Source organism: Amblyomma maculatum, unplaced genomic scaffold, assembly GCF_055883805.1.
Source record: "Amblyomma maculatum isolate TAMU_Amacu unplaced genomic scaffold, ASM5588380v1 scaffold_13, whole genome shotgun sequence".
Lineage (NCBI taxonomy): Eukaryota > Metazoa > Arthropoda > Arachnida > Ixodida > Ixodidae > Amblyomma > Amblyomma maculatum.
Window position 1 is genome coordinate 34,812,111 of NW_028146738.1, and position 144,179 is coordinate 34,956,289.

The window sequence follows — 144,179 nt, forward strand, 5'->3', positions numbered from 1 at the left end:
TCTTACAAAGAAAGCCTCACGTGTATCGTTTTTTTTTAGTCTAAAAAAAGCCGCGAACTACAAAAAAAATATCACATGACTGGCGCATTCGTGTGTGACAACGGGGCTGCTCTCAACTTGGGTTTCAGCAAGTTGTTTCTTTCTCCATGGTTTCAGCGAACGAAATCAGCTGAGGCGTTGGCTCCGCGACTCCATTGCAGCGTCAGGCTGATATGTTTGCGGTGGCTTCCTCGTCCGTTTCAGGCAGTCGGCTCCCGTGACGGAGAGATTCGCAGCGAGATCACCGAACTGGTTGCAACCATCGCCAACATATCAGCATCAATAACCTTTAAGCGGTAATCCTTCATGACTGCGCGCAGTATCACCAAGCATCGCAAAGCCTCGGAGGCGTCAACGCATATATGCACCAGCGGCTACTGTGCCCACCGTGGACCATGCCATCGCTCATCGTGTTTCCTGCTAGCCCATGGCCTGATTTTTTACTCCCCCTCAACCCTTTGACCTCTGTGTCCTTCTGAATGGTTAGCGCTCCCTTTTTTTCAACTTCCAATAGAATACCTCCTTCTCCCGCACGAGGCACGCGGCTTAAGGCTGTCAAAAATTATGAGTACTCTTACCCCCGAATTCAGAGATGTAACTTGACTCAGACTTGACTTCCCGCGGCCTCAGTTCGGCCGCAACGCATGTCATACATCTTACTTTACTTGAAAAGGGACTTGCGCTCGACTTCACTCACTCGAAGTCGGGTCAATTTTCAGGTTAGCTCTTCGGCGGGCTGTCTTGAACGCGCCCTCTAGAGCGACGTCGCTCCGAGATTGCGTCGTTTGAATTCGTTTGCGCGCAATGGATATGGTGTTCAGAAGCCTGCCAGATTTCGCGAGCATCCCTTCTTCATCGGGGAAATCCAATGGAGATGTACGATGAAGAGCAATGTCTCGCCCGCTACCGATTCTTCAAGAACGTAGTGCGAAAGTTGCTCCCGATGTTGCCTCTCCGGTGCCTCCTATGCTGCAGCTTGCTTATAGCATTGCTTTTATGTTGCTGGCACCTTTTAAACAGCAAACAAGACCTCGTGAGGACTCCGCAGTGAACTGCGTGCCACGCTATTGGGAAAGTCACCGTACTCATAGCAGAGCACCTGCGCTCGATGCTGATGCACTTCCCCGACCCGAAGTGTTTCATCACTTATGCGGGGGTTTTACGAAATATCAGAGTTCCCTAGACTGGCAGGTTGCAAAGCCTGTGCTCATGTGAGAATGCAAAACCCTGGCTGTTCAAATGCTGAAGTTTCCATCAACGTTCAGGCAAGCAATTATTATTTTTATGCGATGTTACGAGCGGGCAATTGTAACTGGTTTGTCTCGAGCGCTGGCGCATGAAATAAAGCGAAATATGTCGATATGCTCACGATTCAGTTTTCTGGTCTGAAAGGAGTGTCCGCTGTAGAATAGAGCTTCGTTACCTATATATGTAGCGCCGCGCTGTTTACTTGATTGATACGGGACTGCGAGCGAGTTTTGCGGGTGTTAAAAAAACTGACCCTTCTCAACGACGGACTGTCATGCCAACAGTAACTGAGTGCAACACAAAGCATCCGTACTTAATGGGTAGCTTACGCCAAACCCAGAAAATCAAAGCATTACGCCGCCATAAATCTGCTGACTGATGCATTGCTGGCTTAATGCAGGATATCGCAGGACCGCAGCTGCAATTTTTTGATATTGTCATCAGCTGGTCAGGCTTGGTCCAAGCCAGCCGAATGTAATAATTGTCGTTTGAAGGTGTTCGGAAGCGCTGCTCGGGAACGCTGGATTTGCATGCCAACCATCGAGGTGACGCCACTGTCAGACCTTGGCACACTAAACACACCGCAAGGAAGATAATTTGATATATTGGTAATGACATTGCGTGATGGAAACTGATCATGCATTTCCAGCGTGACTTCAAATATTAACACATATGGGGCATGCTAAGCAGAGTATTGAAGGGAGAATGAGGGGCTCGTTAGGATACACGCATTCGGCGAGGCCAAGAAATGCGTGGGACACATTTGTTTCAATTTTTACTTTTCGCTATAGGCCTGAATTAGTACTATTATCTGTGTCCTGTGACCACATTACAGTATAGTAGTTCAGCCAATAGCAAGAAACAATAATAAAAAATACCCTCTAAGCATTCCTTTGCCCCGTTAACTCTTGCCTTCTTTCCATGCAATTATTCTTTATTCACACAGGTACCAGAAATATATTGCAAGGTTACATGTTTTAAAGCAATTGACCTTTAACCACCGCTTCCAGTCAGAGCTGTTGCATTTGCTTGTAGTGTTAATTTTACGTGAGAACTTATTCACAGCTTCTTCAGTCAAAAAGCCATCGCCATATTCCATCTTTACGTCGGGGTTTGTTGGACGTAGTAGGAAAAATGGAAGCCTGTAGTTTTTAGTGATTTCCCTTCCTTTACGCTGTTATGGTGTTCACTGAAAACTGTGACAGATACTGTTCTTTTACTTTGCTATAAACCAGTATGAAAATTACGTTTTTGTCCAACAAAAGGCGAGATAGATAATGTGCTCCTCTTTACCTAGAAATCTACTTAAACAAAAAATGATTGGCAAAATTCACGGCAGTAAAAAGTTGGTGTTAAAGATGGATTGAGTATCCAGCAATTGTTTTTTCGAATGTTTTTCTTCAAGAGCACAGTGTTGATCTTGCAGAAGGCGAACACGACCATGCACATCAGATGAAGAGCTTTTCATGGGCAGCCTTCCCTATAGACATCTCGTCAGCACCTGATGGCCACTGCTAGTCTGAGGTGCACAACCTTATCACACCACTGTTCCATGCTCGACATCAGAAACCAAGTGTTTATTTGGGGCTGATGATTTGGTTTGGTATGTTTTATCGAATTTATCATGGCCGCTCAATGAAGCCGCGCTTGAGCGGCCATGGCTTTATACGTGGTGCTTTTTAACATGCACTCATATTGTACAGTAGATGAATGCCTTGCTTTTTGCGTCCACTGGAAAGTAGCAAGGTTGAGGTATATATCTTGCTACACTGATTGCGCTAGCTGTTGTACTTAGTTAGGTGAGACGGTGTGTGTTTCAGAGAGCTATATCTCTTAATGGGGGGAGGGGGGTGCCGTTTGCATAATAAACCTGTTTAGAGCACCTTGGAACAACTTTGAAGCGGGAATAGCAGTTTTATAGTCATGAAGTTGTAACACTTGGAATCAAGTTGACAGATTGTTCTGCAAGCAAATTAGTGTTATGCTGGAAAGAGACTCAAGCGCGAGGCATACGGACATATATCATAGCAGCATGTTTTTGTTTTCTGACCTGAATTGTGGCACGACTTTTGACTATGGGTTCATTATTACTTGACAATGGTAAAGAAACAAAAAGGACTGTGTTGCCCTTACAGGACAGAATACAGTATGCTTCTACCCGCTATCATCGACTCGACATTTGCAAGCAGCCTTCCTCCTTTCGCTGTTGCTGTGGCTGCACGAGCTTTATCAGCTCCGGCATCTCCCCTGTGCTGGAGCCATGATCTTACAGTTTACGAATATGCCTGTTAGGGTCAGGTTAAATTAATAGGTACCCTTCAAGGGGTGTATTTGCTTTCCTCAGAGTAACAGGAAGAAAGTTTTTATGTTCGAGGCTCTATGTCAATGCTGCAACATCTTATATTCGTTTCTGGAGGGTATTGAGAAGCTTCAATGTAGGACTGTCTTACTACTTCACATGGCAGTTCTGTGCCACAAAGCACTAATTAATTGGCACACCGCGCATGCATTTGTTTGCAGAATGTGTGGCCAAGTTATGTCTTTAGCTGTAATGATGAAATGATTTTGACAGAAACATTTCGGTTACCAGTTCATTTTCATTTCATGCCATTGCTGTCATTGCTGCTGAAGCATGCATCATGGGTCTGTTTATGGTTATACTGATCTCATAACATAAAAACTAGCAATATTGAAATTTTTACAAGCTTTGACGGCTGAAACTATAGGACCAATCATCAACTGCACTATGATGACATTACTGTTTCAATGTGTTGTGTTCAGTACCTGCGGTAATTCAAATCTACACAAAGTGGGCTTGTTATTTCTGAAAATATGAGAATCAATTTCTCCATTGTATATCACGATCCCAAAATACTTGTTTTTTTATCTAATAGCAGTGGCATAGATTCAATGGCTTTCATTTTTACTAGATTCATAGCAATTCCACCCTCTTAAAATTGTTACCCAATGTATGCTGTGCAAGTGCAGTTGGAGCTGCTCCTAGTTAGAGCATTTGATTGTTAGCTCGAGGGATGGTCAGCACTTGCAAAGGTTGCTTACATGCTCTGGAATCCTTTCGGAAGGCACAAGGATCTTATTGAAATAGGGGCCAGGAGTTAGTATGCTGATAAAAAGCTGTCTTCGGCTTGTTGAAACAGATAAATAGCTGGTTCAAGACAAAAAAGAAGTGAAATATTAGATGTTGCCATCCCCATGGTAGAGGCCGATGTTTCATTCTATGATTACTGTAAAGGCTGCTCGGCTGGAATATGCTGTTTGGCTGGCATGCTGTTTGCCGCATCAGCATTTGTGCCTAGTAGGAGCAGTATTTCCTATGCTTTAACAAATTGCGAAGAGTTAATCTGATGAACGTCTATGTGCAATTGTGGACTAATTTTTTTGACAGGTGCTTTTGAAGTAGGCAAGAACATTCAGTAACCACATAATTTGCTGGTAATTATCGGCTTTCAATGGGTTCGAAAACTAATGAAACCCCTTCTCCCACATTCTGAGCGCGTCAAACCAGTTGGATTGGATGAATGGTGCCTCATCTTTAGAAGGAGGTTCACTTCTTGCCATTGAAAAGCACACAGACAGTTTGTTGGGGCACTGTTGCCTCGAAGTATGCAATCACTCGGCTTACCAGTGATCAGGCATGCAAGCTTGAAAGTTGATAAGGCACAAAAGAGGGTTTGTGTAGTGGCATTACATGTTTTCCTGCAGCCGGCCATGCATTTAGAAGAATGCATTCATACCAGCATGCAGTCGCATTGGCTGATTACACAAAAGGTTTGTTCCCAAGTCTATTTCGTTCATTTATTCTTATGTTATTGCAGTGCACTGCAGTGTGTAGAGCTGCAGTTCTTTGATTTGTTTTTCACCTTGATTATTCTGAGCTCTCTTTTACGTTTCTTTAGCTGGACGCCTTGCTCTTCCAGCTGCTTACTCTGCTTTACAAGCTCAATTTTTTGCTCACTCATTTCTCGAACTCAAGCTCTTGCATCTGCTCCTCAAACTTTTGCTTTGCTCCTTGGCCTCGTTGCGTCTTGGGGTACTCATAGAAGAGCAGTATTGGGATGGCATAATTTCAGCTCTTACTTATTGTCATCTGAGAGACTTTTCTTTAAAAGAGCCATTCTGCCTCTTGGAGGCCTGGCATAGCCACCGTTGGCTACTGATGCAGCAAAGGTGCAACCAGCCGCAGCTCGAGAATCAAGTAGAGTGTTGGTGTAGCCTATCGCAGCTGTGTTTGATGTTGAATCTGGCGGCACGGCATGGTAAGTGCTCTTATTTGCTTCTGAAGCTGCTTTAGGTTGCACAATTTCACTACCAGTAGCAGCTGGTGGCTGCAACTCATTGGCATGGCTGGTAGATTCCTAGTTGTCATCTGTAATAAACAAAAAGGCAACATGTGTGCGATAAGCTAAATTCAAGCTAGTACTACCTTTTGGCATGACGGCAATATTGGAGTTTTTTGCTACTTCACATGGCAGTTCTGCACCACAGAGCAATAAATAATTGCCACAAAGTGTAAGTATTTTTTTGCAGAATACGTCCTTTGATGCAAAGTATGTTTTAAACAAATAAAGCATTCAAACCTAGCGAGAATTATGGAATGGTTACACTGCAACAAAATGAAGGATGCAATAAAGTTGCCGACAAACTATCACTTCACTGTCGTCACCATTGTCGTCTTTTTTGTGCTCACGATGTTATTGAGCAGCTTTCCTGTGTGTCCGTCAGTGGTGCCATCTCGGAAATTGCAAACGTTTTTCTACTGATTTGAGGTTTAGAAAGCAGCTGGCTACTACAGTAGCACACAAAATAGCAAGACCAAAATTTGAAAAGCACGGGAAGATTACTACTCTTGATAACATTTGCATAACACTTTGATAGTTGTTGTATAGGTGGGTACATGGTGAAAGTTTTGGGCATTGCAAACAGACATGAAAAAATGCAATTTATTGTGTAACTGCACATTGTCAGCAATCTGAAAATGTAGTAAAAAATGCTCCCTATTAGCCAAGGACATTACAGATGCAAAGCACCTTACCAGTGTAGTCGAAATTCATGTCATTTGGCTCATTATTGGTTGCAATAACCTCAAAACAGGCAGGCTTTCGACGTGAGGCTTCTTTCCGGTGGCATACCTGTCTAATTCATTATCTATTCTGGTCGGTCATGTGACCAGCGATCGCTCCCACCAAATGATAAATGGGGGGCCATGGTGGCAGGTGCTGATCCTTCTCCTAAACAGCAATGAAACACACATCGCTCTACGCCGCTAGCACTCCTTTACAGTGAGCAAAAACTCGTTTTCCCGAACTAGTATGGCACAATACAGCACTCCGTTATTCCGTTGCTTTCGTAAATCGGCTGGTAGTACGTATATGAAATTAGCAGCATCAGCCAGTAAATGCTGGTTGCTCCCTGCGTACGACACTGCTCGAGAACTGTTTGCACAAATAAAGCACAAATAATGCAGCCAGCATGTGTGGCCGGATCTAGATGAAACGTGGACGCGAATGCCCACTTCTTTATTTTGCAACGTAAAGCGAAAATATAACATCGCCCGCAAACGACTCGAGCGTTCAAATGCGTGGCTGGGACTGCCAATCGTTTCACACAGTCCGAGGCCGTTCTGTATGGTGTACACATGAGAAATATGTGTTGTTCGCACGTTCCGACCCGACTGTAAGCGTGTAACCGTCAAAAAACAAGATAGCATACGTTGCGCAAGCGTGAATCAGATCCTACTTGCTCTACTCTTCACATAACCCTCACTGCAGCACCTAGTGTTTACCGTCAGTTTACGCTTATTATGCACCAGTTGTCGCGCACTGGTGCCGAGAATACAGAACTCGCAGACGAGCAAACAAATCGGCAGCCTTGCAAAGTTTCCACGTGCACTTACCGGCCTTGTGGCGCTCCTGCTTTCTTTAGCTACCTCCTCCTTCCAATTTTGCTTTAAATTCCTCCAGCATTTTTTTTAGCTGGGCTGGATCCCGTCGCGTCAATCCCTAGTTCGAATTATATATTCTGGCAACTGCCTTCCATGCCTCATTGTTTTTTTTACAAGAAGGCGACGTTGTTTTTTCTATCACTTGTGTAAACCTGTTTGCGAGAAAGGCCAGGAGTTCTTTGTCTTTTTAACTAAACCACGGTGGTGGTTGTCGTAAAAACATTTATTCAATATTTGCAAGGAGGTATGTTTGGCGCGGAGCCTCGAGAGCCTCGGCCTTACAAATACTAGGCGAAGCCTCTAGTCAGGGACCCTGTGCCGTCTTGTGTTAAAAAGAGCATTGAACCCAAAACCAACGAGAGCAATGCGCAGCACTCCGCGTCTTCTGTAAGCTCGTCAACAGTTGTATACCGTGGTGCCAGCCCTAAACATAATTCGTCCAAAAGAATCAGGAAACGCTATTTGCAACGCCCGTTAGTCGCGTTTCTCTCAAAAACACTTATATCGTGTATACGTTTATGAGTGCTAACTGAAATAAGTAGTTTTATTGCCGTACAGTGTGCGTTATTGTAACAGAATGTTTGATAATCTCGATCGCAGCGAGCTCTGTGTTCACGGCGTTCGAGCGAAGCACGTCGTCGTGAACGTCTATGAAACGAGCCAGCCGACTTGGGCGTTTTGATGTCAGTTTGGTGCTTCAAGATGACATGACCAAGACAAGTCCAAACGCGTCTAAGTTAGATCTATGAATTTGGGGGTTAGCTTCTCCTTAAGATTAAATGCGATGGTGCCTGTACCGTCAGCTTTCCATTGTGCGAATTGCTATCATTGAGAGGCTGGACCGTGTTCGGCAAAATGTTGATGTTTTTCAGCGGCATTGTCTGGAGTTTGGGGAAGTGGGAGGCGCAATATCTGGCTCATGTGCCGCTGGACCCCTACACGTAGAGATAGTTGGAGGTAGCGTCGGTTTGAATTCCTATCGCATAAAGAAGCCTGCAACTTTACCAGCGGACGGATGTCAAGTGGATAGAGAAATGGTATGATACCAAATTGAACGTTATAAAAAGAAAGGTTGCATCCCAATTTCGATTTAATATCCCCGCGTGTTTGTTTGTTTGTTTTTTCTACTCATTTGTCACAGTTCGAGGTTACGGCAACGATTACGTCTTTTCGACCGAATGATATATATTCGCCTTGAGCCATAACTCTTTAATATTACTTGTTGCGAAATTTCCCATAGGACCCATTTACTAAAAATGGCGGTATCGGTTGCTCAAAACTCGGATGTCTACGAATTGTGGCGGCGCCGCCGGCTAATAAAGGAAACGATATCTAAATTGCAAACTTTCAGATTGTTGACAACCGCGCAACCACCTGTTAAATAAATAATGTTCAAAAGTTGCAGCAGCAAAAGTATTTAGGCATAAAATCCGTAGAGGTAGTTAGGGTGAAAAAGAAGGGAAAAGTGGATTTCCAGAAGTCTACGACGGCAATAGCAGAAAGCATTTATTGACAGCTTATAGATGGCGCGACAAATCATAGACACCCAAAAAGTGCGTACTAAAGACGGTCACTTTTTGAAGCGGAGTTTCCCAACTGGTGTGATCCAAAACCTCTGCCTTGAGAATCCCGGAGGTCTGCTCTGCAAAACGCAGGCGGGGCTTCCGGCTGCCTTCCCTCGTATTACAACGTAGGTAAACGTTGCGGCCTCGGTAAATCTCAACAATTCATGTATTTTGCATCACGCTAGGCATGGCGGTATAAAAAAAAATTGTGCAGCGCGGAGTTCAAACAGTTCCAAAAGCTCTTACAGAATTCATTTTTACAAGTTTCCTGGATGTTTTTACGACAATAAATTGTCTCCATTCGAAAAAAAAAAACAGATTGACGTAGAAAACAAATTCAGGCTGCACGCGCCTTACTACTTTCTTGATACTTACTGCCTCGCGTTATGATGCTGCTGTGGAATATTAATAGCAACGCTACGTGTACTGTTATCACGCATCGGCAACGCATTCTGAGTGCTGATTTCGTAGTTTTATGCAAAAGTTGCATAATTCGTTCACTCATCACAGCTGCTAAACGCGCGCTTTTTAAAGTGCTAATATTAAGTGCACGCAACATGGCTGGCATCCTGTTTGAAGAATAAATTTTGATAGTTGGCGAACTGTGTGAACCGGTGTGCTGGCACAGACGACGCGCGAGCCGGGAATCGTTGCTAGTGTGTCCATAATACTAGTTCTATATTTTGCACAGCTACCTCTCCTGTTTCCAATTGCTTGCGTAATATCATTCATCATGTGTATTTGTGGAATGGGCTCGCTACAGCTCTCTTATTTGTATTACTAATGGTGTTTCAAGCAGATTGAAGTCGGAATATTAATTAGTACACGGGGAACAGCTTTTCGATGTTTTGTTGAAAACGTGAAACATGTCCCGACTGTGGCTTTTACTTCAGGTCACCTTGACCTTCGCACTTGTTTGTAATAGGCAAACATTTGGCTGAGAAAGCTTTTGATAGTTCTGATATTACACTCACCTTGATTCATTTCGTATCTAAAACTGCTGCAGCTTACTTGCGCATGCATGTTTGCCTTCTTACAAACCAAAATAAGGAGCCTGAGTTAGCAGCCGCTGTCATGTTATGTGGTGTCGTGACATCAAACTACCTGTCAATAAATCAGTACCTGGCCATGCCCCCTGCCAACCACTACATACCAGAGCTGTGCTTATATTTTCTTGCTCACAACACCAACAACAGCAGGATTTCTGCATAATGAAAGCTTTAACGTCATCGCGTCAAAAGCTGCTCCAGGATACTGACGAGCATTTTTTTTATAAAGCCTTTATTTCTACATTTATTCAGCCATTCATTGCGTCACTTTCTGCTTGATTGTAGAATACACGTGCCGCTGAATGCTGCTACATTCACTTGGACATTAACTTCGCTGAGGTACTCTATCATCCGGACGTGCTGGCCAGTCATGGCTCCGCTGTGGTTCAGGGTTTATTCAGCACCCATTAGAGCAAAATGCGTGCGGTGGAAAATATTGAGTGCAACGTTTTACACTCTTTTGTGATCGACACGCACAGCGTGGTAACGTACATGATTATTGTGTTGCCCTCCGTCACCTAAATTTGGCTAAAAGCCTTGAATAAAATTTGGGTACAGGCTCCCTTCCGCGCTTTTCAGCGTACAGTGGCGGACAGAATAAAATGAACCTCGGCTTCGATTCGAAAACAAAGGTAAGCTCCATCTTGGGGAAACGCTACCTGGTGTCGAAAAGTCTGCCCGACAGTGCACGCCCTCTTAACTCGCAGCCTCTCCAAATCGTTCACTTTCGTTTTGCGCATTCTTTAATTGTAGCGATTAGCGTGAGATGACGCTGCTGTAGTCGCCGAAGTTGTTGCGCTGTCGGAATGACTTGCCGCCCCTGATCTTTCGCCGTGTTCTGCTCATGCGATGAGGACTGTCACCTTGGTTTCACCGGCAGTAGCACTGCCAGCGCCCATATCAACGAGGTAAAAGAATAGTGAAGACAGTGAAAAAAAATCTTGCAGCCCTACACGCCACAGGCCTGGTGCTCGAATCCGGTCGCTTTATCATGACCGCTGGCTTGCGGTACACAGCGTATAGCAGACGGCAGCAGAGGCGGGGCATCGGCGTATACAAACCTGTCGCCTCATTAAAAGGAAACTAGCGTCACGACAGCGATGCCAATGCTCACATGGTTCTCGCCGGAAGTCTGAACGACCATTGTTCTGCACCGCACTTTGTTCAGACATGATGAGATGCTTTGCACGCAACGCGTGTCTTGCCTCGAATGTCACTTGTTGGCAACCAAGGCAACAAAAAACGAGAGAAATTAATTTAAAATTGACCTGACGTTTCAGTACGACGGCGCAGAAAGTTTAATGTTTCCCAAAGCTTTCTAGCTTTCAACGCTTTTATGAGTCAGCATCGACTTGGTAGCGCAAGTGTTGAGTAAACCAGGCTTTATAAAGAACTGATCATGCTTCAAGTCAAGAAAGTGTCACTTGTAAGCTATTCGTGATGATTTTCTTCTAGTGAAAATGAACAACCTCCAACACATGCGCTTTCTCCGTCACTCCTGCAGATCATGCACTTGGTCGCCCTCCTAAGCGATGGCAAGAATACAAGCGCAACGAGAGAGGTGCCGCAGGGATTGATCACAGTAGACGGTAGCCGCCTGTGCATATCTATAAAATTTAGCAAAACATGACTATAGTGCTCTCCTGTATTGGGGTAGTCCACGCGTACCGCTGACTAGATCACTAAATTTTCCCTTAATGAAATTGTGTGCTGCAAGTAATTCTGAGTGCTGATATTCGCTTGTAAATGAAGAGAAATAATGTTTGACAACTCTCGCTCAGCTATGCTGCACCTCGCACTCGAGACCAGCCAAAAAGATCCGAGGCGACCGCAATGCACTTATTCCAGGAACGGGACAAAATCCGTCCTCAGAAACATATAACTGAAAATCTTCAATATTTATTTTCATTTCATACACACTGCAACTAATAGAAGCAATAATGAGCAGCACTGCACGACTTTTAAAATGCCGGTGCTGCGCAATAGTATCATACTCTGCTAAACGGTATGGACAGCAATTTGTAACTGTACTCATCTGTAGTGCCACCTTGGCCATGAAGACATCTTGCTAGCTATCCGCAAACCATAGAAGTCGCGGGGCGCATATATTCAATTTGTAGGCATTGTTAGGTCGATGTGAGGAAATATACCAACAATATTCTCTATGCCTAACGCATTTTGAAGTAAAGACAGCTTCTTAGACAAAAGGGCAATGCCAGTTCAGCAAATACAACAGAACGCAGTGTGCCTTGAAGCTTAAGTACTTCTCTCGTGATGCTGCTATATTTCCCCCTTTTCGCTCTTTACACGTTTGGATAGAATAAAACAGAACAAAAAAAGCAATGCATCTTATATCATCAAAAACGCCAACACTTAATGCTGGCACTGCTCTCGCCAAAGTGAGCGTCTTTCCCGGGTGGAAGACCATCCTTCTTGAGACAGTGTTTGGCCGCGTAGTCTTCTGTGGTTCTTGCGAGCCCGTTTTCGATGGCTTTGACGCTGGTGTTCTCGTACTGCTCTTCGTTCACCGTAAACCTTGCCTCAGCTACTCCTCTTGGGGCCGACCGCACAAATACAAGCTTGTCCAGCCTACCCAGGGGAGCCTCACAGGCGATGAACAGGAAGTAACTGAGGATGTAGCTCCAGAAGAATACGGCGAAACATTCGGACACCTGACCAGGATGGAATAATACATTCTATGAATAATTCATTCTTCACGCCTCTAATGCTGACGTAAATAGTTGCACGGCTCAATAATTTAACTCCCGTTGTTGGAATCGGCACTTCTCAAAATCTAGCTCCTCTTGAATGCAAAAAACGCTCCATATAAGAAAATCCTCAAAATATCTACATAAGGTTAGATGCAATAAATACTATATTTCTCACACACACAGTACACATCTCTTGTACCATCATTTGCTATACTTTGAAACAGTCATATGCAACCGGCGAAATTTCTTATGATTGAATAATAGTATTTTGCATCTGAGCCTTGTATTTATTGTTGTATTTTGTGTTACAACTTGTATTTAACATTTTACAATTTTGCTAATCCTGTTCTTTTTGCATATATTGTGTATTCGCCCCTCCTGCTTGGGCCTACTGTAGGCCTGCAGTATGTTCTAAATAAAATAAAATAAAAATAAATAAATAGGCAAAGTAATCCCCTCTCTACAGCTTTGACGGGCAAAACTTTGTCACTAACTACCATTCCGTATCAATAACAAGTGTTCCATCAAAATGATTTTAACACATCACTGCATCTCGCATTGCTTGGCACCTGGAGAAAAACTGTTCTTTTTTCGTACGCGAACATGGTTTCAGAAAATGGTTCTCGCGTGGCACAAAACTAATCAACTTTACTACTGACCCATTTAAGAACATTGATGAGAATTACCAAATTCGCTGCATATTGGATCGCGCTAATTTATTAACGTCACCCTCTGTCGCCTTAAGACTAATATGTCATTGCTAAATTTTCATTCCCTAAATGTATTTTGGATTCAAAAACTTGTCATTTCACCAGTTTTTGTATTTTTTTTTTTTACTTTTGATCACACCCTAAGGGCGTCACATCTGGCGTTTTTTTAGGGCAGCGTGGTGATTCTTTATTTTTATCCCACTCAGATTACATCATCAGTGAAACTTTTCGCCGAAAACTGCATAATTTATTGTGCTCCGTCGTGGGGGGGTAGTGCTTAGGGAGCTTTGGGACGTTAAAATTCCACAAATCAAACCAAGCCTTAGAAGGTTACGTTGCGTCCCCAAACCCTGTTCGCAAAAGCTATCATCAAAATGCGTCCCCTCGAACTGAAAAAAGAAATCGTGTCATCGCCAGGAGTCGAACCCATATATCTATCCCTGCGATTACCAACTGATCGCGAAAGAGCGTGTTCTACGCCGAGGTTTTTTTTTTTCTTTATTGGGTGGGAAAACTTCCTGCGCATGTTCACGGTTTTTTATATCTCCTTTTGTAGTGTAAGGACGCCTTAGGACGCGAAGGAAGTTAACCACAGCGGTAGAAAGAAAAAAATTAAAATGAACAAAAATATCAAAAACCCGACCAACGCACGCATTCTTCATTATATATGCAAGAAGGCACATCGTTTTGTGTTATGCCTGATTTTCGGACAGCGCTCTTCTACTCCAGATGCTGCGCTCTTTAGCGCCACACTTTGTGAATTATTTTTCGCCAATAAAGCAAAAAATAAAAAAGGTGTTTTTGTTGATTTACGTTACCCTGTCCCGTTAAAATGCTTTTGTCTGTTTTTTTCGTATTTAACTAACTTTCGGATGTCTATCATTAAGTTATGCTGAGTAAATTTGTGCTGGTCCCCTCTCTCTAGTGCTCTCTTCCGTTTCTGGTTATGTTAACAGGAAATGTCAAAGGCTCCATCCGCGACAAAATCTTATGTCGGCGTTATGGGCGTTACCGGCGGCAGCGGTGTCATCAAAAAATTATGGATGTATGGATCTAACACCCGGTAGCTCGCTGGTGACATGGACAGGCTCTAACTGGTCGCAGGATTGCGCGATGGCATGCGACAACATGATATGTCACTTTTGGCAGATGCCGCCATGTTGGGCTTGTCATCTCGTCATGTCAGATGGGGGACTTAGGGGAATATACCCTCTAGTATCAATGCATTCCGTGTGGAAATGCTACTTCTAGACCAAGGAGGCACGTTCGCACGGCTTGGGTTAAACGCGCCTTTACACCCACGTTACGTGGAATTTCCTTCTCTCCGCTCATTCATCTTCATTGTAAAACGTTTCGGCACTACTTACATTGAGTATCAGAAAATGCGCTTACCTACAAGAAAAATGAGTATATTTTAGCACTCGCGTCTCCCTTGATGATTCACAAACACTAATTCATTAACCATTCGCCTATGAGTGTATCTTAGTCAGCATGTGTGGAAAAAGAGAGGCGTATATTAAGACATTTTTGATTAGGCGAGTTGCAAAGGGCATACACGCGAACTAAGATATGCAAGCGGAGCCGCAGACGGGAGCTGCTAGAACTTCCGCGCCGTATACCCTTAAGACGGGAACTTAAGTGCCCCTCGATATTTTTTTTTTCATTCTGAAAAACGGCCAATAAAACGGTGAGGAACTCCAGTCACGTAGGCTGAGGAGGGGGGACGCTTATGCAACTATATCCCGACACAGCAGTGCGGTGCATCAGTTTTGGCCTGTGGTCTGCATAGCTCTCGACACCACAGGCGATAAAACAAAAAAAGGAGGGGGGGGGATGTAGCTACCGCGTGCTGTGTGCCTTTTGCGTGCAACATTCCGCGTTTTCTTCTTGTTGCAAACCACGTTTTGTAAAAGAGGCACTGCACGTAAATCCTACAGTACTGGTAACGCCGCACACTCACTGCATCCGTGCCCCTACCAAAATTGCCTATACGCCTGCACCTGTGTCTCCCGCCTGGGGGGTATTTGGTCTGTCCGATTCCTCTGTAATGCTCTCAGCAAAGATAAGACCTTGACCACGGTGCAATGCAAATGTAGTGGCCTAAGTGGAACAGATATTTCACACTCTTTCATACACTGAATATATTCGGCAAAAATAATGTTCGGATGTACAATCGCTTTCGAATTATAACCCACTGCTGTCTCCTACATATTCAGGCCAGAGCGCAAGGATTAACACTGCCTATTTCAGCGATTGTAGATTCTTCCAAAAATGATTTTTTTAGGGGGGTATCAGTACAGGGGGTGAGCTACAGGGAATTTATGCAAATACGAAACTGAATACCATAGATAAAGATTAGCAGACTCAAAAAGCTATGGTAGGACATGAAAAAGTATGCAAATAAAAATGGTAATTTGGAACCCTGCAACAAGTAATGAGCGTTAAAAATAGCAGAGGACTACTGTTAAACCTCCCCTTCATGGATCACTGCCTTGTCGTGGCGGAGGGGCTTTCGAAACTCGATGAAGTCGTGAGCTCTGCTGTGTAGGGCCACCCAAGATAGACAGGTCACGGCAGAGAGTTCTGACAAAATGTGATTCACTGGAGGAGGTAATGGCAACCCACTCCAGTATTTCCTGCCAAGAAAACCTTATGGCCAGTCACAATACCATTATCGATATGGCGCCGGAAGATGAGCCCCCCAGGTTGGAAGGCGTCCCACATGTTACTGGGGATGAACAAAGGGCGATTCCTAGTAGCTCCAGGACGAATGAAGCGGCTGGGCTAAAGCCAAAAGGACGCTCAGTTGTGGATGTGTCGGGAAGCGATCGGAAAGTCCGATGTTGCAAGGAGATATATCACATAGCAACATGGAATGTAAGATCTATGACGCAAGGTAAACTGGATATCGTCAAGCGAGAAATGGACAGATTAAACAATGATATCTTGGGTATCAGCGAGCTCAAGTGGACCGGAATGGGAGAATTTAACTCCGGCGACCATTATGTCTTTTATTGTGGGCACGAATCCAAGAGAAGGAATGGGGTCGCTCTCATAGTAAACAGAAGAATGGGCAAAGCAGTGCTAGGGTACAACCCCAAAAACGACCGAATGATTTCACTTCGGATCCAAGGTCACCCTTTCAACATAACAGTTATCCAAGTCTATGCACCGACCACTGCTGCTGAAGAAGCTGACGTTGAGAGATTTTATGCGGACCTACAATGCCTTTTAGACCGCACCCCATCATCAGACGTCGTTTTTCTCATAGGAGACTGGAATGCTAAGGTCGGGAGTGAAGAAATATCCGGAATTACAGGCAAGTTCGGTCTTGGTGAGCCAAATGAAGCTGGGCAGAGGCTAGTAGAGTTCTGTCAAGAAAACAACCTGACCATAGCGAATACTCATTTTCAACAGCACAAGAGTCGCCTGTACACATGGATTTCACCGAACGGTCTGTACAGGAATCAGATCGATTATATTATTTGCCGGCAGAGATGGAGAAGCGCTATACAAGGAGTAAAAACAAGGCCTGGGGCCGATTGTGGCACCGATCATCAGCTTCTTGTTGCCAAAATTGAGCTTCGATTGAGGAAAACGCAGAAAACTAGAAGGCCTTTCAGGTATGATCTGGATCAGATTCCATTAGAATATGCTGTGGAACTGAGGAATCGATTTCAAGAATTAGATCTAGAAGGCAAAGAGCCCTAAGAGATGTGGACTGATGTTCGTGATATAATACAAGAAGCTGCTACTAAGGTAGTTTCAAAGCAAAAGAAATGCAAAAAAGCAAACTGGTTATCTGAAGAGGCTTTGCAAATAGCTGAGGAAAGGAGGATGGCAAAAGGTATAGGGGAAAGAGAAAGATACAAGGTTCTCAATGCGGATTTTCAGAAAATAGCAAGGAAAGATAAGAATGCCTTCCTGAACATACAGTGTCAAGCAGTTGAGGACAACAGTCAATTAAGGAACACGAGAGCTCTGTATAAGACAATCAAAGATATCAAAGGAAGCTTCTGTGCTAAGCTGGGCGTGATTAAGGACAAACGAGGCAAGGACCTCACTGAAGCCTCAGAGATAAAGAAGAGGTGGCAGGAATACACAGAAGAACTGTACAAGAAGGACCCGGATGTGCAAACCCAACATAGGACGGTTGTGATTGCTGATCTCGAGCCGGGCATCCTGAAGAGTGAAGATGAATGGGCCTTAGCCAGCCTTGCTAAGAACAAAGCTAGCGGAATTGATGGTATTCCAGCTGAGTTGCTTCAAAACCTCAACCACGACGCTGTTAACACACTGCATACATTATGTCAAAAGATTTGGACAACCCTGCAGTGGCCACAGGATTGGAGGAGGTCAGTTTACATCCCCATTCCAAACAAAGGCAGTGCCAAAGATTGTTCCAACTACCGCCCGATCGCGCTTATGTCGCATGCTAGCAAGGTGATGTTAAAAATCCTGCAAGGTAGGCTGCAGCAGTATGTGGATCGGGAGCTTCCGGACGTGCAAGCTGGGTTTCGCAAGGGCAGATGAACTAGAGACCAAATTGCCAACCTTCGCTGGATCATGGAAAAAGCAAGAGAGTTCCAGAAACACATTTACTTTTGCTTTATTGATTATGCGAAAGCGTTTGACTGCGTAGATCACAGCAGATTGTGGCAGGCTCTCCAAGAGATGGGAGTTCCAATTCACCTCATCTGTCTCCTCGGGAACCTTTATGAAGGGCAAGAGGCCACAGTCAGAACTGGGCATGGTCTTACTGATTGGTTTCCGATTGAGAAAGGGGTGAGGCAAGGCTGCATACTGTCGCCCTGCCTATTTAACCTATATGCAGAGTGCATCATGAGGAAGGCCGGTCTGGACGAGTCTTCAGCTGGAGTGAAGATTCCTGGAAAACGTATCAACAACCTTAGATATGCGGATGATACCACTTTAATGGCAGAAAGTGAAGTGGAACTCAAGAGACTTCTGATGCGCGTACAAGAAGAGAGTGAGAAGTTTGGGCTTAAATTGAACATTAAAAAGACGAAGATAATGGCGTCTTGCCCTATCAAGTCCTGGAGCATCAATGGACAAGAAGTGGAAGCTGTGACAGATTTTCTGTTCTTGGGCGCCAAGATTACCTCGGAAGGAGACTGCAGCCATGAAATTAGGAGACGCCTGCTTCTGGGAAAGAGAACAATGGTTAGCCTTGACCGCCTAGTAAAGAGCAGAGACATTAGTCTGCCAACCAAGATCCGTATAACCCGTGCTATGGTCTTTCCAGTTGTGATGTATGGATGCGAGAGTTGGACTGTGAAAAAGGCTGACCGCCGAAGAATTGACGCGTTTGAATTGTGGTGCTGGAGAAGACTCTTAAGGGTTCCTTGGACTGCCAGAAGATCAAATCAGTCGATATTGTCGACCATAAACCCTGACTGCTCATTGGAGGGTCAAATTCTAAAGTTAAAGCTCAGCTACTTTGGTCATCTGATGAGAAGAGAGGAGTCGCTGGAGAAAGATTTGATGTTGGGAAAGGTTGAGGGTCGCCGGAGAAGGGGTAGGCAGCGAACGCGATAGTTAGATGGCATTTTCGAGGCATTGCAGATGAAGCTATGTGATGTTAAGAAGATAGTGAGAGACCGGAAAGCGTGGCGTGACATGGTCCATAGGGTCACGAAGAGTCGGACACAACTGAACGCCTGAACTGAACTGAACTGAACTGTTAAACTTATAAGTGCGACGTTCCACATCACCTACGTCAGAGTCAGTTAGTCTGCAGTGCCGCGGTAGTGTTTGTGTCAAATGAAGAGACGATTGTGTGGTTCGTTCCCTTTTGTCCTTTGCACGGACCCTGGATTGCTAGAAGGCTCGGCGGACGCGGATCTAAGTCCTCGATGGAACGTGACTACCCGGTGATCCGGCTCGTAGCCAAGAGCGAGCGTAAATCTCTCCCGACGTCCGGGCCAGAGGTCGTCGGCTGTATGCGTATTGGGCTCACATGTACGAAAAGCTGCTGATGCAGCGAACATGTTCCCCAAGGTGTCTGGCACACGTGGACGTGACAACGGCCGCTGGTCCGAACACTGTGGAATGTTTATTTGTGGAGTCGTTTTGTGCAGCTCGACAAGTGCCAGGAGAAACTGTGCTGGAGACCCCGTTGTTTTTCCAGGGACCATACGCAAGTATTGGCGTATCTGGCTTTTCTTTGGTGAACGAGGCTACTTAGTACGGGGTCAGCGGGGATTTCGGAGGCAAATGAGAGGAGAGGCAATAAACATGCAGTAGCCACGTTCCTCTGGACACCGAGTAGTCGTCCAAGGTGTCCGGCAGGCACACCCCAACAGCCGGTCTGTGAGTCCGAGCACGGCTGGTGAGGGAAGAATCATTTCGAAGGCCGAGAGCTGAACAGACCATCGTCTATGGACGAGCACGGCGAGTGACTGCTCGGACAGCGGCATCGAAAGGTAACTAGTACATACCTATAGGCCAATTAGTTATGGCATTTTTGGATCGTCATTAATAACTTAAGAAGCAAAGAGGGATTATTCAGTGTGCATTCTTCTCTGTCATCCATAATCTGAAGAACAGCATGCCCATTCTTAACGAAAGTAAAGAATGCATCTTACGTACATTGTCAGGCTCCACACATACGGCCAAAGCTAAGCAGCGACTAACCGGGGTACAGCTATTGTTGGCACTTCTGTGAACGTTATGATATCGACAGCACAAAGAATGTTTTCCTCAGTACATCCACGAAGTACATCCACGAAGACGAAAATATATTTGTTGTGGTTTAGCTCTGGTTTGCCTGGTAAATCATTCCTCTATCATGCCCTATCAGTGTAAGGTGCTACATTATTGGGCACACTTATGCTCATCCTTTAAAGGTACGACGCGAGAGCATAAGCTACCAGCCCATATACAAAGTCACGCTTCAAACAGGCTGTATGGATGCGCCTGCGTGTCGTATGGGTAACGAGATTGCAAACAGTTCTCGTTACCCACCCGAGATCTCACTTTCGCTGTCGTAGTATTGATTTCTCAATAAAAAGTGCGAAAGACCTTGATTTTCTCATCAAGTACAGGGCGATAAATCAAAGTACTGCCTTATACAAGCGCTATTCAGGCTCCAGGTTTTGGCCATATAAATAGTGTGTTGGGCTTTGTTTTACGCGCTCTCCGATATCGTTGAAATCATCCATAAAACTTTATTTTGAAAGCAATGCTACGACAGCCAAAGCGAGACCTTGGGTGGCCGCAGCTACGCCGTGAAGAGGCATAGCTATGGTCTCCTCATAAAAAATCAGCTTACCATCACATTTGGATTCACGGTACATCTATGCTAAGGGCAGGAGCTACCAACTCAGGTCGCTAATTTCATATGGAAGGGTGCTATCAGAATCAGCCTGCCAGAATCGTTTGCATTTTCGTTACCCCTACGACACGTAGGCACGTCCATACGGCTTAGTTGAAGCGTGACTTTATATGTGGGCTGGTAGCTTACGCTCTCGCGTCATACCCTTAAAGGATAAGCTTAGGTGCCCGCAATAATGTAGCAGCTTATACTGATAGAGCATGGTAGGTGAATATTGTGGCAGGCAAAAGAAGCTTCCGTCGTTGCTTTTGCAATTCAATTAGGGTTAATCAGAGCTAAACCACAACTAATTGTTTCTTCTTCCCATTTTTGTAGCGCGTATTTAATGCACTCATTCCTTTGCGGTGCATGGTAAATACAAATATAACATTTCCGTAACGACTCTTTTCGTAATTACTTGGTTCTCTGGTAAAAGGAGCGTAATCTACAAGTTGCGTCAAACAACTGCATATATAAAAGGCTAAACTTCTAAACAGAGAGATTGCATGCAAGGTCCTGGAATTACATTTTGATATAGATAATTACATGGATGGAGAGATGTAATTATTGTTATGCAGCGTTAAGATAGAAAATATTCATGTGGTTTTGGAAACAGCGAATTAGAGAAAGAGAAACGACTTTGCACTTTTTACTCATGGTCAATCAAAATACACGCTTCCGCTTATTTCCTTTGTCTTTGATCTGCTACAACGATGATACATTCTATGAATTACTGGTGATAGTCAGAAGCACTTACCAGCGTGTAATGAGAATAGAAGATGCGTTCTCTCACAAGGCGTCTTGTCACGATGTAGAAGGGAAAGTGGATGAGGTACACACCGAAGGACAGCCGAGCCGGCGGGGAGAACACGCTCCACGAAAGAAACTGGTTCAGAAATCCTGCAGTGTTATTATTAAAAAAATATGAATACTGAACATATGCCATGACAAAAAAGCACGCTAGAAATCCTTGTTTATCAATAATAGTTTCCAATGTTCTATATATGCAGTTAAGCGGCTTTTGTCTGCATTTGTTTTCATAAGAAACTCGTCTGCTTTGTTTCATATTCTGTCCCACAATTGCTTGGTATTGGAGCGAAGCCTGCAACAGGAGCGAGAAAACGAGACAAACTGCTCTCATGTCAGGTGGCATGGTAGATAGCAGTTGTATGTCTACGAAATGCAGGTATTCGACAATAGATTATGTCACGGGCGACCACAAATTGAGTGCTCATCGAATAGCTTTCTAGTGCCTGCTAGAGCTTTAATTAAGCGCTAGACAAACTTGAGTTAGGATATTTGTCAAGAGGCCGCCTCAGCCAGGCTATAAATTTGGATACTGTGTCTGCTTGTTTCTACAGCAACATCGTTGTTTTGCTAATTCTTAGCCTAACCTAGTATATTGAGATTAACAAGTATTGTCAACCTGCGGTGATTATCTTTGGCCGTTAATTCTGATCTTTGATGTCTCAGGATTGATCCTATTGGAACAATATATCCCGTTGTGAGCGTGGTTGCAATGGTGACGTCAACTGTAACCTGATCATATGAGTGGCTGGATAGCTGGTTTGGATAGTTTAAAGGGACACTGAACAGAAAAGTGAAATGGGCTTGCATCGATAAAATAACAGTTCCTGATCGCAAAGAGATCATTCTAAGTGAAAACAAAGTTCTAGTAAGGTAGAAAAGAGCAAGCAGAGAGATACAGATATCGCCGCCACAACGGAAACGGCCGAAGCTCGCAACTGCGGGTCACGTGACGCACAATAAATCTCTGAGGCTAACAAATTTTATTTAAGCTGCATGTTTCAATCGAGTAGTAGGTTTAGTCTCCAACATAATACTATGCTTTTATCGCGTGGAGACGACGGCGAAAAGGCAGCCCAAATGGGACAAGACACGGAGAAACATACTTGGCGGCGCCACAGGCAGCTTTGTTTTTCGTTTGGGCGATGTTCCGGCGCAAGCGTGCTCGCATAGTTTTGTTTTCGACGTGCAGCTGAAATGGCTAAGTGCTCGTCGGAAGATCATCTTTCGCCACGCACCTGCGCCGCTTCTGCCCCCAAAAGCATTCTCATGATCTGTGCGGTTGAGGCCGCTGAAGTGGAGGCCAGCGGTCGCTAAGACTTCGATCGTTGTCAGATTCAGCAACTGGATCCATGGCTGGTGCTATGTTGACGACGGCACGCCGCAAAGGCCGGCGGTAGCATTCATGCTTCATTTCGGCTGCCGCTAGACCACACCGTTCGCCGCGGGCCAGCAATCACGGAGTCTGTATTACGACATGGACGGTGTCATTTTATCCAACCACATAATTGGGTTGACCTGCTTGAATTCAACCGGCGGGTGAAATAAACTGCTGAAATTCTTACCGCAATATCTCATCAATATAAATGAATCTTTTGCTGCCGGACAAGTGACAGCAATGTCACGAAATATCGTACCATCGGGCTCTGCTAACATAAAAATTGTCGTCAGTGTCCCTTTACCGTCCCAAAGCTACTCAGGCAATGATGTTCATTGCACGTTAAAGAACCACTATGGTTTTAACATGCACTAACATTGCATAGCATACGGCTGACTTGCTTTTCGCCTTCGTCGTAAAAGGCCGCCGCAGCCACAGGGATCTGATCTAGCGTCCATGGGTTCAGCAGTCGAGTACCCAACCGCTATGCCAGCGCGATAAAGAGGCGTACCCACTACGATTAGTTTCAGTTGCAGGGAGGATGGAAGGCGGATTCATCGGGTTAAGTAATATAATAAAAAATTATAAAACACAAAAACTACAAATTGAAATGAATGCCCCAAAAGAAAACGTAAATATTTTACTGCCTTATTTAGAAGAGGAAAGTTACTTCGGTAAAGCATTGTTTTTGAATCTTAGATACTCTTGTTGCGCCTCCTATTTATGACGTGTGTTGCGTCGGGTTTGGTGAGATCAAAGCCCTTGTTGTGGTGCTTGGCAATCACGCGACGAAGCAGTTTCCTATCGCTGCCAAGTGTGGCGTGAGCCAACTTACGGCTCGCATTTAGCCATTAGGTCTCTGTCGCTCCCTTTCTCACTACGCCACTATGTCTAAGAGCGATCAGATCAGTCGATATTGTCGACCATAAACCCTGACTGCTCATTGGAGGGTCAGATTCTAAAGTTAAAGCTCAGCTACTTTGGTCATCTGATGAGAAGAGAGGAGTCGCTGGAGAAAGATTTTATGTTGGGAAAGGTTGAGGGTTGCTGAAGAAGGGGTAGGCAGCGAACGCGATGGTTAGATGGCATCCTCGATGCATTGCAGATGAAGTTATGTGATGTTAGGAAGATAGTGAGAGACCGGAAATCGTGGCGTGACATTTGTCCATAGGGTCACGAAGAGTCGGACACGACTAAACGACTGAACTGAACTGATGTCTAAGAGTAAAGGTTTCGAATAAAAAAAAAACAAATCGCAGACTTCTCGCTGTCCGCGCTGATGCTCCCGTGAATGGTACGGAGCTAGCTGGCTTTTCTGAAACCGTGCAGTTGCGAAGTTTTCGCCTCGTATGAAAGCTGGTTGTCAGTCAGTTCTATTTGCTAGGATGCTTTCCATTTTGTTTGTTTTTTATGTCCGTCGTTCTTTTGTCCTACGTGCGACCAGCGGTAAGTTTTGCTGCGTCTTTCTGGCAGGCTTCTAGTTTCTTTCAAAGCGCTTGGCGCCTATGAATTTCAGCTCGCAGCATGTAAAGAGCTTATGCACCGCGTAACAGCGAGGCCTCTACTGCCGGCGTCACACTGCAATGTTTCCCTTTTCACACAGCGTTCACGCGTGAGCTCCCATCAGCAGGTGCAGGCTCCTTTACTTATGCGTATTGTTTACTTATATGTGTTCTTCGGTGCGGGCTGTATTGTACATTTTGTTTCGATGTTTTACCATTGTATCTGTGTGGTCGATATATTCAAGCACGAAAATATAAAAGTCATACTTGCTCAAGAGTATATTGCGGATGGTGCAGTTACGTGATGTAACGCGAGCGCTTTACTCGTCGTAATTGAGTAATAAGTATACTGAGCCCGCCCATTTGAAAGAGGTGATGTTTTCCCCTCTTGCTGTGCAGTCTTCATTACGAGCCACGTTGGTTTGATTGTAAACTCCACTAACACAGCAAGATTTGAGCGCAATTTAATAGCAAATGTTTGCGAGAGCTGAAAGGCACTCTACAAAAGGACGGCCTCGCAAATACGGCAGGGCGGATTAAAAAAAAATGTCACTTCATATTCCTTTGTCAATAGTTTACATAGATGTAACGTCGGTAAATGCTACATATTTATTTTGAGCCCCCCTCCCTTCCCCCCCCCCCCTTCGGCCTCTTGGTGCTCTGGATTGTCCCTGAGCAGCCTTGCTTTTAGTGTATAGGCGTCTCAGGAGCCTTCGCTGCCAGAATATATCTACCAGACGTAATTTCATGCGATAATGTTATTTGTTACCAAACCTCACTAGCTGCTCCAGCTCGCATTTCTTTTGCTGCTTGGTCTTCATTCTTTTATTGCGACACAGTACGTGTGACCTCCTGTGGAATTGACTTTTAAGTGCGCGACACAAGCAAAGGCTCTATAACTGGCGATAAGTTTATCTCTTTTAAATAGGAATCAGTCTGAAGGACTATGAGGAAAATAGTAGCACGTTATGATGCAATCCTATGCGCTGATTGAACTGCGGAGAAATAAATTATTGTTTCTTCATTACCTCCTCGGCCGGTGACGCAGGTGAAGGTGAGCCACACGAGGAAGACGGTCCAGAGTATGCGGTCGATGAAGGCGAAGAACATCCGTTTCCCAACTGGGGGAACGTAGTCCATGCGGTTCCACTCGAGCTTCATGAATATGCAGTAAAGGCCGCAGAACAGGGAGACTCCCCACAGCAAGGCCTGCACTTTCTATAGATCAGAAATGAGCAGGGAGAGAAAGGAGTTCGGTGACTGCATTCTGTACAGGGAATATTTAGAGTGTTCTGAGTGAAGCAGCTCTGCGAAAAATAGACAGTTATTGTGTGTCCTGAATTTTGTAATGTATTCGGGAAACATAAATAGACGTGCGGAGTGTTTGAGACAGCGGAATTGAAATACTGCGCGAAGCGCTTCCTCTGTGGCTGAGTGGGAGCAAAAAACCGACTAAACGACATTTTGGGAGCTCAAATATTCAGCACTGTCACAGGTCGACGGGAGCAGTGTAGGGTTATTGTAGTTTATTATTTTCAGTGAAACTTACATGGGCCATTATGAATGTTCCGCAACATACCTGCACGAAGGCAGCTCATTTTTGTCTGTGACTACTCGCAAAAGGCGCATAATTGTTCAGCAGTCAACCGAACAACCACAAAACCAGACATTTGTGAAAACTAAATTCAATGACAATTAAAAAAAAGCAACTGGAAACGCCTCGAGGCCTCTTGTGAGTTAATTCACTTCTGTAGCGGATATTCAGCGGTGCTGCCATCTCAGCGACCCTGCGCCTCACTTTGAAGCTGCTGCTGCGGCTGCGTATCGGGTTTCTCTGTATCAAGATGCGCACGAATTTTAATTTACCACTTCCGCCGGCAATCTTAATTTCCCGCGAATATTTCTCACCTTGTTTTGAGAAATACTCAAAAATAGAGATATCTTGTTTTCAGTTGTATTTCGATACCAAATTTTTTGGCGTCTGCTTTGAAGGTAATGCGGCTCCGACTACGACCTTAAATGTTCGGGCCACGTGAGCGAGGCTAACATTTTTCTTTGTCAGATATGCGCCATAATATATCCCCTTCAGACGCTGTGTCCACATATGTGGACGTGACCCAAATTTCCCTATATCTTTCCATGGAGTGCGAATTTCTGCTTTTGAATTTGGCACCCGTAACATTTGGAACCGCCCTGTCGAGTACATGGCGCCATATCTTGTTGCTACAGCGAAATGTTTTTGTAAACAGCAAGCAAAGATGGACGTTGCAACGTTTCACGCCAGGAAGAATCAGCAGCTCTAATTATTGCATGCCTCTTTCTAAACCGATGCCTAATAATAATATTTCTTGTAATGAAGGTGTCAATAAGGGAATGTAGATGTTACGTGCCAGATTTCGTTATCTTAGACATTGAAAAAGTGCTTCAGTGGACTTTCAAAGTTTCGCGTCCACAAATGTGGACACGGTGTCTTAATGCCGAAATTATTAAAGTGGCCGCGGCACTTCGTTATTTTGTGCAGAGCAGTACGTAATACGCTTATTTGCGTGCAGGTGTCATAGTTTTGAAAGCGCAAGGTATTCTGAAAGGAAAACATTTATTCATGCCTAATAATTAGTTATAAAATGCAGAAAATGCTAAAATGTTTTCATTCCTGTAGCAGCCTTGAGGCGCCATGTCCACATGCGTGGACGCGAAAAAAATATAAATATTTTTGCATAATTTTTTATATTTGAATTCTGCATGACCTACTGATCACGCCTGGTGCAAAAAAAAATTTCCTTTCAAAAACTTTAATTGGCGCCTGAAGCTGGTGAGAGCGGCACATTTCTTTGCGGGCTGGAAGAAGTACAACATATCGCCCGCCATTTGGTGTTTTTCTAATTCCATATAATGCTCTAATCGTGTATTTGGGATTACAATCGATATTTGGCACGCTTCTGAAATATTAGGGTTATGTGAAATGAGGAAAGGTACAATAGAAAGATAAATGTAAAAACTTGTATAAGCTCGGGAGAATACAGAGGCAAGATCAATTAAGGAATCTTCATGGCGGTCTTTCCTTTATAAAAGCAAATGAATGGTTACTTAGTTTCCTTCAGTCTAAGGTTTTCCTCTTTTTCTTGTATAGGTGCTTTCATACCAAGTCCAGGACACCAAAGCAAGAAATAATATCAGTCAAACGATAAGCCTTTTATTCTGAATGACGAAGGCCTCGAAATTAGCGTGGCCAAAGCGGGAAACGGCATGGGTATTTAAGCGCTCACGGTAACTGGTGCGACGACCCCTGGATACAGCGGGTTCGCCACACACACTCTGATTCAAAATACTTGGCGTGTGCCATGGTCAGGAAACGCCAGCCGCTGAGTAATAAAGCTGTGTACTAGTGCTATGAGCATATGAGCGAGTCTTATGCTGTGTCACGGTTTCGAAATTGAGAGATTGACAATTAACAGGACTATATGGGTGGCTTTAGGATGCGCTGAGCTTATATTTCTTGCCACATAGAATAAGCCTAAATTATGATGCCATCTCATGAAACGTGTCCAATAAACTGGTGCAAACAAAGAAACAAAGATGGCTTACTTGCCTTTGAAATCTCTGTTTTCCGGTATTTCTGAACCAGGAGAAAAGTAATGCAGCCGAAGAAGAAGCAGACGCCGTGGTAGTAGGGGCGGAAGTAGTAGTACATCATAGCCTGTATGGCCAATCTGCAGAAGAATAATGAGCGAAAACGAAAAAAAAAAACAGACAACAATGCGAAAGTTGGGACTGGCATTCAAAAAACTTGGGGGCTTGGCACAAGTCTTCCTGGAGCAAATATGACTATCACATAGATCCGCAGCTAATGAACCACAGCCCTTATGTTCTACACAAGAACACTAGGTCAAAAAAGGCATATCAAGGTGAATTTAGTAAAGGAATAAAGAAGCACTTGGTCGATTGGTGTTGCAGCAGCCCACGTTTTGCTGAAAAGGGCTTCAGTCGACTCGAGCCTGCGGTTTAAATTTCACCGTACCGTACAAAAAGTTTTTAATTATGTCTGCTTTTAAACTAAGAAAATGTCGGATGTTTCTTGTGAACCCAAAGAGGAGGGTTTCGAGACTATACAATCTCACCACAGTCGTAAACTAGGGCTCCTGTCAAGCGCTTTTATGAAAGAAATGTGTGACTAAATAATGCTTAAGCGGAAAAAAGCTGCTACGATGGCATAAAGGATACACGCAAACGTTTCTAAGTCATGGAGGTACGTACGGTCGTCTTACCGAAATGAAGGTTGCAAAAAGACAGGAAAAGGCATCATGTCGGTGCCGTACATCCGCCAAGAAGAAAGACCACAGCAAACGAGTGAGAGCATCCCGAAGGCGGCAGCAACGAGCCATTTCTTCCTGCAAACAGACAAAGGCTGCCAAGCTGCCTACTCCCGCGACAAAGCTGACGTCCCTTTGAAGTAATCTAAGTGCACTTACGCCTTCAAAACCTGGATTACGATGACTGCCACGAGAAAGAGCTGATAGTCTGCAGAAAGGTACCATAAGTGCCCTATGGTCCACTGTGGAAAATAAGAAAGTTACACATGCCACTGGGATATATGCACTGCTGATCTCTATCCAAAGACGTCATTTTCTAACATGGCGGACAGAGGTATTGTTCTCGTGAAAGGTTTGTGTTCCAACCATTTTCATCAACTTATTCTCCGCTCGCGCTGCTTTTAGGCCTGTTCGCTATTTTGCACGGCCGTAGGAAAAATATTATTACAATTATCACAGCGAGTGTACATTATCGCCATTATTAATTTCAATTTGAACCTTAATTGCAAGAATACGCAGGTCCTGTTTCGGGCCTAGTCAAGCAAGTCTCATTTTGAGATAGATAAGCGCTCTGTATTGCTAATAAGTACTTTTTAATTACAAAGCAGTAATATTAAATGCCGCCGTGAGCACTCGCGATGCTCGGGGATACCAGGAGAGCTAGCGTGGAGGGAAAGACTTGTCACAGTGAATGGCGGTAAAAAACATGGTCGCAGCTTCGACCGCACTGCTATTCTATCCCGCACCGGTACGAACAAATTCAATTCGCGTTTAAATGAACGAGATCACTACACCGGCCTCTTCATTAACGTTGATAAGTGCGCAATGAATCCTGAATTGTGTAGTGCTTCAAGAATAACGTCCACAGCCAACGATTTCACCTACATCTTTGCCTGCAGTCTGACCTCGACAGAAATTAGGAATGAAACGAGAATTGTCTGCACATATATTGTTTGGTTTTGTTTTATAGAGGTCAACGTCCCAATGCGAATCTGGCTATGGGGTGTGTCATAGTGGCAGACTAGGGAAATCTCAACCACTTGCAGTTTTTTAACGTGCACTCACATGAAACATACATCGACGCCTTGATTCCCCGTCCATTGAAAAGTGGTCGCCGCGGCCAGAATTTCGTTCGGTGTCCTAGGGTTCAGTAGCCGAGCGCTCTTACCACGAGCAACCACTGCAGACACTTCGAATTTGTGCGACGTACGTAAATGGGCCGCAATTCTGGCGAGAACCAACTGATGTTTAGCATCTCAAAACAATGAACGTGCTTTTGTACTATGCACTTAAAGGTGGGATATAATTATCCGTAACATGAATGGCTGGCAATGCAAAGCACAGACAGTCTAGTAGTCACTTTCGACAACTTGACAAGGCCAGCGCGCTCCAGCAACCAACGCCACAACTATGAATGGGCGGTAAAGTGCGCAGATCTCAGCCAAATCATGTGATGTCCCCTCATCAGTTTACTCATACCCATGCGCGCAGATTCATTTGATGATCCTTTATCGCCATCCGATAATCACGACGTTCCCTGATGTGAAAGAAGGTGATGCACCAGCCTTGTTGAATGCTGGATGTTGACGATCTAGACACCAAAGCGATCTCGAGCAGCGCGGTGGAGTTTTGTCCTTCTCTTTTTCATTTTTATGGCATGCAGCACCCCGGTTCAATACCAATGGTTCAGAAGTGAAGAGGATCCACTCTCTGCGACCTATAGCGAGGGCAAGAGGAGCGGATCGTAGTAGGTCATTAGGCGGCTGAGGTGCACAGTTCCTCGACCGCGATGAAGCAGGTTCGAAGAAGATGATGGAATTTTCAGGGGTCGTTTGCTGTTTTCAACGAAAATATTTGTAGTGTGCCAGAAAAGCAAAGCCAATCGAGTAATCTGGTAGGAAAAAAGTGCAGCGCCGAACATTAGCGGCGTGTAGGTCGGCTGTCACGGCATACCCGGTGAGGTGGTCGATGCTGACGGTAATTGAACGGTTCCTCGAGACCGTGCCGAGAAGTGGCCCATAGAGGTCAACGCGCAAGCAATCAAAAGGACTTGACGTGCATGGGAGTGGCTGCAAGCATAAAGAAATGAAAAACTTCTTCCATAGTTGCAAGAGGCAGGTCGCACGGGGCGCGGATGAATTGCGCCACTGGCAGGCGATGTAAGAGCGGACGTATTTGCGAATGTAACCATGTATGCAGCGCCAGCAGCAACGTTGAGAAATCCTTTCAAATGTATTAAGCCCACTAGGTTGGACATACTGAGGGTCTGCAGGGAGCGAGGCTAAAATTTCAGCTCGAGAGAATTGTGGCCTTTAGATCTCTCTGTCTAGATAAAAAATATAGAGCCAAAAACACCTAAATAATTTCAGCTCATAAAAGCATTTACAAGGTCGAATTCCAAATGCCCCCTTTTCCTCTAGTCAAATAAGAGGTCAAGTTCGAATGGCCACCAAGAACCTGATAATATGGGGTTACCGAATCTCTTACCCTCCTCCTTCCTCCTGTATTGCCCTGTTTCGCTCTTGCGAGCAAAATAAATAATGGAGCTTCACGGAGCAAAAGCTCTTTTTCACTTGCCTTTAGTACCAGCCTGAAATTAAGTTTTTGCCTCTTCCTCCTCAGTGAACACTTTGCAGCGGTTCATGCCCAGGCACTTTACTTGTCGATCAACAAACACGTTCTCTCTATGCCACTTGTGTTCAACATGTCATCACGCTAGTCATCAATGCGGCATTAACATTGTTAACATCAATATTATCTCCCTCAACATGCCATTAGCACAACAGAGCTGTTTTGCTTTCGGGCATCTTCGCTGAATTTGGGTATATGCTGGATTTATTACATTTTCGTAGCAGCCGATAAAGCTACCACGAGTCACAGTGAGTAGTTCGAGTCGTTGTTGTTTGCTTAGCTATTTACAAATCCTGGCTGTTTGAGCGTAGCAAGCAACTGCAGAAACAAGCGAGGAATGGGAGATAGGGAGGGGATATGAGCATCAGTGTCGTGGAAGCGTTTCCTCCGAGAATTACCAGTGGGCAGCGTTCTCTTGTGGGCTTAGGCCGCAGAGACCTCGGAGTCCGCTAAGGCATCCGATCGTCAAAACGAGGAGTAACCGAACACCAAGTGTTAAAACATGCACACCGCAGTGGTATAAGCTTGAATTCCGCCGCAGAAGAGGCACTCCTCTGAATGAACCGAAGAACCTGGAAAAGCATGGACCTCACGCGTTCGACTTCAGTGGATGGCGACCGCACTCAAAACTAATTTCTGCGGTTTGGGTCTTATTTTGGGACCTCACTCAAAAAGTTTGAGCTGTCGCCATCCTCACTCTAATTTCGAGTAACTCAGTGAGTTTAAACTCATTTTGAGCTTGAGGTTGACTTCACGAGCTCGAAACCTCAACAGGTTGCCCACCTCTCAAAGGAATGAAGTCGACAGGAGAGAGCAGGGTTCGGTCAACTTCGCTGTTTCCTGTGCGGTTTTGTACGTTAAAACGAAGTACAGTTCCTGATCACCATTCGCCGACTCTACCTAGTCGGTGCCGCGCCTGTCTCTAAAAGAAACATTATACATCGACTCTCAGCGTGCCCTTCTCTACAGTCACTGAGGCAGAAGCCCCTCCGCTTAATCGGCCACCCCATGGTCGTCCGCAAGATGCCGACGACTAAAGATCAGGTCATCATCACCGGGCTTTGCATGACTTCTGATTTCGGACCTATAGCTTCATCGCAAAAGAACCATTTTAGGCTCAATGCATCTTATTTTAACAAAGGAAGATCAATCAATCGCGTAGCAGTTGATTGGCTGCATTGATAAAAAATTGCTGGCGCGCATTAGACAATCGAGCGGATTCACTCGCTCTGCCGCGGGATTTAAACCTTTTTTCGGTGTATTTGTGGCCATACATCTTTGATTTCTTTCTAGATTAGAACTCTGTAAACATGTCCGGCTGCCTTCCATTTCGCTGCGCCGAAGACACATCAGTGCAAGTTAAAGAATTTCCGCAGCCCTCTACAAGTACATCTCTCATAGCCTGATGATCTTTGGGACCTTAAACGCATAAACCAAACAACCCCCCCCCCCCACACACACACACACACAGCCCGGCTTAGTTGCTAACTGCGGATATAATGCCAGCAACATTAGCAGTGCCATGCATGCTCGGTGATGTCTCCCATTTTCTTTTGTACATTTGCTTTTCTCGAGTTGAATTTCCCTGAATGGTGGTGCATGTACAGGCGTGTAGTTTCTAGCTTGTTTCCTCTCAGTGTAAATATTGTCACAGAAGCCAGTAAAACTGAGTAGGCTGATTCACTTTCACCTACGCAAAGGCACCAGCAAAATAAGGCACGGAACGAACAGGCGCACGAGCACCGAGAGCGAAGACGAGCGCGTGCCAGTCTCCCGAGCTCGCCACATGGCGGCGCTAGTAAGATAAAATTGCGGCATTGCCCCTCCCGGTGGAAAAGGCATCGTCCCGATGCCGAGTGGCGAGGTCAAGGATAACCGTAGTCGGCGAGGATGCCGCGCTCACATAAAGCAGTTAAAGGAGGCAAAAAAAGACACATGTAGCTTGACCTAGCGGGAGTAGAAGGGTTTGTGGGGTTTAACGTCCCAAAGCAACTCAGGCTATGAGAGACGCTGTAGTGGAGGACTCCGGAGATTTCGACCACCTGGGGTTCTTTAACGTGCACTGACATCGCAGAGCACACGGGCGCCTTGCTATACGCCTCCATCGAAAAGCTGCCGCCGAGGCCGGGATTCGATCCCACGTCCTTGGGAACAGTAGTCAAGCGCCGTAACCACTGCGCCACCCCGGCGGGGTCGGGAGTAGAAGGGCTTCATCCTGGCGACATTCACGACTTCTGATTGTACTTTCCGTCGGGATGAGCGAACAGTTCCTTACGGGCTCACTTCGTAGGTGACGTCGATGAGTTTGCGTTGTACTTCATACGGGCCGAAGTAGCGGCGCAGAAGCTTCTCACAGCGACCCCACTGGCGAACAGGTGTCCACACCCAAACCTGATCGCCAAGGTTGTAAATTACCTCCCTGTGACGAAGGTTATAACGGCGAGCATCTTTAACTTGCTGTATCCGGACTCTCAATCTAGCCAGCTGGCGAGCGCCTCGGCATGCTACACGAATTTGTCAGCACCGGCAATCGATGGGTGGGCAACATCTGGTAGTAGAATTGCATCCAGCATGGTGACAGCTTCGCGACCGTGCACCAAACGAAATGGTGTGAAGCGGGTGGTTTCCTGGACTGAAGTGTTATACGCAAATGTTCAATACGGTAGTATCTGGTCCCAGTTCTTATGGCATTCGTCGGCGTACATAGAAAGCATATCGGCGATAGTCTTATTGAGTCGCTCAATAAGGCCATTCGTCTGAGGGTGGTAAGCTGTTGTTCTGCGATGACAAGTGCCACAGAGCCGCATCACTTCCTGGATTAGAGCTGAATAAAATGCCGTGAATCTGTCAGTTGAAACGTTCGCAGGGGCACCGTGACGGAGGACTAGATTAAATATGAAAAAGTTCGCAATAGCAGTAGACGTGCCTCAGGGAAGAGCTTTTGTCTCACAATAGCGGGTTTGATAATCTGTGGCAACTATATTGTACCGGTTGCCCATTAATGACGTAGGAAATGGCCCGAGCAAGTCCATACCGACTCAATGAAAAGGTTCTTCTCTCGGAGCAACAAAAGGCTGCAGCAGGCCGGCCGGCTTGACAGGTGGCACCCTTCCGACGTTGGCAATCACGGCACATCCTAACATAGCGCTGAACAATAGCGGCAAGCTTGGGCCAATAGTACGTTTGTCGTACTCATGCCAAGGTACGAGAAAAATTGAGATCACCGGCAGAAAGCTCGTCTTGGCATGCCTGCAAAACGTCGGTACGGAGCGGTGTTGGGACCACCAGCAGATATTGAATGTCTGTGGAAGCGTAGTTTTTCTTGTAGAGGACGCCGTCACGCAAGCAGAACGATGACAGGCCGCAGCGTGAAAAGGCAAGGCGGTGATGAGGCGGTTCCCTCGAGGTAATCGATGAGGGGCCGGAGTTGGGTGTCGTCTCGCTGCTGTTGAGCGAGATCTGGCGTCATGAGAGTGCCGAGAAAAACGGAGTCATCTGTTTCAATTGAAGAACACGGGATAGGGTCTCGGGATAGACAGTCAGCGTCACTGTGTTTCTTGCCGGACTTATACACAATAGTGACGTCGAACTCCTGTAAGCGGAGACTCCAGCGCGCTAACCGGCCTGAAGGATCTTTACGGTTCGCTAACCAACAGAGTGAGGGGTGGTCGCTGACCACTCTGAACGGCCGACCATAAAATACGGCCAAAATTGTGTTACCGCCCACACAACTGCAAGGGCCTCCTTATCGGTAGTAGAATAATTCGCTTCGGATTGAGACAGGGTGCGGCTGGCGTAAGCAATAACCCGCTCAACGCCACCTTGACACTGAACGAGAACTGCACCGCGGCCAACGTTCCTGGCGTCAGTATGCAATTCTGTGTTGGACACCTCGTCGAAGTGCGTCGCACGGGCGTTGTTTCGAGGCGCTTTCGAAGCTCCTCGAAGGCCCTTTGTTGCTCGTCGGCCCAGATGAAAGGCTGGTCGTCCTTTGTTAGATGAGTCAATGGTTCCGCCATCTGGGAGAAGTCGTGCACAAATCTCCTGCAGTATGCACAGAGGCCCAAAACCCGACGCACGGAACATTTATCAGTGGGGGTCGGGAAAGCAGCTAGGGCAGCCGTCTTCTCTGGATCAGGGCTAATTCCCTCAGCGCTCACAACGTGACACAGAAACTTGAGCTGTTGGAATGCAAAGTGGAATTTTTCTGGTTTTAGTGAGAGCCCGGCCCCGCGGATGGCATTTAGAACGGGCGTTTATCGCTTGAGGTGCTCCTCGTAGGTCGCAGAGAAAATGACAACGTCGTCAAGGTAGACGAGGCACGTCTGCCATTTCAGGCCGGCTAGGACAGTGTCCATCATTTTTGAAAGGTTGCTGTAGCGGAACACAAACCGAAGGGAAGCACCTTAAATTCGTACAGTCCGTCAGGAGTAATGAACGCGGTCTTCTCTCGATCACGTTCATGGACTTAAATCTGCCAGTACCCACTGCGTAGATCGAGCGATGAAAAGTAGCGGGGGTGGCGGAGTCGGTCGAACGAGTCGTCGATTCGAGGCAATGGGTAGACGTCCTTTTTCGTTAATTTTGTTGAGCCTCTTATAGTCGATGCAGAATCAGATGTTTTGATGCAGAATCAGATGTTTCGATGCAGAATCAGATGCAGAGTGTTTCGTCCTTTTTAGCGACCAGCATCACTGGTGACGCCCATGGGCTTGTGAACGGCTGGATCACATCATCGCAGAGCATTTCATCAACCTGCGCCCGAATAGCCTCTCGTTCTTTAGCCGATACTCGGTAGGGGTGTTGGCGGATAGGGCGCTCGCTGGGATCAACTATAATTCGATGTTTGGCTACTGACGTCTGTTTCACTTTGGAAGTGACAGCAAAGCAGACACGGTAAGTGTCCAGAATTGCTTGAAGGCGGCGTTTCTAGGTAAGAGACAAAGTTGGATTCACGTCAGTTTTAACACTATGTCCAGTGCTCTCGGGAGGGTTCTCGTTGGCCAGCAAAAGGGCGCAGTTGGCGGAGGGCGCACTTAGTCAAAACAAGCGATGGCTGTACCTTGCAGTAAATGGCGGTACTCGGCACTAAAGTTTGTTAAAAGCAGTTAAGTTCGCTTATTACTCAAGGCGAAGACCCTCCGAGCAACGCAGACTTGTACGCTCAACAATAAATTCACGTTCGTTTCCGCGAGGCCTTGAAGGGCGGGAGGGTTGTCGCACTGCACTGCAACAAACTAGTGCGTGGAGGTAGAGTGACATGGTCGTCGCAGACTCGGAAAACTGGCCTGCCTGCGTAGTCGTCGCTGCGCTGTGTGTACTCGTCGGAAATTGCGCGGTGAGTGGAAAAAGACACCATGAAATCACGGAGGTCGATGATTGCGTCGAGTCAGGACTTTTTGCAGAATGGTAGCAAGGCCATGACTCATAACGCAAAAATCAGCGCCGGTATATACAAGGTCATTCGTGTGGTGGTTATCAACGATGATTGGTATCTCGGCGGAAGGTAGCTCACCGTCGACAAAGTGCGGCCTGTCAGGGATCGGGCTGACTTGGGGACTGCCTGAAGGATGCACGCCGGCTGGGGGAAAACTGTCGCGGCGATGATGACCTGGACTGGCGTCGCCGGAGGGACGCCGGTGGGACGTTATGGCTGAGGTATTGGTCGATGTCCCAAGGTCGTTCGCCATAGCGCGGTCGAGGAGCATCCGGTGAAAATCCGCGCAAGCCCATCCGACGGTACGGGCAGTGGCGGTACGTGACCGGCTTCGCCGCAGTGAAAGCGCAAAGGTTGATTGTCCGGCGTGCGCCACGCGTGTGCTTTGCGAACGGGTGGTCGAGCGTCAGGCAGACCAGTCGAAACTGGATATCGGGGCGCAGGACGAGCGGGAGGAGCAAGGTTGCAGAATGACGGTGGTTCTTGCGCAGGGGTACGCAACATGTCGCTGTACGTCATGATTTACGGTGTAGGCGGCGGGGGGATAGTACTGATGGCACTTCTTGGCGGAGCTCTTCACGCACAACATCCGAGATGCTCCCAACACACGGGTGTTGCTCGAGAGAGGGCAGCTTTTGCAGCTATTCGCACAAAATGCTTTGGATGAGTTCACGAAGGGCTTTATTGTCGTTTCCAGCCATCGGCAAGCGGAAGTCCACAGCAGCGATGTTTGCAAGAGCGATCAAAATATACAAATCGCTGAATCAGGGCTCGCTCGATGCTTGTCGCTTCCTTCGTGAAATCAGCCACAGTACACGCAGGGTCACGTACAAGGCCAGCAAACAGCTGCTCCTTGACGCCTCGCATAAGGTGGCGCACTTTCTTTGCCTCCGACTTGGCCGGATCCGCCCGGTTGAAAAGCCGAGTCATTTCTTCGACAAACATGGTGACGCTCTCATTAGGCCGTTGTGATCGGGACTGCAGAGCGAGTTCAGCCATCTCTTTTCTTGCATTGTTGCCAAATGTTCCAAGCAGCTGCCGCCGGAAATCCTGCCAGGTGGTAATGGTAGCCTCATGGTTTTCGAACCACATCTTGGCGGCATCCTCTAGTGCAAAATAAACATTGCGCAACTTCCGCTCCTCGTCCCACACAGCGACCCGGTCGTAGCTGGTCAACCAGTCCTCAACGTCTTCAAACTTGTCGCAATGGAACGGCGTGGGCATACGCAAAGTATAGCAGATCAGCGGCTGGGCCCTCACGTGAAGCTGAATGGTCTGGCTTGCCGCTGTAGTCATCATGGTTCGCGGTGGGGAAACAAGAGGACCACACTCGTGAGCTAAGCCTCTTAAGCGGCGGCTCACCTTGTGCACAGGTGTCGTGTCCACTGCGTGTAGAAGGGCGTAGGAGGCACCTAGAGGATCTTCGTACATGGGATGTACCCGGAAACGACACCACAAATGTCACAGAAGCCAGTAAAACTGAGTAGGCTGATTTACTTTTACCCACGCAAAGGCACCAGCAAAAGAAGGCACGGAACCAACAGGCGGGCGAGCACTGAGAGCGAAGAAGACGAGCGCGTGCCAGTCTCCCGAGCTCGCCACATGGCGGCGCCAGTAAGATAATATTGCGGCAATATACACTGCCGTTCTCAACGATGCTATAAATTCGAAACGTTAGAGCTGCATGCGCATTTCATCGATCATGTTGGGAACAGCGCTAACAAAGGACGGAGCGAGAACACAGCACAGACACAGTGTGGCGCTCTCTCCGTCCTGTGTTAGCGCTGTTTCCATGATGATCGCAAACCAACAAGCCCAACTCTCCACTCTTTTGTATTTCATTGGCATCTGTGTTGTGGCTGATGCCGTTTTCAGCATGCACGTTTCTTTAGTCACGTTATTAGTTCATATGTGTTATATTTCCTGAAACTCCACTTTTGGGTTTCGAATCCATTTGTTTGCGAGTGTGTACGTCTCCTTGTTCATTCTTACAATATGTCTTTCTGATTCTAAGGTACTTATATGCTTCTTAAGGCGCTCTCCTGATTCACAATGTACTGTTTGCTTTTTTTCTTCCTTTTCGTATGTATTTTTAAAAATTTACTTCTACCATTACCAATCATTGATATCAGAATTGTTCATAAGGGCTCTACATTTATAGTTTTAGTATTTATTGTGTTGTAGATATACTGCATATTAATGGTGTTTGTGCCGTCAGTACAAAAGATTTCTTCCTAATTGCGGAAAGAGTATCCGAGGATGACTCCAGGTGTCAGCTTCTCTCACCTCTATGCGAAAAAAAAAAACAGTGTGTGTACATTCGTAATTAGAGGTTGCCTGCCATCCCAATGAAAGGGATAAAATCAACATTCCCGCCTAGCAGCCGCCTAAGTAAACCCAAATGTGTACTAACCACGTCTGGGTCCTCCTGTCTCCAGTTGCGAACCTGCAGAACCAAGTCCCACCAGCGCTCTCGCACCTCCACGTAGAATGCCTCGTAAAACTCTTTCGTATTTGGTCCGGATGCTATCAGAGGCAGCAGGTACATGCACATGATCATGAAGAAGAGCGGAATGGTAGTCCTGAAAAAGAGAAATTAGAGCGTGTGTAGATAGATGTATTTATTGAATGGAAAGGAAGGGAGGTCGGCTGAAAAGTTCAGAATCTGGCCTACTTCTCTGCAACAGGCAAAGAAAAAAGGAGAGGAAAGAGGGATGTGGATGGGTGACGATGTTAAAAATAAAAGCATGAACTTCATTGCAAATTTATGATGCCCAGAGAGCTAACAAGCGCGTCTTCCCTAAACAGCTCTCTTTTTCACAAGTATATATCTTGCCTCCATCAGGTACGTACTACAATGATGTTGTTGCGCTTTTTAAATTCTGTTCAAAACAATCGGAAAATAATTATGTGAAAAAACCGCAAAAAAAATATTCCGCTGCAAGCGATTGTCATTTTAACTTCTGTGAATTCACGCACTACGTTTCTACCACGCAGCGGTGGCTCAGTGGTTATGGCGCTCGACTGCTGAACTCAACGACAAGGGATACAATCCGACCAAAGAGCCTGCTTTTTGATTGGGGCGAAAAGCAAAACGCTCGTATACTGTGCGATGTCAGGGAATGTGGTAGAACCACAGGTGGTCGAAATTTTCATAGTTTTCTATTACGACGTCTCTCATAGACTGAGTAGCATTGGGATGTTAAACCCCATAAACCAAAGCAACACAGACACGAAGCTTGCATTTCTCGCAAACGAATTTTTAATGTCGCTTGTTCGCATTCTACTTCGTTCGTACACTGCATTGATAAAACTTCTCCGGCTTCTTTGATCACTCTAGACGTGATAGAGACAAGCACGGGGAATGCACAGCAAAGCACTCTTGTCTTTTTCGTGCAGCACTTTAATTGAGTATTACCAGCATCTGCATGTGAAGTGGCTGTAATAGCATGGAGTTTAATGTTCTATTAGTGTTTTACACATTCTATTAATGCCCTATTCTGTGGCAATATTCAGATAAAGGACAAGCGTGAGAGAGTAAAATACTGCATAGTTTTTTCCTTTTTTTTTCCACAATGGAGGGAGGAGGTTTAAGAGCCCTTAGCTTCAATGCTAATCATCCAACATGTTCACTAGCCGATTCCCAACTTTGACGGCCTCTACAGGGCGCCACCGGAAATACATTATCGCCACCCACAAGCACAACCAGGTTGCCATGGTGATATTGTGCGGCTCTGCTTGAAGGCGCATTAAAACAGTGGTGCGAGGATGCAGCTGCAGGTTAAAAATCTCTCAATGCAGGCTGTGATGTGTACTTGGCGCAGATATTCGATATCGACTGTCCACATAGGAAGCCATCATTGCACAGGATTCAGAGGTGTGGAAGAAACCACGACGAAAGTACTTGCGGCAGCTGTCATTGTAAAAAACTACCTGATGAGGGCGGTGTGCGACTGGTGTGCCGCTAACGAGGAGGCTGTAATCCCTTGACGAAAGAAAGGCAATAAGAACTCTCTCTGTTTCTCTCTCGAGAGAGAGAGAGAGAGAAAGAGAGACCCTTTAATGAAAGGTAGAGAATTTAGCCGGCGTTTAGATTTCGCTGGCCTGCTAGTCTGCGTAGGAAGAGGAATTGGGGAGGGAAAGATGAAAAGAGAACGGAAAATAAAAGAAATGAACGAGGAGATAACATGCGGCCATTAAATGCGTTATAAGGTGCATCAAGGTGTAATGGTATCAAATGAAATGATGAAATACACAATCCGACAAACGTGCTTTTGGTGTTCACAGCGTGAAAAATGCTTCAGGGTAACGTGCGAGGTGAATTTAAAATTTGTTAAGGAGTCCAATTTTTTTCAAATAAGCAAACAAAAAAAAAAGTTCATTGCGAATCTCTGTTGCCTATAGGCCAGGATGAGGGGCCTAAAACACTGTTAGAGGCACTGGGGAGAGCTTCTCTATATATTATCATAGTACGCGCGCTTGCAAGCATACGCGACCCACACAAGCAGGATATGTTCCACAGTTTCAATCGAATCGTAGTTGTCACAATACGGACTGTTCATTTCACCGAAACAGTATCGCAAGCCAATTGTATATGCGCAGTTCAGGCGAAGTCGGTGGCAAAGAGTTTCTAGTTGGCGAGGAAATTTCAGAGGGAGTGTTGATCTTAGATGTGGGTCAGCTGAGTAAAGAAATTGGTAGTGATGTGTCGTCATGCTTCAAATACGATACTTTGCTTCAGAAGTAAATTTTTTAGCCAGTTGGAATGCATCAAATTTTGTGAAGAAAGTCTGAATGTAACTGTGATTTTGGTGACCTTACGAGCCGCTTCATCTGCTTTTTCATTGGCTTTAATGCCGCAGTGAGCTTGTATCCCACTGAAATCCTATCCAGTGGCCTGTAATAGCCAAATGATATAGATACCCGATGTCAAGAAAACGGACTGGTGATTGGTTTTCTTCAGCAGGTTATAAAGGATTTGCAGGGATGCTCTGGAATGAGGGAAGATAACCCATCGCTTGCGGGGTTGGCGCAGGATATAGAAAACAGCTTCATTGTCATTGAACTCAGCTCTCGTAGATGATGTCTTCCGCCGTAGTCGGTAAGACAGGACATGGTTTGTTGAGGGCAAGTAAAGGCCACAGGAAGAAGTGTCTTGAGTAGTGGAACCGTCGGTGAATATGTGGGTGTACTGCGTATATACTCGGCTAAATAGGCAAAAGCGGCTTGCAGAAGTGCTGCCTGTAGCATGCCGCTCTTCACATCTATGCCAGGAACAGATGTATTCACCATTAGAGACGATAGTAGAGAGGGGCAGAACCTGTAGAGCTTGCCCAAAGCCAGAGTTGTATTGAGTTAGGTGGACATGGTGTAAGAGGTGCTTGTTCCCTTGGAGGACATATCGCAGATGTTTACGCATAGTTTCTTGGGCTGCAATCACATCTAGCGGTTAACATCCTGCTTCTGCAAGTGTTCCAATGCAGAGGATCTGTTTGGGAGTCCAAGGCATAACCACAAGCAGTTCTTCCGCGCGACTTCAAAGATCGTCTTGCTTGCTGGAGATAATCTTTGAAGTACCGGTAAATAGTAGCGTAACACGCGTTCAACGTAGGCTATTTCAAGTAGAACCATCGACTGGCAGTTGCTTCCCCATCGTGTTCCCGCCATGAATCTGAAAACCTGCAATGCTGCAGTGATTCTGAGGTGCCCAAGAGAGATTACTGTTAAATACACCTAGGAATCGCTGTGATCATACATGCAATAGTGACCGTCCACCCAGAAGGAGCGGCTATCGAGTCATTCTTTTTCTTGTGAAAACCATACCAACTCTTTTTTTGTGATGAGAGGCGATGACAACGGGGAGCCAGATACACGAAGGTGTGCAGTAATACTCTCTGAATACGTTGCTGCGTAATATAACGCGGACGTGATGCACTTGAGATGCAGATGCATCAGCAAAAATTTTATGCGTACTCCTCGCGGAAGGTTTCTTGTATACGTATAAGGGTGATATTGAATAGGAGAGGGCTGAGCACAGCTCCCTGAGGTGCGCTCCTCTTCACTGCGTGGAAAAGAGTTGAACCATTTGGAGTGCTCATAAAAATTTGCCGCTCTTGTAAGTAGTGTCCAATTCAGTTGTAAAGCTTTCCTCCGAGGCCAAGGCTGGCCAAGGCTGCGAGAACTTCACGATGAAACACAGAGTTAAAAGCAGCCTTGATGTCAAGGAAAAAGGCTGTCGGAATGTACCCAGCGTGAAGGTACTCTTCAAGTGACGAGATAAGGGCGATGACATTATCAGTCGGAGACTTATTTGGGAACTGCGTTCATTTCTTGAGAATACTCATTTCGCCTCTCGAGGAACAAAGTAATGCGTTTGCAGATCATTCGCTTCATAAACGTACCTACTCAGCTCAGTAATGCGAGGGGTCGGAAAGATGCGTAACCTGTTGGCGGTTTAGCTTTCAAAACGGGCACAATTTTCGCCGACTTCCATTCCGTGGGAACCTTACCAAACTTCCAGGAAGAATTGTAATAATCCATGAGTTGAAGACGGGAGTTGTGAAGTAGCTTTGCGATTGCGTCATAGGTGACTTCTCCGTGACCCGGAGACGTCCGTCTGTTTAATTCCGCGATAGTTGCGGATAGCTCTACAGTTGTGAAAGGTAGGTCCATCGCTGGCACTGCCGCCTGGGAGATGCCTGACAGACCATTAGTGGAGTGTGCGGAAGGCCATAACGCCACTCTCAGTAGTATGCAGTATTCTTCTGAGACTTTAATGGCTTTTCGTTCTTGCAGTGATAGTGCTGTGAAATGGTAAAGCTGTTGGAGGGGCGTGCGCATACCGCGAACTATCCGCCAAATTTTCGCTACTGGTTGGCACATAACCAACGTAGAACAAACGTCACCCCATCTTTGCCCACTAAGCTTATCCTGGTAGCTTTAAATGTGACATTGTGCCCATTGGCAGGCACGAATGTCTTCAAGGTTTTTGTGCGAAAAGCTTTCATTTCAGCTCGCCTGCGAATAGCGCACAGCCTTTGAAATGTGTCATCATTTGAGGGTAAGCTATCGCTTTTGGCTGTGATTCGTGTGCTTTCTCTCAGGCAATAAGCCATTATCAATATTAGTTCCTCGTTTCGGAATGTGGCAGTAATTCCTCAGCTTGTAGCGTATTTGTATGCATACCAGTCTATAGATTTTATAAATTTCTTTGATGCCATCGGCGCATAAACAGCTGATATGAGAACTGGGTAATGGTCATTTCTACGTGTTGATGCCATCTACGCATAAGCAGCTGATATGAGAACTGGGTAATGGTCATTTCCACGTGTTGATGCCATCTGCGCATAAACAGCTGATATGAGAACTGGGTAATTGTCACTTCCACGTGTTTCCAGATCGGTGCACCAGCCAAATTTGTGGACAGCTGAACTTGTCAGAAAGGTCAAGACAATACTGCTCGCACTCGTCAGACTTCGGAGATAGGTTATGCTGCCGTCAATTAGCGGTTCAATCGAATGTTTTTCGAGATGTTCCGCAAGCTTGGCACTTCGGGCAAATGTGTGTGATTCCCCAAATTTCATTATGAGCGTTGAAATGTCCACAAATAATATGTACGGGTCCTTATTATCAAGTTTTCAAGCCTCGAAGCATCGAATGGCCCGCCTGGCTCAAGATAAACTTCAGTGAAAGTGTACTCTTGTTTCCCAGTTACTGTTACTGCGCACATATTCGTTGTCATTGTGAGGCGCGACTTCAACTAAGGACGCCGGGATATCTTTGCGAAAGCCTATCAGCAATCTTCTGACTCCATCTGATCGTTGTCAGCGATGAAAATAGTATTCATGTTGACTAAAAGTTTCCTCTATGCGCAATCCAGAGATGGCTATGAAAGTGAAGTGGTACGCTTGCACGAGCTGCCGAAAGTAAGTTTCGAGCGTAAGCACCGAGCATTCCACTGAATAATGGTGCATGTGCGAAAACTGTTGTGGATGGTGAGCTGTGGTGAAGCTCTTCCTGTCGAAGCCATGATTACAGATGTGTGATGTTACACCCCTGTGGAGAGCAACAGACCGACAGCAACGGTTCCATTGCAAGGACAGCTTCTACATCTAGGAGACCTCGAGAGGAGGGGTTTGTGCGGACAAGACCCTTGACGGCGGCAAACAGCATAGGAATCAGTAGGCATGTGACTTCGTGTTCGGTGCTTCCACTTTGCTTCCTTTTGATGATCTTCTTGTTACGTTGCATTGCCTTAGGCTGAGAGCTATAGAGGTTGTTTGTCGGGACATGTGCGGACTGTCGCTGCTGCTTTGATGTAGAAGGAAAGCCAACGGACTTCGCACGCTTTTTTTTTGGCTGCAGCCGCGTATAAGTCGTCAGCTGTTTTTTCACGTTTTGGTGGCTGATTTTTGGAAAGATTAACGTATTCACAAAAACCTAGTCGGGGTTAGGTGTGCGAATGGGGGCCGGCCCACACTTTGCATAGCATGGGGTCGGTACAATGTCTCGATATGTGTCTATGCCTCTGCCATTTGTAGCATTATGTAACTGTTCCGACGTACTGATTTACAGGGTAACATCCCAAGCATGACTCTTTTAGGCAGTGGTGCATCTTTTGAGAACTCTCGAAACGTGCACGGAGAGCCCACAAGAAACAGAGATTGTCAGAACACGATAACGTTAAAGGCTCTATTCTGCAGAAAATCCGACGGTCGCGTCTGCCTACTGAGCAAAACCCCCAGCATACCTCTGGCAGGTGGTAATTGACAGGTGGCATGGCCATGCTCTGAATGGTCGACAGGTTGTATAATGGCACAAGATGACGAGAGATGGGGGAGTTGACAAGGCTTCTGCTTTCAAATGGAGGAGTGATATGGGAGTCAAATCATTCGGTACTCTTAGATCCTGACTCAGACACACTACTGCTAAACCCGGCTGAAACGTTCGTAATTTTGGGTAAAGCGCGGCGGCATATGCAGGGTGTCCCAGCTAAGACGGCCGCGATTTACCAAAACCTAAGTGTTCTTCCCGAATGAAATCAATTGAGTGTTGTTGGAAATCATGTAAAGTACCCATGTTATTTTTTTTTATTCCGCCCACATGAATAAGTGGATGGTCGACATTGAGTAATAAACGTTTTAAATGTCGCTGTAGGCGCTCAAATATATATAGAAATTCTATTCAGCTCCATTATAACAGCCCGAACGAGACATTTTCGGCGAGGTAGATTTAGCCATAGCTGCTTATAATACTCATTACCGGTAATTGGCAGCCAAATCAAAGGATACCGACGACCGCGTTCACGGCCACGGTGGAAGAAAGACTAGAGCTGCGATATGTCGCCACAAGTATGCGCTTCCAGCGGCGGCATGTTGTTTACTAAGTTATGCTTTCCGCCGATTTTCCTGGAGTTCTTGCGGAAAACCTCACGCGATCTGTAATTTCGTGACCTGTGTCAGCAATAAAACTGCAACATTCAAATATGTCTGTTTTACTTAGTCAAACTCCTAGTGCAAAGCAAGTAAGAGGTTTCTTACCGCTTCTTGTCAAAATTACTTATTTTTCTAATACCGACCCACACGTCGTCTGCTTTACCAGCATGCAGAAACACCTCAGGAGACTTCAATGGTAGACTGCCTTGTTTGACGAAGAACCATAGCCAATAAAAACCCCTAGTTGCACAGTAACTCAGCTGACAAGGTGCAGTAATGTAAATGACCTACTGGCGCTTTCCTAACTGCCACTGCAGATTTGTTCGATCTGAAGTATTAGATATTTTATGCATTTGGCTAAGGCAAGAGCATACCTATATATGCGCTAACTGGGAACAAATGCTTTATATACGTTGCTGCACTCGTAGCTGCGTAGCGTGGAAGGAGAAGGCATCGTTGGCAAGCGCTTCTGAAGCCGGAATTCTAAGCACACGGCTGTAAATGGACGTTTCTACAGGCTAAAGAAAAGTCGTTCATAGCACTTGGACATAATAAACGCATCAGAATTTAGCGCTTGTAGCAAGGGCCACCGTAGACAAAAAAGCCTATCCAGTACTGGTGCTTCTCCTTGCGGCCGGAATGCGAGCAGAAAGTTAACTGAAAGCTCCTCGCGGCGCTATCGGATCGCCTTTTAGGAAGCCTCATAGGTGGGTGAGGGGCATGGTTGCAAGCATTTCATTCGTGTCTGGCAACAAAACGTGGTGCTCGCCGCTATAAATGGTTGAGTGGGGTGCTCCTCCACGTTGAGGCGCGTGCATCGCATGGACAGAATGGCAAGTGCACATCACCAAGTATGTCGAAACGCTGAGCATCAAGCGGGAGTTTAGCGATGCGAGCGCCTCATTTCGGAGAATCGTTTCGTCATGGAAAACACCTAGTTTTCAGCGCAACTTCCGAAGCGGCGCTTGCAACCTGAACGTTTGAATGTTTAGACAACTATCTTTAAACGGCCGCTTTGGAGCGATTGACCTGGCAGGGAAGATGTGCGAGGCAATGGTTTAATGTACCATTTTTATTCGCCTAGAATAAGACCCTCAGAAGATTCAAAAACATTACATGACAGTGGGCTTACTGCTCGTGTAGGCGACTTGGGTGTCTCCGTGCGCTACTATTGCCGTGCTCTCTTCAGCGAGTTGGTAAAAAGGCGCCGAATCGGCCCCTTCTGCGCTGCTCAAGACGGACAGCTTTGCTTGTGGTCACGAGACAAGCGCCAATGATGCTTGACAGCGCGCTTTTCCGGCCTGTCGGATGCACCACTGGCGCTTATTTCCGACACAGCCGCCACGCAGAGGTCTGGTGTGAGCATCACAAAAGGCATAAATCCGGCATAGATTTCATCTGATGGCACTGCAATCGAGGCGCATTCGGAAGCACGAAGCATGCTGTCACGTAGTATGCTTGGAAGTTCGCTGGATTTCATTTAAATAAAAATGGGATACGTTGGGTGCTTTTCGTGACCCTAGACGCCTTTCGGGTCCACAGCTGAGATTTTAGACGAATATTAAAATTGGTATTATTGAAACTAATTGTTCAGTTAGGCGGAACGAAAAAAAAATACCAGTCCATGCTTTACATGACGCGTAATAACATTAATTTCATTTAGGTTATTCCGTATAGGGCTTAGGTCGCTATGATTAAAGCCGGCACAATCCTGTATATAGATATAAAATATTGTGGTAGCTTATGATAATGAGCGTATGTGAAATAGCAGAGGTAAGGATTATGTGACTATTGTTAAGACGACAGTCAAAGTGCATGCAAGCAACCGGCAATCCGCCGCGGGAACCACCATACTGAAACCATGAACGTTGTAGCGTTATGCCCTTGAAGGCGCAGCTCAACCTGTCCTACAATTTCAACAGGATGGGGTCAAAGGTGTCTTCATCGAGAAGCTCCGGCTTTGGAATTGTCGACGTAGGCACTGTAGGCGAAAACCTGCGAACATGTCTCTGGCAAGCGTTAGTTTGCCGATGACATCGCCGTGCCCTGAATGGTCATCGGGTGGAGCGACGTCAGGAGACCACATGATATGTCCAAGTGGGCAGGCGTTGCGATTCCGGATTCCCCTTTGGGATAGTTAGGTGAGATCAGACTCCAGCCTTCAAGGACCCGTCTATATCGAGTTAGACAATATGTCCCTAGTCTAGGCGAACATATTCGTACTCATTTTTGAATTTCGGCATTTATATCTATGTCTATTGGTCTTACACATAATGGGGCATCTGGTAACTATGTCTGCATAATACGGAGAACGTGTAGGATGATAGAAGCGCAAAAAACTAGCGACTAAAAGAGTTGCAAAGTAAATGAACTTGAACGAGGATACGAAATGGGAGGCGACAAGCGGGAGCGATTAAAGTAATCGCATTTTATTTATTTATTTATTTATTTATTTATTTATTTATTTATTTATTTATTTATTTATTTATTTATTTATTTATTTATTTATTTATTTATTTATTTATTTATTTATTTATTGAACATTACAGGCCCCGAAGGGCATTGTGTAAGGGGGGTTACAATATCAAGGTTAATGGCTGTAAACAAGGAGCAGACACTAGGTATTACATAATTTCAAACATAAAAGAATTCCCAACGTAATTGTATACATGGTCGCTACAGAATAGAGTACATACAGATGCATATAAAAATATGAGAGAAAACATTTAGAAAGAAAGGCAACATGAAAATAGTATAACATAGGTCAATTGAACTAGCAATACAAACTTAACACTTTCTCACGGAATGAAGCAGGACTATTTATCGATGCAATTGAATCAGGAAGGTCATTCCAGAGTGAAATGGCGCGAGGAAGTGCAGATGAGTTGAAAGCTTTCGTACGGCCAAAGATGCGAGAAAAACTAAGATGATTGTGCAAGCGTCTAGACGTGAGCAGTGGATTGCTTAGTGGCAGCGGCGAAGGCCTATCCGTATACACATACTTGTGTAACAAGCACAGAAGCGAAACTTGGCGGCGATTTTCTAGAGGCGGGAGGTCTAAACCGGAGCTTCAACGTCCGTTCAGTTTTTTTTCCGACTCTTAGTTGACTTTTATACACACGTACTGGCACTTTAGGATGTCAAGGCGCGCCTTCACGCACTTTAGTTTGTAAAGAGCCAGAAAATGCAATTTTCCTCATTTCTCACTTTTTGGCCAAAAGTGAGAAACGAGGAAAATTGCACATACACCGTCTCCTATGGCGTTTCAAGCTATGAAAACACCAAATATCTTGCTCTGGGTGCTCAGAATCAAGACGGCTAAGTAGAAATGGCGACCTGTAACACGTAATTCAGCCTTGCTGATTTAATTTAGGCCTTTAGAGCCCTGAAAGCTGGCAGCGATATTTGTTCGGCTCGCCTGAATCGTGAATGTTCCTTGCGGCCGTATTCCGAATTTGCGTCGTTATCGAAACTGTTGTTATCTTCTGACCTCGAGTCATCTGGTTGGTAGAAAGACCGAAACTGGATGTCAGTTTGATTGCCACCACTTCCGGTTCCGGCATTTCCACTAATCGAATGAATCGAGGTCAGGCAGTTAGCAACACTTTCGATAAGCCCGCAATCGCTGAATATGGACCCAGGGGACAATATAGGAACAATAGGGACAACACGATATCGTTAAAGGTCATATTATGCGCAAAGTTCAGCGTTGAAGGCATTGTCGGCATTGTGAGCGAAAAATCATGGATGTGGCTCTGGGACGTGGTGGATGGCACGTGACGTGGTCGCGTACTCTTTGCTCGGCGGGTTGTGAGACATCACGAGACCCTGTGACAGGGCAAGCCTTGCATCCCAACTTTGGTACCTACTTTAAAATGAATACGTGAGATAGGGATCGAACTTATAAGCAGTCTTGAGCGATGATCAAGACACGCTACTGTTAGGTCACGCAGGTACGTTCATACGGCACGGCTAAAGCGGGGCTTTACAGGTATCTATGTCGGATGGTTGGTCACATACCTCGGTATCTTACGTCTCTATGGCAATAAAGAAGTGCGAGACAATAAGAGCCTTGCATGCCCCATGACGGTATTTTTACCTCTGGGACTCGTTTTAAGTGCACAGGAACACCGCTTAATCAAATACTCGTTTAAACGAAATTCGAGAGCAACTCTTGACGTTGTAGAAAACGGGGCATCTTCGTTATCAGCGGCTTGAGAAAGAAGCATGCATCCATTCTATCTGTGGCACATTCCCACATCTCCACACTCCACAGAATGTCCGGTTCAGCAGCGTTACCTTGCGGGCAAATGGAGACATTTTATGACGACAAATTATAGCGCTATTCCTGTCACTTCCGGTTGGGCAACGTCAAGTAGCGGCTAATCGGAGAAATGTTGTGAAAGGGAATGATAGGACAGTTAAACGCGCTGCTTGCTGCTCATCGCCTGTTCAATGGAGCAATGTATTCGCATTGCGATTTTGAACGTGAAAAAAGTAGTTGGAATAAATTTGGCTTCTTTTTATTTGTTTTATATTTCGCGTTATTCTGCAGGATATCTTTCTGAACTTAAAACAAACTTTGGGGGAACGCTTGAAGCTCGCCTTTAATGAGTGGCTGGATACGGTAGTGCTAAGGGACCCTACTTACGCTGGCACTTACCAAACTTTCCGAGGTGTCAATGTTTCAGATTTCCCGAGAAGGTTGCAGTAGTGCGAACAGATTCTTGAGGTCTAGGTTTGCCTACGCCAGTTGCAATAAAGTAGCCTTCCGGAACCCTATCCCAGGCGCACTTCAGGTTTGCCTTTTAGGGCAGGACGCTATAGCGTTAAATGGGTCATGACAGCTAACATTTGAGCACTTGCATTTCACTTCACATATGTTAAATTATGATTCCACCACAAGCTCATGTGGTGCAGTAGATAGTTTTAAAATGATTGTTTTATTATTTCGAAAGCAGCTTGCTTTTCGGGCAAACTTTGGCCGCTGACGTCACTACGGCATATCATCCCCATGTTGTCTGCAATTCGCGGTATCGGCTACACTCTTACTTGCCCGCCGTGGATGGTGGTCGCTGATGGTTTTTTTGTTCTTCGGCAAGAAGAATGTATTTGCATATTCTCTTTTTTTTTTCTTTCAGAAGAGTTCAGTATAATATACGACCTAGTGATCCTCAAAGTGGACTTGTTTTGGACTTCCGTCTACAGATTGTCTAGGCGTAGAAATTGCTGTATTATCTAAGCATACATTCGGAAGCATATTATTCGTATGTTAAGAGAGTTAGCTTGTTTTAGCAACAAGCACTCCTAATATAAAAAGCGAAATGTCTAATGTTTCCTTCTACAGTGTGCGCCGCTAAAAGGGGGAGCAGTTAGTACTGTGTTACTGATTGCTGAGCTATTTCCCGTCGTTCTTTCGGTCCAAAAACTAAGAAGAAAATCCAAACAAGCATACGTTGACGCAAAAGCACCCCTTGCGAAATTAGAGGAGCAGACAGAACATTAGAACAAAGCGGTACTTTTTGAGATGTTATATGCGTGTATTAGTCAAACAAATATTTTCGGCTGGTATACCCTTTCCGAAAAACAATGTTTAGTCTAGTCACGGCAAGCGCACGAAAGCATGCGACGCTGCCGTTGCTTCAGTCCCATCATCGCAAAACCCAAAGCTATTCGAATTGCGCTTCACTGCCCGCACCGAACAAGAGGCTCCCAGCCTCCACGTGCGGCTGCAACCGACTCCCGAGCCTAACTTTGCGTTTTTCCGGTCTTTGTCCAGCAAATGATTTGTCAGTGCTTCAACGTAAACATACTTTATTTAGTACTTAGTTTGTGAGCCCTAAACTCCCTTGGGAATGTGCCGATTCGCATATTAAGACTCAGCCCTCGGTGTATTTTTTACATAGCTTTGGTATATAACATCAGGATGTGTGCTTCTCGTTCGTACGGCATCAAATGCAACCTGAGACAACAATACCAAAAATGTTATCTTGTAATTACACGTAAGTTGCTCCTTTATTTGTTTACAAACTACAACTGCGCTGCAAGAAGCGCCGAAGATGCCAAGTCCCCTGCCTGCGCTGGGACCCCCAAGCGCTCTGACAGCCGCCGGCTGCCCTCAATATTGGTCGCCAAACAGGGTCACGTCGACCTTCCCGCTCAATGTGCACGCGCTTTGAGGTGTAAGCAATCGTCGATTTGTGGCCACTGTTGCCAGAACTACACTCGTTGGCCACATGCAACCGCTAAATCTTGTAAATGCACTTTTGGTAGTCGCCGAAATTGCAGCCCTGAACCACGTGTACTCACGCTAGGCCTACTCGTCGCGGAACGGGTCGGCAGTTCGGTGCCGACTGACATTTCTGCCCAAAGTCATTTATGATGATAAGTGGGAACATATAGAGTGTAGATGCTTGTTTTCGGTTTTTAACATGGTTAAGCTGCAGACGAGCGCAGTTGTTACGGCCGTTGACTCATCGGGCGTCGAGTTCTCGCTCGGCCTCCGATCTGACCAATCATATTAGGCGACCGGCCGCTAATCAGTTCTGTCGGCGTCGCGGGGTCAAAAACCTCACATACGATGATAGACGACCGTTGGTAGTGCCGGAATCGTCACAGGTGTAATGCGAGAGATCAGTGTGTCGATAAGCTGAGAGACCTAACCGCGCAGCCCACGGACTGTAATCATGCATAAATATATATGCCGAAGAAGACAAGCCTTACTCTATATCGTTTTTGTGCAGTAACATCTTCATCTAGCACATCTGCATGAGGGAGGACCACTGTGTCAATCGTCCACGAAAGAAAAAAGAACGTGCACTTTGATACTGCAGACTACCTTGGAGATGACGCTCCGCCGTCTATTCTCTTGTGACTTCAAAGGAGCATTTGAAAATGGCGGTCGTCCTTGGTGGAAGGAGTTTCCCGATTACGATTGATATCGCGTTTTTGTAGGCACTAAAATATTGCGAGCAGAATCAAGCATTTGTATACCATTCACAGAAGTGTAAAACGGTTATACATCGAACGACCCTGTCATCACTGCCATTTGCCTGACTGTGGGAGCGGACTGTGTTCCGAATAAATATGCGTGGCGAGCTGTGGGAGGCCAATCAGAATTTCGCCATACAGATTGGCCAGTACCCACTGTGATAGGTTCGCCATCAGCGTGACCCATAGTTGCCCAGAGACTACGCCGACGATCACAGCGACACGGGTCTATTATTTACCGGGAACCTAAACCCTGCGCTTGTATATAGGTTTGGAAAAAAATTTATACAAAAACTGAAGCACTTCTAAATGTCACCTTACCTATAACAGCGTCTGAAGAGTGCGACAATGGCTACGACAGCACGGTTCTTGTTTTGCTTGTTCAGCACATCGTAGAGGAGGTAGCCGCTGGAACAAAAAAATATCTGAGATCCACGAATTTATCGGCGCCACATATATTAATGCATGAATAACTCAAAAGTTTCAAGATACTAGCCTATGAGCTAAATTTCCGGTTATGCAGCAATAAGATGCCGAATGTTTACACGTTTCCGGTCATCGTGTAGTTAACGCATTGTGAAAGCACTCACGATTACTACGAATGCGACCTATGGTTATACGAGAACCTTGCTGAATAGGGGAGCAAAACGCAATCATTGCAAGTGTTTGCAAATGTGTGCACTTCTGCCAATGATAATAGCGGCGGAGCTCAAAGGAAGGTAGAATTTAGCCTAACGTTTTCTTAAAAGCGCGGACTCTAGGCTCAACCAAATATTATAAAGGGCCTTGAGCTCCGCCTTTTGAGGTACGGCGGGACAGCTTAGAGTATCAATGGCATATAAAGTCGGGCCCACATAAACCAAGCCCTGTCAATGTGCCTGCATGGCCTAGGAGTAGTATGCCTGTCCTGGCATTCAATAGCACTGAAAGGTTCCATTCTGGTTATACCTTCTCTCCTCAAATCAGTAGCCAGAGTTGGTAGTTCCGCCCACCTTTGTGATATCATGTGGTCGTTTTAAGTGACAGAAACTATGGAAGAATCAGTGCTCGGCCGTATAAGTAGGGTTATTAGTTTTCGGGTTTGATATTTTCTCAAATTCGGGGGGTAAAAATCGGTCGTTATTTTTCGGCTTGATAATAGGGGAGAAATAGGGTTTTTCGTGGGAAAATTCCGCAATTCGGTTTTATCGGGTTAAATTTGCAAACTAATAATTTATTCGATTTGCTCTAACCGATGGGTAACAATTAGGGCTAGATTTTGGGCTGCTTTCAAGAAAATATTGCAAAATTTGGCGTTTCTTTGGTAATTACTTATTACTCGCAGTGAGAGGCAACGGTCAGTTTTGAGAAAAGAAACATTTTATTCACGAGGGCTGGTCATCGACGTTCTACACGTCCTTATTAACATACGTAATCATCTGCATGCGCAACATCTCGGTTTCCATACGAGACCTGTCTGGTCTCTGCAGGTACCTTAGCTGAGAGAACGTTCGCTCAACGTCACAGCTGCCATTAGCTAGGCACAACAATGATAACGCTGCATATGCTAGTCTTGGGTAACGCACAGTTGCGTCGTTCCAAAAGTCCATCACTTCAACACCTTCATTCGTGGGGCTTGCTTCCAGCAAGTACTGGTTGAACTCCTCGCGAAGCGAGCCTACATCGTCCATCATGGAATTAAAGAGAGGTCGGTAGTCATCAAACGACTGACTCAGCAGCCGCTTCTGGAACGGATCGAGTACGGCTCCCAGTTTCCACAATGTCAACTGGTTTTCTTCTTTGTCTGAGACGTTCCGTTTCAAAATGCAGTCCCATTTTGTGGAGATTTTGGCGCAAAACTCTTCACAACAAGTTTTTACTAATATGGCACTGCTCTTAGGCAACATAGACAAAACACCTTTCGCCCGATCACTTTTACCGATCGTCGTGGAAAGCTCGTTGACAGTCTGCAGTAACTTGACGTTTACGAGGTGATCGAAGCTTGGCATGAGGAGTTCTCCGCCTTCAAGCGTTTTCTGGACATCTAAAAGAGGCTCGAGTGCATCTCTCATTAAGACTGCCTTTGCATAAAGAACCTCTTTTTCAGAAAGTATCGCTCGAATAGCTTCCGCTTTGGTGATATCATGCGAGCATTCAACAAGTTCTGTTAATGAGCTCCACATTTCTATGACGACAACAAGCGCTTTGTAGAAGCTTTGCGATCTGTTCGGAACTACAGAAGGAGGCTTCCTTGCATCAGCACCAAACAGACTATTAGAGGCACATATTTCGATGTACTTTTGGTGCAGCTTGTTAGCGTGTTTAAATAATGCTCCAAACTTCATCACTGGGGATCGAACATCAGACACGCAAGGTGACGAAATCGCATAGTCAACGCTCACATGGATCAAATGGGCTAAGTCCTTTACATGCAAGATGTGGATCGCTTCAGCTTCGCAGATCTCACGTACCATTTTTCGCATGTACTCCGCGGAATCTGTGGCTACGGCTACAACATCCTTCCACGTCTTGCCCACAGTAAGGAGAGCCTTGCCGACTACCCGGGCTACTGTGTAGCTGTTCGAAGCATTAACTCTGTCGACGTCGACTAAACAAACCTGCTTCTTTTTTTTGCTTTTTGACTATAATAGCACATCAGAGTGTTAATGGTAGGCACTCCGGTTATGTCAGGGGATTCGTCAACGATAACACTCACTTTAACGGCTTGCATATCATCACGGATTTTTGCCATGTCCTTGTCAAAAGCTTCTTTCAGGTATTTAATCCGAAGTCGCTGTCCAGTCGGCATAGTTTTAGCGGCCTTGCAGTATTTGCGTATGAAATCCCCCAGAGGTCCGTCCGCCTGATGCATGCTGATTCCACTGCACGACAGGGCACGAACGAAGACGTGAATCACGCCATCCGCTTCATTTTCTTTCGCACGCTGCCTACAGGAAACATCGAAGAGCGTTGGCCGAGATGTTCCCGCCTTTTCAGCTTCTGGGACCGCCATCTTCCATCTTCAACTTCTTATGACGCGATGACGCGAGATGCTCGCGAATTCGGTCGTAGGGCTTCTTCGCTGGATCGGTGACCATATCGGTGTTTCAGTACTTGCACACCAGCGCGCGGCTGCCTTCAGAGTCTTTTGTTGTAGTCTGCAAATCCTTGTGTTCTTTGCACCAATCATCCAATGTCTTTCGTTTTCTTCCCACCTTGAACGCTAGTCAGCAGTGCTGCGAATGCACGATGTGTAAATATCGCCGCTGAGCGTGCCCAAGCTACCGGCGCTGTGTTCGGGACTCCGACGTTAGATGGCGCCACGGGGCCTGCAATCAACGATTGACTGTCTGTCGGCCGCTTTGGCCGCTTCTCGGTTGAGCACCAACTGGAGGCACAGCAATTCCGTGGGCACAGTTGTTTCAGAAATCGGGAAAAATCGGGTTTTACCCGATATTTTAGGAACACGCTCGGGGTGCAAAAATCGGGTAAAATCGGGTTTTACCCGAAAACGAACAATCCTACGTATAAGCTGCCAGCTACCAACTTCCTGCGCCATGCTAGTGAATGTTTGCTCACGATGGCGAACGCTTACTCTTCGCTGTATTTTGGGTGTGGCGTCACCTTTAACGATATCGCGTTTTAGAGCTTGCTGATGTGGAGCCTGCAATTAGCTTGTTTGCTCGCATTTTGTCGTTTCGCTTCCTGTTCAATGTAGACCACTCCGTATAGCCTTGGAGCTACAGTCGAATTATTCATTCGAACAACAGCACTCTACCTTCCCAGACTCCGCTAGTTTTCTTAACTTCAACATCAGCGTTCTTGATACGCCGATGCCTCTAATCCACCCTGAAAAGTTGAAGACGGCTTTCTTTGGCCTAAGGATTTTTTTTTTGAAGCGAACATCTGGCCGCCCTCGGTCACCGTGGCTGTTTGCTTCATCTGGCTAAATGACATCTCAAGTACCCAAGGGGGCAGCACCGAGGAAAATGGTTCCGGGTACAGGGGGCTCATTTAGAGCAGGAGGGAAGTCACAGGGTTTAGAGGTGACTGACAGAACGATGTCTCCAGTAGGTAAGGCACAGTTAAGAAAGGAAAGGGCTGGGTATAGAGTGAGGCCAGTGGAGAGAGCTAGATTACATAGTATAGTGGCGAGTGAGAGGGAAGGAAAGCTTGACTACCAGCATGGCCTGTGCACCATTCGTAATATTCTCTTCGAGCTAGGAAGCAATCTTTTACTTTGGGGTAGGCTATTGTAACTAAAAACATCTCCACGATGATAATAAAGCTTATCGTCGCTCAAACATAACTACATCAGCATTTTCATTCAGCGCCGAGAAGGCACGCCAAAGCTACGGAGCACAAAATGTTGAGCATAGAGGTAATCATCTACAGCAACCAAATTTTATATCGTACATTGTCTCGTCAAAATTATTTCCTTTTTGCGTGTACAAGAAATGTACACAAAAACGTCATGTATTTATTATGAAAAATCCTTTAAACTAATAAGCAGGGTGTCTTAGTACTTCAGCTGGTACATGCGTTAGACATTAGCGATCCATGAAAATTCCTTGATAGTTCAGCTGGAGTCATTCGCTTGCGTACATAATCATCTTCGGTAGTTTCTGCGCGAATTTGTTTTATGTAATTGCTGAACGTGTACATAGCTTACCTTAAAAAGAAGAAGGTGTCCACGGAAAGGAAGGATCCAGAAGATATAATACCGCTCTCCCAGCGTTCGAAGAGGAGGGCCCCGTTAACGAGTCGAGCTGGAAAGAAAATAAATATATTTATATGGAGATATCATTTCTTTTGGGCAAGATGGTTAGCTTTCTTATTCGTGGACTTGTGCATTTAGCTCTCGGAATCGGTAAGCCTTTGCAAGCGCTTACTTTTTGCGAGACGACCCAAAACCAGGTTGAGTGCAACATGAGGCGATGTATACGTTTCATGCTTTTTTTGGGACCATACGTGGTGCTCACTGCGCAAGCCGGAATATTCTTAGCCAGGTGAGGCGTGGTCGCCTTGCTATTGCCGCCATTACGATTCCCGCTAGTCCACTGAGCAGTTCTTACTGCGGCCCATGTTCACAGTGTGAGCAGTAATATTGAGCCTGTAATGGTCACTCCTGAAATTGACTTCACGTTTTTCACAACTAGCGAGCTTATTTCGGAAGAAGTTGAGGTTCCTCCTAGATCTGGTTCAGGCCAGTGATGATGATGCAGTACTGGGTTACGCTTGCTTTTGACAAAAAGACATGACGCCAGACATATCAACCCACTGCTGCGTGCTCAAAAGAAAATCGATGGGAGATTAAATTTCCTTACTTTCATAAGAAAGCAGAATATTCTCTTATCTGAGATATTAAGTTATCGGCTTTTAATATTCTCTAGGAATTGAGTTTCTTGTTTTTCGCAAGAATCGTAGAGCGAAACGATATGGATTGAGTTGACTTACATATGTTCTCGAAGGATGAGGCGTATGCATGTCCAAGGCAAATCCAGAAAATGCTCAAGAAACGGAGGCCGTGTATAAATTGGTAGCAGGCAGTTTCCGAGTTCTTATCTTTTTTGGTGGTCAGAAGTAGTCTGGTGTTTGCCAACGCTGAGAACGCTACGAAGAATTGGTAGAAAAGGGCTAAAAGTAGAAATGAAGCGAAAAAAGAATGACATTCCCTTGCTTTATTACAACACAATTCAAAGTTCTAAGCGAAATGGGCGAAATAACGACCATTAGAACCAGACTGCAATGCACAGAATGTGTACGTTTCTCAGAATGCATCGGCCTTCCTGAAGTCTGCCGGTACATGTGAAAGTTTGAAAGCAATTCACATCTGCCATAAAGGCGCAATGTAAAGCCGGAGATCAATTCGTGCTTGAAGCACCAGGTTAGGAATAAATTATTTGCGAGAAAAGAGTGAAATTATACGTATTATATTAAAAAGATAATGTGGAGTACGACAAAGAAAAAGTAACTGCTGCGAAAGCAGCGGTAAGGACTCGGTTAATTCTGATAGTAGGTAAATATTTACCGCGACTTTGAAAGAGAATAACACTGGTAAAATTAACACGAGGCATGCATGTTTTACATTACAGTTGTGCAAGACACATCTCAGTTCACTATATGCAGCATGCATTTCGCCAAAAGAAAATAGCAAGCCAAGCTTTCATCTTGCCTGTTTTGCGATTCTTGCTCCATCTTCTAGTGCACACCTGAAATGCAGTTGAGGCAGCAATGACAGTGACCAGCACCAGTAAAAATGCTCTGGAAGAGAACAAGCAAATGTCTTGATGGATCACTTCATTTTCGCAATAAGCATGTTTGTTGGGGCTGCCACACCACAACTAAATGGTTATTTATTTTCACTCCAGACATTTAAAAGCAGTAAGCAATTGTCTCCTTCTGCCCGCTCTCTAGCTTCCTAAAGTCGTGCCAGGATCCAACTGGTAGAAGATTTCTTGAACAATTCTATAGACTGACTAATCAGGTGATCCGCTTTAATAATCAGTAACAGATGTGAAAATCTTCTGCTGTTGGTCAAGGGCAAAGACACCAATAGGTGAGCTTTGTCCGACACTAAGAAGCCCGTTGTTCTGTCCTGCGTGCACTGTTTTTCATATGGGTGGAGAAAGGTCGCCAATCGGTACAAGGTGGACACAGTAATGGCTGCTCCTGTGAAATTATCTGGAACGTGAGCTTTCCTTAAAGGTAAAGCAGAAACATTAAGAAGTGAGCACCGATTCTACGTGAACTTGAACTCTAGGTTTGTGCAATAAAGCAGGTAATGGACCTGCGCATGCGTGACAAATGCGCAACTAGCACCCTCTGTAGGTGATTTGGTTTTGGTTGGAAAAACATGACCCACCTCAGCGCTGCATTCGCGTGCATTCTTTCGCTGTAGTGCGGCGGATGATTTGAGCTGCTTTATCTAGCTTTCGCCGTGTGTATGTGGCCGTGACTCAGGAAGACTTGTCACGTCTTTAAAAGGAAAGTCAGACATGTGAAAAAAGGACGTCTCGATATTTTGCAACTGTTCCCCGAGTGCGCGTGGTCTGCTCAGTGTCCTCTTCCGCTGCTGCTTTGTGGAGACGCCGTACGTTTTGTTCTCTCCATTTTCTTTGTCGGGGCGCTCACAAAAACACTCAACTGCCGCCCCGCTACATGCTGGCGCTGAGCCTTCAATAAGAAGTAAAGAAACGCAGTATATTGTTCACTATTGCATGCAGTCTCAGGACAGCCATTTGTCTACAACGCGTTTCTATCCAAGCTAAGCATGCCCCATTCAACAATGACAATTGAACGTATATATAACCGCGACGATACAAGGCGCGAAAGACGAAGTCGTTGATGGGGCCGGTTGTGCGCATCCGGCCCTTTTCGAAGTGGCTGAGCCTTCTTGCTGTATTTCGTGCTTGCTGCCAAATGAAAACATCTCGATTTTATGGATTCTGCCATCGACAGATTCGGTGAAAACTGAATTTCATATATTAGTATGAACATCCACCGTAAAAGCAACAATAGCAAGGCGTGCTATCTTAATAGCGGAAGCACGGCAGAGTGAAGCTTCACCATGGGTGCAGGAAACTCTCGCGTATCAGCGCGAGAGTGATTGAGATAATACAACGAGTCGTTTTCTAATCAGTAAAGTTTGGCCTGCGTCTGAAGCTGCAGGGATCAATTCGGCAGGAACTCTTGGCCTATGAAGAAAGCGTACATAAACATTCGCGCATGTTAATAAACAGTACATCCCCTTACACTTCAACACTCGTCCGCGCATTAGCACTCATACAATACACTTTCATTTTGTCAACCATCGTTCTGCTCAAGAAAGATACACATGTTTCTGAACAAAATATCTCAGCCCGCAATGCAATCGCAGCGAGTAAAAGCGATATGGCCCGTGTCAATGGCGAACCATGCCATTAACGCCTAAATACCGTGGTCTTCATAGATGGTGCGCATGCCGCTGTTATCAAAACGTATTAGTGGTAGAAAGCTCATCTTCAAGTTTCTGAGATGAACGTCCTCCTTTAGAAACCGGCTGCGACGCGCTTTGCGACCAGTCAAGGTAGAAAATTGCACGTATTGTTCATACGTGGTCATCCTTTAGAATAAGGCTACAACCCGAAAAATCAGCGCTGCACATCGTTTCTAAAAACGAAAGTGAGATCTTCCCCTTCTATGCCATCCTCTCTTGTCAGCATACGCACGTTCCCGGCAAAAGAGCAACACTAAAATAACGATTCAAGTGCACGTAAGGCGCCAAACGATGCCTTGCGCATACCAGTTCGAGAATTCCTTTCCAACTAAAAGTGCCCGCAAACGTTCAATTTTGCAAAATAGATGCCGCTCGCTTTTCCGCAACTGGTCTATTTGGATGATACCGCCGCTGTGCGAAATATATTATGGATGCACACTGGCTGTTGTTTGCATGTCCTCCTGTTTGAACGCAAGAACCCTAAAACTACTCGAACATTTGCAGAAAGATTGCAGAAAATGTAAATGTCGCCTATTTTTTCATAAGACTGTTGTACTTGGCAAAACGCATAATCAGCGTACAAGGGAAATTATGATGTACTCCACACCTTGAAAAGAGGGGATAAGTGTGTCAGTGACGCATCCACCAACTTGACAAAAGACGACATTGTGTAACTGGAATCAGTTGTTAAAAAGCACTAAACGTATTTTTGCCTTTTTTCAGATGTTTGCTTTTATCCCAGATATTTTGTTACTTTGCCTCGTTTTTTGTCTTTTTTTTTAATGTTTCCATTGCCCTTTTTTCTACAGTACATATTCTGTTAACACTTCCAAAAAATTCAATTGAGAGAGGCGCTCGCGTCCTGTCTGTGCTCGCCTTTTTGTCCCCATTTTTTCGTGCTGCGTTTCGAAAAATGCACATCTGCAGGTACTTGCCCCTCCCCAGCTGTTTTACTCCTTTTCACAGCCTCTAACGCTCCCTTCTTTCTTAGCAGCGGAACGACTGGCTGTTCTTCACTACTACTACTCTCGTTAGTGTCCTGATTAGGTAGGTTGCACTAAAGATCAGTGTAGAGCCCCTCCGCAACTTTTGCTGCCATATCCGTTTTTGCCTTGTTAAAAGTGGCCCTAGATCGCTTTCCGGCTACAGCCGTTCTTCAGATCATACTGAATGTTTTTTGTTGATATTACACTTCTCATACCGGACGCTTTAGCGCCCTGATAGCTCTGGCACTTTATTCTGTCCGCCGCTTTGGAGGCTTTTGCTTTTTGGCATTTCTACAATGGATTATTTGCCTCCTTAGATGGTGACAGTTTCCTAACTATCTCCCAACTTCTACCTTCCACCAAATAATGACATCTCTGAAATTATCATATTTCCCTTATACGCTGAGGTCGTCCTCCACAGTGTATGCCGAATATCTAGTTCGCACCGATATCCGTGATCCTTCCATTTTACGTCCTGCCACTAACTTGTAGATCATCCGCTCCTACCTTACTAGTTTATCCCGTTCCTTCTTTAAATATAGACTAATTCCAACCCGTACCATCCTGTGGTCACTTCATCGCACCTTTGCAATGCCCTCCAAATCCTGCAGAATGTGTGGCATAAAGCACGCTTTGAAATCTATTTAGTATTTAGTATACCAATACAGGCTTTTTTCTTGTACATATTTCATGCCTTCCGTTTGACGAAAGACGTATTTATGACTATAAGTTATTGCTTTCTCAGAACTCCACTGATAATTTTTCTTTGCTTTTTCCAGAGCCCATATTCCCCCACTGCCCGCGAAAGCATGGCACAGACCCTCTTTGTAAAATTTAACGCGATTCTGACCGCAACACCACGCGCAGCGGGATCGTTTTATAAATGTGATATGCTATGCGTGAATGCCAATTTAATGAAATTTAAGATACGTGTTTTGGACGTTCAATATTTCATGCCACATTACAGAATAAGAAAGTAAAAATGAGGACTGAGCTTTGGTGTAAACAGTCTTTAATTTCGAGTCTCAATATTCGCCTTCAAACTAAATAAATAAGCCTGATTAGTAAATATCAGTTAATAGGCCAAGTTTTCGTTAAGCTTCATGCAAGGCGTAATGTTCTCTTCGTTCTGACACCCATGTGCAGAGAACGCTAATAAGTATCTCTCATATGGTCACTAAAAAAAAAGAGAAGTCATCGGGTACATATTTTTGCGAGAATTCAAAAGGTGTTTCATAATAATGCTTGCAGGATAAACTTTAAAAAATTATAAAATTGGGCTTGTTATTTTTCAATAAGTTGATTTTGAAAAATCCCGAATGCATTACGAAGAGCTGCAAAAAAATGTTTAACGGGGATGTTCGGTTTCAGCATATTGCGTGCCGTTTCAAATTTAAAAACGTATTCGCCAGGATGTCGATAGAACAACCATTTTCAATTAGTGGACAGAATCTAGTGAAGAAGGTTGCATGCTTTTAGGACATAAGGTAAGGAACATTTTGCAAGCCACGAATGTCGAATTCTATCAAAATTTATATGTAAGTTAAATATTACGAGGACGCGTGTGGTTTGCCTTCAGAGTATCGCGTCTTTGACACAGTCTCCTCTTTCCATAAATGTTTGCAATGAGAGAGCGGCACAGAGTTTGGGATAATATTAAATGTCCTTAGTTGAGGTAGTTTTGGGGCAACGGAAGGCGAAGTATCTATGTATAGCCTCGGTAAACACTTGCATTTGCAATGAAAGGTACATACTTTCCGGCAGTGATGTCCTCAGTTTGAACCCTTATTGACAAATTCACTTCCGGGTGAAGGCTAAATGAAAAAAACCGTGCATGACAAACCCCGAAAACTACACAAAGAACAACTGTGTCACGAATTTGATGCTAAAAAGCGAGGGTATTTTTTCTGACACGTTTCATGGATACGTTTCTCAATCTTAATGCGCGGCAACGCGTTTTCGGCGCAGTGAGGACATTACGGCATTGCGTGCAAATTACCACTATATCGTTAGTCATAAGTTAATAATGAGTGAAACCTAGCTATACGAAAGCATACCATCACGGTAACCGGAGATGGCGTATTATATATTGTATTTTTTTTTCAGTCACAGCCCTACGTTTAGAGCGCACTGGGAAACGCTGGCAGAAGACAACTTTCTTGCCTGATAGCTTGAACACACCTTATAATCCGCAAGGATGAATTTTGGCTAAAAATGCTTAGGTTTTCGCGAGCAGTATAATATCGGGGTCAACTTTCCAGTTCCAGCCTTCAGGCTCACTTTGACCCATCGTCTTGCGCTGTAGAAGATTTAAAAGATTGCTTGTCATGATTCTGTCGTACAGCGATACACCCCTCTGAATTTTAGGATACCTTCTTCCACACCATACTAAAGCCCAATTCTTATCCGTCGATAGAGGATTCAGCGCTGCCAACGGCTGTCCTATTTCACCGATGCAGCAATAATTTCTTTGTGGTTTGGGGAAATTTGTGCCTTCCATATCTCTACTTTCTGCCTCGCAGGCATTTCCCTGGGATGATTCAGAAAGCAGCCCTCATCCATGCTCGCTATTCATCGACGTCGAATTCTTTTACGGCAGCTCGGTTTGTCTTGAATGCTCGTGCACACCCGACTATACTGAGCTTGAGTAATGGTGACATTTTTCGTCTTTTGTGAGCCATCGCAACCTTGATTCACGGGAACAGCGGAGAAAGTGGCGTTATTTTCGCGGCTTCACTCACGTTCGCACAAATAATCAAAACACTGAACACCAGTCACCGGAGGCGGCATTCCTTTGGCAGAAATGCTGACTGCATATCGAACCTAATTTCATTATGCGACCTACAATGCTTATTGCAGGAACATTCGGGAAACGTTTCTTTCTTCTTTTTTTTTTTGCCTTTACAATCACGTTAGACGTTTTTGTGTTATATAATATCATCAAAAATGGAATAATATGTAGTCCGTAACATAGCCTGCTAGATGCCAAACATTTAGTTTTATACATATACTCAGAGAAGTACGCTAGTCCAGATGGCTGGAGCCGAGCTCTTCCGAAGAAAGACACTGATTTTACCTTTTATTAGGTAAATCATACTTGAGCTAAGATTTGTGTTCGAGCGCAGGCAGCAAGAAAAAAAAAAAATGAGGCCTGTGAAGTTATCGCTACGAAAAGCAGTTGTGTTAAAATTCTGGTTCACTTAGTTTGGCGTGCGCAGCTAGAGCGCTCTTGACAAGCGTGTTCACCTGTGTATATTTCGCGTACTGTAGTTTCGAAGAAACCATGTTATTTACATTTAATACATATATGACCATTATAACAAACTGTTACATATGTGTTACTGCAGCAGGTAAAATGCACATCCGTGGTTACAGACTTGATTTCCAGCATTTTTTTAAATAAGTACCAGGTCATGAATAAGATGCTGAACAATCGCATTATTATGCAAAGCGCTTCCCACTATGCATAAAAACTATTAAATATTCCATCTAGTGCCCGCATTTTTGTTTGCTTGCGTTTTGAGTACCGGAAATGACAATCTATTCATAATACACCATTTTGGGCGAGTTGGTTACATACATTCATTATTACAGCGCAAGGACGGCACAGAACAAGAGGAGGACAAAACAGCGTGTCCTCCTCTTGTTCTGTGCCGTCCTTGCGCTGTTATAATGAACAATGTGCTCAGTAAATAATGCCCTTTTAGCTAAAGCTACGACTGCGCGTTAAGCGTCTTCTTGATTTCCAGCGGCTGTATAGGATTCCTATTTCACGATATTACCATATGAAATTAGCAACTCCCTCTGTAAGTAATAGCAGCCGATTGAGAGAAATTTGGCAAATACAAAATATGTGTGGTAGCAACGCCGCGTTTCATGGGCTTTTTGGTTTGAGGCTACGGCCTCAAGGTTACAACTCCACGAAAGATTGGCCAATCTGGTGACTGGGGACCTTAGAGGCAGCGAACTATTAGTTTTTGGGTTGTCTGTATCTAATTTGCAGATATACAAACTTTCTTTTGTAAGTAAGAGTAAACTTCAGCACTGCACATATCATAAAAATATTTCGTGCGAAATTTGGAGAAGATTCTAGAGTAATGGTTGAAAAAAAGGACACATGTAAAATCCAAAACTGAAAAACCTCATCAAAACTATTTAGGACTAAAAATGTCCAGCACAGTCTATTTCCCTATAAGTGAAAATATTGTACTTCCGTTTTAAAGTGCTATTTTTGTGTTGTTCAGGAATGCTGGTCTTCACCCAATACCCACAATGGCGTTTGTGCCTACTGCCAACTGCACCAACCAAACTATTAATTTTTGGGTTGTCTGTATCTAATTTGCAGACATACAAACTTTCTTTTGTAAGTAAGAGTAAACTTCAGCACTGCACATATCATAAAAATATTTCGTGCGAAATTTGGAGAAGATTCTAGACTAAAGGTTGAAAAAAGGACACATGTAAAATCCAAAACTGAAAAACCTCATCAAAACTATTTAGGACTAAAAATGTCCAGCACAGTCTATTTTCCTATAAGTGAAAATATTGTACTTCCGTTTTAAAGTGCTATTTTTGTGTTGTTCAGGAATGCTGGTCTTCACCCAATACCCACAATGGCGTTTGTGCCTACTGCCAACTGCACCAACCAAATCCAATACAGCCAAAGCAGAATGGGTCAAAATGTTATGTGATGAAAGGCACTCGGAAACTGAGTTGTTTTCATTTGAATACTCAACTGATAAGAACGTTCCTCATCAGCCCCATCTACTTAAGCTCATAGATCCCTTTACAGTTTTTGCCTTTTGCAACTTTTTTTCGTTGATGTCTGGGACTTTAGCGGAGCTTGGAGAGTATAAGCGAATTTGCCATCAGGAATAACAATCTGCTTAATAAGCTTTTCTTCAAGTTAGATCGTAAAAAAACTTTTGTACGGGTATGTGGCTACAAAATATTCGCATTGGGTTGATCTTAAGAGGCCATCTCTCATTCCAGAGCTTCATTCGCGAAAGCGGCTTCCCAATATCCAAGACTGAAGCTTGCAGGAGAGACTCCAACGCAATTGCATGGCTCCGCAACACTGGTGGTGGTGGAAACAGAGTGCTGTAGATATTTCCGTTCTTTTTTTCCGATCTTTGGTCGAAGAATCCCGCGAGTGCCCATGTAGATCGCGAGGACCATGAACTTGAGCATTTCACTTGGACTCACTTCGAGTGCCGAGACTCTTGTGAACGAGCATGTACGGTGTGTTCCCAAAATCCGTCTCCAAGCATATATGCAGGGTGTTTCTCGTAACCTGAACAAAAAAGTTTAGAAAAGGCGACAGTAGCCGGCTGAGACCAACGACATTGGGTTTATCATCATGTAGTGCTCCTCAGAGCATTTTATATGTCGCTCAATTAGCTAATTAACGAATATCAGTTATGCAAAATCCTCATTATTTCGTTTAGGGCCTAAGTGCGCTTCATTAAGTTGTAGACGGAGTTAGCGTACAATGAACCAAGCTTTTTCTATTAACCTAACTCCTACGTGATTGTTTTTACTGGCATTTAAAGAAAGCATGCTACATATAACAATACCACGTGCCTGCGGTATTGCTGCACCGTACTGCAGAGCTGCCAAACGCGTTGTGAATTATCGAAGTGTGCACGCTCCCCATCTCGAAATGAGCGGCAGGCATAGCATGCACTATCAGCATAGCCTCAAAACTGCGCCAGCACATTCTGCCCGAGCACAGGAAGACCGAGCTACGATCATCGATAAACGGTGGGCACGCCACCAACAGCAATCTCCAGTGGAGATTTTACTGAGCTCTCACACCGACGAATAAAAAAAATTCCGAGAGCACTGGGGTATATACACTGCAGAAATGCTAGAGCCTAAGCGTTTCCTGTACACACGATGCATCATGTTTTCTCTCATTATCATTATCAACTAAATGCACCGTCATTATCATTGCCAATGTTATCATTGGCGTTATCACTAATTTTAATGTCATTGTCATAGCTACTGTCATCCTCACGGCCGACCAGGAGAATCTGATGTGCGCTCCACGATCACCAGCATGGCGCAGTTGGTTCATCGCCTAATTCAAGGCAGGGTAGCTTTTTCTTGTGCGCGCGTGTGTGTGTGTGTGTCGTTCACTTGAGAAATGTCACCGCCTATGTTTCATTCGTCTAAACGTTGGAGGGCTGCATTATTATAAGGCAGGGGTGCATCACGTGACCTTTTTATACTTGGCAGGCTTTCTTCAAATTATAGAAAAAACGGCCACGTCATAGGCACGATGGTAGAAAATATTGGATCGGTTGTCGCCGAACCCTCCACAATTTTATGAAACCCACTTGGCCCGAAGCGAATAATAAATATCTTGCAAAACTTATTTAGATAATTAACTAATCATTATTGAAATAAGTAATGTAATGTAATAACTAACGTAAAAATACTCTGAGGAGTGTTACATGACAGAAAATGATATGTCACTGGTTTCAACAAGCTTCGCTGCAGCGTTTCTTTTTTATCCTTTGTTCAAGTTATGCGAAACACTGCAGATGTTTCCTCAAATAGGTTCTATCGCCTTGGCTAAAGAAATCGAGAAAGAGATTGACGGGCCAGTGAGAGGTTTTAATGAATCTGACTGTGAGTGCCGTGCGTGCATCTTCGTTCATGAGTTCGTCAGCTTCCAGTATAGGGGACACCTCGATACGGTTATGCGCCTCTGGCAACAGGTCATTAAAATAGGCCGTGAAAACACTACCAAACAGGTACGCGTGTAGCGACTTAGCCCACGCACTGAGGAGTAAGCGGCAGGGGAAACTGTGCGCCTTATTGGCCACCAGTCGACGTTGAAGGCGATGATGCACTTGAATTGCTGTCCGAGCTGCGAGCTGAAATCAGGAGTTCTAAAGTCGCCTTCCTAAAATTATTTGCTGATGTTATCAAAAACATTCGAACCCGAAGCGGGCGATTCTTCACACGATCGGTTTTGATTTCAATGGGCGGCGAAACGCCAGTTCGACTGCATTTTCTCCTCGACCCGCTGCTTCGCTGAAGACCAAAATCTGATGCCTCATTACGCGCTTAGAAAAGCTAGCTATACAAGCTCCAAAATGTTTCAAAAAGTACACTCTATATGGCGAGTGGCGTTCTGGTGCGCCGAAATTTAGGCTTCGCAGTAGGCGCTAAATAATGGTTCATATATGAATGATATAAAAAAGAAGAACCGAACAAGGGTAAATAGGGACCGCCTCAGGTCGCAGATGAGCCAACGTTTCGACAAGTGAACTTGTCTTCGTCTGGGCATGCCCATGCCCAGACGAAGACAAGTCCACTTGTCGAAACGTTGGCTCATCTGCGACCTGAGGCGGTCCCTATTTACCCTTGTTCGGTTCTTCTTTTTTATACCGTGCAAACCATCTTCTTCCTTTCGTTATATATGAATGATGTATACTTTCGACCGGTTCCCAAACAGTTAAAGCACCTTAAGAAAGATTGCAAGAACGGTTTATTCTGGATTCTTTGCGCACGGATTAATTTTGATGAAAACAATGGCACGCAAAGCAACCTGTGAAAGATTTGCAGTTAACCAGGGGTCGAATTACGGATGGCTCACTCTCACAATATCCCTATTGGCTGGCGGCGAGATGGCGGAAGTAGCTTTTTGCCTCATCGACGGCTGCGGTTTTGTCGTGAACACGGTTGATGTGACGACGTTAGCCAAGGGCTGAAGGTTTGTATTGGTTGTGAGACTTGTTAGTGAGCACCGTGGTGAGCACTCACAAAGAAAAAATGGCGGCGATCTATGCGACGGCCGCCTTTCTCGTGAGGCGGTAGCAGTGACGCCCCAATGCTTTGATTTTTATTATGTTGGCGTGTCTGCTACGACGCGTGAAGTTCAGGGGCGCGCGCCGTTGCCTCTCCAATAGGTTGACACATGACTCGTTCTCTGCTTTCGCTCTATCGCCGCGCTCTTGCTTGCGGCTAGCAGCGGAAAATGAGGTCGTTTTAGCCTCCTTATATCTCCCTCTGTCATCTTGATTTCACAACGTGCCATTTCTCTCCATTGTACGGGCCACCGAAAGTGGGCCCTTTGTGCATGTGGTTACTTTCGGATGGCTGACCGCGCGGGATCTTCGACTGCGGACTGTAGCGATGGCTCTTCGGATTCTGAATACGAGCCCAGCCCTGATCCGGATCCTAAAGAAGTATCAAGATGTGTTTTTTTTTCTTATATTATTCTCATTTATCTCACTTATAGTCAGGCTGATGATGATGTAAATTAAAAATGCCTGCAGAACAGTAAGATGTGCATATTTCATTGACTATGTTGTTTGTGTACCAATCATAATCAAAAATAAATCGCTATGCTCGTTCCTTCTTATGCTATTTTCCTAAAACCAAGCAGGCAATGGGGTGCGTCACGGCCAGAAACACCCGACCGCAAAAGGGTTCAACTTCTGCGACCGCAAGTTTTAATAATATTGCAGCAAATTGTATGCAACAAGAGGAAAGTATTCAACAGTTGCATCTTGCCTGTACTCACCTACGGGGATGAAACGTGGAGGCTATCCAAGAGAGTTCTACTTAAGTTGGGGACAACCCAGAGGGCTATGGAACGAAAAATGGTAGGGGTAACATTAAGAGATAGAAAGCGTGCAGAGTGGGTCAGATAAATAACTCAATTTACCGACATTCTAGTGGAAATTAAGAAGAAGAAATGGACATGGGCAGGACATGTAGTGCGAATAGAGGATAACCGATGGTCGCTTAGGGTAACAAACTGGATTCGAAGGCAAGGAAAGCGTAGCAGGGTGCGGCAGAAAGTTAGGTGGGCGGATGAGATTAAGAAGTTCGCAGGGGTCAAGTGGATGCAGCTAGCACAGAACCGGGTTAAGTGGAGAAATATGGGAGAGGCCTTCGCCCTGCAGTGGGTATAATGGTGATGATGATGATGATGATGATGATGATGATGATGATGAACAGTGTTGTAGGTCGCGTACAAGGCGCCATCGAAATTAGTCAAAGAAAGAAAATTCTGTTGTTTATGCTTACATAATTGAAGCCTGGGTGCGGTTTATGCTCTCCTGCTTGCCAGTCACGCAGTCCTTGACAGTAATCTGCACGGCAGCTCCCACCACTGCGCATTGAAAGGGATTACATAGGCACTTGAAATCCAATTAAAACAGCCAGGTGGTCAAAACTAAGGTGGGCACTTGCGTTAGAAGACTAATTATTTTTACCAGTCAATGAAAACATGCACTTTCATCAAGAGCCAACCTGCGCCATGTAACAGAAGTTTGCAACATATGAAGCGGTCCGAAGATCCGAGTCAATAATCAAGGTCAGAAAAAAGGACTCTGTTTCATGAAAAAACAACAACCAGATGAAAGACATGCGCTGTGATGCACGCAATGTTTACAATGTAAGTAAAATATTTCGCAGAACCATGTGCCGACTCTTCAGTCTCAATATTCATATACTGCGCTGCGAAAAGCCCAAGGAACTAGACGAGAGCAGCCGGTGCAATTTTACATGCTTAGGGCGACACTGAAGACCAAAGTACTGCCAGAGTACCAGATGGTGAAACGCCGAGGCCATGTTTGTTACCGTTTTTCATAAATCGCGTCCACACATAGCGAGAACCAAATATCGGTTGATAGCAAAGGTCAGCGAGTGACATAATATTACGCGATTGTTGCGCTAAACAACAAATTTATTGCTGCTCAGGCTTCGAACTGAGCCTCCTAGCATTCATACCACCAAGAGAATCATGAACGTTCCAACCTAGCTACTTGGAGCCACTTCGCGCAACTAGCACGCAGGGTCCCTTCAAAATATTTGTACTGAATGAATTCATCTAACGGCTACGAGGGAAGGAGCAGAAAACTACGAAGGATGCCAAGTGGCGTGCCACGAATAAGTACATTTAGATTCTCGACAGGTGAAACGAAAATAACTGCTCAGGGCCCCGAACGGAGGAGAATATTTCTATAGATTCCATGTATATAAGCGCTAATTAGGTTTCATTCCGCTTTGAAAAATTAAATGACATCCACTGCACCCCAGAACTTAATATATGCATTTTCCAAGCAAGGCAAGCTATTCACGAAACTGTAGATTAAGAATGCTAGAGAGGGACGACAGGGTAGCGTTTGGCGTCGCATGGTTGGTAACTGATGAGGATACTTGTATACAGCTGTACACAGATCACATAACGCTGTTGGCTGCAGTGGAAGTTATTATCGCATCGGACTAAGTGAGTGAAGTTATACGGAGATTTGCAAAACAGGGGGGTACTGAACGCTTCGAAACGGCAGCAGTATCATCTCCAACATGTGCAGCGGTATTTTTTAAAGAGGAGATCGAGCTGCAAGTATATAGAATCACAGTTCTGCTGCCTTACTCATGTCATTAATATGCCCTCTGGTGGATTTTTCGTTGTTTTCGTGTTTACTTCAGAAGATTCTTCCGAGCACGCGTAACACTTGATTTCTTTTCCTTGTGCTCTTTTTGTGTTGGCCTTTCTATAGCACATGCCGGAGGCGCTCGTTGGCCATCATGTGACCAAAAGAACCTAATCACGCCAATATCTAGAGGCCATTGTGCAGCAGTAAAAGAGTGCAGTTAGTTTGAGGTGTCGATGTCAGCACCATCATTTATTCAAATCGTAGGTTCATAGGAATCGCTTTTGTGTGCTAAAAATGTCACCGTAGACGTAAGCGCTGCTACTAAGATGGTGAAAGTACAGTCGCAATAGTACATCCTGGCGAAAGAACATAACACTGATATCAGTGGCGGGGATCGAGCAACGCCAGTGATAACGCATCCTCATAACTACCAAGTCAGCAACTATGCACTGAGGCCATCGCTCGGCCTTATTACCAGTGCGGCGAGCACAGAAAAAAGGCGCCGCACTATGCAATATAATTAGTTTTCGCATCCCATGGTTACATCGACTGCGATTTCGCCCCCACGAGGATTTAGGGTGTTAGCTCTACTGCTCGCATTCGTCACTGTCATTTGACGCCTCAATTTGTCCTTGAACTGCAGATGTTGCTTGGCGCCTACGCCGAGCCGTGCGCCAGCTGTCATGGAGTGGAGAAGTTGGAAGGATAGTCACGTACGGCGCGCGCCAGCTCCAGTGGAGATGGTAGCCTGAGGAGCGTCCATACGAAAGCCGTTCTCAGGTAGTGCAAAGGAACGGCGCAGTATCTGTCGCACGTCCTGGTGAACACCCCACCGTGACATAAGGGGAGGGAGGAAAGAGGGATTGAAAGAACAAATAGAGTAAGAGCTGCCATAGTAGAGGGCTGCAAAGTTACTTCGACCACCTGCAGATCTTTAACCTGCACTGAAATCACATCATCAGCACACACATTCGAAATAAGCTGCCTCCATACGATAGCACTTCAAAGTGTGGTGCTAACTAAAATAGAAGTGGCGCGAGCTGAGCGCAAGATTTCTTGGGCAAGAGCACTGTGCGGATAATGGCCGCTCGCCATCATTCATCGGAGCCCTCCACTATGGCAGCTTTTTCTCTCTTTCTTTTTAAATCGCTTCTTCCTCGCTCCCTTTACGGCATGCTTCAGGTGTCCACCCAGAAGCGTGGCTTATACTGCGCCTTTTTCTCATAGAGGAATTTACAATTTTATTATTAAACATAGCAACGACGCCAGTTTATTAGAGATTACAAGGCTTTATTCGAAATCGTTTACCACGAAAGAAATCAATGGAACGGCATTGTATCATACGTGAACAGAGTTACCGCTCGACATTTGGTTCGGCAGCGTTGAAGCAATCTAGGTTTTATAACGTCGCACTTTACATGGATACCTTTGCATTTCCTTAAAATTAAAATGTGGCTCAGTGGCCGCTGTCGAAACCGCATCCTCGCGGATTCAGCAGCAAGGCATCCAAAGCGCTTAGAAACCATAGGTGAAGTGCGCAGTGAAATGCCAACAATGTCCACAAAATGGCTTGGAAGCTGGCTACTCTACAGCATCCTCCTAAGACGTAGAAAATTATTCCAGGAGGCCGTGACCCCTTTTGGGAACATTTGAGAATTCCAAGCCGTCAAAGTGGCAGTCTCCATTCACTGGTATCACAGTTGATGGTATCTCTGATATTATCAGATATATTTGCCTTTGTGAAGAGGAAGAAGTACACGAGGAACGTTCTAGGCAGTGGCATCGTGATCGCTGCGCGTGTTGGACCTGACGGTGTTCGCTGTTGCTGTGCTCGCCGCAGATCTGCCCAGTCCTGCTGATCGAGTCCTGCTGATCTGACCAATAAACCTACATCTTACATTTGGTGGAGCTGCCGGTTAAGATCTATCCTCTCGCCCTGGAACTCCGCAGCCGCACATTACCACCTCCTGCGATGCCTGAGGACGTTAACCACCAAGCCGTACAAGTTGGCTCGGCCATTATCTGCCCCGGCTCCCTCCGCCAGCGAAACCCCGCCATCTTCAGCGGCACTATAGATCATGACGTCGAGGACTGGCTCACATCCTATGAGCGAGTGAGCGCTTATAACAAATGGGACGCGGAAACGAAGTTAAGCAACGTGATATTTTATCTTACCGGCGTAGCAAATCTATGGTTTCGCAGCATGAAGCGGACATTCCATTATGGTCCGTGTTCAAAGCTAGCTTCGCTGAAATTTTCGGCTGTCCGGCTGTGAGGAAACTCCGCGCTGAACAGCGCTTGCGTGCGCGGTCTCAGCAGGTTGGTGAGAATTTCACAAGTTATATCGAGGACGTCGTCGACTTGTGCAAGCGCGTGAACGCACAGATATCAGAGGCCGACAAGATTAAGTACATTCTGCAAGGCATTGATGACGACGCCTTCCAGATGCTGACTGCTCGAGATATCCGCACCGTCGCAGAAGTGGTCACACTGTGTCAAAGTTATGATGAACTGCGCTAACAAAGGGCAATAACTCGCGCGAACACCATGCACTCTGAGTCGCTTACTGGCCTGACAGATGCAGCTGAACATTCTGCGCTGCTGCCACAAATCAAGAGCTTCATTCGGGAAGAAGTTGCTCGACAGCTCTCCCTTATGTCCTGCCATGAAGAGCCTTCCTCACACCTAGCTCCCAGTTCGCGCCAGATGATTCAGGAACAAGCAGCTGAATCTCTTCCTCCAGCCCCTCAATCTATGCATGTCGCAGCCCCGTTGACATATACGGCTGTTGCTGCCCGACCACCACCTACGTATGCTCCGCCGCAACCTGCCTACGTTCAGCCGCCTGCTGGTCCTGCTCGAGAACCTGCGCAGTTTATTCGACCGGCTCCAAGACCGCGCAATCCCTGGCACATGACAGATAACCGCCCAATTTGTTATGCTTGTGGACTGGCTGGACATATTTCTCATTATTGTCGAAACCGTCTCCCAGTGTCGGCACCACCTACTCATGGTTCTGGGTACTGGTCTTCGACGCCTCAGTACTCCGCGCCTACTGAGCCTCCAGCCAGCCGTCATTTCTCCCCAGACCACTCAACCATGACCGACCGTCGCCGCAATGCCGCTCTATCTCTCCGATGCGACGTCGACAGAACGATTCATGTGAGGAAATCTAGAGGCCGCAGTTCCTGAGGCGAGAACTGCGACCCCGTCGAGCTTTCAAAGTCCTCATCTGTCGCCAGCCAACCTTATTGCAGTTTTCGTCGAGGGTGTTGCTGTCATGGCTCTAATTGACACTGGTGCTGCGATTTCGGTTATGGACGCAAAACAATGTAGCTCTTTAAAGAAAGTGAAAACGCCTATTGCGGAACTTTCGCTGCGAACGGCGAGCGCTCAGCATATCAAGCCCTTAGCAGCGTGCACCGCTCGAGTAGTTATCCAGAATTGCCTTTATACCATTGAGTTCGTCGTGCTGCCAATTGCTGCTCCCTTGATAGACCCTCTGTCTGGCAGTTCCGACCTTTCGTCACAGTCGCCAAAGTGCGACGATGCCTTCAATATTTTACGCCGGATCCTCACGGCACCGCCTGTCCTACGTCACTTCGTTCCCACAGCGCCTACTGAGGTCAACACGCACGCCAGTGGTATTGGTCTCGGCGCTGTGCTCGCTCAGCGCAAATTAGGTTATACTGAATACGTGGTCGCCTATGCTAGCCGTACACTCACGAAGGCTGAATCCAATTACTCTGTCACGGAAAAAGAATGCTTAGCGATTATTTGGGCTCTTACTAGATTCCGCCCTTACCTCTATGGTCGCCCTTTTGACGTAGTGACGGACCACCATGCGCTTTGCTGGCTTTCCTCACTGAAAGACCCGTCCGGCAGACTGGCAAGATGGGCTCTTCGCCTTCAGGAATATGATGTCCGCGTTGTTTACCGCTCCGGCCGCAAGCATCACGTCGCCGATGCACTTACCCGCTCCCCCCTTACAGCTGAGGTCGCGAGCCTTTTCTCTTCCGATGTTTCTCGCCATCGCTTCACATCAATGACATGCCGTCAGCACCGCGGCAAGCTCCTTGGATAAATTCTCTCCTAGATTTTATCTACAATCCTACAGCTGCTTCTCAATCGTGTGCTCTCCGCCGCCATGCTTCCCACTTCACCATTCGTGATAACCTCCTGTACCGCCGCAACTACTGCGCAGATGGCCGCAGATGGCCGCAAGTGGTTGCTAGTTATTCCCCGGCAGCTACGTTCTCAAATCTGTGACTACTACCACGCTGACCCACAATCCGGTCATGCGGGTGTCTTCAAGACATACACTCATCTCCGGCTGCGTTACTACTGTCGGGGCATGTACACCTTCGTACTCAAGTACGTTCGCTCATGCCTCACCTGTCAACGTCGCAAGCCATCTCCTCAACGTTCCACTGGAGAGTTGCTACCGTTACCCAACCCATCACGCCCTGGCGTCCGCGTCGGCATTGATTTGTATGGGCCGCTTCCCTACACTGCAGCGGGTAACCGCTGGGCTATTGTAGCCGTTGATCATCTGAGGAGGTATACAGAAACCGCCGCACTTCCATCTGCCACGGCGTCAGAAGTAGCTTCCATCATTTTGCAGCGATTTGTTCTTCGCCACGGCGCACCTCGAGAGCTGCTCAGCGACAGAGGAGGCGTTTTTTTGAGTGACGTTGTGAAAGCCTTGCTCACCAAGTGCAACATTATTCATAGAACAACCTCCGCCTATCATCCCCAGACTAATGGCCTCACTGAGCGTTTCAATCGTACCCTTAGCGACATGCTCTCTATGTACATCTCCTCCAACCACTCAAATTGCGACCTCGTCCTTCCGTATGTCACTTACGCTCAACGCAGTCTACTACTGGCTTCTCTGCTTTTTTTTCTCCTCTACGGCCGTCACCCCTCTGCTACAATCGACACCACACTCCTGTATCAGCCAGACATATTAGAGTATACTCCTGCATTTCAAGCAGCCCAGCATGCGGAAGAATGTCGACAAATTGCCCGCGCCTACACGGCTAACACCCAATACCGCCATAAATCCAACCATGACAACCAACACTCGACACCCGACTTCTCGTCTGGCGCTCTTGTTTGGCTGTGGATACCTTCCAATGCTCCTGGACTGTCTTCAAAATTTCTTGCTAAATACCATGGCCCATCCGAGTTCTGAAGCGCACCTCTCTGGTTAATTATGTGGTGGAACCTCTTACGCCGTCCCATGATCTACGCCGGTGTGGATGCGGGGTTGTTCACGTCCAGCGCCTTAAACCCTATTACGACCCTGCCGTCTTGCTCACGCCGTAAGTCTCCAGGATGTCTCCTCTTCGTCCCGTGGGTAATTGTGAAGAGAAAAAAGTACACGAGGAACATTCTAGAAACCCCCATCTACCACCTTCTGCATAATCTATAACTGAAGGTGTTATAAAATATTATTTGCCATGAAACTCCAGTAAGACGGGTAACGTGACACAGCCTTACCGCTACCCTGAAATCCACAACGTCAGTAGTAATACGTTTACCAAAAACCAAATTGAATCAACGAATAATTTTAGTTATTTGAATCCATTGAGTCGAACTTGTCTGATGTTCCAAATGAATTAAAGATAGCCTATATAACAAGCCTGGAAGGTGGCAAAGTGGAGGGATAGAAATCTCCCTGTCCACTTGTAGGGCAGAGGAGGAAGAGGCTGGTCAGTGACCGGTTTTGGAAGAAAACACCACGAGGATACAATAGGCATAACAGATTCTGATGCAGCCGGTGGAATGAGGAAGCTAAGTAAGGTGGCCACGCAATCAAGCCGGCGGGAGGCTAGCATATGTTGGAGTGCTTCACATTGACGACGAGGAAGACGGAGGAAGTAAGCAGCGAACAAGCGCTGTTATGCCCGGGGCCCTAAATCGTCGCGGAGTGTCCGTGCATATGGAGAGCGCCGCTGGAAGGCCGCATGTGGTTTTTCCTTGCGACAGCGGGCCGAGGCGTGTTGACGGGGGACGTCTGTACAAAGGAGCACGGATCCTTATCTTCCCGACAGGGTAATTGAGTCAAGCGCTTTTGTCGGCAACCGGAACGGGCGTCTCTTGATCTTCGGCACCCCTCCTTTGAACAATGGACCACGGCCCAGAGCGAACCAGGAGCCGCGGCACACCATCGTGTTGTGACCCAGCTACTGTTGACTCAAAGATGCTGCTGCACGTTCCGCCCGATGGCCATTAGGACCAGGCATTGTGCTGCTGAGGATGTGTCCACCATCGCCTGACCGCCGCCCTTGAAGATGGCTGAAACCAGATGGGACATCGCCGCTTCAGGGAGAACAACGGGGACAGCCTGGCTGTTGTGCCTTGGTATACGACATCCCCTGTACAAGTGCGAGGAAGTATGTGTATGTGTGCGCATTTGTGCGTGAGGTGCTGGTGGAACAATTGGGCGGAGCCAAAGAGGCCATGGGTGGAGCCAAAAGAAGCGGCTCAGCGCCTATTGGACGTTTGGGCAGCTGCGGGTTTCACAGTGGGACTGAAAGGTGATTTAAGCAGCCTACAAGGGCTGCTTCGGTGTGTCTCGCCTGTGCTCTCAGTTCATTAAGAGCTACCTCGCTCACTTTCACGTGCTTGCACGTTTACGTTTTGTAAATATGTAAAATAAATCTTCAGTTTGCTCTTCTCCTAACAACTCCTGCCGTCGTCTGCCTTCCTCAAAGCCTTGCGGTGAGGTTCCTATAGCTCCCGGTCCTCCGATCATATCAGCGCACAATGTCACTTCGACTGATTTTAGCCATCACAGAGTTCTTGTCTTGCATTCCATTAAAAAAAATTTTTGTAGCGAAAGATACACTGCGCTAGCTTTTCAAGCCGTCGGGGTGGCACCATGGTACCGTGCCAAGTGACCGTTGCCTAGCAACTGTCACGTGGTATAGACCGAGAGCTGGTCCAGGAGTTGGAGGAGGAAAGCAGAGGAAAAGAAGAAGAAAAAGAATAGAAAGAAGGTAAAGAAAAAGAGAAAAAAGAAGCAGAAAAGAAGAAAAAGAAGAAGTAAAAGAAGAAGAAGAAGAAGAAAGAAGAAGAGAAAGATAAAGATAAAGTAAAAGAAGAAAAAGAAGACATAACTCGGTAGTTGGTAGTGGCGAACGACAACGGTGAGTTGCTAGGACAGAAGGTTCGTTCGAACGTTTTGACGGCGACACAGTAAGTCCAGGCGTCCGCACAAACATTCGCTTCAACTCACAGTTTTCGCTCTATCACTAGGTTCAAGCGAAGTATAGCTAAACCAATTAATAAGACTTTGGATGTCATATGCACAAATAATTAGATCGAGATTTTTTCTCTTTCTTGACGCGACTGTGCTCTCCATTGCCTACTAGAAGTGACTGATAGGACTCTGCAAATGCTGCCTTACGTTCATATAAACCAGTATGCATACACACAAATAGAAATATTGTTTTCTTACAATGCATGTGGCCTATGCACCCAGCCCGATGCAAATGTACATTCCAACTCACGACTGTTCGCGATGCTCGCCAGGTCTTTTTCGCTGCAGTCAGCAATGACACAAATGCCGATGCGGATGCCAGAAAAAATTCCATTTCTTGTGTAGTTGAGGTACCTTGGAGCCTGAAATAAAAGTGAAATGCACAGACAAGAATACCGCAATCAATGTGGAGGTCGGCCCAAAAGATCTTGCCACAGATATAAGACGCGCAATTACCACCACTTACATAGTCTGGGCTAAGCAGTAAGCAATCCAGTCTAGTCCAGTGTGGCCTCACGCACAGTAGACAGAGCTCAGTAAGCAGAACTAAGATGCCAACTATTGCCGGCAGGGGCCGGGGGTGGGGGGGAGGGGGGGAGAGCGACGGCTCTACTCCATAAGCCGCTCCATCTGGTTCAAATTATCTCTGATGGTGCATTTCAAGCACGGCTCTAGTTAACTTAACCTAAATTTCAAGACTGGCGCTTGGTCTTCTTTAGAAAAGTGCGCTTGGAAGAAGCAAAGCCTCAATAGGGTTCTCACTGGAAGCATGAACAGCACAGCGCAGCTACCTATTCTCCTCAATTGAGGATAAGCCACCCTTTGCACTTCTGCAAAGAAGGGGTTGAATGGTCATCCACTTGACCCCTGCAAACTTCTGAACCTCATCCACCTACCTGATTTTCTGCCGCCCCCTGCAAAGCTTTCCTCCCCTTGGAATAGCAATATTACCCTTAGAGACCGTCGGTTGGATTTTCTTCGCACTAATTGCCCTGCCCATGTTCATTTCTTCTTGATTTCCACTAGATTTTAATTAAGTCCAGTTATATTGCTGCCCCTCTCTGCATGCTTCCTACCTCTTAACATTACCGCTACCATTTTACTCCCCATATCTTTCTACGCTGTCCACAATTCATGTAGAAACCTTTTCGTTAGCCTCCACATTTCAGTCCCATAGATGATTACCGGTAAGATACAATTGTTATACACTGACCTCTTGAGCGATGCCGGTAAGCTGCCAACTATAACCAGCAAGTGGTTTTCAAATGCGCTCGATTCTAATGTTACTCTACTAGCTATTTTCATTTCGTTGTCCGAATATGCGGTTACTACCCGTCCTAAGCAGATACTGCTTCCAATTCTTCGTTACCTATTGTAAACTGTCGTTCTTTTCCGAGGCTGTTGAACATTATCTTAGTCTTCTCCCTATTAATTTGTAGGCCGGCCTTTCTGCTTTTTCTTTATAAATCATCAATCGTTCTTCGCAATTCATCCTCTGAGTTACTCAGCACGGCAGTGTCATAAGCGAATCGCACATTACTAATGACATTGCCTCGGTATTGGTTTATATCTGTATCACGTAGATGATATTCGCCTTGCTGTAAAACCCACCTACACACACCGCACAACTATCGCTTGTTGTTTTAAAACTGCTGGTTTGTCGGCGATTCAAAACCACCTTTGGATGGTATTAAGATTATACTTCAGAGACGATTGCAGTTGCGATAGACGGCTAAGTCCGGAAATATTAAATACGAAAAAATGAATAGGTTTAGATTCCGGTTTCTGTTCTAAAACAATTCGCGGTTGAGTTATTACATCACGCTTATCCGTATTCTTTGTTTATCCTAAGTTGCCTTGTTATATTTATTGCTGGTTGCCGATTGCAATGGACAATAGATCGAAAGCGAGCCTTCAGAGTTGAAGGCTTCATGCGAACAACGGCTGTTCGAAAGAAAGCTATCGCACACGCTTTCTTCTATTTCTTAGCCAAATATCCGACCATTTATTTGATACTTCCCGTTGATTAAAAAAAAAAACATCCCGTATGCATTCTTTTCTGCCAGTAGCAGTTGGCTGCCTTCTTATATATCTAAACGAAGCTGGCAATTTTCCCTGCATTTGTGAGCTGATTAGTTTAAAGAGGACTTCGAGTGTGACGTCGTTGCCTACATAGGCGGCTATCAAACAGCTCCCGCCCTTTCCGCTATATTACGTTCTACGTGACACCCTGGGACTTTCACAGGACTTTCGACGTCCGCCACTGTGGAGGAGGGTAGCGCTGGCGACTACTCTCAAGGATAGGAGGCACTGAACAGAAATACCCAAGTATGTGGAAGATTAAGCAGATGTTGTCTTAGTTTAGTGATAGAGCATCGAGTGCTATTCCGAGGGGGTGGGCTCGATCCCCACCTCCGCATGCTGTTACTTTTTCTTCTACTTTGTAGTAAATTTTCACGGCTGGAAGTTATGTATACTGCATTTTCTTCATTCTGCTCCAAACTGCTTTTCCTGCTCCATCCAGATGCAATATTGCTCCAGAGCTGCTCCAATTGCTACCTCGATGTTTTGCCATCATATTTATTGAAACGCGATTTTGGTGCTCGATTGGTCACTAATCGTATTTCCTGCGAAAAATGCGATTCGATGCAATTTTATTAAACGACTGTCAGAAGCACATCATGGCGATGGACCGTTGTGAGTTGCACGTGCACGGCATAGGGGCCACCCTAGCAAAGGTGGTGGCAACACACCGTTGGCAGCGGTATCTCTCGCTCAGCCTAATACATTTTTTATGAACTAGAAGAGCATGGAGCCTAATAAAAGCTTTTTTCATGAGTAAATTTCAAATGAAGTGATTGCAGGGAATTGGTTGCGAAGAAAATGATATATGCTTGTGACAGCATTTTCTCCCATCTACCACGAGCCGTTAGCAAACGTTTCTGGCTGCAAAGAACTACACGAATTGTTTTAATGGTTCTGCTGTAAAAACCATGGAGGCTCTCATGCCTATGCCACACTAAAGCATACTTGAACTGCTATGGAGATGATGCCATTTAGGTGCTAATCACTCAAACTGTTCTTGCGAGTACTGGAAAGCCATAGAGGGATTATTGCCAGCTTGTTCAAATAAAGAAGGCTAAGCGTAGCTCAAGCGATAATGTGAGCAGGCAATGTCACAAGGCCGTCAAATAAAGAATCTGAAAGGGGAAGACGCTATCCTTGTGTACCGACTACCCTCCTAGAAGGTACTAGTGACCAGTACCCAGAAATTAATTAGTGCAGGCACGTGATAAAAAAGCATATGTAAAAGAAAGGGAGTGTAAATGTGTTGCTCATCGTTATGAGGTTATTGAGCACATCAAAGTGGGCTCCCTTCAAAATCTATTAAGTCATAAAAGTGAAAAGCTTTTACTTAAATTTGATGTTCAGTTAGTAAGTGCGAAAGCAAGCATTCCATTTGTTGCTGAGATTGTGTTACTTTAAGGATCTGTGCATGTTTTGGCTGTTTGTCGTATCTTGTCAGAGATAGGCCGTAGTCAGCAAATCACTTAAAGTTGAATAAAAAGTTATCAGAGTATATTTTTGATCTCAGGAAGGGAAAATTGCCATTAATAAATTCCTTTGAGCCTACAAACGTGCTCTAAAACGCAATTGCAGTATTCCAAATTATTCGTTTTCTCGCTCCAAAGCTGCTCCGAAATGGTATTATTATTGCTTCTTGAGCTACTCCAAAATGCTTGAGCCTCTTTCACCCCTGAAATTGTATCCCCATTTTTTACTAATTCGCATCAATTAAAAAAGCATCCCCTATACACTCATTTGTGTCAGATCCAATTGGGTTCCTTCTCACAACCATTCAGTGGCCACTGCGCAAGCGTTGCAGTGTCGCGCCAGAAGTGCCTTCGTTGCATCTTTTGCATCTGTACGTGTCTACTGCCGATACGACACCCCAGCAATTGGCAGTCGTTTAAGGAGGAAAAGCAACTGAAAAAAAAAAAACACGCATGTGAATAAGATCCACGAAATAGTATGTATTTTTCAATCTTCCCGCGTGTCTGAATGTAAATTTTCTGCACATTCCTTTTCTGAGTACTATTTCAATATTTGCAACGTTTCTCGACTGGAAAAAGTTTTCTTGGTTGTTTTTCCTGTACTAAAGAATTCACGAAATTTTACATATCCGGTGAACGAACATGGCGCATACATTCAATAGGTTTGAGTTAAGGAACAGTGATCTATTGAAACAATAATTGCGTATGTTTCCTGGGAGAAGCTGCATGCTTTTCTTAGTTATGCATCATGAAGTAAAACTACCAAACGAAAGCTTGTTGCAGCAACAGCAGTGGACGATTTTTGACGACACTGGCGGCCGAGATTCCGCACGTGGTGCTGCGTTTCCAAGAACTGTTTTCTTGCCCCCTTTTGCCCTTTAAACCCGGGGAAGAAAAGCAGGCCAATGCGACAAGCGTGTCGTCGCGTGTGTAGAAGGATGAGGTTGGGAATTATTGTACAAAGAGCAGGCTACGGCAAGTGCAAGAGAGGCGCAACCGGAGAAAGCTTGCTGCGGTGTCTCATTGAGGGGGCTACCGCGGAAGCCTGAGCGAGAGTATGGTAAGGGCGGAAAAAACTGCACCATCTCTTTGCGACGGCTGCTGCAAAGCTTGCAGTACTTAGCGCGCTAGAAAACGATGCACAACAAAAACCAGAAAAAGGACAGAACTAGGCGCTCTGATTTCGAAAAAAAGGCGAACCCTTGTTCAAGAGGGGCCCTGTCAGGCCACATTATGACGGCAGTCGTAAAATCGAAATAACAAGATCGAAAACAATTACGAGAAAATCACCTCTGGTGAGGTGAAGCGAGGACAGGAATTCGAGTCTAAAGACAAATATAAGTTTCTTTCCTACTAGCATGGAAACAATCCAACCAGCCCAATTGCAAATATTGCTGCAAAGCGAGCCGCCGCAGGAGACTGTAGCCCACCTGCAACTGCGTATTGAATCGAAGCGCTACAGAGAAGAAGGCATATTGGTGGAACACTTATATCAGTGTCTGGAACTATACGCGTATCCACCTATCTGTCATATATCTTGCTTTTAAAGAGCATGGAATGAAGATGTCTCAAGAGCTAGAGCTCCTGTACGCGTTCTGCTCCCACCTGACGATTGATAATGAGCATAAAAAATATCTTTCGTTCTAAATAACAAAATTCACAGCACATATCAGAGATGTTTCGACGAGAAAGTTTCAGACTCCATCAGATGTTTTTTTTTTTTTTTTTTTAATAGGGCTTGGAGGTTTATTTGTAGCAAAGAGGGGTTTACAAGCCAGTGTAAAAAACTTCTTGGAGCCAATGAAGTTGTTTAAGCCTCCCTAAACAATGTGCGTTAGAAAGTACATCTAATTTAGCAGCACTGCAGGTGACGCGACACAGTAATTTATGAAGACATTGCCAGCTGTACTGAGAAATTTACAAGTCAATACAAAATGTATGCACTTATAAATTAAATAATCAACGTGCGCGTACATCGATATACTTGAAATACATGTTATGAGTAGCACACTATTGTTTCAGTATAAAAGTAAGGTATGATATTATGCTAGAGCAACTGTTTTATATGTTTCTTGAAGGAATAGAGGGTAGTTATGGTTTTTGCTATTGAATGCAAACTGGTTTGATTTGTTTTTTGGTTTTTAACATTCCAAAGCCGCTATGGCTGTGAGACACGCCGTAGTGGAGGTAAACTGATCCAATATGTAAAACCTACCAATTCCAAGTTATAACTATCATAATTGTTTGTTTTTTTTAATCTTAGGTAACAGATAGCGAGGACGTCAAGATGATATCTCGCTTCCGCCGAAATGAGTATGAAAAACCGTCGATAAATATAACACGAAGTGAAGAAACTGATGAATTAAGGAAGCAATAAAAAATGTAGCCAAGACGCTAATTTTAAGAATGTTCGGATATTTAAATATGCGTCGCTGAAATAGCATGAACTGCTTGCTATTACACGGCGGAGCGCTCTTTTTTGATGACTTATATGGGCAGTAGTTGAGTTTTATATGTTCATCTTGATACACCACCACAGTAGTTTACTAGTGAAGTTTCAGAAGCATATCAAGAAAAAACAGTTACGACATTTAGAGCGGACATATAGATCGGTAGAAGACTTATGAACCCCAGAGCGCACATTCTGCTTAAATTTAAAATGGCTATCAGATAATAATCCACGAAATTTCATCTGACTAGCGTTAATTATAGGATAGTTGTTATAAAATACAGCAGAATACAGTGCAGTGTTCTTTGTTTCGGAGTGAAAGAATACTAAAACAGTTTGCGACGAATTCAGACTAATGGCATTTCTTATAGACCAGCGATGCATATTTTTCAGCTCAATATTTACCTTATCAATCAGAGTACTTTCTTCTGTGTCTGATAATAGTAATTTAGTATTGACGGCATAAAGAACCGAAGGAAGTGTGGTGGTAAATAATTAGAAAAAAGAGCAGCGGCCGAGTATCACACCCTGAGGGTCACCCACATTAACAGTTTGGGTATTGGATCATGAGCTTCCGAATTGAAGAAAATGTTTTCCATCTTTTAAATAACTTTCGATGAGCGCTAGCGGTAATCATGCATTGTCATAACGAGTTAAATTGTTTTTATGCAATTTATTATTTAGATAGTCAAAAGCTCTCGCAAAGTCAATAATTACTCGTGCTACTAATGAACCTGAGTCTATTGATTCTCTAAGTGTCTACAAAAGTTCAGATAGCTGCAGTGGTGGAGTACCCTTTTCAGAAGCTAAACTGATGAGTGGGGGGAATGTTATATTCTTGAAGATAATCATTGATTCATTACAATATAAGGTAATCGCCATTTCAAGGTAATAACTACTTTTTCATGATTAAAATTCCACACGAGCGCTGCACTAGTCATATACTCAGGATGTGCTGATTTTAATATGAACAGCTTTATTTCTCGAAGCAAGCCTGAGGATCACGAGGCTCACCGAAATGCAGGGCTAAAGTGCGGCTCAGGCCACGGAGCGTTATTTAAAAGGTATAAGCTGAAACGTTTTTCGCCAAAAAAATGACATCTGTGCGGCATTTTATAGTTTTTTGTCCGCTGAACATTGCTATCATACTTAAAAATTCCAGAAAGGAGCGCAAACGGCAGTTTTTACAAGAAACCGAGCACCAGCGGGACCGCCCTCCAAGCAAACGCCGCTGTTGACCGTAATTGGCCGGCCCCATCATGACGTCAAGCTGGGTATGCCAGGCCGGCGCCGGCGGAGTTGCTGCGTGCGCGTTGCTTCAGGGGACGGGAGAGGTCGATTTAAAATGTTATTGATAATTTTAACAATGATAAACACCTTGAACATTTACCGAACGCCTTCGAGCAACCAGCAGTTCAAAAAGAAGACGCTGTCGAGTACGTCGACAGCGAAAGCAAAGTCAGCACATTTGCGCGAGTCGAAAAGCGCTAGTGCTGGCCCGCATTAACAACTACCCTATACACTTAAAAGCTCGTTTCAGTAGCAACAAAAGGAATGGGCATTGTATATGATGCAATCCTATTCCACAGCGCGTTTACACAACCTTCGAGTATCGCCCAACGGCGCAACAACAAACGCACGCCTACGGCAGCTGCTGCCCGTCCTGTCTTTACAGCTAGTTTGCGCGGTGCGCTGTTCAACGGAACACCGAAAATGGTCGGGCTTCAGCTTAATCATGAAATCAGACATGTTCGCAGCACCTGCAGTGCCGGATGAAGCGAGGTGACTGGAACGGTGTCGGCAGCGAACGCGGCAGACAGGCGTTCTTGCCGAGCGGACTCCCTGGTGCTGTAGTAAATGGGCTACTCGTAGATCTCCTTACTGTAAATCACTTTGTCTCACAATAAAATGAACATATCATTATTCACGGCACCGCCTTAGACGATGAGCTAATGTATACAAGAAGATCGGATGAGTCGCAACGGCACCGGCGACTGCCGCTACGCAGCAGTGAACAGAAATTTGCTTGTATCGCATTTATCCTACCAGCATCTCGGTACTGGTCAGCGAGCCTCAATAAAGGTTAATTTGTGCCATTCCGTTTGCCCTGGGCTTATAATTTAGGACAGCAATAAAATTGAGCACGCTTTCTTGACGCTATAGCGCAAGGCATCCACTGACAGCTTGCGGAAGGCGCGGCCGGCGCGGCATGTGGAGGCGCTTCGCACGATGCTTGAGCGCGCTGTTGCCGCGCGAGCAGCAAGGTACTCCAGGCAGTGCGTTATAAATTACTATTACAAATTCGGCGTTGACGTAGCCGAGAACAGCGGTGAGCTGTGTAACAACAGTGAGCCGCGAATCGCGTTCTAAATTCGGTATCCTCAGTTAAGTGTAACGACGATGAAGCCAGCCGTGCAACAACGGTATTAACTAATTAGTTACAGGAACAATGAGAGATTGGCATCGGGATTCAGTTGCGCTGATTTAATTGGAATCTGAAGGGGCCGCAATCGCTGCTAAGATTCGATTATCGGCATCGGCACGAAAATAATCAGTGCAAAACATAGCTGATTCGAAAGGCAAAATTTCTTTTCTTTCCTTTTCATGACAAAGGCCCACAGCGCCGAAAGCTTCTTATCCTCTGGGAAATTATAAAGCACAATGTCGCCTGGACCACGAATATTAGCGCTGGGAAACCACGCTGTTAGCCACCAGTTGCTTCACGGACTCACAATGATGCTTATTTTCTAATGACACGAGGAAAACAATTTTCGAACATCGAACGGCGTTTATTTTACAACTGAATAAAAGAGGCTCACAGCTATTCGGAGGGCTTGGAAGCGCGCGGCGCGCCACTCCGCATTAGCTGCGTATCTGCCGGTTGACCTCATGGGATCTTTGAATACGCGGAACCTTCAGCACAGAACGATAGAACTGGAAAAAAATAAACGGCACAAGCAACCGATTGCGCTGATCCGTCGTTCGCCAAAGCGCTGGATGGAGCGAAGCAAGCGTGCAAGCAGGCGGCCCGCCGGCATTCCGAGACTGACGTCACATCCGCCTGTTCCCCAATTTCGGCGCCTCGCCCCCGAGCATTTTTAGCGAGCGATTTCTGTTTTTCTTTTCGAGTGAATTTAAAAAAAAAAAAGTTAACAAGTAATTAACTATCCCCTTCTTTCCAACCACTGAATTTCATGCAGTTTTAAAACCGTTTCAGCTTCCCTTTATGTGCGCAGAAAACAAAGTGAGTGCACGGTTGTTTCGGAGTGCCAGTTAAGAAAATAAAGAAGATGCTATCATACCCTTTTGAAAGAGAAGACCACGGCTGGCAGAATTTCATTCATGAAGGCATCGCTGAAATCACCGTTCAAAGCCACATGAACATTGCAGTACTGGCCTCGTACTTTCTCAATGCCTTGCTCGTCCCTTACCACCGTCTCGATGCACTCGTCGTAGGCACCCAGGTCGCTAACGGTAGCCTGGAATAACCCTGTTGGGTACTTTCCCGTGGCGTCAATCACTGCGCGGAGGAAAAAAAGACAAAAAAAGATGCGCCACGAAGTCTTCGCCTAGTGCGTCTTTCACGGTAGTAATCTTCAGACAGTAGAATGGACAGATTCATTGCTCTCCTGGAGGCCGCCGGTCGCAAGTTCTGCGTGCTATGTACGTGAAGAGTAGAACAGGTGTAGAGAAAGGTAAACGGCGCACGTTATATCTTTCAACATTTTTCACGTTTTTCCTATTTGAAGCCGGCAATGGTTGTATATGCGGGCTGGCAATTAGAAAAATGCCCTTTCAATTGTATAAATAATGTTTTTATGTCTAATGCAAAACTCAGTTTACTTAAGTCCATGCCTGCACAATCAGAGCGCGATTTATTTTCACAATGCACTCAGTAACATACGCCTTAGATATATATTTTTCATCCTTCTCTAATAACCGTCATTTCGGAACAACTCTCAGAATCAATGGGCACACGAACGTGGGGAATCTTGTATACCACAAAAGGAAGCATTTTGTTTTCCAGATTACATTACTGGAATCCGTATAATCCCCGATTGAAACTTTATTCATTCTCCTCTTCCGCCGGGTGCAGTGTGTCGCGGAGGCCGTAAGCTAAGAGAGAATGAAAACCGGCTGTTGACGCCATCGTTAGAATTGACATTCGGGCCACTGTTGATCATTTATTCACCGTGTCCTCTGCGAAACCTACAATACAAATGTAGAGTGATGTTCTGCTTTTGTGAAATGAACGCTTTCAATCCTTTAGACAACTGTTCTATTCGCTTCACTTACGTCACGGTGACAACCATCCCAACCTTTTTTTTTTTAAGCTTCACACCTCGCAAAGGCAGATGTATAAGAACCCGCTGCTTTGGATATTGTGAATAGGTGCAGTGTGCATTTGTACTTCCTCTTCTATCATGCTGTTTACCGTACGCACGATTGGCCATTGTGAAAAAGTTGGGTGCCAGGAGTGCAATATCCGGACAATCGGAAGCACGTTTCGCAAGGCCTGTAGGATGCGCTGGCGCTGCTAGTCGAGTCAGCTCGAATGATAACGGCAGAGTACTCTACAGGGCGCTACAGAAAGGTGCTGAGAGGAGCTCTCGCAGAGAAGCGCACTTATACCGCTGTCACATAGGCATTTAAGATCGCGATCGGTAACGATCGTGATTGAAGGTTCAAGCGCGGCAGAAATGGAATGTGCTATATGTGCCCACTCGATTCTGATCGATAAATCAGATCGCTAGATGAGAGAAGGCACTACGCGCACTGTTAAGCTGCTGGGCCGTTGTGGAGGAGGGGAGCACCCCAAAACAGCCGGCTCGCTTGTTCAGTTTTTCTTTTCTTTCTGGTTGTTAACTTTGTTGTCAGGGGTTCTTTTTATGAGTCCGCGTCCGGGCGCCCATTGAACTTGAAATACGCGAGGAAAGGCTATTTGACTGGGAGTTCGGGGCTGAGACCTTGGAAGGTTTTGGTCGGACCGTGAGACAGAATAGGCATCTCGGCGCCAGACGCGAGAATTATGACTGTCGAGGAAAACAACCTGCGCCGCATCTGCCGCTCGTACCACTTAAGGGGCCTGCAAATGTGCACGCTACAGTGACCTTTGGCCTGTGCGACCGGAAGAGTGTGCTGGTTGCCGTTGCAGCCGCGTGGGAAACCCAGGGTCGTCTTACGGGTAGCACACGTTGTTTCAGTTTCAAAAACAGATCCGTACAAGTCAGGCGTGCCGGCGACGCGGAGACTGCGGAGAGCGAACCGCGTCGTCGTTTAACCTGTCAGCTCAGACCAATAACGGGCGAAGGCTTATGACTTCCCTGCTCAGCGCATTACCGATGGGACGGCACCGACGCAACCGTAAGCTTTGAAAACAAAACACGAAAACGGACGGTCGCTCGGGAAGCGCGCCGTTTACACACAAGCGGTCTCGTGTTTCTGGCTGCGCGGCGCGAGCCGGGGGTGCCGTTTCTAATGCGATGCCTTCGTAGAATTCGAGCGGAAAGGCGCGCACCGCGCCGTCGAGCTGTGTCAAGTCTCGCGTGAACATAAATATCCCCGCGGCGCTCTCGCCCAGCCGGCCAAGACGCGGGAGAACACGAGGGCACATCCGGTGCTGTCGGCTGACGGAACATCGCCGCAGCAAACGGCGCCCGTGTTGATGAAGTGGTAGCAATAAATTCTCTTCTTTCTCCCGCTCTCCTTACGGCCAGCGGGGTCCGGACACTACCCTCGTATTTCTTGCTGCCCTGCGTGCCCTTGCACGTGTATGCATGGCTGGTGAAAGTGAAAGTGGCGTTCACGTGTCTTTGCTAATTTGTTTTGCCTCGCCCCTGATTTTGAGAGTATCTGTGCGTCGTCTCCACAGGGGGGAAAGGGCGAAGCCCTGTGTGCCCTCTCACGTGTATGCATTGCTGGTGAAAGTGAAAGGGTGTTCATGTGTCTTTGCTAATGTGTTTTGTCTCGCCCCTGATTTTAAAAGAGTATCTGTGCGTCGTCTCCACAGGGGGAAAGGGCGAACGATTGGTGGGAGGCACGCGGGGCCCGCGAAGGACCAATCTCGGAGGTGCCGATGTTGCATTGGCTATTTGAAATGTGGCTTTGTCATTCTGATTGGCTCGAAGAAGCTCTTTTCCTCCGACTGGCCACGAAGTCGGTAACCAGGATGTTGAAAATGTATATTTAAGACGGGTGTTGGGGAGAGAAAAGGGACAAGACAGACGGACAGAGACAGACGGGTAGACAGACTGACTGCCGACCTACGACTGGTGGCAGGAGGTCGCGAACTGTGTTCGCAAAGCAGAATGTGTTTTTGACCCGTTCAATAAAGTGCCCGTAGCGCTCGAAAAGTTGTCCCGTCCGTTTCCTGCAACGTGTCCCCGGACCGACGGACACCCTTGTTACGACCGTGCATCCGCATTTGCGCGCTCTATTGTTCGCCTGTGGGCATGGAAAAGTATTGTGAATATGTGGTGATGGTCCAATGGCTCTAAGTGAGCCTGTTTCCAGGAATCCTGTTTTGTAAGCCTGTTTTGCTTTGTGGACAACCTGCAAATGCCAAATTGACCCTGTCAAGAGAACGTCTGGAAAAACACAAAGAAACGTCCCCCTGCGGGAAATGCAGGAAGTGCTTTCTTTCTTTTGTTCACTCTTCCAGTCGATAAGCTCTATCGTCCAGTGAGGAATGCCTACTTTCCAAAGGAGACGACAGAGTGACATGTCCGCTGACGTGCAGGACAAGAAAGGAGCATGACGCATACAGCCATTAAGTGATTTCCCAGGAATGCAGGAAAGATTTGCAATTGTCGAAAACGGACAATGCTGGGAGCGGATGCGGCGCCACGTGCACTCGGGTTTCTGAGAAGTAAAACCACTTGTCAGAACCAGCCTGTGGTTTCTTTGCTGAAGAATAGAAATGTACCTCCTCTCCTCGCCGTTCCCAAGCTTTTCCCGCCAACAAGTGATCACGCCCAACGAATGAATGCCGGACCAGTCAGTGCTTCAGACCATCAGTGCAGTGATGTGTTCGATTGGATGCCGATACCTGAGGGGCGTGCCCTGGATTTGGTTGGTCAACATCTTCAGAGAGGGGCTGGACATAGGGGGGTTTTAAGGACGCTGCAGAGCACGAAATGTCGCTCTGGGCCCTGGGTAAACGGCTCATCCAGTCGCTTCTCGCTATGAACTCTTAACGCTTGCCATTTTGCTGATGTACCCTTCTTTTTCGTGTAAATAATCTTGTAAATAAGTTTCTCAAAGTGCCATTAAACCTGCTTGTACATATTTCACCAACTTCGAAGATTCAATCCTACTTCAACCCCGAGTCTCTGCACGCTACCAAGTGAAGGCCGGGACGACGTAGCCCCAGCGTCACGACAACTGGTGGCAGCGGTGGGATCTGAATCTACAAGCCCCAACACTGGTGCCCAGCGTTGGGATCTGAATCTACAAGCCACAACATCTGGTGATTGGAGGTGGATCTGAAGCTACAAGCCACAACACCTTGTGATCGGAGGTGGCATCTCAAGCAACAAGCAGGAGCAACAATCAACAAGAGGGCAGCTCGGAACATCGATCGCATGTGTGGGTGAGTGCTTGGCTTTTCTTCTGATGTGGACCAGGTTCTAGAACAGGGTTAGATTTTAGAACTGGTAAAGAGAGTGTGGAAACGCCTTTAGGTGTGGTAGTTTGCACAGCTGTTTTGGAAGTAGCCGACACTCGGAGCGATCATGGACCTACAGAAGCTGCAGAAACCGGACCTGTTACTATTGTGTGAGGAATTGGGAATTGATACAAGTGGTTTGGCACGAAAACCCTTGATTATAAAGGCAATCACTGATCTGGGAACCGATGATGAGGAGCTCAGTGAAGCATGGAACCTCATCGGTCAAAAAAAGGAACAGCTCAGACAGCAGAAAGAGCGTGAAATTGAAAGAGAAGCAAAAAGGCTGGAGCTAGAAATTGAGCTCCGGAAATTAGAACTAGAGTTGAGCAAGAGGTCGGGCAATTGTCCCCAGCTAGCGGTACCTCTTCTCAACAAGGAGGCAGATTTCAAGATGTCAAAGTACATGCAGCCATATGTGATATCAGGGGATATCGGTCTGTATTTGGCTAACTTTGAGCGAACCTGCGAAAAACTGTCCTTCCAGCGAGACACGTGGTCTCAGAGATTATTGACGGTTCTGCCCTGCGAGGCAGCGGAGGTTGTCGCGCGGCTAAGCAAGGAGGACGCGGACAACTACGAGAAGGTCAAAGCTTGCCTTCTGAGAAAGTATAGGCTTAGCGCCGAGGCGTTCAGACAACGTTTTCGGAAAGCTACTAAGTCCAGGGACGAGAGTTACCCTGAATTCCTGTACAATTTAAGAGTTAATTTGGGCGAGTGGCTAAAGAGCACTAATTCCTACAGTGATAGGGACGCTGTAGTCGAGCGAATTCTTTTGGAGCAGTTTTATAACTGCCTCCCAGAAAAAGAAAGAAATTGGTTACAGGACCGAGGCGAAATTAAGTCGGCAACTGAAGCTGCCGAACTTATTGAGGAGTATGCTTCGCGCCGACAATTCAGCAACCCAGCAGTGGATAGGCCCCGCAATCCCAAGTTCAGTGTAAATAACCGTCAGAAAAGGCGCTTTGCTAGATTTGCAAACGAAGAAAGGAAGGCTTCTTCAGGCAAACGCCCTAGAAAGGACGGCAGTGAGAAAAGTGGGGAAGTGACCAACGCGCAGAACACAAAGAATAAGCTTGAGGCTAGGAAGCCGCTCACATGCTTTAGATGTAATGAGCAGGGTCACATTGCCGTCAACTGCCGGAAAGAAAAGATTGCTTTCTCGTATGTCAGGGACTGCGATGAAAATATGCAGCTTTTAGAACCCTACCTGCATGACCTAGTAGTCAACGGGAAGCCTTGCAAGGTACTGCGCGATTCGGCCGCAACGATGGATGTTGTCCATCCGGCGTATGTATCGCCTTCCGACTATACAGGACAGTGTGCATGGATCCGACAGGTAGTTGAGGAACAGAGTGTGTGCTTGCCGATCGCGAACGTGGTCATCGAGGGCCCTTTCGGCGAATTAACAACCGAGGCTGCCGTTTCAGGAAAACTTCCTAAGTGCTATCCGTATTTGTTCTCCAACAAATCGGACATGCTGCTGCGAAAGAGGGGCATCCTTTTCGGAGACAGAGTTGTGCAAGCCTTAACACGTTCAAAGGCGCGAGAACTAGCTACACTGCTCATTCCAGAAAAATCCTCAGCGGAGGAAACGGCAGTTAAAACAGTGGTAAATGCGGAAGATAGCAGGTCAGAAAACTTTGAGAGCGAGGCATCTCAGATATGTCAACTTGAAAGGGAGCTTGATGAGACGCGGAATGAGGACGTTCTTGAGAGTAACCTCTTGCCGCCGGTGTCTAGTAATCTCACGAGACTTCTAAGTGGAACCCGAGAGGACTTAGCTATGGAGCAAGCCAATGATCCCAAGAATAAGCTCGAAGTACAGTGGGAAGGACCTGCTGAAGTCGTTGCAAAGCTTTCTGACACTAACTACGCAGTGAAAATCCCCGATAGGCGTAAAGAAGTGCGCATTTATCATTGCAATCTTATGAAGCCTTATGTGCAGAGGGAAGCCGTGGTAAATCTAACGTTAAACCTTCCCGAGGAGATGGGGGACAACTTGATTTGCCTCAGCGGAAAGGGAAGCAACGCTCAGGAGCTTCTCAAAAAGACGGAGCAGAGAGGAGAACTAAAGAAATCCCAGCTGTCCGATCTGGGCGAGATAATAACAGAGTTTGAGGCCTGCTTCGTGGACAGGCCAGGCAGAACTGATTTGACTGAGCACGATATTGAGCTGACTTCAGACGTGCCAGTGCGATCAAGGTGCTACCGATTTTCTCCAAGGCAAAGAGAAATTCTGGATAGGGAAGTAACTCGCATGCTGGAATTAGGAGTAATAAAACCCTCTGAAAGCGATTATGCTTCGCCTATGATCTTAGTAGAAGCTCCAGGTAAAGACCCTAGGCCTGTGGTAGACTACCGAAAGCTAAATTCTCTCACCAGGGATCAAGTGTATCCTATTCCGAATATTGAGGAGAGAGTAGAACAGGTCAGTAGAGCGGCATATGTGACTACGCTGGACCTTACTAGAGGATACTGGCAAGTACCGCTCACTGAACGCGCCAGCAGATACGCGGCTTTCGTCACTCCGACGGGCAGCTACCAGCCAACAATGATGAGTTTCGGGCTCAAAAATGCTCCATTTTGTTTTTCCCGACTCATGGATAGGGTTTTAAAGGGGTGTGAAACCTTCGCGGTGCCTTATTTAGACGACATTGCGGTTTTTTCCGACTCATGGGCGGACCATATGGTACATCTAAGAGCTGTACTGAGCCTTTTGCGTCAAGCTGGACTAACCGTAAAGGCCGAGAAATGTTGCCTGGCAAGGGCGACCGTGGACTACTTGGGTCACAATGTAGGTCAAGGTTTCAGGAAACCCAGCGAGATTAAGATTTCTGCGGTAGCAGACTATCCGCGGCCGAGCACGAAGACGGAAATTCGAGCATTCCTAGGTCTGACTGGGTACTACAATCACTACATCCCTAACTATTCAGCTTTGGCCAGCCCTCTGACCGACGCTCTCCGCAAGACAGAACCGACAAATGTAGTCTGGGACGAACAAAAGGAAGCCTCCTTCGTAAACCTGAAGGCTGTGCTGATTAGCCGTCCGGTATTGCGAGCTCCAGACTATGACCGAGAATTCACGGTCCAGTGTGATGCCAGTGATCGAGGGCTAGGTGCTGTTCTCTGCCAGAGAGATGACGACGGTGATGAGCACCCAGTGCTCTACCTGAGCAGAAAACTGAGTTCTAGAGAGAGGGCTTATTGCGAGTCAGAGAAAGAGTGCGCTTGCATTGTATGGGCCATTCAAAAATTGCAGTGCTATCTTGGAGGGGCCAAATTCACCGTAGAGACGGACCATTGTCCCCTGGCTTGGCTGCAAACTGCGACATCGAAGAACAGTCGCCTTCTTAGGTGGAGCTTGATTTTACAGCAGTACAATTTTGAAATAAGATACAAAAAGGGGAAGTTAAATGGGAATGCGGACGCGCTTAGCCGCTCTTTCTAAGCGGTCCGAGATGTTCCTCACCATGTATCCAAATTGATAATCAGGTTTTTTTTTTTTTTTTTTTTTTTTTTTTTCGTGCGCTTGTATATGTGTGACTATGTAAAGCAGCACGTTTGGTTTTCTAGGAATACGTGGGTCCTGAACGTCTTGAGAGTGGGCTTTTCTCGAACAACAATGGCAGTTTTCTTTTGACCTGGTCTCTTCAGACGGGAGCCGAGTGCTTGCTTCGACATGTGGTTGAGTTTCAGACAGCTCGAGCAATTTGGCCTACAACAATCAAGACAACACGACAAGCAACAGCGAGCTTCAAGCGTTCACGTGCAGGCCATTAAGTCGTCTCTTCATGCAGCAGCTGGGACTGCTGCCCTCCGAGTCTCTTCTGGCGGGGGAGGAGGCTGTTACGACCGTGCATCCGCATTTGCGCGCTCTATTGTTCGCCTGTGGGCATGGAAAAGTATTGTGAATATGTGGTGATGGTCCAATGGCTCTAAGTGAGCCTGTTTCCAGGAATCCTGTTTTGTAAGCCTGTTTTGCTTTGTGGACAACCTGCAAATGCCAAATTGACCCTGTCAAGAGAACGTCTGGAAAAACACAAAGAAACGTCCCCCTGCGGGAAATGCAGGAAGTGCTTTCTTTCTTTTGTTCACTCTTCCAGTCGATAAGCTCTATCGTCCAGTGAGGAATGCCTACTTTCCAAAGGAGACGACAGAGTGACATGTCCGCTGACGTGCAGGACAAGAAAGGAGCATGACGCATACAGCCATTAAGTGATTTCCCAGGAATGCAGGAAAGATTTGCAATTGTCGAAAACGGACAATGCTGGGAGCGGATGCGGCGCCACGTGCACTCGGGTTTCTGAGAAGTAAAACCACTTGTCAGAACCAGCCTGTGGTTTCTTTGCTGAAGAATAGAAATGTACCTCCTCTCCTCGCCGTTCCCAAGCTTTTCCCGCCAACAAGTGATCACGCCCAACGAATGAATGCCGGACCAGTCAGTGCTTCAGACCATCAGTGCAGTGATGTGTTCGATTGGATGCCGATACCTGAGGGGCGTGCCCTGGATTTGGTTGGTCAACATCTTCAGAGAGGGGCTGGACATAGGGGGGTTTTAAGGACGCTGCAGAGCACGAAATGTCGCTCTGGGCCCTGGGTAAACGGCTCATCCAGTCGCTTCTCGCTATGAACTCTTAACGCTTGCCATTTTGCTGATGTACCCTTCTTTTTCGTGTAAATAATCTTGTAAATAAGTTTCTCAAAGTGCCATTAAACCTGCTTGTACATATTTCACCAACTTCGAAGATTCAATCCTACTTCAACCCCGAGTCTCTGCACGCTACCAAGTGAAGGCCGGGACGACGTAGCCCCAGCGTCACGACACCCTGAAGAGAGGTCCTGCAGTCACTGTTCGGACGGCGGCGACATCCTGGTGAGCGGCCTCGCAGCTACAGCTGAACACCTCAGCGACTGGGCGTTCGGTGGAAACAAGGAACGTCTTCGAGAAGGCTTCCGTAGCTCGAAGAAGCGAAGAGGTGGAGCTTGGAAGGAGACCACCAGACCCTAGCGGAGCAACGACCTGGTAGAAGACTGAGGTTGAGGTGCTCGGATCGATGGCACCGACCGCAAAGAATCGGCGAAAGTAGAGGCCTCAGAAGCCAAGGCTTCATGACAGCGCCAACAAATGAGTGAGTTTCTCTGCTCTCACTTAACTTGCCTCAGCGTATGCGCGTGAGCCGCAGGGTTGATGTAAAGCATCTCGCAATGGCTGCTTTTTGTTGGTGGGCGGAATATGACGGTGCACACGACGCTTGGTATGCGCCAATGTCAGAGACTGAGCGAGCTAAGGAAAAAGAGGAAAAGGAGAGAAGCGAAGCGGATATCCGCGATCTGCTCCGGCAATTAGCCATAGCCAAGGAAGACCTCAGGCAGGAAAGGATACGGTTTGAAGAAGAGCGCTCACGGAGAGCGGCGCGTGAGCCACCGGAGCCGGGGCAGATTCAGGCGCACAGTAGCGCAAATTGCCCTGATCAAACGCTGATTGAGGCAGTTGGTGAGGTTAGCAGCAGCAGGGGCATTAAGTTCGTTCTTGCAGAGAACGTAAAAGAAGAATGCCAGATTCCTGCAGAAAGTGCTGTTATTTCAAGTGATTCGGAGAGCGCAGTTGATGCTTGCGTCGAGGAGCCTCGGGTTGTGGAAACAACTAGTGTTGAGAGAGATGGGCAGTCTCCTATCTCTGAGGTAGAGGTATGCTCTACGGAGGCGCCTGCAAAAGTGACCGCCATTGATCGAAATGTGCAGGTCGAGTCTTGCGATGTATCCGAATGTGCTCACCATGCTAATGACGCGAATGAGAGCAAAGACGCAAAATGCTTGGTTGGCGCGAGCGCTGAACCTGTGTTCCCAACCGGAGCGGCAGTGTGCCAGGCAGGATGTGCCGAGACCGGCACAGCAAAGACAGTGATCGCGACCTCAGTAGTAACATCCGAGAAGCCAGAAGCCGAACAGCTGGATAAACGGGCCGATCCTGACCCAGAAAACACGGGTTTATGCAAAGATGCAGATGAGCGGAGTCCGAGGCATGCTCTGAGCGATGGCGACGGAAATTGCGTCCCACGCCTTGAAAACAGCAAAGTATTGCCGCAGCTAGCGATGGAACACGACCGGTGTTGGGACCTCGTTACGCATCTGCTCAAAGGATGGATCGCTAAGGCGGAGCCTCCGGAGAGTGAGCCCCTTGAGCCGGGAAAGATAGCCCCAGAGACAAATTTCGGGTGCATTCTTGTTCGCGCTTTCGCGGAAACGTATGCGCCAAGTAAACAATCAGCTAGCGTTTTCTACGATGCAGGAGAACAGCACAGCCAGAAAGCAGGGCGCGTGCGATTATCTTGCATGCTGCGGCTCGTCTGTGCCGTGCGAGCAGTCCGGGCATTTGATCCCGGTGGTGAGCGCTGTGAGCTGAATGTTGGCAGTCTTAACCCACTCTGCCACTGCCAGTTCGTGACAGGTGTAAGGGTCTCCTGTGGCTCGACCACGCGCTGAGGCAGTGACTGAGAGTGGAGGAACGTTGACCATTGATAGACTTGGAACAGGGAGTGGACAGGCATTCCTGTGCAGCACATGTGTATTGTGTGAACTTCTGCTCTTTGTGCTTGATCATGCTGTATTTATTGCTTGGTTTGGTGTTGTGTATGTCAAGCTGTGTCGCATTGTATGCCGTATGGTTTATTTACCGTTTACAAATGCGCACGGAATATTTTCGTTCAGGGCGCGCACGTCTCTGCACGAGAGTGTTGCACTGTATATAGTGTTTATACGTCGTAGTGACCAGTGTCCGATACTAATGAGGTTCGTTTTTTTTTGTTGTTGTGGTTGTTCTTTCGTTAGAGCTGTGATTGTGAATTATGCTGTACCCCTGTAAGCGGCGATGTAATGTAATGTGTCAGCCGGTACAGTGAGGCGCGGAGTTGTGTGGCGCCTCAGTGGCAAAGTTCCTATATTCTCTAGATTTGTAAATCAGACCCCATGGTCACGTCGTTGGGCGCAGCTTTGTTTACGCTTCTGCTGTGTATGCCCAAGATGTTTCCTCACGTAGCGGGGGACAAGTGTTGTGCGGACAGCAAGTGTACGCACAACATTCTTAGTGGGAAGGTGTTAAGCTGCTGGGCCGTTGTGGAGGAGGGGAGCACCCCAAAACAGCCGGCTCGCTTGTTCTGTTTTTCTTTTCTTTCTGGTTGTTAACTTTGTTGTCGGGGGTTCTTTTTATGAGTCCGCGTCCGGGCGCCCGTTGAACTTGAAATACGCGAGGAAAGGCTATTTGACTGGGAGTTCGGGGCTGAGACCTTGGAAGGTTTTGGTCGGACCGTGAGACAGAATAGGCATCTCGGCGCCAGACGCGAGAATTATGACTGTCGAGGAAAACAACCTGCGCCGCATCTGCCGCTCATACCACTTAAGGAGCCTGCAAATGTGCACGCTACAGTGACCTTTGGCCCGTGCGACCGGAAGAGTGTGCTGGTTGCCGTTGCAGCCGCATGGGAAACCCAGGGTCGTCTTACGGGTAGCACACGTTGTTTCAGTTTCAAAAACAGATCCGTACAAGTCAGGCGTGCCGGCGACGCGGAGACTGCGGAGAGCGAACCGCGTCGTCGTTTAACCTGTCAGCTCAGACCAATAACGGGCGAAGGTTTATGACTTCCCTGCTCAGCGCATTACCGATGGGACGGCACCGACGCAACCGTAAGCTGTGAAAACAAAACACGAAAACGGACGGTCGCTCGGGAAGCGCGCCGTTTACACACAAGCGGTCTCGTGTTTCTGGCTGCGCGGCGCGAGCCGGGGGTGCCGTTTCTAATGCGATGCCTTCGTAGAATTCGAGCGGAAAGGCGCGCACCGCGCCGTCGAGCTGTCAACTATCGCGTGAACATAAATATCCCCACGGCGCTCTCCCCAGCCGGCCAAGACACGGGAGAACACGAGGGCACATCCGGTGCTGTCGGCTGACGGAACATCGCCGCAGCAAACGGCGCCCGTGTTGATGAAGTGGTAGCAATAAATTCTCTTCTTTTTCCCGCTCTTCTTACGGCCAGCGGGGTCCGGACACTACCCTCGTATTTCTTGCTGCCCTGTGTGCCCTTGCACGTGTATGCATGGCTGGTGAAAGTGCAAGTGGCGTTCATGTGTATTTGCTAATTTGTTTTGCCTCGCCCCTGATTTTGAGAGTATCTGTGCGTCGTCTCCACAGGGGGGAAAGGGCGAAGCCCTGTGTGCCCTCTCACGTGTATGCATTGCTGGTGAAAGTGAAAGGGTGTTCATGTGTCTTTGCTAATGTGTTTTGTCTCGCCCCTGATTTTAAAAGAGTATCTGTGCGTCGTCTCCACAGGGAGAAAGGGCGAACGATTGGTGGGAGGCACGCGGGGCCCGCGAAGGACCAATCTCGGAGGTGCCGATGTTGCATTGGCTATTTGAAATGTGGCTTTGTCATTCTGATTGGCTCGAAGAAGCTCTTTTCCTCCGACTGGCCACGAAGTCGGTAACCAGGATGTTGAAAATGTATATTTAAGACGGGTGTTGGGGAGAGAAAAGGGACAAGACAGACGGACAGAGACAGACGGGCAGACAGACTGACTGCCGACCTACGACTGGTGGCAGGAGGTCGCGAACTGTGTTCGCAAAGCAGAATGTGTTTTTGACCCGTCCAATAAAGTGCCCGTAGCGCTCGAAAAGTTGTCCCGTCCGTTTCCTGCAACGTGTCCCCGGACTGGAACACCACATCATCCATATATATATATATATGGTATATATATATATATATATATATATGGTATATATATATATATATATATATATATATATATATATATATATATATATATATATATATATATATGGTATATATATATATATATATATATATGGTATATATATATATATATATATATATATATATATATATATATATATATATATATATAAGAAAGTTAACTCGCACTACCAACAGCGTGATTTGTTTGTAATATATATAAAATTACAAACTTGAGTAAATGTTTGCTCTCCTTTTTCTGACCACTGTTTCAGTGGACGAGCAGCAGTTGTGTCAACCACTGCGCACGCAGGAAGGGCAGAACATGACTAGCACACTCGGAAAGTGGCAAACGTGGTCGAGCCCGCACGTTTGTTTATCACTGCCAAACCATGCACATGATGTCTAGAGTGTGAACATGGCTTTGCAGCTCAAATCGCATAAATTATACATAGTATTATATACTGTCACGACGTTGGTGAGTGGGGCTAGATTAAGAGAACCAGTACACGTGAAAGTCCACGGTCACAGTTTTAGATACGTCCTGCGAATACGCAGCAGATCCGCTTCAACGTCTTTCGCTCTGAGGGCCACTTCAACTCTCCCTCCTTGAGCGTGACGCACACAGGTACACGTGCGCACAAGCGGACAAAAGCAAATGAGAAAAAAAGTTTGCAGATACCGTTTTTCAGTTACCGCGCAAAATACGGCTTCATTCGCAAAACATGAACTGTCTTTGGACGAGGCAGCCGACGGCCTCTCTGCTCTGGGTCATCCGGAGCACCTCGTAATTGATGTCGCTAAGGCGCCGCATGATTTTATATGGTTTGGAGTAGCGCCAAATCAACTTTTCTGATAGGCAACGGCGTCGAACAGTAGTCCACACCCACACTTGGTCCCCGGTGTTGTAGGAAACTTGTCTGTGGCGGAGGTTGTACCGGCATGAATCCTTGTCCTGTTGCTGGGCGATGTGGACGCGTGCTAGTTGGCGTGCTTGCTCAGCATCTTGGGCAAACTCCTCGGCGGCAGTAGAAAGCTTGCTGTTTCGCAAGGGAGCATTGCGTCCAGCATCGTCCGAACCTCCCTGCCATAAACGAGGCGAAATGGCGTGAAACTTGTGGTGTCTCGGACTGCCGTATTGTACGCGAATGTCACGTATGGTAGGCTCGCATCCCAAGTCTTAAGCTGGGCGTCGACATACTTTGCCAGCATGTCCGCCGTGGTCTTATTAAGCTTTTCCGTCAGCCCGTTTGTCTACGGATAGTAAGCAGTAGCTTTTAGATGCGCTGTACCGCTTAGATGAAAAACTTCGCCCATCATTTGCGAAGTAAAGGCAGTCCCTGTATGGTAATAACACAGGTAGGAGCACCGTGCAGCAGTATGATCTGGTAGACAAAGAAATGTGCAACTTCAGATGCTGTACCACTAGGTAGCGCTTTGGTCTCCACATAGCGAGTGAAATTATCTGTGGCGATGATTATCTAACGGTTGCCACCGGAGGACCGAGAGAAAGGACCGAGAAGGTCCATGCCGACTTGATCAAACGGTGCGCGTGGTGGTATTATGGGCATAAGGAGGCCTGCAGGCTTTGATTGCGGAACCTTCCGACGCTGACATCGCCGACAGCTCTGGGCATAGCGCTTAACAACAGTGGCAAGGTTTGGCCAGTAGAATGTCTCTCGTATTCTAGCAAGTGTGCGAGAATAGCCCAAGTGGCCAGAAGTTGGTTCATCGTGGCACGCTGAAAGGATTTCGTCTCGCAGAGCTGTGGGTACCACGAAAGTAGGTTCTCTACTCGGATCTAGAGTTGTGCTTATAAAGCACGCCACTTCTCAGAAAGAAAGTTGAGAGGCTCGGAGAAAAACACTTAGGTATGGAGGCTGGCCGACCTTCTGAATAATCGATCAGGGCTCGCAAGTCTGGACGCTGCTGATTAGACATATCGGAAGCATCAACGGCTCTGAGGAAGCTGCCATCGTCATCCGTGTCTGGTGAAGCGAGCTCGACAGGCGCACGAGAGAGCGTGTCAGCGTCTTCATGCTTATCTCCGGACTTATAGACTATAGGGAGGCCAAACTCCTGTAGGCGAAGGCTCCATCGCGCCATGCTGCCGCATGGGTCACGCAGGTTGGCCAGCCAACACACGAATGGTGGTCTGTGACCACTTTAAATGGGCGACCATAAAGGTAGGGGCGAAATTTCACAGCAGCCCAAATAATGGCCAGGAATTCCTTTTCAGTCGTTGAATAGTTCATCTCGGCGCGCGATAAAGTACGGCTGGCATAGGCGATGACTCGTTCAACATCCTCTTGACGTTGCACGAGAACCGCCCCAAGGCCAATGTTACTGGCGTCGGTGTGTATTTCTGTCTCTCTCTGTTCATCGAAATGGGCTAGAATGGAGACAAAGACGCAGCTCGGTAAAAGCAGCTTTTTGCTCGTTAGTCCAAACAAAATAGCTGTCTCCCCAGGTGAGCCGAGTCAGCGATTTAGCGAGGTCACTGAAGTTATCAATAAAACGCCGGTGGTAACTGCACAAGCCAAAAATAATGCGAATAGCTTTCTTGTCACGTGGAATCGGAAATTCCGCAACAGCAGCAAGCTTATCAGTGTCGCGCTTCAATCCGGCGGCGCTGACGACAGCTTGCGGTAACTGACGCAAAAAATAAACGTGCCGGCTTTCTCTTTAACTAGAACGACCGGAGAGAACCACGGGCTATTTGAAGGCTGGATAACATCATCTTCGAGCATCTCCTTAACGTGTGACTTACTAACTTCACGTTCAGTCGAAGAGACGCGGTAGGGATGCTAGCGGATTGGACGCACATCATCGAACGTCACGATTTGGTGCTGGGCGATGGTAATTTCATGCACTTTTGACGACGATGCAAAACACGTTGAATTCGAGTAACAAAGAAAACAGCTGTTAACGCTGGCTTACCGATAGCTCTGAGCTGACATCCAGATTGTCAAGGGATGTGGGCGGTGGTACGGTTTCTGAGGACAAGCAGTCGGAGACATCAGAGGTGCGATCGGCGAAAGCTACGGACGTGTCATGAAAAAGGTGCCGATACTCGTTCGTAAAATTTGTAACAGTACCTCTGACTGACCACAGTGAAGATGGATTACGCTGCGGGCCACGCAGACTCCTTGTGTCAACAGCAACGAGACGTTTGTCTTGGCTATTACGTCACCGTCGTGAAGAGCATTGCATTTGACATTAACGAAGGTGCTTGTTCGGGTTGGTAGCGTGACACTGTCCGCATAAACTTGAAGCACATTAAGTGGTCGCTTTGTACTGCTGAGGGCCATCGCTCTCTCAATAGAAAACGAGACCTTAAGATCCCGGACGTCAATAATTGCTCCATATTCACGAAGAAAATCTAAGCCCAAAATCAGGTCACGCGAACAGCTTTTCAGAACAAACCAGCTTACCACAAACGTTGGCCCTTGAATTTGAACTCTGGCCGTGCGCATGCCTAGAAGAGTAATCAAATGACCACCCGCAGTGCGAACGTGTGTGCCAGCCCATGGAGTCAAAACCTTCCGGAGAACTGCGGCAAACTTGCTGCTCAAAGTAGAATAATCAGTGCCAGTATCCAACAGAGCTCGAACATGGAGACTATCTAGTATTACGGGTATGTGCAACGAAAGCTGCTTGCTAATGTCAAGCTTCTGACTCGTTGGCTGCTCTGCGTCGGTGTACGCGGTCTGCTTCACCTGCAATTCGTCGTGGTTTCGGTGCGTTGTTGCAGCGTCTGTTCCACCGGCAAGTCGTCGTCGTTGCGGGTGCGTTGTCGCGTCATCTGTTCCACCGGCAATTCGTCGTCGTTGCGGGGCGAGTGCGTTGTTGCGCCGTCTTTTACACCGGCAATTCCTCGTCGTTGCGAGTGGGTTGTGATTCGTCTGTTGCACCGGCAATTTGTCGTTGTTGTTGGTGCGTCGTGGTGGCGTCGAGGTGGCGTTATGATCGGTAACCGCGGACGTTTCCAATGTCAATGCGTAGTTTTTCCATGTCCGCGTCGATGTGGGGTCTCCCGCGCAGCGATGTCCAGCAAGCCTACCCCGAAGGTCGCTAGTTTCAGTTTTCCTGCCGGGGACTAGGCGATCGACCCTGCGCTGCCTATGAAGACCTTGCAGCAGATGCCGAAGGGCGAGCCCTTGGCGACGGTGATCGAGATTGCCGCAGACGAGATGGAACACCACGGCGCTGGTCATTGACGAAATCTTCAACGGCTCGGGGCCGTTCGCCGTAGCGAGGCCGCGGTGAATCGGCGGAAAAACCTTCGAGGCCCAGTCGACGGTAGCGACAGCGCCGATAGACACGACCCGGTTCGTCGTAGTGAAAGCATAACGCCCATTGTTCGGGGGTGTACACCATTCGTCTGCTTTCCGCGTAGACGTTCAGGAATCTGTTATGTACTGGATCACGGGGGCTGCTGTTGTCGGCCCAGTTACGTTAGCAGGAATGAGGGACGGCGACTGGGGCCGAAAGTACTGTAGAACCTCGGCGTATGTGGGGCGGTAACACTCAGGTGGCGTAAGATGAGGAGCATGGCGAGGTTCACCGCTTGGAAACGGAGGCCGGAGTGCTTGCTGCACCTCGTCACGGATAACGTTCGCAATGAAGGTAGGTGCTGGTTGAGGTGCGCCATACAGCAGTCGGAGTTCGTCGCGCACAATCGAACGTACGAGCTCCCGTAGCTCAGATGTGTCAATGCTATACGATGGTAACTCGGCAGAAACAGAGGCAGCGTGGACGGTACGATCCTGTGCCAAAGCTCGCTGCTGAAGCACTTTCTCTATCGTGGATGTTTCCACAAGAAACTCTGCGACAGTTTTCGGAGCGTTGCGGACCAGTCCAGCAAAAAGCTCCTCTTACACCACGCATGAGGTAGCGTAGCTTTTTGTCCTAGGACATCGTAGGGTCTGCGCACTTGAAGAGGCGCGTCATACCTTCGATATACGCCGCGACAGTTTCGTTAGGGATTTGAACCCGAGATTGGACAGCGTGTCCGGCCTTTGCGCGATGATCTGAGCTACCGTATGTTGCCGCAAGATGACGCTTTAACTCACACCAAGAAGACAGCTGGTCTTCATGGTTCTCAAACCATGTCCGAGTGCCGTCGTCAAGGCTGAAGTAGACATTTCGAAGCCGGGCAGCGTCATCCCAGAAGTTGAACACAGCTACCCGCTACGGCGTCTCTCATTGCCTGAGTCGCTTTGGAACGTTAAACCCCACAAACCAAACCAAACCTTTCATAGCGCTGTAACCAGTCGTATACGTTTTCATAGGTGTCCGCGTGAAATGTCTTTGGGACGCGGTGGTTCTTAAACGTCACGTAGGTGGGGATCGCGCCAGGCATTGAGACGATTTCGTGTCTTCCGGTAGTCATGCTCGATGGGGAAAACTCAGATTGTAGGCCTCGTTGCCTGCGGTTGGTGCCGTGAACAGGCGTTTCCTCGAATATAGAACCAGCACTGCTGCTTAGCGGAGGGGTACGGGACTTTAGACCTCACGTGCATCAGATTTATCACTGCTTTGGTGGGTGGGGCTAGATTAAAAGCCGGTACACGTGAAAGTCCACGGTCAAGTTTTAGATACGTCCGGCGAAGGCGGAGCCGATTTACTTCAATGTCTTTCGCTCTGAACGCCGCTTCAATGTATTTCGCTCCGAACGCCCCTTACAATATTTAAAAATTATATGGTTGAGTTATAGTAAACGTTTTGAGTACTCCTTATATTTAGGTGGTATATTTGGTCAATGTCAGTGAACGAGGCTGGCAACGACAGCTTGACCGCGGTCGAGACGGTAGAGCAGGATCATGGGCGATCACGACTGCATTCGCTGTGTAGCAACGCCAGATCCACATCGAGCTGGATTCCGATCGACTTGATCATGATCAGAAGTGCCCTTGTGACAGCAATATTAATAGCAGTGAATCAGTCTGTACTATTTTGCCCTCAGTAAAACTCGGTGACCACCATCGAGTCCGCGAATTAGTGCTCAGGTGAACGTAAGAACCACAGAGGCAGGTCACTTAAAGATTCGTGGTACACTCAAGCTCCGCATTTAAGGATGTGATGTGACAGCGTCCCTGATCCCATAAATGGCTCCCACTGCGGATTTCCGTTCACCCAAATGCTCTTTGTACTTGGTTATTCGCTCAGCCCTTAATTTGTAGCTCGATTATCTCACACATACTCATTATTTTACACTCTTAAGGTCTCTGATTAGATGAAAGACTACCCATATAACCCCTCAGTCCCCTTTAAACAGGGCGCACGAACTGTCCAGCGTGTCCTAAGAGAAACACGGATGACTTGGGGTCCAGGTGCCCCAGAGTGTTCGATTTTCATGGCACCCTCCAATATCGAAGCATCGTGCCAAGTCCTCCGCTTCTAGCTGTGTCGTGACGACACACAAGCCATCAAACGTTCAGTGGACCGCTATGCCAACTGCCAATTTCTACCGGATAGCGCAACAGGCAGGCAAGCATTGTCTTGGAAATGAGGACGACTCAAAAACTGCTAATTGGTAAACGGTGCTGATGACTGATTTCGTGCAATGTCAAAAGCTGAGTTCAGGGGCGGGAAAATGTATTACTTCCGGCCATTTCATCTTCGTTCGCCCGAAAAGGTATCCAGCTACCCCAGTGAGACCCAATGATGGCATGTGTACGGCCTCTGAAAATGTGCAGCGTTTACTATGGGAAGTATGCACTCACGTCACAGTGACGGCCATTTTGTGGTGAATATATCTCAGCGAAAGACTGCAAGGAAATTTAATCTCCTTATCATCATGTATTTTGGGTCGCACAGCTGAAACTTCGCTTTCTAACCACAAAATAGCGCCCTTGGCATTACGTGAAAGCCCATATACCACACAGACATTTCGAACTGTGTGCGGTATTCTGCATAGTGTCAGGGACACTTTTACCTCGCCGAGAAGAGCAACTAAACGAAGAGTCATTGCCAGTTGTGTGGTCGTTATTGTTTGGAGCGACAGAGGGGAAAAATATGCGTGAAATGCCAAGATAGAGCAGGGAGTGCGAATATGATGTCACAGGCACTGCAAAACACTCAGCGTGGGACCTGCCGTTTCCTCAGAGCTTCTGGGGCGTCTCATGCGCTCGTGTTGCGAGAAATAATGTTTCGGATTTCGCTGCGCTCGGGGGACTTTAAAGATAACCTTTTTATCGCTCTTAATATGATACCTAATCTTTTGACCATGACTTGTACTCCCTGTGGCAAGTACATTAAAAGAGCTGGTTGGTTCATTACAGGTAATTTTCTAATTGGAAACTTTAGTTCTGTGGAATAAATGGCACCCTATATGACTGAATGTTTGTGATAGAGCCTCCGCCTCGCATTCGGGAGGCACCAGGTTCGATCCCTGGCGCCGCCGGGTACCTACCGGTTTTCTAATGGATACAAGCTTCCCCCGGCCTGATGCTCAGCTCTTCTGGGGTGAAACGCTTGGGAAAATGGACTTAACGAAGCGTGGTCTTGTGGTAGAACATCTGCCTCGCATTCGGAAGTACCAAGTTTGGTTCCTGCTACCGATGGGTACCCACTGGTTTTCAATGGGTACAAGCTTTCCCACTGCCTGGTGCTCTCAGTTATTTGAGGTGTAATGCTTGGAAAGGGGTCATAGGTCCGAAATAGTTGTGCCGATGGGACAGTGATTCGTTCCACCATCGGACAACAATAAGTCCACTTCGCGCGGTCTTATTTCATCCCAGAAGAGCCGAGCATCAGGCGGGGGGAAAGCTTGTACCCATTGAATGTTTGTTCCTGAACCATTTTTTTCCCCTCTTGAGACCTCTATTTCCACAAACTTTTGAGTCTGATGTCATTCTCTATTTTCCACAGCTCCTGTTTTTCCTGGCCAATCCCTCTTGGATGAGAACATTTTGCATTGATTTTATCCGTTCTCTTCTCCCTTACCTTTTTTTACTCTTTTCTTAATTATGGTTTTTCAACATCTGCTTTCTTTATTGTCTACCCATTTTTTCATTGTTTGTTGCAGTGTCATCTTACCTGCCTGCAGTTTCTCCTTTATTTCGTGTCTCTGCGTGCGGTACATTTGACCATTTTCACCTACATTCTTTTGCGGTTTACGTGTATTTGTACTCATCCTGCTTGATCGTATCGCTATTACTGTTCTGTTCTATTTATTTTCTGAATTTTCTTATTTGCGCCTTTCATGACGCCGTTTTTTTTTTTTTAACTTACCCTCTGATGTAGCGTTTTTCCTTCATCTCTTAGTTCCATGCTCTATCAACGGACTTACCACTGCTTAAAAGCATTGATATTAATATTCCTTGAGTTTGTTTTCTTTCCTTAAGATGACAAATTAAATGGTAAAAGTAGATCATCCAGCAGACGTTGGTTGCACTTGCAAAGTAATTATGTGATGCTTATTTATTCAAATCAATAAAGGAATAATGCACGCAGGTCCCAAACCCTCGAGGTCAAAACATTGTTACTCACGAAGCCTAAAATTGAGTCTGAAATAGGCATGCTGTATCCTGGCCAAAAAAAAAAAAAACGCTTCTTAAATTAAAAATGCGCAAAGCCAATGCAGTGAAAAGAAATTATTTCTACCACGTGACCCCTTGGACCAACTCTTCGGTAAATGCGTGCTGCTGTGCGGCTGCATCGGCCTTATCTTGGCCGACACAAAGAACAAGGATACAAAAATATTAAGCTAACACCTGTTTCTTAGACGGATCAAATAGTCTCATGGCCGTGTGATATACCAAGAAAGATAAATTCATTTCGCCGTTAGCATAAAAAAATTTGGGGAGGTTAAAGCTTGGCTTGAACCTTATGACAGAGCAAAAGCAGTGAGCATTGCAGCGATAGCCTCTGTAACACCGCCTTTCAATCCGTGATGTTTTCACATTTTTTTATATAATTGGTTCACAGGAAAGGAAAGGCGCAATAACTGTAACACTTATTCTGTGGACACCTGACCCGCACCGTAAGGAATGGAGAAGGTTGGAGTGAAGTGGAAAGATAGAAAGAAGTGCCGTAGTGAAGGGCTCCATAGTATTATCAACCACTTGGGGGATCTTTAAGAAAGATGTGTCATAGTGGAGGGCTGCGGAATAATTTAGACCACCTGGGGACCTTTAACTTACAGTGACATCGCACAGCACATGGACGCCTCTTCGTTCCGCCTCTATCAAAACGCTGCCGCGGCGGTCGGAATCAAACCCGTGTACACTGACACAGTAGTATGGCATCTGAACCACTACAGCACCTCGGCGGGCCGGGTACTTCGGTGCTTTAGTTTTTGGGGAAAAGAAGGCGCCGCATACTTCGGGTGGACACCATTGAATCGTGGACACTCCCACTTTATTGTGTCAAAGTCACCCGAAGGTCAAATTTAGTGCCACGCGAAGACCGGCTCTACCTAGCGAACTGAACATTTAGCTTCAATTGTAAATTAGTTCACAGGAAACAAAAGGCGCAGTATCCGTCACGGTCACTTGAAGGTGAGAAGTTCCGTGACTCTAACGGCTCGAAATGTTGGCGTAGTGAAGCTTTTGATTCAATATTTTGGAAGGGATCCATGGGAGTAGTGCACGCACCGGAAACCCTGCCTGTTAAGTTCCTATATTCTTAAATACCAGCCTCAAATATTGAACTGAACGTCAGCTTTACGTCATGCTACTCAATGCAATATGCAGCCTCTTAATCCAAGCACGAGCGATAACAGTGAAAATACATAAAAAATAAAACAGCAAATCATCTCAGACTTACGTCTTAAGGCCCATGGCTCGAGGTCTTGGATGGCGCGTGCAAACATGAGCAAGCCGATGCTGCATTGGGGTGATATGTCAGCCTGTAGCACATTTCTTATTAATCCGCTGCTTTTGTTAGATATGAACTGCTTTACTGAGGCCCGCAGGCGGTCGAGACTGAACTTGGCCGGTCCAGGGGTCGGTGGCACCATTTCTACTGTAGTAGCAAAGTCTTCACTGCAATCTTTTAAGCTTGCCTCTGTCTTGATGGTGGTAAGGTTGACAGCTGCTTCTCTGGCGAGAAAAGCCACGTCGTGCACGGAATCGAAGTTCGATGACCCGGTCGAGCTCGAAGACAGGGACGGAACTCCACCTCGCTCCACTTCGATCACCGCCTCCGCTGTCTTTGTGCTAGTTGCACCGGTTCCATATGGAGCGCTTCTTGAGACCTGCGGCTGCAACTGCAGTAACTCAACCGTTTCATTGTAGCTAGCACTCGACGTTAACGCAGACAAGGCTGTGCGGCTGGTATGGACGTTGGGTATGATACTAGCACCAGCGACCACGCTATAAGAGCTGGTCGTTGTCGGTAGTGCATGGCACCTGAGCACCAAAAGAAGAACATAAAATGATAGGTGAAATACACCCATTATTCGGCAACTCATCTTCTAATCATATGTCAACGCATTCACACTCGTACCAAGTGAAGCCACGAGCCCGAAAATATAGTTAGGCTCAAAATTCTCCTAACGCCAAAAAAGATCGTATGAATTCGATCTCAGCTCTCCTTCCTAGCCTAACATATTTTTTAGCGTTCTGCGTTTCCGAAGTAACGTTTTCAAAATACGTTTCCAAAAAATAGTATTTCTCCTAACCGAACAGCTTCTCGGTAGCCGTTCGCAGACGATATAAGAAGCGAAGCTCCATGGTTTTCTGTATATTCTTTTTTAACTCTCCGGTGCATAAATTGCTGCCCACACGCAACTAGCACTTAGAAAAAAGTATCAACCGCGTATAAAAGAGCACAAACCGGCCCTGCTACTTACGTTAGCAGAGGTGAAAGTTTGTTGTTTTCAGGTAACGAAACGTTACCAGGGAGGACTACACAGATCGAGACGGATACCTGGCTTTCGTAATGCTAACACGCAAGACGTTGCAGTAATAGAAATACTGCGTATCTGTAACTTGAACTTGAGCATGGAGCAATCCTTGCGACGAGGAATGCGAAGGTCGCAATTTTAACCAGTCGCTTTCCTGATTATACTAGCGAGAACGTAAATTTACCTCATTCGCATGCCATACAATGATGCTGCAGTAGAACGATTAACGGCGCATACGTGCACATTATACTAGCTTCCTCCCAAGGAAAACACTTGGCTACATAGCTATCGGCATATATTTACGTGTTCTGTCTATGGATCTATGGTTTTCACTTATAGCAATCGCTTGCTGTATGCAATGGCACGCAAAAGCTCTTCGGGCAGGTATAGCTCAAGGGCTCATGGCAAATAGGCTTCGGGCTTTTCCTGATGCCGCAGTGGTTGCACAGATGCCGCTTGTGCTTCAAGACAGCCGACATCATACATAGACATCTGTTAATTGAGATATAAAGGGACAAAATTATTTTGGAGAATAACACACCGGTAGCGCCTGAGTGCGTACGTCTGCAAACATGTATTGTGGGAGAATACTTGGTGATCATATCGAAGAGCATAAAAACTGGCTGCAGGATGACCAGACGTTACACTCTACTCGACTATACCCCAAAATTCACCTTCGGGCCTTTTTTTTTATTATTGATCAGTGATGTTGGAGACCATGGCATTAGTCAAGTTAGACTGCATGCTGACGATTGCGGCGTTTACTGGGACATCACTTCAGGGAACGACGTCCATCATGTGCGATGAGATTTCAACTCTGTTTTGACATGATGCAATGTATTAAACACGACACAAAAGTTTCAAACTGTCATCGTCTTCATTTCACAAATGAAAGAAAACCTGTAGCTACCCAGTACTTTATAGGTAACAGAAGTAGGCTATCTCATTTTTTAACAATACAGGTGCTTAGGTGTAACCTTCTCTGCAATATCTCCTGGAATGGCAAAGTTGACCATTTCGCAGCTAAAGCTGGCCGTGTATTAAATTTTTAAAACGCCATTTTAAGCAGGCGCCCGATAAATAGAAAGAAAAAGTCTTGTTATAATACTGTTGAGCGATTTGGTATCCTGAACCCTAAGCACTTGAGCAGGCTCAGAAACGTGCGACATGATTGTAACTGAAAACTACCTCCTCTCAGATATGCAAAAATATGGGGTGACCGCCCTTGCAAACAGATCCAGGTGGCTTCGGCTAAGTTGTTCTTATAGGTGCAACTTGTTTGACAGCAAATGGGTTCATGTAGCGTCTTAGCAGCGCATCCTCCCGTTTAGATCCTACTGAGAAAGTTTAAGTATACATGAGAGATATAAATGTATTTACAAACCTATTATTTCCCCAAACCGTCCATGATTCGAAAAAAATTCCGGAGGGGGTTGCTTTAGCCCTATCATGTTCTCTAGAATATGCTTAGGCATTTACTGTGGAGTGATATTTTTGCTACCGCTATGCTCTCTTTTGTCCGATTGCTGTATAATTCCTAAGCTCGCTTAAATTTACGAGCGACACTGTTGATCCCGTCATGTACTTTGATTCCGTTTTTAGAGTGTACAATGTTTGACCTCCAGTAAAGTGTGCTGGCTGTATGACCCTATTATTTTACTATGCCTTCCTCTGTATTATTCTCCCGTAGCACTCGTTTCTTTTCAGATTATAATACGCTGCACTGTATTTTTGCTTGCCACGCCAATAGCTTGTTTGTTTTCCTCTTCTGTATATATTGTACTTTCCAGTGTATGCACAAAACTTTTGTTAGTGCAGCCTCTACAACGGTGCGTCTTATGTACGTTTCTTTTTTTCTGTTTACACAACGTTCGTAGGTTAACACCGTAGGCTAACTTTATACTGAAATGAGTGTGGTATCAACTTCTGTAATTGCAATAGCTACGGTCATCGCACAGGTACTTAGCCTTAGTAATATAAAATGGTGAAAAATGACGATATCCGCGTTCCTCGGCCTTTCTTTACTGCACCTGCAAGTGTACTCACTATTCCAGTTGTGATTTAGGACATTGTTGTTGTGGCTACTGCATATGTGTTTTATGCTTTCAGCGTGTACTTTGCCGCGTATGTCAGAGCACCCGAGTACAACTACAAACCCAGCAAATATGAGCACGAAGAGCATGCTTCAGCGCTGCCGCGAGAAATCGGCGAACTTATTTTGATAGCGCGTCCGAAGATGTGGCCGTTCAATGCTTTGAACAATAATAAAGTATTGACGCTCTCATAGTGCGAGAGTGTGGCGTCGAAGAACTAGACCGGCCTGCTGCCCAAAATATATTTATCAGGCCCGCTCAGTCAGGCGGTAATGAGCCTACACTGCTAGAGTACCCTCTTTCCAGACGCCGAATTGGCGCAGCTCAGGCACCGCGCATGAGCTGGCGTGTGTCGGCTTCGGTCGGACCTCCGTCGCACGTCGAAGGACTCTACAGGGCCTCCCATCTAGCGAAGAAGCCGTGAGAGCGACGGATGGAGAAGCGCGGATGATTTTGTTGCCAATCGACAAGACGAGGGGCACCATCCCGATCAGTGGGAGGGGCGACGCAACCAGCAATGTCTTCAGAGACGAAGTAGGCACATTTCAGACGATCAAAAGACAGCACCTTGCCGGCTATTGAGGGGTAGTGAAAAAAACTAGGGTGCCCTTTTGGGGACATTAAATGGACCGCCGTAAGGAGGGTGTAAGGATGAACGCAAGATGTTGTTTCGCACAGAAACGTGCGTGCAGCTTTCATGTTTGGGGCTGACGTAGACACGACGATGAGGCTGTCTTGGACGGGGAGCAACAATGGCACGCATAGCGTTGCGAAGATTGCAGGCGTAGTTAGAAACCACAGTAAAGGAGGTTCGCAAGGGGTCGAAGATTTCATCTAGTACTCGTACACTGGTGCCAAACGTGAGCTCGGCGGCACTGGAGGATGAGTAGCCGCGCAAAGCAGTTAGGATGTTAAGTATGATGAAAGGAAGGCGCTCCATCCATGTCAAAGGAGAAATCAAAGCCATGAATAAAGCCCTAAGTTGCCGGTCAAAACGTCCAATGGCATCATTTGATATTGGGTTGTAAGATGCTGCCTTAATGAGTCACGCCGAAGAGCTGAGAGATATTAGCGAACGATGTGTAGTCGAACGTGTCCACGGCCACTCCACTCGCAGTGGTGGAAGGGACACCACAGCGGACAATCCAGAATACCAAATACTTTTTTCAATCCTTCAGTAAACTTTGAGTGGCAGGGTAAGAGGGGCTGGGCTGACCAGGCAAATTTTTTATATTTTAGATAAATAAATGTAGACGGTCGCTTTTCGTAACACGTAGCCCGAGAATTCTCACCGCTAAATCTCTAATATAATATTTCGGAACTTGCAGCCATACCACGGTAAGTAAACGCTAAAATTAATGAAATGCTAATACGATTGCTGCTGAAAGTGATGTCAATAGGTTCATATTAGCCTCAGTATAGTTGCTGGCAGAATCATCTTGTCCACTGGAGCAGTGTGCAGTAGAGCAAAGAATGTCAAACCTTGACTTGGGTCTTCTATAACTCGTACTATGCAACTGCCCGAAAAACTTTAGTCTCTCTACCTCTGCACCAGTCTTAGAATCATCTGTAGAGTCGAGTACCTACCTCAAACTTTCACTGCCTTTATGTGTCAAGACAGGTTTCAAGTGCTCTGGAGAGACGTACTGACAGCTATGCTTGATTTATATGTGGTGGTGAGCAGAGTTTATTGCTGTGAAACTATTTGCAGGCTGTAATGCACAGAGACGTTGGAAAAGCCTTAGGGACACTTTTAACCAAAACACTGCGTATGAATACGGTGTGGGTCATGTACAACAGCTACAATACGAGTGTGGTGGTCTTGTTTCCGTCTGCTGTTTCTCGAGGATGAGATATATGTTGGCACGTATGACAAGTATAATATGATTACACAGCGCTGGTTTTTAAAAATCATTTATTTTAATTGGGAGCCAAGAAGAGGTTTTACATGGTTTGAGCAGGTGTCAAAAGAAACTGGTAATCTCGACCAGATTATGTAACAGAAGGTAAAAAAAATGCAAATTTACAGCAATAGTGAGAATAGAAGCAGGACGTAATATACAATTCAATTTAACATTTTGCACTTAAGCTGCATGTGCGCCTAATTTTAGGCACGGTGGAAACAGTCAACACACTTGGTTACTGAATAAATGTTTTGCTTAAATCTTTAGATAATAAGGCCAAAGAAATTGTGGTAGAGCACACCTTCGGTAACTTCGCATTTCAAAGAGTTTTTAGTCTTTCCAAACATGCAAGAGAAATGTTTCTAAAGCTCAGATGTTAGAAACAATGCAGTATGTGCTGTTAGTGATTATATTTTTTACAACATGATCTCAAACAGCCATAGCCAGGCTGAAGAATAGCTGAATCAGTGCTTCATTCAATTTATAGCGATATATAAGGTAAGATTGTACATTGGTTTGGTTTGTGGGGTTTAACGTCCCAAAGCAACTCAGGCTATGAGAGACGCCGTAGTGGAGGACTACGGAAATTTCGACCACCTGGGGTTCTTTAACGTGCACTGACATCGCACAGCACACGGGCGCCTTGCTTTTCGCCGCCATCGAAAAGCTGCCGCCGAGGCCGGGATTCGATCCCGCGTCCTTGGGAACAGTAGTCGAGCGCCGTAACCACTGCGCCACCCCGGCGAGGTAAGATTGTACATTCCTTTTATGCTGCTGTCCAGTTGTTAAAAAGTGTAAATCAATTCAGAACTAACCAATAGTGAAGCCTCACACATACGGAAAGCGTAGTTTTGCTTTCCATAAGTACAATGCAGAAATATTACAAAATTACACCGCACTGCAGCACTGACTGCTGAACTCCATATTAGTCAACGCAGTGTAAGTTTAGCTCTGATATGCATCCTTGCATTAGAAACAATGTACATGTTTTTGATGTCACAATGCCCTCCTGAACTGCATTTGTACCATATAGTAAAGATACAGAAAAAAGAACTTTACAATGCCCCAGGTTTTCAATTTTGTTTTCCCTATTCACTGGTAGAGCTCTCACAAACCAAGCCACAGCAATGACATCCTGCAGACTTCTACCACTGCGTCGACCCCTCGCGCTGCAGACCACGCCAAAAACAAGACAGACGTAGACTCGAAAGTCACGGTGAGAGGACGACATGGATAGAGTGGATACCCTGATGATGAGTGATAGAGATCAGGCTTCTGGGCATGTGCATAACTGTGGCTCATAAGCTTCGAACATAGCCAAGGCATCTTAAGCCGACAATTTGGTACTTGCCCTTTTCTTGACTTTGTAGAAATTAAGCATTTAATGACACTGAAATGAAGTACTTTCCAAAAGCATGCTTCCAAATTCAGCACAATGTGTTTCGGCAATCATGAATGCTTCCCAAAAAGCAAATGAAACCCACAGATGATGTCAGTCCACTGATCAGAAACGGTGGCACGAATCCGCTCTGCATGGGCAGACAGTGGCGCGCAGACAGCGAGCATGCCTCAAACATGCTATGAAGCTTGAATTTTTCGAATTCAGTCACAAAGTGTGCATGTCGTGACGCACTGTAACAGCAAATACCCAGTGATGTCCTGCCCCCAAATAGCATGCGTCGCAGACACAGAGGATGGGAGGCAGTCAAGCACAACTGTAATTCAGAGCATTCCATTTCATGTCGGCGGTATGACACCAGCTACACCTATCCAAGCATGATTGACAATCTGGCAATGCGTTCGTCATCGCAAACGGCATCGAGGACGACGAAAGAAAAAGTGGATATTTTTGTCGACGGTCAGCACCAGTATGAAAGAAGAGTTTCGCAGTTTGTCAGCGGCCGCGTAGCCAAACGAGAAGATTAAAGAACTGATGGCAACTCTCTACAGTCACTTCAGCCCCGCAACGTTGGAGATAGCTGAAAGCTTTCACTTTCACAACAGAGTACTTCTCTAGAGTGAAAGTGCCACAGAGCTCCAGTAAAGGGCGGAACATTGCATATTCGGTACAGTGCTCAACTGCATGCTGAGAGACAGGCTCGGGTGTGGCGTTCACGACCGAGCCATGCAGCAGCGGTTAGTGCGTCAAAACCTTGCCCTGGATTGCTAGAACAGCTGAGGCGGCCGAATTGAACGCAAGCGAGCTGTGAAAGGGCTAATTCGACTTACCGACCTCCGATATTTCAAATACAATAAAAAGCACCTAAAATGATCTAATTATCAGAAAGGGTAAGATACAAAGCCAAGAGGCAATACCAAGACGGCACATAAGAAGTTCAGGCAGTGTGTACGCTGCGGATCCTGCGATCACGGAGCGCCTCAATGCAAGCCAATCAACACGAGGTACTACAAGTGCGACAAAAGAGGTCATCTAGCGAGCTTCTGTTTGCCTAGTGCTGACAACGGGAATAAGCGAACAATTCAAGCGAACTCAGTGCAGTCGGCTGGAAGCCACACGAGTACTACCTGCAACAACCAATCGAGGAATACGCAATCCAAGATGCAGTGACTACTTAATCTAGCAGCGTTTATTTAAGGACTGCATAGCCACAGCCCCCAAGTTTCCATTCAAAGTACAACGTTTGCAACGATTCCTGTCGTGATTCGCGCAGAGTTGTGTGGGGTATTCAGATGGCATATTCCAGCTGTTTAGACCAAAATTAACGCTTTCGCGAGACTACCGAGCTCCTTACTGTATGTGTCTCGGCCCATGCATACAAAGCATAACGGCTCATGCAAATGGTAATCTCAAAGCGACTACACTTGCAGGACGTTACGGGAGATGCCTCCGGATAGTTTCTGCCACCTTATGTTCTTTAATGTGCCATGGTAATGCAGGGTGCACGGGGCTCTAGCATTTCGCCTCTATCGAAATTTGACCACCGCGGCCAGAATTGAGCCTGCGCCTTTCGGCTCGACCGTCGACCACTATAAGTACTGAGCCACCGGCTTTGGTGAGTGAGAGTGCCAGGCGGACGGTGCAGACACAATAATTTTTCGATATAGTATGAAGGAATACAGCCTTAACAATATACAAGCGCTTATGATGACGCTTTATGAACTTCCCATTCTGGGTGAAATTTTTGCGGTTCACGTGGCGCTATTCTTGCGTTTTCACACATAAAATATTGCCAACGTACGCACACGACCAGCTAGCGCCTTAAAGAGGCAAATCCTGATAACATCTGCCAGAAGAGCTGTCTGATCTAATCTGCTCTGTGAACGGTAAAAAACAAAGTTGTCTATAGAAGGCGCAAGCAGTCAATTTAGGTGTACTATTTGATGATTCCGCTTGTACTGTAACACGGGATGAAGATAGGACGACCGTTAGAAATCTTGCGTACGTTCACACAGCGCGCAAATAATGACTCATATTCTTCAGTTGTCAGTGTATGATGTCATTTCATATACGGAGATAAAGCCGATAGGAACTCTGGAAGATCAATAACTCTGCTCTCCAATATTTTTTTTGTGCTGCACCTACTGCCTTGAAAGGCATATCGTTTCATGATCATCTCTCATTGTTTCATAGGGCTACTTACAAAAACTAGAGACCAAAAACCTAATTATTCAAGTGTTGGCAAGAACTGTGTTCCTTAAAAAGTTGTTGTCTTCTTCCTTGTCCTTCGTCTCCGCGCTGTTATTCCTTAAACTGTGTTCCTGAAGATACATACATTCGTAAGCTCAAGCTTACTATAAGAGAGGAACATGAGCTGGGTCGAGATTATCCAGGTGACTGTACTGAATAAATAAATAAAATAAAACCGCAGCTTCAAATATTTTTAAGTGAATTGTATAAGGTATCTTCTCTACTAGAACTCATAGGTTTGTGCGTGAGCAATCATCTCGGCGAGCTCTGGGTGATGAATGAAAGACTCCTCTTCCAAAGGAATTTTTGAAATTTCAGTACAGAGGTCGCAGTTGCAGGGACAAATCTGGAAATCTTGAGTCTTCGATTATTTTTGTAAGCTATTTGGGAGTCAGGCAGTAGTAGCGCAGACCAACACGACAGAAGGAAGGAGATGAAAAGGCACAATGGATCATCCTCCATTTTGTTTGAGCATGTATGCGGTATTAGTACCCATCCGAATAGACCACGAACATACCCAACAAAAGACCAAACAAAAAGTATTCTTTAAAGGTTGTGACGTGCAAAAGGAGGATGAGATTTCAAATGCTAAATCGAGCATTTCCCCCGTATCGACGATTAGCAGCGTGCTGAAGAAAAGGGATTATTTACTTTGGGCCAAAATTATTATGTCATTGTTGACCTGCAGAGTCAGAAACCTGGGCTTCCTGATTATATTAATAACGAATTCTATAAACAATGTCAGTTTGCCTGGCGACTGTAGCGATTTAGGTTTTTCGAGAATCTTATGGCGTCTGGCTTGCGCCTTCTTCTCTCGATTACGTGCCAACTGTACATGCATTAGACAAGCACAAATACTGGTTGGTTGAAAACTAGAGAGGTGATATCCCATCTCTAACGTAGGTTAGAAACCTTTTGCCAATGATAATTGCTGTCGTCTCCATCTAGTTGTCCAGGACTTAATAGGTTGCATCATATCCGGGTCCCAGACACATATTTATAGGACCCGTTCTTTATTGGAGAGCGTATCAGATAGGGCGGGTTAGGTAGCTGTTTGAAGCCTGACTTGCAAATGTGTGTTTCATAAAAATCGTCACAATTACTTCTTCGTGGTCTTGCGAATATTGCTGTCGTTTTACTCAAGTGCATTCAGTGGTGCTATGACTCCTACGCCTACACAAGGCTAATACTTAATTAGGGACAAAACAAACATATGCTACTAAAATATTGACTGCTTTAAACTCTTTCCTCTGCTTTATTATAATGCAGGAGGCCAAGATTTCATGCTTGCTTAATATGAAAGCATGATTTCAACATGCTGTCATGACGACAATCTTTTTTTGTTTTGATAAAAATAACATGTTTCAATCCTTATCATCACCATCATCAGAATGGCTATACCCATTGCAGGGTGAAGGCCTTTCCCATATTCCTCCACTAAACCCGGTCCTGTGCTAGCTGCATCCACTTGACACCTGCGAACTTCTTAACCTCATCCACCCACCTCACTTTCTGCCGCCCCTTGCTACGCTTTCCTTCCCTTGCGATCCAGTTTGTTACCCCAAGAGATCACCGGTTATCTTCTCTTCGCACTACATGTCCTGCCTATGCCCATTTCTTCTTTTTTATTTCCACTAGAATGTCAGCAGCTTGCGTTATTTCTTTGACCCACTCTGCACACTTCCTATCTCTAACGTTATCCATACCATTTTTCTTTCCATAACCCTCTGCGTTGTCCTCAACTTATGTAGAACCCTCTTTGTATGCCTCCACGTTCCAGCCCCATAAGTGAGTAGAGCTAAGATTTAACTATTGTATACGTTCCTTTTAAGCGATACTCGTAAGCTGCTAGTCATAATTTGCGAGTGCTTGTCAAATGCGCTCCATCACAATTTTGTTCTCCTTGTTATTGTCCTCTCATGGTCCGGATCTGCGGTTACTACCTGTATAAAGTAGACATATTCGCCTACTACTTCCGGTGCTTCGCTACCTAACTTAAACTGCTGTTCCTACCCGAGGCTTTTGAAGATTACCTTAGTCTTCTGCATACTGATTTCCTAGCCTGCCTTTCCGCTATTCCTGTAGAGTTCATCAATCATTCTTAGCAATTCATCCCCTTGGTTACTTAGAAAGGCAATGTCATCAGCAAACCGTAGATTACTGAGGTATTCTCCATCTACCCTTATCCCTAACTGCTCCCATTCCAAGTCTCTGAATACTTCTTCTAAGCAAGCTGTGAATAGTACTGGGGAGATTGTGTCTCCTTGCCTAATACCCATATTTATGGGAATATGTTAATATCTTTATGCAGAACTATGGTGGCTGTGCAGCAAATCTAGATATCTTCCAGCACATTGACATATGGCTCATCTACACCCTGATTTATCAATGCCTGCATGACTGCTGAGGTTGCTACTGAGTGAAATGCTTTCCGTTAATAATGAATCTTATGTATAAAGGATGGTTATTTCCGACCATTGTTCTACCACCATAATTTTGGTATAGATATTGTTACGTGGAAGATTTACAGTCCCAAAGCTGTCCGCACAACTAACGTTGATGAGGGCACCGGTTTCACAACACTCAGCGTCGTCGTCTTCTCGGAGTCTGCTTCACTTCTTCATCCTCATCACGAACAGCGAATACAGCTAAGTAACACTACCCCCCCGCGGGAAAAGCACAGTCCCGGTGCGGTCTATGTTAGCGAAATAGAACGTTGATGATAGGGCTTTAGACGGGACACATGCACTATTTCGGAGGTTGGAGCTGTGGACGTGGAATTCGGAACCACAGATTCAACTTCGTAGGCAACGTCGGTCACGGGGCGCAAAACACGGTAAGGACCAGTGTAACGGGGCAAACGTTTTTCACACAAGCCCACTCGACGGCTAGGGAGCCACAGCAAAACGATAGATCCAGAAGTGTAGTGGTCATCACGGTGGCGGCTGTCGTACCGGATCTTTTGAGAGTCTTGGGATGCAGAGAGCCTGGCATGAGCTATCCGGCGGACATCATGAGCGCGGGTGACGGCATCACTGGTGTAAGTACTGGTGGCGTCTGCCGCGGGTAGAGAGGTGTCGAAGGGTAGTAACGGGTGTCGGCCAAATAATAAATAAAATGGGGAGTATCCAGCGGTAGAATGGACAGATGAATTGTAGGCGAATGTGACAAAGGGGAGATGAACGTCCCAATCTCGATGGTCGTCAGACACATACATGGCCAGCATGTCTGTGAGGGTACGGTTTAGACGTTCCGTGAAACCGTTGGTCTGGGGGTGATATGCGGTGGTGAATTTGTGGCGGACGGAGCACAAACGGAGAATTTCGTCAACCACTCGCGACAGGAAACAACGGCCACGGTCAGTTAGTAGTTCACGAGGAGCACCATGATGAAGAATTACGTTTTCTAGAAGGAAGTCAGCGACGTCTGTGGCGCAGCTGGTCGGGATGGCTCGGGGGATAGCGTACTAAGTACCGTAATCGGTGGCGACGGCGATCCATTTGTTCCCCGAGGTGGAAACTGGAAAGGGGTCAAGGAGGTCAACGCCTATACGGGAAAATGGGTCAGTTGGTATGGGTATCGGCTGCATATGACCTGAAGGCAAAATTGTGGGCTTCTTCCGACGCTGACACAGTTCACACGCGGCAATGTACTGCTGGACAGAGCGGTAGAGCCCCGGCCAGTAGAAACGTCGGCGCAGGCTGTCGTATGTGCGAGAGACACCCAAGTGGCCAGCCGTGGGAGCATCATGGAACTGTTCAAGGATGGTGGAACGCAGGTGTTGTGGAACGACGAGCAAAAGGTCTGTGCCATCTGGTCGCATATTACGTCGGTATAGGGTGTTCTCGTGGAGCACAAATAAGGCGAGAGATGGGTCAGGGCGGTCGGAGGTAAGACGGAGGATAATGGAATGCAGAGAAGGATCTAGGTGCTGTTCCTTGGCAATGTTGGCAAAGGCGGAGACAGATAAGACATATGCATCATCGTCAGAGTCTGTAGGACTAGGGGAGTCGACAGGATGACGTGACAAACAGTCTGCATCTTGGTGAAGCCGGCCGGACTTGTAGACGACGGAAAAGGTGTATTCTTGTAATCGTAGCGCCCAGCGCCCCAAACGGCCAGTAGGATCTTTGAGAGAGGAAAGCCAGCACAAGCCATGATGGTCTCTTATCACAGTAAATGGCGGCCAAACAAATAAGGGCGGAATTTTGTAATAGCCCAGACAAGCGCCAGGCACTCTCGCTCTGTAATAGAATAATTTTGTTCGGATGTTGAGAGGAGGCGGCTGGCATACGCAATCACCCTTGTACGGCCGTGTTGTTGCTGAGCGAGAATAGCTCCTATTCCATGGCCACTTGCGTCGGTACGGAGTTCAGTATTGGCGGAAGCGTTGAAGTGGGCCAAGACGGGTGGAGTAGTTAGAGCAGCAATAAGCTTTGAGAAGCAACTTGTTCAGGCCCCCAATAGAATGACACGTCTTTCTTAAGGAGTTGGGTGAGCGGACAAGCAAGGACTGCGAAGTTCGGGACGAATCGTCGAAAATAGGAACATAGGCCAATAAAGCTTCGGACATCGCTGGATGAACGCGGAGTGGGAAAATCTCTGACGGCACGCATCTTGTCAGGGTCAGGCTGAACACCGGAAGCATTAACCAAGTGATCAAGCACTTTGATTTCCCGATGGCCGAAACTGCATTTCTTTGAGTTGAGTTGAAGGCCGGCGCGGCGGAATAGCTCGAGAATGGTAGAAAGGCGAGAGAGGTGGCTGTCAAAAGTGGATGAGAAAACAATGACGTCGTCTAAGCAACAAAGACAAGTCGTCCACTTGAAGCCGCGCAGCAATGAGTCCATCATCCGTTTGAAAGTTGCAGGGGCGTTACATAGGCCAAAAGGCATGACTTTAAATTGATAGAGGCCGTCAGGGGTGATGAACGCTGTCTTTTCACGGTCTCTCTCGTCGACAGAAATCTGCCAGTAGCCGGAACGAAGGCCGATGGATGAAAAGTAGCTGGCTCCGTGCAAACTATCAAGCGCGTCGTCGATGCGCGGAAGAGGATATACATCTTTTTTGGTTATCTTATTCAAATGACGGTAGTCAACGCAGAATCTCCAACTGTTATCCTTCTTCTTGACCAACACGACAGGGGATGCCCAGGGGCTACTGGAAGGCTCGATTATGTCGTTCGTTAACATCTTTTCGACCTCCGTTTGAATGACGCGTCGCTCGGCAAGCGAAATACGATAGGGCCGCCTGTGGATAGGACTGGCGTCCCCGGTGTCAATGCGGTGGGTTACAACTGTCGTTTGACCCAATGGGCGGGTGCCGAAGTCGAAAAGGTCACTGTAGGTAAACAAAAGCTTGTGTAAATCAGCGGCGAATTCAGGTTGCCGATCAGCTGATATCATGCTGTTAAGCGGATCAGGGCGCGATGTGGACGACGAGGGGGTGTTGGCAGGGATGGCAGCTGTATGATCTGTAGACAGAGCTGAAATGGCACAATCGGTCATCGGTGACAGCGAAGCTAATGAAATTCCATCAGGCAGAACTTGAGTTGAAAAGCTGAAGTTAAGGACTGGGAGAGTGGTGCGGTTCTGGGAGATGTGCACAATTAGATGAGGAAGGGTGACGTGCCGCTGCAGCATGACATCGGTAATGGATAGTCGCCATCTGGGACGGGTGGAAATGGCGACATAGGGATGTAAACGGCAGTTTCAGGAGGAAGGCGGCTAAACTGTGCTGATCGAAGTCGGGGTGAGTAGGAGGGGTCTTCAGAGCAGAGCGGAAGGTCCAAGCGAAGTAGGCCGCTAGAGCAGTCAATAAGGGCAGAGTGGGCTGTTAAGAAATCAATGCCAAGGATAACGTCGTGGGGGCATTCCTGTAGAACGGTGAACACTGGAGCATGACGGTCAGCAATTGTAACTCGCGCCGTACACATGCCAACCACGGCAGCAGGGCTGCCATTGGCGACGCGAACTGTGGACGAGACGGCTGGCGTAAGGACTTTCTTGAGGCGACGGCGAAATGAGGAGCTGAGAACGGACAGTTGGGCGCCTGTATCAATTAGAGCAGAAACGGGAACTCCATCCACAAGGACATCGATACGGTTATTTTGTAGGGCAGGGGTCAACAGAGGTTTTTCAGTCCGGGTCATAAATGCAGCGTCACCTCCGGGAGCTGCATTGGCTAGTTTTCCGGTACGTGGCCAGAATATGACGATGGCGAATTGCGGCGAGGAAGAGGAGAACGCGAACGTCGTGCTTGCGGGGATGGTGAACGGTTGGCAGCACGGACAGTGGAACCGGGGTCAGCAAGGGTCTGGTCGGGGCGAGGTGGGGAATAGCGAGGGGCATAGTCTTCGCGGCGGTCAACGTAGGTGTACTGACGAGATGGCGTGTACCAGCGACTACGGCAGTGGCGGGAAATGTGGCCAACGCGAGAACAAGTAAAACAGATGGGGCGATTGTCGTGGGTACGCCATTCATTTGGGTTGCGGTAACGATATCGGGGCGAGAAACCGGCGTTGGTTGAGGTGGCAGCAGTTACTGGAGGGGCAGGTCCTGAATCCGTGGTGTCGGTGGTGCTGGTAGAAGGGTGAATCTATTCGATTCCCTGTCACAAGCTGGATCTCCGCAGCGGCCGCCACATCGTAACCACCACGATGACTACCGACGCCTCTACATCTACAGCTGCCGCCCCTGCTGTTGTAATGGCCCATCCCCGTGACCCCGGAACCTTCTGCGGGACCGACGACGTCGACGTAGACGACTGGCTAGCCCTATACGAGCACGTGAGCAAGCACAACAGGTGGGATGCCACACTCATGCTCGCGAATGTAATATTTTACTTGGCTGGGACCGCGCGGGTGTGGTTTGAAACCCTAGAAGACGAGCTACCATCTTGGGATATTTGCAAACAGAAGCTGCACGACCTATTCGGAAAGCCTACTGGCCGCCACATTGCCGCCAAAAAAGTGCTCGCCTCTCGGGCCCAAACGTCTACAGAGTCTTATCTCACTTACATCCAAGACGTCCTGTCTCTATGCCGCAAAGTCGACCAAGGCATGCCTGAGGAGGATAAAGTCGGCCATATAGTAAAAGGCATTGCCGACGATACCTTCAACCTCCTGTTGTGCAGGGAGTGCGCCACCGTGGACTCCGTGCTACAGGTGTGCCGACGTTTCGAGCAGGCGAAACAGAGGCGCATATATCACCGTTTCGACCGGCTGCCGAACACGGCTGCTAGCTCCTCCTGTATCGATATCCTGACTCCTCGACCGCCTGCTAACGACAGCACTTTGACACGCATTGTCCGCCAAGAGCTTGAGGCAATGACTCCCGCGGCCTCGCTGTCGCATACGACCGACAACACCCTGACTACCATATCACTTATTAAGGCTGTTGTTCGCCAAGAGGTTGCGAATATGGGCCTCCCTTCTACCCAGCACCTCCACCAAGAGATGTTACGTGGAAGATTTACAGTCCCAAAGCTATCCGCACAACTAACGTTGATGAGGGCACCGGTTTCACAACACTCAGCGTCGTCGTCTTCTCGGAGTCTGTTTCACTTCTTCATCCTCATCAGCTAAGTAACAATATGATCAATAATAGAGTACCCTTTCTGAAAACCTGCTTCATCTTTTGATTCTTTGCATTCTAAGGTTGTTATAATTCTATTAGCAATTACCTTCGTAAATACCTGATACGTAACCGACAGTAAGCTGATTGGTCGGTGGTTTTTAAAGTTCTTAGCGTCCCCTTTCTTAGGAATTAAGATGATGTTTGTGTTCATGGTTGCGGTACCGTCGATAACAGCAGGCACTACGTATATAGTGTGGCCAGTTTTTCTGGCATGATATCCCCCGTCCTTCAACAAATCTATAGTTGCCTGTTCCTCTCCAGCTACTTTTCCTCTTTTCATATTTTCTAATGCTTTCTTAACTTCATCCTTCTTGACTGGTGGAACGTCTAACTTTGTTTCCCTACCTCCAATCTCATTATTGTCCTGCCTTCTTTAGCTTCTGTAGCGATCAGTATCCAACTCCACGGCTACTTTGACTATCTTTTCCATATTCGTGATGAAATTGCCCGCTTTGTCCATTAGCGCATACTCTGATTTTTGCCAATGCACTTCCCCGCTTTAAGGATTCTCCCGTGCTTCCCCCGTATAGATTACTCAAAATGATTTGTGAGGCATCTAGTGCGGCTTTAAATTTATACAAATTCAAATCTTTTCCTTTGGGCTATTGGGGGTGAGAGTTCAAGTCATTCTCGAGGCGTTATCTGGGACTGTAGATACCTTCCGTATCCGGGGGTATCTATAGATCCGCTTCAAAATAGTTAACTTGAGATTCACAAGCTTTGCCAAGAATATTCGCAACCTTCTTGTGGCGGGGCGCTGAATGGCAGCATATGCGCCGACTAGTTTGTACGAGTTGCTAGAGTAGGTCTAGTCCACTTGTTCGTGCATCACATTGTTTTTGCTTTTTTCCTTAAACCGGCAATTAGCTGGGTTCATCAAGCGCCTCAGTACACATGTTCTCTATCTATTCGCACCAACTGGATTGGCTCGAGAAGGGGCGGGGGTTTCTTAGGATAATCCTCAAAATTTATTAGCTTAAATGCTTTCCGTCAGTCCTCTTCTCCAAACAGCATGTATAACCTCTCCAGACAGCAGATAACTATGGTTGTTACCGATTCCTTGTTTTCTGTGCTCTTGTATAGGGAGCCTTATGAAGCGTTCTTGTTTTAAAACTTCTTCAGGAACGTATTCTTCCTGCGGCGAGATGTTATCTTTCAAATTGCACGCATCAATGCTGCTCGCCAAGGCATGGCTTCACATAAAGCTTTGGTGTGGGTTACAGGCCTAGGTTCGGTGCCCATTCTGCATCTATTCGGGATGCGCCTCGCTAAAAATGTCCCCGTATCCCCTATATTAAAAAATTAACAACTATATATAGGTCACGCGTGTATTACAGCTGGGAATGAAGGGTTCTACGCAGAATCGTTGTCCACAGAAATGCAAAGAGCACTGCAGGCCTGCCACAGCCATCCGACCGAGTCCCAAATTCAACTATCCTAAAACGGCACTGTATCTAGCTGCACTGTGCACGCGGGCAGTTCGCCATTGAAGCATACGTGAACAATCGCCCGGTCATGTCTTGTAGGAGGTGTCTTTCCGATTAATTTAGCAGGTCACGGAGTATTAATCGACCCCTCCCCTAATGCGGGAAGCAGTAAAAATCGTTTGCCATCTATCAGCTCAATGGCAGAATGTACAGTCACGATTGGTGGGAAGTTGTGCATTAAAGAATTCGGGAAAAGCCTGCGACTAAAAAAAAAAGGCTAGTCCCATTAGTCTGGCAAATATATTGTAATTCAAAATTTTCCTATATAATAAACTGCATAGCTCCATAACCTGCATCGTAAAGTTAAAAGCCATGTCACCAAAATTTATCTTTTCGTTGAACAAACTTTTCAAGTATAAGAAGCCTGAAAATATTTGGATATAAACATTTCTTGCAGTTGAATCTTTTCGGTTCGCTGAAGGTCCAGTTTTGTCCGTTTATAGCCCCTGAGTCATACTCCTGTTTTGTGAGGCACTTTTGGTAAAAAGTAAAAGCACACGACCTTCCTTCTAGGAAGATGATGAAAACTTTTTATTGAAAGGAAAAAGGGATGGGGATTTATGGGAAGGTTGGTCGGATCCTTAGTCCGGGACTCCGTTAGCTAAGGCCGCCGCCGGCGCTCTTTGCAATAGAGCTCGCTTGTGCTCGAGGTCCAAGCTGGACAAGGTTGCCTCCCATCTTTCCCACGTTGGCTGCTGTATAGTGTCTAATGCACTATTGGTCTGACAGGGTCATACGGTCATACCTTATGGTACAAATCTGCTTTCTGCCCGCAAAATTTACGTTCGGCTGAAAACGATTCTGGATTGATAGAAAGAAGCATTATTGGATTTTTAAAATACAATGTTTGTAATTGGCATAAATACCACTGTTCTACTTTATCTAATTCCTTGGCTGAGCCCGGAAACTTTTGTCTTGATAAGCGCGAGGGCTGCAATACGTAAAGCGAAGAGAAAATTTGGACATAGCTGTCTAGGAGCGTCGCTCGCATGGAATATCTAAATTTGCAACCAAAGTTCACGCATGCGCGGCTTCAAGGAAACAAACAGTTTTAAAAAAGCAAGTGCCCTTGCACAGTGCGTTCAGAAAGGAAATATGATCTGCCCCTAAATGGAGTTCCTTCGACCTGCATCCAGGGCCAAATCTCGGCGTTGCAATAGTAACGCCCTTGTGATTATTATTCGGAGACGCCGTACCGGCTACAATGCAGCGAAGCCCATTAGACGAGCTCAGGTAGGGCCTGCTCTATCAGAGCTGTAAAATAGATGAAAAAGTCTGGGAAAGTTAAGCATCCCCTTGAAGTTCATCATCATCATCATCATCACCAGCCTGACTATACCCACTGCAGGGTGAAGGCCTCTCCCATATTTCTCCACTTAATCCGGTTCTGTGCTAGCGGCATCCACTTGACCCCTGCGAAATTCTTAACCTCATCCGCCCACCTAACTTTCTGCCGCCCCCTGCTACGCTTTCCTTCCCTTGGAATCCAGTTTGTTACCCTAAGCGACCATCGGTTATCCTCTCTTCGCACTACATGTCCTGCCCATGCCCCTTTCTTCTTAATTTCCACTAGAATTTCGGTAACCTGAGTTATTTCTCTGACCCACTCTGCACGCTTCCTATCTCTTAATGTTACCCCTACCATTTTTCGTTCCATAGCCCTCTGAGTTGTCCTCAACTTAAGTAGAACTCTCTTGGTTTGCCTCCACGTTTCAGCCCCATAGGTGAGTACAGGTAAGATGCAACTGTTGTATACTTTACTCTTTAGCGATACCAGTAAACTGCTAGTCATAATCTGTGAGTGCTTTCCAAATGCGCTGCGTCCCAATCTTATTCGTCTTGTTATTTCCTTTTCATGGCCCGGATCTGCGGTTACTACCTGTCCTAAGTAGACATATTCGCGTACTACTTCCAGTACTTCGCTACGTAATGTAAACTGCTGTTCCTTTCCGAGGCTGTTGAACATTACCTTAGTCTTCTGCATATTGATTTTCAAGCCTACATTTTTACTTTTCCTGTCTAGGTCACCAATCAGTATTTGCAGTTCATCCCCCGAGTTGCTTAGCAAGGAAATGTCATCAGCAAATCGCAGATTACTGAGGTATTCTCCATCTACCCTTATCCCCTAACTTCTCCCATTCCAAGTCTCTGAATACTACTTCTAAGCAAGCTGTGAATAGTACTGGGGAGGGGAGATTGTGTCTCCTTGCCTAACACCTTTCTTTATAGGAAATTTGTTACTTTCTTTATGCAGAACTATGGTTGCTGTGCAGCCACTAATATATCTTTCAGCCCCTTCACGTACGGCTCGTCTACCCCCTGATTTCGCAATGCCTGCATCACCCCCGAGGTTTCGACTGAGTCAAATGCTTTTTCGTAATCAATGAATGCTATGTATAAGGGCTGGTTATATTCCGAGCATTTTTCTATCACCTGATTGATGGTATGGATATGATCGATAGAAGAGTACCGTTTCCGAAAACCTGCTTGATCCTTTGCTTGATTGAAGTCCAAGGTTGTCCTGATTCTATTAGCGATTACCTTAATAAATACCTTATACATAACAGACAGTAAGCTGATTGGTCTGTAATTTTTAAGGTGCTTAGAGTCCCCTTTCTTATGAATGAGGACAATGTTTGCATTCTTCCATGGCTCCGGTACCGTCGATGACATCAGGCACTGCGTATGCAGGGTGGCTAGCTTTTCTAACACGATATCCCCCCCGTCCTTCACCAAATCTGTAGTTATCTGATCCTCTCCAGCTGATTTCCCCCTTTTCATAGTTTCTAATGCTTTCTTGACCTCGTCCTTCGTAACTGGTGGAACGTCTGACTGTTTTTCCCTACCTGCAATCTGCTTACGGTCCTGACTACTTTGGCTACTGTAGAGATCTGTATAGAACTCCTCGGCTACTTTGACTATCTTGTCCATATTCGTGATGACGTTGCCCTCCGTGTCCTTTATCGCATACATCTGGTTTTTGCCTATGCCCAATTTCTTCTTTAGCGCTTTAAGGCTTCCCCCGTTCTTTACAGCATGCTCAATTTTCTCCATGTTATACTTGCTTATATCGGCCACTCTGCGCTTATTGATTAGCTTTGATATTTCGGCCAATTCAATCCGGTCTGTTGGATTGGAAGCTTTCATACTCTGGCGTTTCTTAATCAAATCTTTCCTCTCCTTAGACAGCTTACCGGTATCCTCTCTAACTATCCTACCGCCTACTTCTACCGCACATTCAGTAATGATATCTCTGAAATTATTGTTCATTGCTTCAAAGGTAATGTCGCCATCCTCGTTTAGAGCTGAATATCTATTCTGTAGCGAGATCCTGAACTCTTTTGCCTTCCCCCTCACCGCTAATTCTTTGATGGTTTTTTTTTTTCGAAGTTTATTGCCTCAGGGCATAAAAGGAATGTTATGATGGATGAAGGGTGTGGTCAAATAAATGAAAAAAGGTTGGCTGATGCAATGAAATCGAGGAGTGAACGATGATGCGGTCCCAGTGTCCAAACAGCATATGATTGCGGATCATGGGGGGAGAGGCCAGCTGCCACCAGGTGCCGGATCCGCGTTGGCTTCAACGCTGGACAATCCCACAGTAGGTGATGGATGTCAGCTTCTATAATTCTTGACTTGCAGATGGGGCACCCAGGGTGTGGATATAAATACCGAAATTGTGGCCACTTTCGGATCACTGCTGGTGTTAGGGCCACCCCAACTCGAATCCTCCGAAGCGCCACCTCCTCTGCACGGGTTAGACCGCGGGGGAGGCTTACCGTACACGGAGGTATAAGAGCACGTGTACGGCGCCGGAGGTGCTCCTTTCTTGTTAAAAGCAGGGTGGCATTGTCCAATTTTATGAGGTTTGGCGATGTCGATGTTGAATTTGAAAGGCGGGTAGCAGAATCTACTTGGCTTTGAGCACTTAAAAGGTCACGTGGGGTCCATTCAATACGAATTGGATTTGGTATGCGAGCCGCTAGACTGTGTATGTTCCGGCAGATTTCCGGGCTACTACTAACTCGTCTAAGTAGCTTTGTCACCTGTAGAGCATCTGTACGTATGATAATATGGGCCGTGGGAAGCATGGGAATGGCGGTCACAGAGCGAAGCGCCTCTTGCACTGCAAGCAGTTCCGCACAAAAAGAAGATGGAGGTTCCGGTAATTGAAATGTTGACGTCTTGTTCAATGAAGATTTGCTAGGACCTTAAACTGCTGTTATCACTTCACAGGCTTTGATGCTTGCGTCGACGTAAATTATAATGGAACCATGTGGCAAGCGGGCGTCTTGTTCCATAATTCGGTCGCGAATTGACGACGCCGTTTCCTGTGTTCTTGGTCGGCGTAAATCAGTTGGCTTGTTATTGCTCAGCTGTACAAAACGCCAAGGAGGAAGAACTGGCAGTGGTGGTGGTAGTATTGAATGTTTCGAAGCATAAGCCTTCAGAGCGCACGTTGCGTGAGAGAGTGTGGCCTTAAGCTTGCGTGCATCACGTCGTTGTTGCACCAGTTCATCTATTGTGTTTAGTTGTGCGTTTTCTTGGAGCGCCACGACTGGTGTTATGCGAGGGAGGCAGGTAATGACCCTCATTGCCTCTCGATTTATAGCCTCAAGTCGATCCCATTGTGCCCTTGTCAAATGCTGAAATTGGGCTTGATAAACAAGGCGCGGTTGCACAACTGCCCTCACCAACTGTCTCGCAACATCTGAGCGAGCGCCGCCCATTTTTGGAGCAATGCGTCTAATTAAACCCAGAGTCTGTAACGCCTGTTTTTTAGCGCCAGACAGCCATGTAGTTCCAGTTCCTGACTCATAAATTGTTAAGCCCAATATTTTTACTGTTGGACTTTCCTGAAGTGGGGTTCCGGATAGATGTAGACGAATAGGAGTTGCCGATAGTTTACGGCGGCCCCAGCGGTTGGCGACTGATATGAACGTAGTTTTACTGGCGGAAAGTTCAAGGCCAATGGAAGATGCATATGTGCACGTAATATCTAAAGCTGATTGCAGGGCCGATGATTGAGTCAGTAGGTCGTTGTGTGTGCTCCACACCGTGATGTCATCAGCGTATATTAAGAATTTAACATCAGAAATTTCATGTAACCGCCATGCAAGTGAGATAAACGCAATATTAAATAATGTTGGTGACAACACCGATCCCTGGGGCACGCCGCGAAGAGGGACAAATGATCCTATGGCCTCGTTATTGAGGCGTATTGCAAATTGTCTACTTTCAAGGAAAGATTTTACAAAATTGCGTACTCTAAGTGGTAAATGAAGCATGTCAATTGAATCCAGAATGGCAGCATGACTGATATTATCGTAAGCCTTTTCTACATCCATGGCGAGGACGGTGCGTACATTGTGGCTGCGTGTTGATGATAATACGGATGACGCCAAGACAGCCAATCCGTCTTCTGTGCCTATAGAGGGTCGAAAGCCAATCTGGGCCGGGTGGTAGAAACCGTGATGTTCAAGCCACCACGAGATTCGTGTGGCGAGCATTTTCTCAGCAATCTTGCAAATTGTTACCGTTAAGGAAATAGGTCGAAAGTTGCTTAGGTCTGTTGGGGCTTTCCCCGGCTTTGGAATAGGGATCACAATAGCCGATTTCCAGCTGTCTGGTACATCGCCGTCTAGCCATACCTTGTTAATGGTGTCAAGGAGTTGAGGAAGTGCATCACCACTGAGGTTCTTGTAAACCTCGTACGTAATGGAGTCCGGACCGGGCGCTGTCTTTCGGTCGGCTTCATCTATAGCTGCAAGCAATTCGGGCATAGAGAATGGGCTCGCGATTCCCTCGGTGTCAGCAGCAGATGGCAGCTTATCGACATGGGCTGGTATGCCCCAGAAGTGAGGTCTTGTAACTGGTGCAGGCAACACGTCGTACTTGGGGAAAAACTTGCGTGCTGCTTGTCTTGCGAAATCATGCGGAGACAAGTTTGCTGCAAAGCATGCTGTGGCCGCTGCATCAGGACGACGACAACCGTGCTCCATGGCATGGAAAGTTCGCCAAAGATGGGCATTCGATGACTGTGTGGAGAACTGCTCGCACCACAGGTACCATTGTCGTCGTGAGAGATCACGCTCATACCTTCGAGCCTTAGCAGTAATGTAATTTAGTCTTGTACGTGCATGCGCAGAAGTTGGGTCTCTGGTTGCAGTCAATTCCGCTTGTCGACGAGCAGCCCACAAGTTGAGCAAAGGCACATCCGGGGTTGGTCGACCAACCTCCACCCAGGTAATGGTTGTAGCCTCATTTAGTGCTCTTTTTATGCGGTCTAGAAGCGATGGTGCCGACTCCACAGAGTGGTTTTGAAGAATGGCGCGGAAATTGTCCCAATGGACAACTGTACACTTGCGGCGTAATCGTCGGGCCTGTGATGGATAGAGACCGATGACAATAGGATGATGGTCACTGCCCCAGCAGTCCGGCTCTAAGTGCCACGAGGGGGTGCCGGTTCCTGACCACCACGTAAGATCTGGAGCGTATGTTCCACTCCTAGTATGAAGCACAGTCCTTGTTGGTGTATATGGATGGTTCAGGAGAATAAACAGCGCATCCGTAAAGGCGTCTCGCACTCGCCTGCCGCGAGGACTTAAGGTGGGGTATCCCCAGTCCGGATGAGGCGCATTGAAGTCACCCCCAACTAAAACTGGACATCCCGGGTATTGTTGCCTAACATTCAGTAACCATCCCAGGTTTATGCGGGAGGGAGAGCCACCACCAGGTCTTACATAGACTGACACAACTACAACAGTTGCCTTACCAAATTTGACTGCCACTGCAACAACCTCCTGATATGAAGTACACCAATTTTCCAGAGCAAGGCGTACCTGAGGAAACCGTGTGTCAACATACACAGCCACCTTTCCCGGAGTAGTATCCGTGTGCACACGTCGGTCGTGCATGGAAGGAGACACGTATCCACTGAAACCAGGAATGGGTGGTATTACATTTGGGTTGGCGCGCCCCTCGGTAGCGTTGGCCTGGCGGCTCCGTGGACGGCGGACGGCATCAAAGGTGCCAGCAAAGACGAGGCGTCTTTTAACGAAACAACCTTTACTGTAACATCAGGAAGAAACGGGCAGTGAAACTGACCCGGAGAGATTACAGACACTCTCACACAGCTGGTGTCTAGCGTCGTGCCAACGGCGCGTCAAAGTAGTCTCTGTCTCAGCGGAGTTGGCCGCTGCTTTTTATAGTTTTTCCACTTCACAGGGAAAGGGTAAACCCTCACAAGAAAGGGAGAGCCAAACATGTTGGTTCACGACGAATGACTCAATCGCAGATGGTCCGACCTCATCTCCTCCACCTCCTGCAGACGGGCGAGGACGGCTCCCTCTCTCACGAGCTCCAGGCTTGGCCGGCGTTTGCCCACACACACGCACGCACACACATTTGGCGCGTGGCAGGAACACGTCGAGTCTTGCCCGCGGGAGGAAGCGTTGCGCGGCCGATGAACGGCGTCGAAATGGCCGATCCGCTCGCGGTTCTGCCTGTTGCTATGCGGTGGCCGCGTCAGCTGTCTCACTTCTCGGTGGAGAAACGTAACAGACTGCCCCGCCGGGGAAGGGAGATCCCGAAGGGCAGGGGACTGCATCCGCTGTCCGGAGGGATCGGGATGTTGCTGCTAGCCGGGTTCATCCGACTCTGTTTCTCTTGAGCCAGTCAGCCTGAAGAATTCCTTGGCAAGTCCGGGTTTCCAAGGCACTCTGCAACTTGTCTTCAGGAGAGATTTCTGACAACCTACAGCATCACAACCACGTTAAAAACTCAACTGTTCAGCCAGCAAGCACGGCACAAACTTCACTAAGTTTTGCCAGACTATTTCCCTCTTATGCCCCCATCTACATTAAAGGGCAGCTCAGCAGCTCTTGGAACGCGTCCACAAATTTGAAAATCGCATTTTCAAAACAGCACTTCAAACAAAGATAATACAATACAAAGGTTCAAAATCCTATGCCAGGAAGAAAAACACCAACAAGTGAAAACTGAGGCTTCTTCTCACGTTATCGGCTCCGACTTAAGCCATCGGCATTACCGTTGAGATCACCTCTTTCACTAAAACTTCGGCTGTCCGTTTCACGGAACAACCGTACCTTCCTGTTTCTGTTCAAATACCTACATGAGGATGAATCACTCACTTTCATGAACAACCTATCCCGCTCCTTACGGGTTGCGCACCAGTCACGCATATTCTCGGCACGGGCGCATTTCTGCCTTTGGGATAGTCGCTTTCTTTTGAGCGATAGCTTCCACTTGCTCCATTCTTTCTCGCGCCTGCCTTTCCGTTTTTTTCTACGGCAGCACTGAAACACATGCTTTGCGCTTTCTTTTCGCAATCTTTGGAGTTTGCTCTCCTTACGATGGCAGCATTCTTTCTCGCGCCTGCCCTTTCGCGTTTTTCGTCGGCAGCGCTGGAATACTAGCCTTCTGCTTTCTTTCTGCAATCGTTTGAGTTTGCTCTTCTTACGATGGCAGCATTCTTTCTCGCGCCTGCCTTTCCGCGTTTTTCGGTGGCAGGACTTGAATACTCTAGTCCCACTTTCTTTCGGCGCGAGCTCTGGCAAGCTAGCGGTAACCGGAGCTAGTAGGACACCGGTGTCGTCGAAGCGGTCAAAGTGCGGTGCAGCGTCTGCATCGCAGCCAGCAGCGCATGACTCACTTTCCGTCAAGTCCGAACGACAACTGCTCACGCCAGCCCTCAAGCTAGGCATTTCCTCTGGCGGCGCCGCGGCTGCATCGCATGACTCACTTTCAGTCAAATCCGAACAACCGCTTATGCCAGCCCTCAAGCTAGGCATTTCCTCTGGCTCGCCACTCACGTTACACGGGTCCTCCGATGAGCCGCATCGCTCAGCGTTAACCGGCGCACGATCAAGCTCCTTCGACAGCTGGGGCGCTTCGGATTGCGTGAGGGTCATGTGTGCCACGTCCGCGTTCGCACTGGGGTTGCTTTCGCGAATACAACCTAGCGTGGTTTCGGAGCACGAACTATTCTGACTCTGCTCTGGTCGTTCGCTGTCGCCTTCGCAAGTCTCGCTCTCTACAGCGGACGCGCACTCCTCGTCGGTCTGCCCTGGCTGATCACAACTCGCGGGTTGCGCAGCTTCCCTGATTGGCAATTCGCTTTTCTGCGCGCCCTGCTCTACAACACAGTCGATTTCGGAGACTGAAAGTTTCTCCTTTTTTAGCTCATTTCCATCTCCGCCACGCTCTACACAAGCTTCTGCTTTCGACTCGAGAGACGGTTCAGTTACTACCAGTTCCCCACACTCATATGATGGAACTGTATCTCCTGCAGCTACTTGGGTCGGCATGCAGCTCACCTCGCTTAACGGCGTCCCTTCGGACTTCTCGCCGATTAAGCCTGTGCTAACCGTCTCAGTTGGCGGCTCGACCAAGGTAACACGATGCTCTTCTGTTAGAGGCTCGGTCGGCTCGCTACTGCGGTCACGTTGCTCGGCCGCTTCTCCAAGCTGTTTCTCACACTCTGGTACCTTTGACTTTTCAGGCTCACTTGTGTCTACGGCGTACGTGGTCTTAATCTCGGCGTGCTGTACCTTCGACCCTTTCTCATTGCTTGACCACCTCTCCGGTACTACCGCCTTTGCAGCTAGCTCCCGAGCTCTAGATCTGGTCAAGGCCTGTAAGCTACCCTCTCCAAACACAAGCCCATTTTCGCGCAAGAGGTGATCGGACTTGTTTGAAAATAGGTACGGGTACTGAGGAGGAAGCACAGATGACACCGCCGCTTCTGTCTCAAGTGCCCCGAAAGGTCCCTCAATAAGCACTTTGGCTATTGGCAAACGCACGCTGCGAGCTTCCACGGCCTGTTTGATCCACGCGCACTCACCCGTGAACATCTCTGGTTCTACGTAAGAGGAGTGAACCACATCCATGGTAGCCGCAGAATCGCGAAGCACTCGACACTGTTTCCCGTTCACGAGGAGGTCTCGAGTGTACGGTTCGAGAAGCTTCATGTTCTCGTCACTTCGGCATAATGACAAAAACACGATCTTTGGTTTTGTCTCTGGACACTGTGCCGAAAAATGACCAGGCTTCTGGCACGTATAACAGACGCGCGATTGCCTTGCCTCGAACCTCTTTTTCCGTTCGGCTTCGGTTACCTCCGTCGCTTTATCGTCGGCCGGACTGCTTTGACTCGCATCCGCACCACGTTTATTCTCTCTAGCTCTAAAGGGCTTGAACTTCGGCCTCTCAAGCTTAGAGCCGAATTCCCCCTGTTGACCGTCCTTAGCTCCACGAGCCCGACGCGTCACAAACTCTTCAGCTAGCTCGGCGGCTCTATCCACCGTACTAACATCTGGCCTGTCCATGACCCAATACCGCACGTTCTCGGGTAACCGACTGTAAAACTGTTCTAGCCCGAAACACTGCAGAACCTTATCGTGGTTACCATACGCTTTTTCGTCTTTGAGCCACTCATACATGTTTGACATAAGCTTGTAGGCAAACTCTGTATACGACTCACTTTTGCTTTTCTCATACTCTCGAAAATTCCGACGGAATGCTTCTGCTGACAGCCTGTACTTTCTTAGCAGACTCGATTTAACTTTGTCGTAATCCTCTGCTTCCTCTTTTGCCAAGCGAGCGATTACGTCTGCCGCCTCACCGGGTAACAAAGTGAGCAAGCGCTGTGGCCACGTTTCCCGAGAAAACTCTTGCTTCTCGCACGTTCGCTCGAAGTTAACCAGGAACAAACCAATGTCCCCTCCAAGCTCAAACGGCCGCATTAGGTCCCTCATTTTGAACGATTCCCGTTCTCCTGCACCGTGAGCCCGACTTGCACTACCACCGCGTCCCGCGTCTACCTCGATACGTTTTATTTCTATAGCGAGTTGACGGTCCAGCTGCTCTTTCTCTTTCCTTTCCTTACGGTCACGTTCCTCTTTTTCTAGCCTTTCCTTACGTTCACGTTCACGTTCACGCTCACGTTCACGTTCACGTTCACGCTCACGTTCACGCTCCTCTTTCTCTAGCCTTTCCTTACGTTCTTCAATGATCTCAAGGCATTCCAAAAGCTCGTCATCTTCAGCTTTCGACTCAAGAATAGCCTTTAACACTTCTGGTTTTCTGAGTTTGTCTGACAAATTCAGACCCAACTCCTCCGCAAGCTCCAGCAATTTCGGTTTGCGCAACGACTTCAAATCCACATTCATGGCTGTTCCGAGTGCTGCCTTCTCTACTGCCCACTATTGCCTTGCTGCAATTAACCCAGCAACAACGACAACACAATTACCAGCTCTGTTCTCTACTTAACAAAAGCCTGGCAAAACTCAGTAGAAGAAAGTCCCGCACTCACCAAACCTCGCAGCCAAGAATCCAAAGCAGTCGTTCCGCTGCAGGCAACCAGTCATCACACAGGGCTCGTTGCACTGCTCCCGCCTTTCCGCTGAGCTGCTTTGATTCACGGGTCACGCCTCGGACATCTCCGCTCTTCCCACCAGATGTTGCACCTCGGTCAGGCCTGTCTCGTTTCACCGACCACGGTCACTGCTTGGTCGTCCTCGTCTCTCCGCTGTTCACCAGTTGTTGGACGACGGTATCGCGTCGTCCCACCGACCACGGTTACGGCTTGGTCGTCCCACCGATGCCTACCAGTTATTACATTTGGGTTGGCGCGCCCCTCGGTAGCGTTGGCCTGGCGGCTCCGTGGACGGCGGACGGCATCAAAGGTGCCAGCAAAGACGAGGCGTCTTTTAACGAAACAACCTTTACTGTAACATCAGGAAGAAACGGGCAGTGAAACTGACCCGGAGAGATTACAGACACTCTCACACAGCTGGTGTCTAGCGTCGTGCCAACGGCGCGTCAAAGTAGTCTCTGTCTCAGCGGAGTTGGCCGCTGCTTTTTATAGTTTTTCCACTTCACAGGGAAAGGGTAAACCCTCACAAGAAAGGGAGAGCCAAACATGTTGGTTCACGACGAATGACTCAATCGCAGATGGTCCGACCTCATCTCCTCCACCTCCTGCAGACGGGCGAGGACGGCTCCCTCTCTCACGAGCTCCAGGCTTGGCCGGCGTTTGCCCACACACACGCACGCACACACATTTGGCGCGTGGCAGGAACACGTCGAGTCTTGCCCGCGGGAGGAAGCGTTGCGCGGCCGATGAACGGCGTCGAAATGGCCGATCCGCTCGCGGTTCTGCCTGTTGCTATGCGGTGGCCGCGTCAGCTGTCTCACTTCTCGGTGGAGAAACGTAACAGTGGCAACGCGTTCGTCTCCTGGAGTAGCATGGCCCATACATGAAGTTTGTTCATGCGAAGACGGGATTTGAGCTCTCCAACCTTTGTGGAGAGCCCTCTACAGTTCCACTGAAGCACACCGCGATATCTTGTAGTCGCCATCTTGATTATGAGTCCAGATGTCGCAAAAGCACAGATGTCAGGTTAGATAATTGAGTGACCATAAACCTTAGTAACGATTTCGAAGAGTTATCAGGCAGGGCAGCAGAAGACTTTTGGGAATCAGTGAACGGCATGGGAGTGTGGGACATAATCGTTGGCGAGGCAGCCTTGATATTCGCGGTCTGAGATTCCGTTGCTCGCCTACGACGAGCAAGCAGTTCACGATGTTTGCGGAGCTTATAGACCTCCGCTAAAAGCCTTTCAATTTGGTCGTCAACTGCTGTCACATCGTCCTGCGGAGGTTCCGGCATGTCCTTCCCGTTTGTACTCTGTTTGTGAGGACGTTGTGCACTCACATTAGCGCTGTAAGCATGTGGTGTACAGATTGCCGGTGGCTCTGTCTCAGATAGCTGTGGCCATTCATCGTCATCTAATTGGAGAGCCTCGAATCTGTTGAATGTCTGAATCGGTGGTGAAGTACCCTGTTGAGACCATTGCCTTTGTATTCCACGATGGACCTTTTGAGTTGCTTTCTGCTTTGTTGGGCAAGTTGGAGAGGTGATATCATGGTCATTAGCTTTGCAAAGTCCGCATCGGTAAGATACTGTTTCTTCTGGCATAGCGTCATCTGGTGTTGTAAAAGGACAGGACCTATGCATATGTCCAGGTCGGAAACAGGTATAACAGTTGACGACACTTGGTTTATAAGGTCGAGGGCGTAGAATGCAGCCATAATAGTATAGGCGAGTTGGGGGAGTCACGGGGCCTTGCAAGGTGACGATGCAAGAGCGCCCCTTTCCCATGCGACAAGCTTGAATCACACGATGAGTAGGGCAGTAGAGCTCACGCTGAAGTGTAGCCTGGTCCTCGTCAACGTCTACGTTGTAGACAATGCAGCGTTGTAGATCGGAACCATCAACAAGGTAAACCTGGACTGGAACCGAGACTTCGCTTGCTACTGAAATACATTTAAGTGTTTGAAGACACTCAACAGCAGCCAAACTCGGGAGCCACACAGCAATTGTATTCGACTTCTTCCTGGCCGTGAAACCACGGAAACCCTTGGTTCCAGGACATGCGTCCAGATTCGCCCGAATAACTCTGTTCGGTATCTCAGTAAGGCACTTGGTTGTCAGAGCCTTAATGGTCACTTTATAGCATGGTGATCCGGGTGTTGAAAATACCGGGTGATCAGTTGTTGTACAGGAGCGCTTGCCTTGTGAACTGTTGTTTGCGGTAGATGATCCCGGTGCAATGTCTTCTGAAGGACGCTTCTGAGCACCGCGCTGTGCCGCCCGTCCAGAAGGTAGCGCTGAAGACACGTCCATTGGCGTGCTCGGCTGCTCACTCACATTGGTGGAAACTCCATCACCAAGTGGAAGCTGGTTAGCCATTCCCGACCTCCGCCCTCGGGACAGATCACTCACGGGCTGATGTGCATTTTGAGACGGCAGGATATGTGCTGCAGCCGATGGACCAGGAGCAGGAACCAGGAGTTGGGACCCAGGCTCGGATGTCAATTGTGCGGTCGGTAATGCCGTCGAGACAGGCGGCGCCGACGAAGGTACCTCCGCCAGCGTGCCACGGACGGCACTAGGCCTAGTCCCAGAGCGCAGTTCAGCTGCAGGAATTACGTGATGAATGCCACTCTACCAGATGATACATGAGCGGTCGGAACCTCCTCGGACTCTGAGAAGTCAATTCTCTTGATGTAAGGATCGTATTTACGCGAAAGGTAAGGTTTTCACTCAAGCGATGAGCAGCCACCTCAGCTTTCTTTCTTACTAATTTGCTGCGTTCCTTCTTCAGATTTAAGCTAATTGGGGACCTCACCATCCTGTGGTCACTGCGTCGCACTTTCCGGATTACCTCTACATCTTGCATAATGGCGGGGGTTAAACACATTATGAAGTTGATAACGCGACAACTCCAACGGGTCCTTTCTGTGGCTTATATGCGACAGGGGTTTGCGTGCATGCACTTTGTTGCTCGCTAAGCCCTTATAGGTTCTTAATTTTGTGCCTCTTTAAT

The 144,179-nt window shown here is 46.7% G+C and overlaps 1 protein-coding gene across 1 annotated transcript; it reads right to left on the bottom strand.

Annotated features, from left to right (window-relative positions):
• Window positions 1-12,220: 12,220 nt before the first annotated feature.
• Window positions 12,221-112,077, bottom strand: LOC146172552 (nose resistant to fluoxetine protein 6-like). The gene is made up of 15 exons (XM_084585798.1): window positions 111,915-112,077; window positions 89,031-89,248; window positions 79,976-80,087; window positions 71,101-71,185; window positions 59,264-59,352; window positions 58,546-58,725; window positions 57,761-57,857; window positions 53,431-53,517; window positions 39,099-39,267; window positions 28,777-28,859; window positions 28,573-28,695; window positions 27,893-28,017; window positions 25,336-25,521; window positions 21,378-21,520; window positions 12,221-12,535 (listed from the first exon to the last, which is right to left on the bottom strand). The coding sequence occupies exons 1-15, from the start codon at window positions 111,958-111,960 to the stop codon at window positions 12,221-12,223; spliced, it is 2,058 nt and encodes a 685-aa protein (XP_084441924.1). The 5' UTR covers window positions 111,961-112,077.
• Window positions 112,078-144,179: the final 32,102 nt, after the last annotated feature.

Excerpts from the sequence above, each read along its gene's own strand:
- LOC146172552 (XM_084585798.1), bottom strand. The coding sequence starts at position 111,960 with ATGTTTGCACGCGCCATCCAAGACCTCGAGCCATGGGCCTTAAGAC. Across the intron at positions 53,518-57,760 it reads GACACCTTCTTCTTTTTAAG|CGGCTACCTCCTCTACGATG; the intron begins GTAAGCTATGTA and ends TTTTTGTTCCAG. Across the intron at positions 25,522-27,892 it reads AACAGAGATTTCAAAGGCAA|TGCAGGCCTTGCTGTGGGGA; the intron begins GTAAGCCATCTT and ends ATCTATAGAAAG.